This window comes from Plodia interpunctella, chromosome 24 (assembly GCF_027563975.2).
Source record: "Plodia interpunctella isolate USDA-ARS_2022_Savannah chromosome 24, ilPloInte3.2, whole genome shotgun sequence".
Taxonomy (NCBI): Eukaryota; Metazoa; Arthropoda; class Insecta; order Lepidoptera; family Pyralidae; genus Plodia; species Plodia interpunctella.
Genome location: NC_071317.1, coordinates 2,648,648 through 2,792,826, shown reverse-complemented (window position 1 = coordinate 2,792,826; position 144,179 = coordinate 2,648,648). Strand labels below are relative to the sequence as shown.

Here is a 144,179-nt window from a genome sequence, read left to right as displayed (position 1 = left end):
GTTTATTATCACAATTATGTCATAATTTAAGATATTTGGTCTAGGCGCCATCTTATAATTGTAATCGTTGTTTTAATTTGAAACAATTAAATACAAAGACATGTATGTATATATCGAATTTATTCGATTTAAGTATATTATTGCTTATTTCTTGCGATCAACAATATATATGGTTTCGATTTTTTAATTTGTGAATTAAGTACGGTCGGCAATCAGCAATCAGCAATCAGTCCATACATACTTTTGAACCTTCATTAAAAAAACATTACTAGTAAAAATAATATATTGTTCGCTACGGAACTAATAAGTAGTTAAAATAAAATACTTGGAGCTAAGAATTAGATAATTTGATATATATATATATTGAAAATATATATAATGAAAAACAGAAATCGAATCGAATGACAGAAAAGAAAACAATAGAAAAACTAGATTTGTAATGCGCGCGCAGGAATAGAATTTAAATTGTCGTGTTCGATAGCCATTGGCTGCCGCACGAGGGGCGCGGGCGGGATGTGCCTAGTGTTGTGGTGTACTGGCGTAGACATATATAGTATTTCGGAATTAGTAGGTACTACGGAGTACCTACTAATTCCATGATTTTAGTACGAGTATATTCTTTTAAAAACTTGACCCCTAATTGGCTATTTTCTAACTAGTCAAATCAGATACTTTTTCTTATGTCAAACTCAAAAAATAATAAGGAGCTTGTATGACAGATATATTCAGACGTCACAATTGTGGAGTCAAAAAGCATTAATATAATTTAATCAGAACAAAAAAATTGTGAATCGCATAATTAATGAAATGATCAATTAAATTGATATTTAATTCTCGTCTTTGATTCATTAAATAACTTGATTATTTTATTTTTTACCCGGTCAAATAGCTGTTAGATATTTAAGTACTTATTGTTCATATATTTATTTATTTACGGATATACTTAAACACTGGTATCAGAACGTAATAAACTACCAAAATTACATAATTATTTCTTTTACATAATTATTTAGTTATTATATAGTTAATTAATCGTTTTGGCATTCCTAAACAATTTCAATTGATCTATCGATATGCGACATTCCCATGACCATTACTATACAGCTATCATGATCATATTATTGCATTCTACTACTACATTTTCGATTACATAACTCTGTTTGTAAATAAAGCATTTCATTGTTTTTACTATTTATTTAATGGTTTTATAGTCAAGTTGTTTTGTTTTTTACAAATTTATATATTTCTAACTTACATTGGCTTTTGTATGTCACGTTGTGTCTTGGATATAACCAAGTTTGTGTGTCAATTAAGTTATCACTTGACATTTTATATTAAAATTGGGATGAATGATTGTATGGGACTTAATACAATTTTAGAGATAAAAAGCTGAAAATTGGAAAACATACTCATACATCATTTTTCTCAAAGAATGACCGAGATTTTACTAGGAAATCACGCGGGCGAAGCCGCGGGCAAAAGCTAGTTTTAATTAAATGTTATTTTAAAACTCATTTTGATGTAAAGGAATTAAAATTTTGAATTTATTTTATAAATAATTATCAACGTAATCATTCTCAGCCATTCTCAACATAAGCGTTTCCTTTTTCGTGCTATTTTCTATTGACATGTTACAAATGAGTACAGTGAACTCATTTAAAAACATATATTTTCAAAGAAATCCCGTCACCATTCACAAAATGGCAACACAATTGTATCAATTACCAAAATAAAACACACAATTTCATTACAGGTACCGACAAGATTCCTAAAAGGGGATTAAAATCAATTTTATTACCGCCCGCATAGGCCGTGCCGGCCGCCATTGTCGGCAAAGATCGCAAGCCATTGTCACAATCATAGACAATCATAAAACCACCTTAAACTCTGCTAATCTTACTTAATCCGCTAGTAAAACACAAATACTTACCCAGGGGCATTTTCAAAATTATCGCCACTTAATGAGACATTTATTGTCTTTTTTTTTCCTAAAAAATAAAATATTGATTGTATTATATTTTTACTGGGAAGTTTTGTCGTCGGCAACGTTTAAAGAAAACATATGTCATTGTTTATTTTTGCTGGAAACCTTCGATCCCTGTCAGTGACTTTAAAGTGAGTGTAATTTTACTATGAATGCTATATTTACTTGAACATTAACTTGAATTAAATATATTACTATTAATTAACATTACTATCGAAAAAAAATTGCAATGATGACTTGACTTTAAGTTTCTTTTTTTATATTTTTAAATATATTATAAAAAGTAGAATACATAACTCTAACCCATATAAATAAAAATATTGATATATAAAACACTAGAAGACAATGAATAGTAACAAAGATTATTGAAAGAGAAGATTTAGGATTTAATATTACTTATTATTAACAAGTGAGTAACATATAATATTTTTGTTAGCAACAGAACTAAATTGATAAAAATGAAATATACACAGGAAAACCTTAGTTTTAATAAAAAACATATAGGTGGTATTATGTTAACTTTTACCAGTCAATTAAATATTCGTTCCTTATTACCCTACTATAGCAAACATAATAAATGAATTGTCTTATGGTATAACTTTACAATATCTAGTACTAGTAAAACAATTCAATTTGTATGTTACAGTCAACGTAATTTTATCGTAATAGGTGATAACAACTATGTTTGCCATTACAATACAAATCTTTTCTTTTTATTATTAGTATGGTTGGAAGTATGATGTGCGTGTGGTCCGAGGGCCCACTTCTAGTATGTAATCGGATTCATTTGGTCACAGCTATTTTTATGTCAATATTTGCTTGTACAAAAACATAGGTTTATTAATAAACCCAAAAATCACTAGATCAATGTTTTTGTCACAGAGACAGATGAAACCTTCAGGAGTAACATAGGATTACTTACTTTTTATTAGGGTTTACCCGAGCGAAGGCGGGATAGTCCATTGGTTCAATATGATTTCGATCGAATTGCTCAATTTTAAGTAATTAAGAAAAATATTTATCGAACGGCACAGTGAGAAAAACCGCAAAGATCTGACCAAAACCGCTGCCAGCCGGACGGCCGGTCGTGTCGCGGTCGTGTCGCGACATCTGTCGCCCATTTGCTCTATTAAATGACAATTACACTAATTTAGATACCAATTAGTGAAATCATTTTTTTGTTGGGAAATTAAGAAGCTTCTTTTGTTTCTACTTTCTTTCGATATCGTTTGATGTTAAGCCATGCTGACATCACAGATTTACAAATGTAATGTTTTTATATCTGTGGCTGACATTTGCTTTTCATTTTAAATAATGCTTTGCTGTTGTGACAACTAAATCTGGAAATACAAATATACATTTTGACTTAAAAGGTATGTGGTGAAAATCAAAGGTGTGATGAAAATGTTTCCCTAATAAATCAATTTACTAATAGAAAACCCTTTATCATAAAACAAAACAGAAATCTTGTAGCTACTTAAATATAAATAAATAATAGTGTTTAAAATTACTTTCGTTGCCTATTTTATAAATATGTAAATGGTATTCAAGATTATCTAATTTTAAAAGCAGGTTGTATAAATATTTTAAAATATTTTTTTAAATCCAATTTTTAAAATATTTTTTTATTCTTATTTAAAACATGTAAGGATAGATCGTAAGTATATAATATATAAGTAGTGATATTATTAATAAAAAAAAAACAAATCAAAAGGCTAAAAATTATCATCGTGATCGTCCAAAAATAAAAAAAAATAAAGTACACATGGCGAATCGAGATGAAAAAATAAGGGCGGGGGCGCACGTAGCCACCCGGCTGAAAGCTTCCAAATTCAAATCGCAAAAAAAATACGCGACTGTACACGAAACCCGATATAAAAGGCGGGCACGTGTTACGCGGCTCACCAGTCGTCAGACACCTCTTCATTTGATCGCACGTCGCTCCGCTGTGCGCGCGCTACATTCATCGTAAAAAAGATCGATTTCAAGTTCACTACCTTCAACATGGATATCAAGGTTCTGGATCCCACCGGCATCTACTGAAATCAAGGCGATTTCTCCAGCTGTGCAGAGAAATTTGAAGAATTTTTGAAAATCGAAATTATTTGAAAAACACTGCCAAAATGTTCGGGTTGGATCCTACCGGAGTTTACTGATCTGAAGATTTTCCATTATTATTGAACTGGACAAAATGTTTGTCTTAGACCCGACTGGTGTCTACTAAAGCTGTTGCTGCTTCGATATTTTCATCAACATCAAAATGTTCGTTCTCGACCCCACGGGAGTGTATTGAGAAGAACATTGTGAAGAAAAAAGTGCATCAAAATGTTCACCTTAGACCCCACTGGTGTTTACTAAAAACTCTAAAGTGCCAAGTGTCGCTGAAACGTCAAGATGGGACTCGATCCTACTGAAGTTTATTAGGTTTATTTAGTTTTAATCCGAAATGGCTATAGTTTTAGATCCCACGGGAATTTATTGACAATTCCCCTAAGGTAATGTTAAAACCTTATTTTCTTTGCATTTATAATTAGTTATATTTAATAGCGAATATGTTTTCTTGTTGTTCGTCTGTCCGTCACAGATTAATATCTAGCAGTAGAAATAAAGTGTCGTGTAATAGAAAAAAAAGGAAATTTGTAGATAAATAATAAATAGAAGTTTAAAAAGAATTGTAATTATGTATATAGGGAACCAAAGACTGCGCCTGCTACCGATCTATATCGTTCTAGAAGTCTGGTTTGAGACTATGGGAATAATTAATTTATTAAAGTTACCTTAGGTTAAGTAATTATTTATTGACTAACACTAGGAAAATACACTAATAATTGTTGGCATGTTAGCCGGAGTTACTGTTTCAACTAGATATGGGTAATCACAAAAAAATATTCAATTTACAATCAAAAAATTTTTCTTAAAAAATATTACTTTTTAAGGCAAAAAAAAAATTTTTAGTGACTTACCATATTTCTGTGCTTGTTTAATTTTTTTTTTTTGGTACTTGTAGATTTTTCCCATATCTAGTTCCGGCATTTACGTTTCAATGGTCGCCTGTTGACATTCTGTGTTCGTGTACCCAATTGCATTTCTTTACTTTGGCAGTGAATTGATACTCTTGTAAATTATAAGACTGTTAGATAAATACTCTAGCTGAATGATGCTGTATAAGCACTGAAAATAAGATTAAAAATATTAAAAAATATATTTTTTCTTTGATTTTTTACCTACATATCCCTTATATTTAATTTAGTTTTTTTTCCATATATTTTTTTTTTTTTAACATACGTACACGTTACATCACACTACAAATAAAAAAAATATGACCACATTATCTTGTATAATAATTACTTATTGTTTAAAATCAAGACATTATTATTAGACATTATATGGCAAAATTCTTTATTCCAAAAGGTTAAAGTCTTTAACTCTTATTTATTCTTAATTATTTTATGCGAAATAAAAAATAATAATCAAATTAATTTCTATCAATCCATCACACTTATGTTCAGATCTTCTCCATTTTAACTTGAACCGCACTCACAAAAATCGTGACTGTAACAATTTCACCATTTTGATTAGAAAATTCTCTAAACAAAACACATGACTGTTTCCTTGGTGTTCTTGCATCAGCTGCATTGGTAGCGAATCTGAAGGTCTGTGTGGTGTGATCTCACGACCGCATTTCGACATAATATACCTTACTAATAGGATATAATCTTAATAGTATTCAGGTAACACACTAGGAGAAAAATTAAGTTTATTGATTTATTTAATTAAAACATTATAGAACAAAAATTACAAAAAAAAATGTACGCACAATTGGCATTTTATACCAGTCAACCATGAGACCAAATCAACAGCATTGTGGTGCGATCATATGCATCTAAGAAACATTACTTACTAACTTCTTACTAAATAAGCATAAAATAAATAATGGTAAATACATAAACTTACTGATAATAATACAAACCTATATAATAGAATAAGTATAACCATAAGTTCTATAAAAATCAAGCATATTCTAGTAAAAAATATCTTCTGTGCTGATCCGGGAGCAAAAGAAAAAATAATTGTCATCTCTACTAAAAGTAAAACCAGTAACTAAAACTAAAGTAAAACAAGTAACTATTATTCTACCATCCAGTAGAAAATCTACTGGGCGGTAGAGTAATAGTTACTTGTGTGTGTGATCAAGTAACAGACTAACTCATCAACTATTAGTTGCAGACTATCTCACATCTATAATTACAGATTTAAAACGTTAGTGGCCAATTTTTGGCGTATTTTCAGAAACATTACATATAGATAAAAATACAGTTTTCCTGTATTGAAGTACTTTCCATCTAATATTAATCTCTCAGCTAAAAAGATAAGTTTGACATAGTAAAAAAAAACTAATCAGCTATAAAATTAAGATGGCTCTTATCTATTTATATACTGTGGAAAATATACATAAATAACTGCTCATTTGGTTGCAGTATATCATTTTGTTCAAATATAAAATGTCTTGATGATAAATTACTGTAAGTAATGGCTACTGTGCTCCGGCGGAGTTTAATTAAGTCGTTTTTAAAACGCGCTTTCGCAAAAAATATGTTAATTCATATTATTTAACCCACTTTTTAACTTATTTAGAGCAAGGAAGCGCAGGACAGTTGGTGCTCTGCAAAGCTTTAGAAAGAAATGGAAGGCTTAGAATGAAGCTTAGAATATAATTGTATATTTTAATTAATATATGTCTATTTTTGAGTGTTTGTGACATATGAGATTGTATACCAATCTGACTTATGTATAGTAATTTTCATAGACCACCAATTGCTTCCGGTGAAGGAATATACCATGTGGAAATCTGCACACTGGTGGATAGTTCAGTTCACTAGTGCGTGCGAATGCAGCTGCTTGCCTGTTAGGTAGTCGTAAAAGTCATGTCAGATACCTTTAGGCGACTTAAATAAAATCTAGACACCAGTGTTAGCTCAGCAATAACACACTCGAAAAGAAGAATAGAACACTCGAAAAGAAGAAGATATTACAAGCTGATGCCCGCAACTTCGTTCGCATGGACTCTTTGACTCCGACATATTATAAATACGAACCACTTCTATATATGTTATAGTGCAACATACATACACATTATACTTTATTAAAAACTTTAATACTTTATTTTAAAATATATTAGCGACTCACCGAACAGATAAATCCTGCGAGGTTTCCGCAATTCGGTAATTTGTTGTTAATGTGTGTCTGTAATTTTTGTACTGAATAAATGGTTTAAAAATATACATCCTTAACAAATTTAGGACATATCTAAAAAGTGAATATTCTTCAACTGGCAAGAGTCAATCTCCTGTACATACGATATCCGTCGCATCCTAGGGTGGAAGTACACACAAATAGCCGGCTCATTATAACCTATACCAATAGGAAAATTTGTTATAGTGGCGAAATAGTTCATTGGCCTCGCGTGACGTCGCTCTAAGGTCACTATCAGAATCTAGGGAGGACTGACCGAGAATTGCCCATTATTTGGATTTTGCCGCTGCGCCCGCGCCGCTACACTTCTTTTCTTAGTCGCATAATATAAATAATTGAAGTAAATTTTGCCCCCGTGAATTTCACACGGTATCAATTATACTACTAGAAAAAAAATAATTGCAAAAAAACATCAGTTATACAAATTGATGTTAAAAGAAAAAAACGAAGCAAAAAAAATTAATTCACACTAGTCTCATAAAATTATAGCATTTTTTGTTTACCCAATTTAACGTAAAATATGCGCTCTACCCTCTAGCTATGGTAATCATTTACATAACAAAATGTTTCTTTTGAGTGTACATTTTTTACCGTAATTCTGTCCATAACGAATCTGCCCAATAAGAATTCAGCCAAAAACAGATTTTTCCGTACACCATTCCTTTATACCATCATTCCTATATGAACCTAATTTTATTTGTTTTTTTTTTATTTGATTACACCAACCTAATTTAATTTGTCCGATAGACTTAACTTAAGATAGTCCGGAAACCGGCACACAGGTTGTCATAAACGTCATGTCAGATGCCATTAGGCGACTTCAAATTTGACACCAGTGTTAATAATAACACACTCGATAAGAAAGAAAAATATATAAAACAATATATGCGTGTCCATCCAGCAATGCGGATGTCGTGTAGCGGTTACATGCAGTGGAACTAATTGTACATTATTTAACTAGATAATTTTACGATCCAGCTTTCTATTGAACTCTATGGAAAAAAACTATGTAATAACAAATTTTATTAAAACCAATACGACTGCAGTTTCAGATCGGATCAGAATCTATATGCTACATATATATTTGTAAAGGCTTTTAGTTTTCGCGATAAACTCAAAAACTATTTAACCACTAACATGCATTTTCATGAGGAAGTTTTGATGTAAAATTTATTAGGTTTTTACCTGAGCGAAACCGGGGCGGGCCGCTAGTAATGCAATATATAAACAAACACACTAACGTACACTTTTATGTAGGTATATAACCCCCCATTACTATCGGTAGACTGGTAACAAAGCCACCTTTTACATTTTTTGTATACAATGACAATAAGTTACATAAATAGAAAATAAATAAATGACTCTTTTTTTACATTCATAAAAATGTTATTGACTTGAAAATAATATTGTTTAACAGAGAAAACAAACAATTTAGAGGTAGCATAAAAATATAATTAAATATGTATGTCTGTATATTCGCTTGAACAGACAATAAGAAACGCTACATGATAGTAGCAGTTGTATGTCTGTCCGTGGCTGACGCTTTCTTGAGCTAACCCACTTCCCGAACAAAGGTGGCGTGGAGTCGATAACAATTTTTTTTTTGCTTGCTTGGAATGTGTAAATAAAAAGTATCGACCTTATGTTTTGTTTTATATTTTTTTATGTATAGTCGACCCGAGTTACAAGTTACATACATACTTACCTGTGTAAAACTTGGGCATGCCATACTTAATTTTACACACTAGTTGACAAATCAACATTCCTACATTAAGCTCCTTTTATTATATTACTTTTGAAGATTTTTATAAGTTTCTACTTATCTCTTTATTATACTATGATATTAGTTTAGCTAAATTCATGCAAGCTAAAGACCTACATTATTTTGTTCTGAATTTCACACCTGACATCGACTCCCAACAACAGAGCTCCTCAACTATTAATATCACAAACGTTATTATTTTGCCGCGCATTTACTCCACTAATAAATCTTACGACAGTAAAAGCTTGTGACAAAAATTATTTTTATTAATAACATATTTTAAACAACATAGAAAAACAAATGCAGTCGTCTCTATATATTTCGCAGTGCAGAAATGCATCTAACAAAGCTAGGCGACGCATCATAAGTGACACTCTCTCTGCAAGCATTGCAGTGCAATCTCAGCGTTCACAACCACAACTAATTGGAAAGTTTATGTATTTATCTATATAATATTTATGTGTGTCAGCCCTGTTGCGATGCTTCCGAGAAACCCAACGATATTAATGTAAAAAATGTCATCATCAAGCAAAATTATATATTTTTAAACAAAATGTAATCTCGTGGCGTTTCTAATGCTGGCTTCACACTATCGCCGAACTAGGAGAGATGGCGCCGGCGCCAGCAATATGTGCTGAATCCACCAAGTTCGGTGGACTGCAGGCCTACCATCAACTTTTACGGAACGATTCCAATGCAATTCAGTTCAATTTTAAAACCTAAAATGAATCGCAATCATACAAACATTTAACTCGATGGTACGAATTTGCGATGTAGATCAGTTTAGGTCACAAAGTGGATCGCGTAAGAGATGATAGTAAGTCTCTGGTCTGCGATAGTATGGAATCAGTATAATAGATTAATCGAATGCAATATTTCCTATCCTTGGTTAATGTCTTTGAGATTCTTTTATTTAGGAATTCATACATTATTAAGAAGCGATAAGTATAGTATGCTATTTGAAATATATCTTCACATCTAAAAACAAAGATTTAAAACATAAAACTGAACCAGGACAGCATCTCTATCTAACACTACAGCATTGCGCAAGAGTTCGCACAGAATATTAAGATTCTATCATGAATACTGACCACGTACGGTGAAAACTCAGAGCAAGACACTTGCAATCACATAGTATACAATTTAGTCTGGTCTAGACGTTATAGTTATATAAAAACTAATGTTTTGATGCTAACTTTCGATTCTTTTAATTTCGCGATTTATTTTTACGTTTGAATTTATTGTAACGTCAATATTGACATAAACAATGTGTGTATGCATGCGGAAAATATTGCTGTCGATGTAAATATATATAATTTCTTTGTTGTTATTAAATTTATTATTTAAGTAACTTATTTGAAAACAATAAGGAGTTATTAGGTCGACAAAAAATGTAGTGTGTGGAATGTGGTTCCGCCCTAGAAGTATGTAATAGTCCTATCATTACATACTTCAACTTACATATGTGCAATTTCAAGAAGTTTGATGGGGCAGATAAATCAATCGGCAGCTGATAAAAGCCATCGAAGTGCCTAGGTTGTGATAGATATTTAACAGCCTGAGCTCCGACGCTCAACGGCTGAGGAAGGAACCAGAATTACGCTCAGATCAGAGGAAACGTTTGTAGATTTGCAACCGAAACGCAAATAAAAACAATATTAGTTGAAAGTTCAAAATTAAACTAAATTAAAGGTACGATTCATCCGATGTCTCGCATTGATGGACATAGAGATAGAAAAGCAGTTTTCCAGCCTAGAAACGGAAACTGAATCTCCAAGATGGCTGCCGGGATAGGTTGACCATAATAATGAAAATGCCTTATATTGTTTTGTTTGTTTCATTAGAAAACTAGCAATATCCCGGCCTCACTTTGGTAAAACCATAATAAAGTATACACTAAACCTTCCTCTTAAATCACACTATCTATTAGTGAGAAACCGTACGTAATATTATTATACTGGACCTTTTTTAAAAAAGTATATGGTCACCCTACATGAATAATTTCTAGCCGCTAGGTTATATCTGCATAACGTTATATAAGTCGTATCTATATACTTAGATAATACAGGTTAATTCAATCAGTTTAATACCTTTTTTACGCCCTAATATAAAAGTTAAGACTAAAGTCTAGCGATGATTTTAACGAAATAGATATTTAGAATTACACTTGCGTCTGTCACTGCGCTGGTGGCTAACGCCGACGCTCTCTATCGCAGAGCGAGATTTCGAGCTTAATCGACAAATATATTTTAAATAAAATTTATTTACTACTTTATACAAAATTATTTTCATATGCCAATAAATTGGACTCTTACAAATTTTGAAAAAAGTAAACTCTTTAAATCTAGTCATTTATAGTGTTAATTGCAGACTAAAATAATTAACATCGGATAATATTTAAAGGTAGAAAAACGTTTTCTCTTTTTGCATAGGCGAATAACCGGTAGACGTTCCTTTTAATACTCGTATTACGCGCACTTCGCAATGTAAAGTCACTAGTGTAATTAGATAATCTTGGTTAAAATATTTCTATTTGTAATCAATTTAAAATCATATAATAAGGTAGCATTAATTCCAGAGAAATTGGAAAGTAATACGCGTCGTTTTTATGGGCATGTTATGAAGGAAGAAGAATAACGTTGTATGAAATACAAGATATGTGAATAGAGAAGAAGTAAGAGAAGGCGTAAAGATTGATGGCTAAAACGAATGTAAAACATCAGATAAGGACGGGGATATGTGGAGGAGAGTGACATGCTGTACGGACCCACATAGCTTAGGATGTTGTACACTGTTATTGATATAATAACACAAATATTTGCCCGCACTGGGAATCTAACCCAGGACCTGCACATAGTACTATTTTGGTATATTCTAATTAATATCCTCCTAATATTAGAAATGCGATAGTTTGTGAGCATGTGTGTGTGTATGTAAGTTTGTTACTCTTTTTCGCAAAATCTACTAGATTGTTATGAAATTTGGTACACGGGTGGAATATAACCTGAAATAGCCTATGGGGTACGAACGTGATATGTCTTTTGCCATGAATATAAGATAAAAAATAGAAGATACCGAAATACAAAAGTGGATAAATTTTTTTATGGGTATTTTTCTTTGTATGGTAAAGCCCGTCTTTGCACCAAATTCCAAGCCACCAGATCACCTGTGTTTTAATGATAGAGTGAGTCAGAATTAACATTTTCTCAAGGATAACTAAGTATAGTGCCTTGATTTCGATACAAATTTTTTATATCATGATTCAAAAATGTTATTTCAACATTTTAACAAAGTGTAGAAAAAAGTAGGAAAGCGGATCCTGGGCTTCGACGCTTTGTGACTGAAGAAGGACTAGCAACACGCTCAAATGAAAGGAGCGAAAAAAATCTTTAAAATTTGTGAACCTGTATAACATTTTCGTGACTTAGAGCCTGAATTGTGGAAGCACAAACGGAGGTCTTTGCCCAGCAGTGGGACACGAAATAGTCTAGAAAAAAAATACAATATTTAAAACTTATAGTGAGTTTTATAACTTTAAACGACGTATAATTTCGGATATTTACAAATAGCTATCTCATTTCCAGTATTGACCGGGCGTTAAAACCATAATGAAATGTCAAAGTTCACAAAAAACCTTTATAAAACCACGGCTTTTCCGACTCCTTAATAAGAAAACTAAGTTGTGTTTACCACTTAAATAACTTTTCATACAGCAATTTGCACCGTAAGTATTATAAAATAAGGTGCATAAGTTATTTTTATTGTATTTCCAACTGCAAATAAGAAGGTGTTGACGCGTTGAAATCTTTTAAATGAATCACTCAGATTCATACAATTTAATCGACAGAATTGAGGTGTACATACAAATTGTTTACATAAATAACTTGGATTAAGGTTAACAGGTCGATAATGAGTGCATTCAAACGAAGACGATAAGATTTCGTTCCCACGAGTGTTAAAAAGTTGTCGACGTCGGCATTTTTAAAACGCTTTCGACATTACATTCGATTAAAACAGCCGCCCGCTCTTATAATTTGATTATACTAAAAAATGCGCGTTATGAAAGCGCTGATACATAAAATATACTAATATATATTACACTGCGACATTTTTTAGAAGTGCGTCGAAAAAGCGCTCGTGCGGACGAGGTAATATTTTGATTGGGTCATTGACCAAGCCGGTCTCAAGGCATTGATTTCTGATTTTGGTAATTTTTTAAATATTGAAGCGGGTTGTAATAAAAAGTTCTATGAATTTCCTTGTTGTACTTCTTCACCTTTAGTGGGAATTTCGGGAAATATAATAAAAATAATGCAATTTTTTCAATGGCGGGAAAACTTACTAACATACTCACTTCTCTACCCAAAGGAGGAGATTGCGTATATAATAAGTCCACCTTTGATATATAATTATTAATTTGTATTTTTTAAGATCACTTATAATAATATTATATGGATCTATAATGTAAAAAGTCAACTATTGAATTCAAAGGTTTGAATACAAATTGACATAAATATCGGTGAAACTATCCTGACACGAGCGTTATTTAAGATGTTTTACTATACTACAAATAATTTGAATTTGTTGAACTGACATATCAAGCTATTTAAAGATACGAATATGAATATATATCTGACTAGCATTCGCGTTTCCACAATTACCTCGGCATAGGTAATTTGTTCATGAAAATCGCCAGTTTTCTATATTTTTTACCACCACCTGCGCCAGGCGACTCAGCTATACTACCATAATGTAAACACTTGTCACAAAAGCAACAAAAAACTGACGGAACTACCGGTTTTTTTCTTAGGTTTTTCTCGAGGAAAACTAATTCTGTTACCGTCCACTCACCGCCAGATGGCGAGCGCGGAGGCCGATTCTATCATATAAACAGTGGCGCGCGCGGCGCTCAGCATTGCCCGACCAACCGTTGCGCGTACGCACGTAATCTCGCTCTCTCGGTCCACACCGCGGCACGCGCACGAACTATTGTGATCTCTGTGCTTAAACATGGATATTCTCACCCTGGACCCCACTGGACTCTACTAAACATGGATGTCTTCACCCTAGACCCAACCGGCCAGTACTAACCATGTCATCTGCATCAATTCATTATGAACTCAGTACTCGATCCTACCGGGCAATATTGACTCCCAACATGGTCGGACTAGACCCCACAGAAATCTATTAAAACCCCATCTTCGATGAGACAAGATGTGTTGCGGAAGACGAAGGATTTTAACAGGCACCCGACCAGAAGAAACGTCGTCCTGCAGGAAGAGAAGGTTTACGAGAAACCGTCCGTCGACTGATCAATAACAACTCATTGCAACTGTAAATAGTATGAATAATACGGAGGGGGACGCACCTACAAGGTCATTGGATGGAAATCAGCTGACTCGCGCGCCGCGGGCATTCCGGAAACAAACACCTATAGAAAATCTACGGGGAAAATTATGCGGTTCAACGCACATTGAAGATTCTAAATTCAAATTTAATGTAAGTATTTTTATGTCTATATGTTTTTTGTTTTCTATTGGTTGTCAATTTAAAAAACGAATGTTTTTCAGTCATTTGGTTTTTAGTTAGACATATTTTTTTTTAATTATTTGTCAAGTCATAGAGTAAGCATATTTGGTAGTCAGCCATCGAACGGATGAAACAAAGAGCGAAATGGACAGATGTCGCCGTGGCGGACACCGGGGCTGCTCGCTGCATATTAAGAGTTTGTTGCACAGTAATCCTTCCTTTTCTTCAAGCGCCATATTCGGACACCAAAATTATGAACGAAAAATTTTAAAATTCAGTAACTTTGTTATTTAAATACATGTTTTTTGTAATTGTTCAATACATTTAGCTTAGTGATAAGGCACTGATATTCGATTTTCCATTGGAATTTCGGGCAATATCGCGATTTTTATGGCACCGACCGCGAGTTCATTGACCGGACATATTTTATTTCATCGCGCGCTTCCATGTACACACACAATGACTGCACACCCACACTCCCAGGGGCACACACACACAAATAGAGAAGATCTCCGCATGTTTGCGTCCATATTCGCGTAAACACAAGTATGCTCGTCTGCATTGCAATGCAGTCGTTAAATTCGGCATCGTAATTAATTACCTTTATTATGTGTCACAACCAATACCAATACTTCCTTCATAAACTACTTGCATGTTATTACGAGTAACAATATTTATTTAAATTAGGTACCATAAACAGATCATTTAATAAATCATTTAGTATACTTTTTTATGAGTTCAAGAATAGAATCTTAGGCCACTTGTACAGCATGACTGTTGAGATAGGTATTTTATAATCGGCACACGCTCTTCTCTCATATCATAATAACATCTCAAGATTAACAAGCGCGTAATATGCCAGTATTTGCCGAATTATTTCAGTTCAACAACCGGGCGAACGCCCGATCGGGAGTTCAAAATAGACGCGGGCACGATCCACGGCGCTCCTCGACGACATCCACATCAAAAATATTTGTCATTAAATTAACAAACGAGTTAGATGTTTTCGGATTAAACTCGACATAAGATTACGTAATGTTCGGTATTTGAGTCCATTTTCGCATTATGCACGCACTTCAAATTAAGAACACAGCGACAACATTTTGAAATTAAAAAATTTGGAACGTGTTTTATTTTTATTTTATAGCGCGAATGTGTTGCAACAACGGCCAGTCGGCTGCACTTTTTTGGGGCGCACCGCGCAGATTATCAATTAACGTAGGTACAATATACTGGCTTGGCCACGTGATAGTTAATTTCTTGAGTGGCGATGTGCGATTGAGTAATATATTTTGCGATGAACCTCCTTGACCCCGCGAGTTGCGGGTGCTGCAATGTGGCCTGTTTTTGGCATTGCGTCATCATAGGTCACTAGCTCCCTGGCCATATTTTTTGCTCATAAAGTTATGCCTCGCACGTTGGGTTCTTCCTTTGTTAGTCCATTTAAACTCATGCCAGCAGTTTTGGTACCTTTATATGGGAGAGAGGAGTCGTTTTGTAACTTAATGCTGCGTAATTTGTAGTGATAAAACCTAATACTTTTTAGGAAATTGCAACACTAAATTGAAGTAATATGGTAGTAATGACATATTAAAATTAAACAAAACAAAATTATGTAACAAGTGCCTATTGCTGCACTACTATAAGATATTCATGTAGCAATAGTTTGTGACTCTGAATTTTAAGGTTAAACATACGAAACCCTTATAAAATATCCCTACAATTTAGATATTTCTCTTCACTCTAAATAAAAAGGTACCTATTAATTTTCACTGTAAATGACAAGCCATTTACCGTGAAGAAAACGTTTAAAAAGTAAAAAGTTTTAAAGGCGATATGACTAACTAAGCTATTTGCCCGAACACCAATCTATAACCACTCAACACTACATAATCCTCGATAACCGCTGCAAACTACTAATCGTGACTATAAAACCGTCAATAAGGACCAAGATCAAGTGGTCTGTGTATGTAATATTTTTTTTAAACAACCCGCGAATTGAAGTTAAAAATGTGCATTTTTTGCGATGCAAAATACTGCATGTCGTATGACAAAGGTGCGCAAGGTCGGGCAGCTGTGGGTCTAATTAAAGGTTTTATGTTTAAATAATTAACTTGCCGCAGACCATAGACAAGCAGGTGTCTGTGTATTTATGCAAGAATAAAATCATTATATACTGGCATACCAAATTACAAACATTTATAATAAGCGAGCGCAGTGCCTTATTGCACTTTAGCACGACACATGAAATTGTCAGCTAAAATTTTAATTGTTAGTTACACAATTCGGAAGGATATGACCGTGTTTATCGTGATGTGTAATGATTTTTTATTGGCGTTTACTCTCACCAATGGTCCTCCCTCCTTCTAACCAGAGGTTACAAAATGTTGGTAGTACACACTACATTCATTTACAATATTGACGTCAGCGCATGTTTTGTGAATGACAATGACAATCCTATACACTAATTTCAGAAAAAAATCTAAATCTATAAATCATTATAATTATGTGCAGCATTTTGTTAATAATTTAAATACTTTTTATCAGAAAAGATACCTAGTTTTGTTTTAATACAACATCCTCAAATAATAAGTTTTTTTTATAAAAATGTAATTTTTGACACAAGCGTTTAGTGTTGTCAATAAAAAAAATACAAAAAACATGTCCGTGCATTAACCATTGAAAAGTTTCCGTGTCTATAAGAACTACTAATAGAAATAAAAATATAAGTATTGTCTCTGGTAAGTAAGGACTATAAAGGATGAGGCGTCAAAGTAATACATTAATAAAGAAATGAGAACTTCACAGGCACTTTTATTTTAATTTTACTTACATATTTCTCAAAGATACAAACTACTAAAAGTCATCGGTTAAAAACTAAACAATCAAAAGAATCATCCAAAATCCAAAACAATCGAGGAGTCAACAAACCATAGCAAAAACTGGTTTTTCTATTTTGTTTGAACACAAATTTGAACAAATACAAAATGTCTGCCACGCCAGCTAGTTTAGTTTTAATTTATTAGGATCTTATGGAACGAAGTTACATTATTTCTCTTGTATTGCCAATGGGAATTTTATTCATATTTTTCTGTTGGATATTAGTTAAGGCTATAAATATTACAATCTATATGTATTATGTTGCCATAAAATACAACTAAACTTGAATTAAATAGATTTATTCAATGAAGATATGTGTAAACATGTGTTTATAAATTCACAAAAGCATTTACACATAGCAATACAAAAGAAATGTAAATATATTAATATGAACAAGTTACACGGATTGAGTAAGTTCGAGACTTGTGTTATAGGATACTAACTCAACGATAATATAATACGTCAAAACTTTTATTTTTGTCAATTTCTTTGTTTTCATAATTAAATGCGAAACTCGCATGTTACGTAAACTAAGAAATTAAATTCTATTTTTGTATGCATATTGATTCTTTGCAATAAAAATATTTTGTCTATGTTTAGAATCACAACAGCGAGCTTTTCAATTTATACTATACTTCGAGGCTCTACCTCTACGCAATCCATCCGTGACGTAAGCCCTAGCTTTCCCGTATTGACCTTTACGGCTACATTGACTTGCTAATTACATGATGTCCACAAAGATATTAAGGGATATTATTTTTAAATTGTAATTTACTTTGTTTCCCACAGATATAAAAAATAATTCAATATGATTCTAAAAAGTACCTGAATAGATTCGAGAAATGAATTGGCTACAATTAGCCAATGAATCTTTGAAATTTATGTAATCTTAATTTTCTAATTAAAACTAAAAATGAAGTGGGCACATCGTGATTAACATTATTTAAGATAAGTACCAGTAGGTACTTATTACATAAAACTGGCTAAACAATAAAATTTACTACAATTTAATAATACATAGGTATTACTATCCAAATAAAAACGTCAAAATAGACGAAGTGAACTACGATTGCGTATGAACTGAACCCCATGAATGCCATGCATTTAATAACTCGCGTAGATATTTGTCCCCTGATACAGAAATTTCGTAATCAATACGTCCGCAACATAGCCAGGCAAAGTTTTCATAATTTTCAGGCTCGAAATTCAACAGTTACACAACACTTATGTAACGACTGACTATGTTAAACGGTATTGGCATTGAATGGCTGACGTGAATGTAAATTTTAAAATAACCTATGGTTCTGAACTCCACTTTTCAATGCATGCCAGTTTTCCATCGAAATGTGGCGTGTCCGACCTAGAATAGGGCTCCATATCCTCTAGTGGAAGTCGTACAAGGCGACAAAGGGACACACAGCCTACGCCACGACCACTGCTCAGAAGAAACTCATTTATAGTATTGGTAGTGGATTTATCATCGATAAAAAATCGATCGATTGTTTTGTCATATCATAACTCATAAATATTAAGTCTAGACATCCTTTCACATCCCTAAAGGCTAAGGCGATCAACAAAAGGTCTTAGTGGGTCATGCGCCGGCGCAGCCTTGCCTGCACTCAAGTTTAGTTACTTGCATCACTGCTTGCATAACCTGCAAGTTGCCAGTAACATCCGCGTTTGCTTGGTTTTAGACGTTATTCGTTTTTTTTTTCAACGCAACGTTGAAAAATAGCAAGAGTAGTCGTGTTTTGCGAAAGTTTTTAGGTTTTTAGGTTTTCAAACTAAATTTATTGTGGTTTATCAAATTAATTGCTTGTGATAAGAATTTAACTGAGGGGTAATTTTTTGCCATTCAGTTAAATTAGTTCATCTTTGGGTATCTTACTGTCCTTTTATATGGCGAAGTGTAACACTTTCCAAGTTGACTAAATTATTTATAATGTTTTGCACAAATATACAATAATATTCCAAAAGAATTGAAAAGCTGTAAAACTTTGACTTTATTTAAAATAGATTTCAACCCACAAGTATATAACGTATTACAAAAAATTCACTATTCGATTGTGGCATTTAATTTTGTATATTAAAGAGAGTGTAAATTGTCAACTGTCCGTTTAGTTTTTAAATATAGAACTTCAAATATATAATATTCAAATTACGATCAACTAGCATTGTAAAAACAACCAGAATTATTTAAAAAATCGAAGGAATTAATGTCAAAACACTGGCCCTTGTGTCAATTATGAAAAAAAAAACACGTTTATTGCCTGTCATTCCACACGTAACTGCACACTGGTTGCACTTCCCCCTTTCTATTGATACCTTAGAGTGACTTCAAATAGAACGCTCGTATGTTCCCCATTAAAATTACATATGCGAGAAGTCATATTAATTTTAAATTTTATTAAATTCCTTATTTTCATCGTAGTATTTCTAAATTGATGATACCATATCATATACCATATCATATACCATATCATATATACTATATAGAATTTATTTTATAATCAGCTTCAAAATCTAAAGTCAAAACAAGACTTACGATTTGACTTAAATTTTGTTTTACTAAATTAATAAAACCTCATCACGCCCGCTCTTGTAAACATTGTAACTCTATGATTTATACGTGCCCGTAGTGTTCGCATTGTTTCATAAAGAGAGCTAATTATAATATGATTACGACAAAAGTATAATTTACATAGAGAGTTTATTGTATAAGTGAAGGAAATGCATGTATCAACCGAACCTAACTATCGGCCCTACTTATAAATTACAATACTAAACTATACGTAATTGAAGCTTAAGTATTATTACTTGTTGTAAAATATAATATTATGTAATCTAAAAATATCCTTAGGTCTCTACAGTCAAGTGTTTAGTTAATAACCCATTATGTAAAGGATAAAGTGAAACTTTATCGAGTCTACAAAGACAAGTCTCTATGTAGAGACTTTTAAAAACCTGTCTATGGTAGAGTTCGTAAGATATTTTGAAAGGATCATCGACAATTTTCGTCTACCGCCATCGTCATCGAGTCATTGACATTGGTGCACCAAAAGTCAGGCTACCAGGGAACTATGGCCAGTCGGATATGTTTGCAATGGGTGAATGCTGCGAATACTGAACGCTTGGAAATTTATGCCTTTGCTCAAATTAACTGTGCGTGAACAATAGAAATTGAAGAGTATGAACATGCATTAATTACAATAAAAAACATTATTATTGACCTTAGCTAGCTCAGCTATAACCTAAATGAAAACTAAATATCTAGCACTTATTAATATTGACAAACATCAAAACGTTTTTATCCAAATGCGTCCAGTCGTCACGCCTTGATAAACAAATAGATAACAAAGTCGATAACGCGCACAGCACACACAAAAAAACACAACACGTGCGCTATGCCAATGCCAACTCCACGACGATTCTGGTCTCCTAGTAACCGAAACATAGAAACAGCTCACGAACAAATCTGAAACACAACATTGACGCAACTTTCACGTGTGGAAAATATACACAACGAATGCATACACAGCGCATGCTCCTATTTAGAAACGTCTGTATTTGGAAGGCTCTAGTGTGGTGAGAAAATTTCCTCGTACACATACATACACACGTACTAAGTGGCAGTATCTCATAGACGGAACGCGTGTTAATAGCAAACTTGTGTTTCGTTTCCGCAAAGGCACTTCTGAGAGGCGAACACGGCCCCGTGTGAACAAGAGAGCATCAACCTTACGAATTAGAAAAAAGTTGCTTTACGCCAGTTGCGATGCTGCGGGGCAATGTTTGTATCAAATTGTTCTCAAATTATCAATATATTAAACCATATTTAACAACAACAATTATAAACTTAATAAAATAATTCATGAGATTAATTTACTTATAACACAAGGTCGATGGTAATGGTGAAAAAATGCGTCAAAAAATTATCGAGATGTGAGTTTGTGACGCTTCACCACGCGCTTACGCACACATCCATATCACGGACACACAATCTGTGTAAACCACAACATTGAAACGACTACGTCACTTGGAAGTCTCTCGCAATCTCTGCGAGCCTAGTACCACGTCTCCCCGTAATAAGCTGAAGATAACTCGCTTTTCTTGATCTTACAATAAATAAATATCACTTCCGCGTATTTCGTCTTTAGTCTATGATAGATAACTTAGTATTTGAAATTATGGAGATTATAATTACTTACCATTACAGTTTGTTATAGATCTAGGTATGTTTAACCAAGCTTTTTATTTTAACCACCGAACCAAAAAGTATGTAACCATTAAAATGTGAAGAATTCTAAATATCTAAGGATCATTAAAACCATACAATAAAGAAGAGAAAAAATTCTAATAAACGTTAGTCGATTAAACGAACATCAAGCTTCCACCGACACCAAGTGTTCAGAACCGATTAGAAGACTCGCAAACACTCTTAACTCTTCGTAATTTTTGCTCGCCTAGTACTAAGTGTTCTAGTTGACGATCCGAGCAATCACAGATGCCGATGAAACAGGTATCAGGAAACTTTAATCGGTATTTCAATCGAAACGCTTATCGATGTTTTGCATTATCGCGTGTATTCGTATTATTTCAAAAACAAAACTAGACTGTGTAACATTTTAAATTTTAAAAATAGAATTGGTACAAGTGGCGCCATCTGTTATCGACTGGCCGGAATCGAAAAAAATAAAACTCGGATAACGAGTACTGGCAATTTCGCATTCATTTTGAAGGATTATTTAAGGCAATGTGTCGCTAGGTTTAATTGAACAATGACAGGTGTATGGAGGCTGGTATGTCCAAGGATGACCGGTAGGGGCGGGTGCACACTGGGCCAAGCGGCAGCGGGAAACATCGTCTAGTTTTTTGCCTTAGGACATTGGAGATACAGCACATCTATTATAATTAGTGTCTTTATCGGAAGATTATAATTGGATGTGAGCGCGATGGATCGATATCCTTTGTTTTATTATTATCCTTTGTTATGTTTTCAATTTCACATAGCCTATGAAATGAGAAAAATGTGCGCCTATCTTAATATAGGCAGGCTTCAGAATAATACATTTAATAATTTTAGTTCCACGGTTACTGTAATTATTATGGGTATTTATCTCAATAATGTGTACTTGTGTAATTTTTCTTCTTCTCAGCAATATTTAACGCAGAAGTTAGTTATAAAATTCACAATATTGTGAGCCAATCTAATTAGGTACAATACATGATGCCCAGGGCTTTACTCCCGTGGAAATTTTGAGATAAAATAAACAAAAATACAAAGCAAAACAAAAAATAAAAAGAGATAAGATAAACTAACAAATTCTTACCTCTTTATAATAATAGTATAGATTACTGAATTACCTGGATATATATATCTATACTTCTATACTATTATTATAAAGAGCGTTTATGAGTTTGTATGTAATCTCCAAAAATACCTAACCGATTTCTTAAATTCTGTCACCATTATAAAGGTACATTATTCAAGATTGCTATAGGCTATATATTCTCTCTTATTCCTATGGGAGCAAAGCCCCGGGCAACATCTAGTACGTCATAAAGATAAAAACTTAATTCAATAAATGAACCAACCTTATCTGTACTGTATACCTGCTTGTGCAAATTTGAATCAAGTCACCCACAAATACTTCGTGAATACTTATTGCAACAATGTCGGCTTCTTTGACAATTGGACAATGAGGATTTCCCATAAAAAGTGGAAACAAAAAACGACCACCTTAGAACAAACTATACCACTAATAGAATTCTGTTCAGCGATTCCAAGGTCGCAAAACTAAATTTTTTTGCATACATTTTTTAACTATTTTTGTGCAAAAAGCCTGTTTCCTATATTTTTTTGTTTGCGCAAGATAAATTTTTAGTGGTGCGCATCTTTTTGTCATTGTTTCTTAGGCTGTAATGTGCGGGTCGTTGTAATGGTGGACCTACAAAATGGGCTGCTATTATTTTTTAATTTTATAAAAAAAATCCTTGTTTGTGGCCATTAATGCGCGTCAATGTAATTGTCGGGTGGTGTATGTTTTTACACCTATAAATGGATGGTATTAAACGTTTGTACTCGAGCAGTTTTTACTTGTTACACAATTATAAAAATCATTTTATGCGTTCTTCAGATTTCTAAGTAATTGCTCCCCTTGATTGTTCTACAATTATAGATAAATAAATGTGTGTAGAAGTGACTTTTGCTACTCGATTTATTAAAAAAATATATAATAAGTCAATTGCCATTTATATCAACAATTACACTATTTGTTGCATACAAAAATTCGATTATTAAAAAACTAACTGGCCATAAATCGTGTGTGTTCTTGGTTACAAATTTAAAAATATAAACAAAAAGAAATGTGTGTTGACCACTGGCCACCTGACGGCATCTGTCTTGGCTTGGCAGACATTGCCCATTGAAAAACCAGTCAGGTTCACTTGGTATTATCTTACATCAGACATTATTTGAAGCAATATGCATGTAAAAACACTAATTTTAACGCACGCTGATGAATTACGTGCAAACGTAGAAAATTATATGCAATACACTCCTGATATGTTTTAGCTCGACTTTTAAACATGTGTATTTCAATGAGAACGTATATTAAAATAAATGGCACATTTTGCTTATTGTTCATTTTGGTATTTGAACATTTTGAGTGTGGTGTTTATTTTTCTGTACATTATATGCTCTGAAGCTCTGAGCTCTGCTCTGAGCAATTATGATGATGAGCAATAAAATGATTATTAAAAAATAAAATTATTTATTTATGAATTAAATTCCCACGTACCAAGTGTCATTCATTTCAGCAATATACATTATTTTGTCTCCTTTTTTCCTAATTGTATCTTTCTTTTTTACAGATATGGCCAGGATACAGGACTTCTGCTTCACTCGCGTCGCCATTTCTCATCTCATTCAAACCCATCCCAGCCTTAGTCCCATACATTCATACAAAATACTCATTAGATTTAATATTAATGACTGATATCTCTTCGTAGTTACGCATATCCTTCGAGCATTTCGTATTTTTATTTAAATTATTTAAAATATAAAATTAAGATGTTTTGCTGATAGAAATATTGTTTCGAAATATTTGATTAAAAGAAAAAAAAACATTTTTATGTCAGTGAAGTAGCATCAAATAGATTTAAGAAATTCAATGACAAGCAAAAAGAGGCAATGGGTTTTTTGAACGGTTTTCTTTATATACAATGTAAATTATTTTGAGAAACCTTCAAAAATTTTCCGATTATACTATAAAAAAAATATTTACTTAAGTTAATTTAGTTTAGTGTCCAAGATTCCGGCAATGTATACGTAACTTCCAACATATTCGAGTTACCATATTTTTTTCTCAGCTTTTGTAAAATGTAAATAAGTTGCAACGCTTGTCCTTTCTTTTTTATTATTATGAATTATTTTAAAATTTGAATTATTATTATTTTTAAATCTATTTGTTTTATAAATTCAGTGTTGCCTAATTAAGACTGAAATGTTATTGGAAATTCCTTTTTAGCTCAAATTTCAATTTCTTTAGGCCCCAGAAAGGATCCCACCCTAGAATAAGTTTAGCTTTTGTAAGTAAATATGGCTTAATTATTAGGGGACAATAAAGATGTTTTATATTATTTATTGTTTATTTTATTCCTTACCGAAATAATATATACATACTACTTCAGATATACATCAGAACGTTATTCACTTAAAAAGGCATATTTATCCAGCTTCAATCACAGATTTTCAAATTTTTACACGAATGTCCAAAAATCTAGTGTTATGTTTTTAGTATTCATGTCTGTATATACCCAGACTTATTTCTAGAAATAAAGTATTTCGAAAACATTCATATAAGTAATTAAGTGATTATTCGCTCAAAAACGTAAAACAAAAACATAAGATATTGTGTAAAAGTTTACATAATAACAGGTGAAAATTTGTAATAATATTTTCATAGTTTTTATTTAAATTTGTTATGTATAGAAAGCTATACAAAATAAATATAAATTTAAAAAATATCACATTGGCATGTGTTAGTGACATTTTAATTTTCAAACAGCTTACTATATAGTGTGTTAATTGCTAACAGTGGTGTCAGATTTTGCTCAAGTCGCCTAAGGGCATTTGACAAGACTTTTACGACTAGTAGCAAATAATCGGATACACACTAAACTGAGAGAACTAAACTGTCAATAAGTAGGTATGGAGTTTCCCCACGATGTTTTCATTTACCAGAAACAAGAGGTGATATAAGAAAACTACTATATACGTGAGTCAGATTAGTATAAAAACTCATGTGGCTTAAATAGGATTCGAACCTAGGACATTTCGATCACAGGCGGACAGTCTTAACCGCTAGACCACAATCGCTTCAAATATAAATTCTAGGCTTCAAATATCTAATTACCGACCCCGAATGCGTATTATGTGCAAATTATAAAATAAATTCTCTGTCACCACAATTCTTTAAATATTTATAGATCGTAGTTCATTCACATTTTATTATACCTACGACGGGTCTGTTTGGGCAGGTTCAACAAACTTCTATGCAAATGCAGTCGAAAAAAGCGAAATAACTTGTCTATATTATCGCAATGACCCTCAAATTGGACACAATACCATGCATTGCTCTGTATTTTGTTAATCCCCACTAATTTATATTAGAAAATGGTATAGTAGTTATAATAAAATATATTATAATGGTATATATAGTACCAAGGAGGGAGGTTGGTAGTAAAATCACAACCTGATCTTCAAAATTTTAATATTTATTTCTACGCTGACACCGCGGCGTCACAGCCCCGAAAGCACGGGACACGTGGATATGAGAGAGAGATAACTGTGAGCAGCAGATTCTTCTGGTTCGGACATGTGGAGCGAATGGCATGAAGAGAGCCTACGTCGTCGTCGCGACGTCGACCAAACACAATAATGGTAAGCCCGTCTGGCATGACAGGGATCAACACAGTTCAAATTAGTTTTTTCGGCATTTCTTCTCAGCGGTGGTTGTCCTGAAATACCAGTAGTTTGTAGCCTTTTGAGAAATAATATATAACTCAAAATTTGACATGAAGGTTGAATTCCTGAATTAATGTTTTGGCTGACGCTAATATCGCTATATAGATTAGATACTGGCAATGAGTTTCTCATGGATCTACTGAATATCAACGTTAAGAGTTGATAAAAGACCGCTTTAAATGGCATCATCAAGTGCTGAAAGTCTGACTTAAACGACAAGGCAAATTCGAGACCATGCTAATAGTTTGTTCCTTTCAAATAAGTCAAAAGCTAAGATTTTCCTAATATTTCACTGCAGCAAACATAAGTCTCAACTCTTGTTAGACATCAAATATCCTAGCTATCCTCCTCGGCCTTATCTCAAACAGACACACACATAAACAAACAGCATTATCAGAAAATGCATTCATAAATCAGGTACCAGAGCCCACGAAGTCTCCTAGAGGTTACATGCACCGTTAGTTCTAAATTCCTACTCGACTCAGTATAATCGCGATGTCTATTTTCGTAGAACTTTGGCCCTTATTTACATGCTGTTCTGTTGGATGAGATTCATAGATTCAAATTGAGCGAGTGCATTTTGGGTTCATGACATGCTATAATAACCCACACAGTAATTCGAGGAGAATCGTGAAAAATGTCTGAAAAAGTTTTTTACATACAATTGGTATTAAAATACAACTAGACTATAAGTATGTAAAAATCAATAAATAACAAGCAAAATAATAATAAAAAAATAATACGAGGTGATAAAATTAAAACGATTCGATATACTTAGCTTTGATAAAAAACTACAAGTTTTGCTTTTATCTAAATCTGTTTTGATTTTATTCTCAATGCACGACACATACACGAAGGAGAAGATATGTAATCGTCCAATGACGACAAGACATTGATAGCAAATCGAAATGAATAAGAGAAAAATAATTTAAAAAACCATTCAATACTTCACGCTGTATAACATCAGCAGAGTGTACTTGAACAATCTGAACATCCTGGACAGGGTGATGTCACAGGAGATATAGTTGGTTTAATAAACCATTACCCAAGCACTAAGCTATGATGTATCGTTTAGCGGTACCTATGTTAGTTGGCTATGTAGGGCTGGGGCCCGTTAAGCATCTAGTGGTGCCAGTAATTTATCGATGTCGATAAAACAACACTGTCAGTAAAAAAAGTCAAGGTATAATCTCTGTAAAATGTTATCTACCGCAACAGTGACATTGTCAACCCCCATTTGATTAAAATAGACCTCCACTAAAATGTATACGTATCTCATACAAACTTCAATATTTCTTTTTTTCAAAAAATCTTCAAACACTCAACTATTGATAAGACTAAGGAAATTCTTCACCCGTAACCATCTATATTACTGAAGGGGACAATACCCGGTCCTGGTTACTTCTTCAACTGTAGAGCATCGTAACCTATGATCCTCTGTCCTACCTTCTTCATCTCCAAATAGCACGATCGGCATTCCTATTTATTCTTACAAATAGGAATGCCGACGTTCGCTTGATTGTCTACTTTAGCACGGTAAAATATCGATTTAAAAGTATGACTATCAATATCGATGTTGAGCGTGTCGCATCCCTGCGCAGGATCAGGGATACGCGGCCACTGGCGCACTGGGTCGGTGCAGGAATGCGGAAGGGCCCATTCCCGCTACACACGGCAACCAACAGAAAAATATGTCTCGCGATTCTGTGTTCTGCAGGAATTCGAAGACTTTGTCGTGAAAAAACAATTGATTAAAATTGCTCCTCGTTTTTTTGTGTTATTTTTATAAATTAGTTACACATAAGTATAAGAGACGTTAGAGAACTTTGAACAACCTATTTTGCCCCATATTATATATAAATTAGAGCCCCATATTATATATAAATTAAGAAAATTTTCATAACATTGAAATTAATCTATCAATTCAGTTTCGATATTTGCGAGCATCAAGTCAGATTTAGGAACTATATATATTTTATGAGATTAAACAATTTATTTAGTTGTTTTAGCTAAATTTTAGTTTCTAGTTTAAATATGAATTTTTTAGGCGAGCAAAATTTGACAAGAAAGTGACTAATAATGCAGTTTTTATATAATTTTATATAAATATGAAAACATAAATGTATGTACAATAAATTAGATAAACCTAATTTAGTATAAGATAAACACATATTATCTCCAGACATATCCCGCAATCGCATGCCCCGTGTGCTCTCATTTAACGGTACTCATGTAACCAAAATTGAGGCTAGATAAAAAATGAGCCGACCATCCAAAAAAGATGAGGTCCTGTTAAGGGCTACTGACCCCGGGGGTGGAATGACCTATATAGATTGAATGGGGTCATTATAGGACGCCATCTTTGTTTTCTTTTTTGATATTGTGTTCGTTGCATAGTGTCTTGGTAGGCGTTATGAACAAAACATGAACATAATTTATTTTTAGGTAGAAAAGTTAGAAAAAAGTCTGTCTGTAGAGTTTTTGAGCTTTTATTTAGAATTTTCCGTTACATCTTGAATATTAATTCAATATTAATTTTATAACAAAACTGTGATCTGTGCACGAAGTAAAACTCAAGGCGGCGATCAACACAATAATTCCTAATTCTTTAGTTTATGTTAATTTCTTTCTTAAAGTTAAAAAATAATTTTCTTTTTAACCCCTGACGATATAAGAGGGGAGGGGAGTTATAAATTTAACGTGTTGTGTATCTGTACGTCTGTCCGTAGCATCATAGCAGCCAAACGGTTGAACCGAGTTTGGAAGAGAATTTAGTCAAGAATATACTTAGCTATATTTAGAAAATAAATATTATAATAATAACTAAATATATGTAGTTAAAAATACAAAAAGATACATTTCGGTTTGTTCACAAAATCGAAAATCGTTGCATTGCTGAAACTACCAACATACAGGAAATATAATAAAACTAGTAAATTCATTCAATTGTCTCACTCAAAGTACAGACGTCACACCACATTAATTCTGTGACGCCATGACCCCTCAGGATAACGAGTGCCGATTCCGTAGTGTCTCAGGTTTTCAATAACTAGGGCTTCCGCATACCTACTTCGTTAGCTGCACATTATTAACCGACTTGCAAAAATTGGAGGTTCTTAATTCGTTGCGATCTTTTTTATTATTTGTTTATGATGAAAGTTCGTATGTTCGTTACTAGTTCGCTAAAACTGCTGAACGGATTTCGTTTTTAATGAAATCTTATTGGAATACACATTGGATACGTGATCTTAAAAAAATATTTGTTATATCGTCAAAGACGCGTGCAGCTTCCAATGTGCATATATGTTATAATTATTTGTCCAGTAGTAGGCATTTTGTGGCTAAGATAATGATAATCCTAACTAAAATATAAATAACCTGGAATAATACATAGGGTACATAATCACGAAATTCCCACTAGAGCGAAGCCCCGGGGCGCAGCTAGGTAATAAATAGATCTAAATAGTTCGTTAAACGTAAGTCGAGTTATGTTATTCATATCAACTGGGTTTTTCAAGAAAAGCGGTTATAATGTCTATAAAAAATGTAATTAAAAAATTAACCCTTTTTACATGCTAGTAGCTTCTCGTTTCTGATCGAATCAATTTAGTAATTTCATTACGAAGTAGAAAAAATACATTATAAAACATCTAATTTTTATTTTATTTTAATACCTAACAGGCTTTCGTGTGCGGGACGCCTTGTTTGTTACCCTTTATACGACATTTGGTAATGAATTCGCATGTAAAATGTAACACTTCATATACATCGGAACGGAATATCGCATTGACATTGTTTCCACAAAGCCACTGCTCTACGATGCCTTCATTTATTGATTTATTTTCTGTGGTGCGTTCCATTATCTTAACACTCATTTAAACATTGAGAATTTATCAATGAAGTTTTGATTTTCGAACACTGTTCCATTCTGAATTTGAAATATTTTTTTATCGAAATGCTTCTCGCAATTATATAAATACCAGTGCTGCTGCGAGCCCCGGCTCGAACAAATTAGTCACCTAAACCTTGCAGTATTTTTTGAGTTTATGGCGAACAGACAGACAGAAGCGGCAGAGGACTTTGACTTTTATAATACGTAAAGATGTTTATTTATAAACATAGGTGTATAGTATACAAATATCTTTTTGTTTTATAATTTTAATAAGGTTTCCTGTAATTATGCAAATTTTGTATGAATTTTCCATCTTTCACAATGATTTGTTTTAAAAGTTCTTGAGGGCGTCTGTCCGTAGCATTAATACTAAGGGCATGGTACTTGAAGGGTTATTATTATATTCTATTCTTTAATATGTTTTAAATACTATTATTAGCTCCGATAATATACTAGCCATAAAATAGAGCATTCGTATTATCCGTTAATGCGTCCAATAATTATCATTTCAGTGGATCCACTAAATGCAGTCATTATGCATTTGCATTTTATTTCTCTCCTTATTTGAGCAGAGCCGCGATAAAAATGCAAGTAGGTACCCGAAATGCGCACGCGCACCTGTCTTTTCATTTTCGAAATTGTGCGGCCATCTTAGCTCGTGCCTATAATGATAAAGAAAAGAATTCGATCTCTTTTATATAAGCACTTATCTTATTATAGTATGAAACAACAGACTTCCCGCGTCTGTCTGTATAAAATACGCTTAGATCATCTAATTATATGCAATGGACTTTGATGCAGTTTTCAATGTCGTTTAGAAAATTTTGCAAGTGCACTACACTATTGGAGATATCCAATTTTGAAAACAAATGGCAAACAAACCCTTAATTTCAACCACAAATTAAAATTAATTATTTTCTTATTTTACAGCCGCGTCAAATCCTGGCCGCTAAGGATTATCTACGCTAACCGAGTTTGTAATAAAATGGAAGAAAAATTTATGAACGCAAGCAGGGCCAAGGACATAAACACGGCAATATTCCTACATTCCCAAAATAACGTCACTGAACCCGTGCTCAGTTCAATCAAACGCTTTTAGTCCTTTACCGGTCCAATAAAAACTCCTATTAATCGCGTAAGCGTAAGTAATAAACTTTTGGATTGGTTAAAAATAACCACGCAGTTCACCACCGCGCGTTCGGGTATAAATTCTTAAAAAACATAAACTTTGAACGCATCTTAGTTTCCGAACGATTGTAATTTTGAATTGAAACCTTTCAAATTTAGAACCCAAGATATTCCAATAGGATTCAAATTGGAATTGTCTATATTATCTACGTATGACGTTTGCATTCGGATACATGTACTGAAAACTATGATGGCAACTAAGATTCTAATACACAAAAAATAGGGTTTATTATAGATGTTTATGGCTGTGTTTGTTGAGACGTTGTTCTTCGTGTGGTCACCGACTAGGATATAGGTCATTGCTCCCCTAAACCTGCAGAGTAGTCAGGGCAGTTCATAAGTACTACCATGTTTAAATTGCCCAACTTATGTACTCTTAGTACAGGATACTGACTTTAGTAAGTACTTCCACGCCGCCTCAGCCGAATGACCATCCTTCGGAGTGGTTCCACACAGGACGGGGTATAATTGAACAGGAACGATCGTATATTTGTAAAGCTTTATTGGATTTTAACTCTTTACGTGGCGCGGTTCATTCTTCGGAATGTTTTCCTGTAAGCGTATAGACGGTTTTGAATGGGAATAGCAATCACATATATTCCTAGATGAACTTAGATTTTACTTCTACAAATAAATTCTAAAGTAACATACCAGCTATTGAATAAATAACAAAAAATATCCAACTAGACTTTAAGGAACTTCAACTATTATTTCAGCATTCATGTAGATTATGCCTACTATATTGAAATAGATCCCTGATGTATTTGTTTTTGTTTAGGTTATGAACTTAATGAAATTGGCTACAGAGATTTCTTATTTATATTCAGACTTTTATATTGTCTTTATGTACATATAATCTGGTATTCCTGTCTAGACGAAATACATATCGCGATAAATATACCTCGAAAAATAAATATGTAAGACAAGCACAAGCTAAAATTATGCCGATACACATTGTACCGTGAGTCAATCGCATCTCATAGAATCGCTAGTCTGCATAGAACTCTATGCAACGGATAATAGTGGCGAATTTGCAATGATTTTGTATAGCTTGATGAGCGTTTGACTGTACTCGTACGTAAATATTTAAGAAATATGTACCTATCATTTATTTCATTGCCTTTGTTAGTATTTATTTATTTATAATAACTACGACTTATAAATACCAACTTATTTTTTTGCAATTACAATACCTATTAGTCAAGATTGGTTTTAGATATCAGTGTTGCTAGTCAAGAAACAGAATATAGAACAAAACCACCATAGACACAAATACAAATTTCAATCAAGGAAGTATTTCATGTAAACCTATCAATATCACAAATCATAGATAGCGTACGTATATTTTTTTAAAATGAAACACAAAAAGTCCTAACATTTCCGGGTGTGAAATGTGGTCGACCCATTTGGTTTCTGGACGCATTTGGCGCGAAAAAAATGTGTCGCATAAGCGTTTCCGCGCCAGCAGCGGTATTCTCGTTTTTGCCGCTTATCACGTGTGTCTTCCTCCGTGAGAAATTGTATCTTGTATTCTAATTAGGCTGACTTCCCCATCGTAAATATAGTCGGAGTTGTTCTTTGTCGTAGAAAGCCTGTACGCTGAGAAAATTCTAGTACTTTACTTGTTACTTACAATGAATCGCAGTAACAGTATCGATATTGTATCGACATGTATTTTTGCATTGCATACAGTGATTAATAACATTGTTTTACCTATATGCTAGTAATTTGTACGATAATTATAATCTGGCATTGTAAATGTAAAAGGTTTTTCTAGCACATACCTATGTATACCTACATCAGACATGTGGTAACCAACAAGCTGTTTTATAATATTTATTAATTTTGCAGGTGAACTATCTAAAACCCACAATAAATCATTTATAACGGTCCCTATGCACTTTTTGTTAATTTTTCGCGTTAACTATTAAAGTGATGTTATCAAGCAGGATGCGTTTAGAAACTGGATGATTAACGATGTGTAAGCAGATGATTTTTTGTTGAAGAAATGTTAAAAATCGCTTCCAGAATGAAACGTGACAACGGATGAAGGACCATAAACAACTTCGAGTTAATCTTTTAAAGATTCGTAACTATTTTTTATTCAATATCTTGTATCTTGATTGAGCAAACCTAGGAGAATATGTATCGTAATGGAGTAAACACGAAAATCTTTCAGAAATTCCAAATTTAAATGTAACATTTTTTTTTTATATAACGCCTGTGTTGAAAAAAAAGAGATAGGTATTTTTAAATACAGATAATGATACATACAATTAATTTTTATCCTCTGAAAAAAAAACATTGTTTTTCATAACACTTCAAGTTTCGTGTAAATTCAAATTAAACATTTGCATCCTTAATTAATTTGTGATAAGGATTATTTTACCACAAATGTATGATCTCCTTGATATCATTTGATTCTGTTCAAGTTATCAGTATCGAATAGGTTAACTACTGGCTATCGGTGACAAGCTGCAAAATACTTAATAATATTATTAAACGCAACATGCGAATATTTACATGGTTGTTAATGATACGCGATATCGAAGTACACGTTACAAACTTAACGTTAAGCCAACTTTCATGTGTAGAATTACACAGCCTTCAGAGCAAAGACGTAGAAAACTGTAAAGAGGACGGACGAGTGTAACCGATAGAGACAGAAGATTGCCAGACAACTTCCCAATCCAATCCAGCTGATGTCTGAGGAACAAATTATTTGTACACATTATCACTATCTATGATCTACGATCTGATGACAGATAGTGCTGTATCGGTGGGTCTTATTGGGTCTTCACTAATATGATTCGCCGAGTCGACACGCTAGAAGAGTAACAAACTTGTTTGGCGAGGGCGTCGCTTCTGTTGAAATTTTACAGGAAATTGACCTTTGATAGGTTTCAATTTCGATCACTGGGTCAAGTGTTTGTACACCTCAATCGCGCATGTGCCGTACAATGATGAACGGTAGATGCACATAAGCATATTGTTTATCATTGACAATCCTAGGGCTTTATTTAATATCGTAAACATACAAGCGAGCCGTCAGTAATAAGTACTTATGAAAAGATTTTGATTTAAAAAAAACAGTATTTTTCCACAAACCCCTCGCGAACGAATCCTCAGGTCACAGTTACTATTGCACATTTTTATCCTTTTATTTTATCTGACAACTCAGTCGTAAACATTTATTTTTTAACTTTATATAATTGTTAAGGCTAGATCTCAAAAAAGATAGGACCGACACATAAAACTATTGAAATATTTAATAATAAAAACAGTTTTACCTCTTTTAAACATAAAGCGATTAACAGATACCGAAATTATTTGAGTATTTTATTAGGTTTACAGAATTGTATTATAGTTTTTTTTTGTTGCCAGGAATAAAAACGTCATTATTATCGCTCCATTACTAGACGCGATGGGAACCCTTATCGCAAGCTAAATTAAGCCAATCTTATTATTTCATATAGTCTGCTTAATCTACATTTTATCCAATAGTTCCATTCAATGGTATAAAGAAATAAAAGTTTTCGTTAAAGGAGATTTAAAAAAAATAAACCAGGACGCGTGGCAAAAATTACAAGAGCTCACGGCGAACACCAAGTGTTTTTTTTGAAGTACTTTTCCGTATAATTTTATAATTTATTTTACTTAGAATATTTGTTCTTTGAACCAACAAAACTCAATTATTTAATCTAGTACATAAAATAGTTATATTCAAGTACATAAAATACGTCAGTCGATAGAATAATTTATGTTGGCAACAATGTACTTCTTACAAAATTCTGTTTTCCTAGTAGGCTGGCTGGAGCGCCGCGTTTCATTTTACTCTTTTGTGTATTTACTACATTATCCACATTTATTGTGATATTCTGACCTTAGTGTATAAGACATGACAAGTTCATTGCTTTTTCATTTGTTTATTACATTACTTTAGACAATGTTTTATCATATGATAGCTTCAATGATCAACCACCAGACGAATATACCACTAATTCAGCGGGACAAAGCTTGCATCCCAAAGGAAACAACCTCGGTGGCGCAGTGGTAAGATTCTTGCCACTGAACCGAGAGGTCCCGGGTTCGATCCCCGGTCGGGTCATGATGGAAAATGGTCTTTTTCTGATTGGCCCGGGTCTTGGATGTTGATTTATATATGTATTTATTATAAAATATAGTATCGTTGAGTTAGTATCCCATAACACAAGTCTCGAACTTACTTTGGGACTAGCTCAATCTGTGTGATTTGTCCCAATATATAAAAAAAAAAAAAAAACACGGAATAGAACACGGCTAGTATCGCAATATATATCCGTGAGAACGTTAAACATTTATTCCCTAGGGACCTAATCATGTCTAAAGATATATTTTACATTGTAATTTCTTAGTACGAGTACAAACTGAATTAAAAAGAAAGGAAAAAAGACAGATGCAATATGCAGTGCATTTTTACACAATTCTAAACTAAACCTTACATAAAAAATAATCACAATTATTTACACAGAAAACTAATTTCAAATTTTGTACCTTACGCCACTATTACTCAAATTAATGTGAAACGAAGTATAAAAATTACAAAGTTATATTATACAACAGACATAAATATAAGTTGACGAGACACAAGCGCTCATTATTATATAAAGCAGCCATCTAATTATTCTAATACCTGCCGATCGTCCCGATTATGTTCGAAGACTCGCAGGGCGAGTGCGAACTGGAAATAACAAAAAAAAAATGCAAAAAAAAAAAAATTAACAGGTGTACCAAATCAACAGGCCTAATAGTCGGATTTGACGGGGACAAGTGTCTTAAAGAACAGCGAATACAATGAGTATCTATTACCTATAAAAAAATTAAAGTCAAAGCTAGAGGTGTCTACCTCTAGCGTCCATAGGCTATGATGACCATTTCCGATCAGGTGGATAGAATTGGTAATACTTCTTCCTATTAACTTCTACACACGCTGCTTCTGCTCAAAATTACATGAAATTAGCTTCAACTAATTAGCATTTCGAAATAAACACTGCTGAGAAGAAAGCGCCGATAGAAACTCATTTGGATAACTATACATGATCCCTTTTTGTGTGTTTATTACATTATTGTGATATTATTTTTCATCAGCATAATATCTTGAAGTATTCACGGATGAAGCAACGATAGTAATTCCTATACTCCAAAGTATGATCACTCCATACATTTTCCTATTCTCCATGGCACGTGTTTCGAAACATATGCTAAAGCATAATTACAAGTACTACTGTGCACTAGCCACTAGCACATGCTTTGTCTAAAGTATATAATTTTTTGTCGCTTCCATCCAGCCTAATTACACTCTTAAACTAATATATTTAAAGATCATATTCCCATGAATAAAACTCAGAGACGCTTGCCAAGCATCACCTGTGTTCGCGCCAATTATTGGACTTATTCGCGTCTTCTCATGTTGTATAACCACGAAAATAATTTGAATTGTAGGACATTTGTAGGATACTAAGAAACTTTGTATCCATGTTGACATTGACGTTTCTCGTTGGAACAAGTAAGCATTGAGAAGAATGCCTAATACGAGTATATTTGTCCTTGTCAAAGCTGCGCCTTCTCATATACCTATGCCTACTGTTGATCGAAATCAGGATGATAATGCAAAAATTGCTCTAGAACAGTGCATAATATAGATTATAGTAACAATGTATTTTCATGCATTATTTTAAGATATATACTTATACATACATATTAGGTACTTGTATTTATCTTTTGATGTGATTTTTATAAGTTAAAGTTTCATCCTAAGGTTTGACTAACAGGCAGCTTACGGCATTAAATAAAGTTCTAATAAATCCTATAACTGATATTATAAATGGCAAAGTAATTTTGTTTGTTACTCTTCACGCTCTATCTACTCAACCAATCTTCTTGTAATTTCGCATACATGTAGTTTGAAGTATGGAGAAGGATATAGGGTACCTTTCATCTCGAAAAATAACTGTTCCCTTGAAAAATGTACGCGGGCGAAGCCGCGGACAAAAACTAGTAACTGTATAGATAAAAAATCTCTGTTTCGGGCTAAATCGTGGTCGATAAAATGTCCTCAAATTGGAATGTGCAATGATTAAAAAAATCTGGATATATAAGTAAGGATATACGCCGTCTACGAGCGCATGAGCGCCAGAATAACAGCTAGGAGTAGAAGTGGTCGCCATGACCGAAATTGGTGATAGATAATATGTTTATCGTGTCGGTGTGACAGATCAGATCATAAAAACACATGTCAACAATACTTAAATTACTTGATACATAAACAAATTCGTTTATAGCATATTATACAATAAAATTTATATAGTACTTACATGAAAAGAAAGCCAGCTCGAAGAGTAGCTATACGGTGTATACAATTGGTCATGTGTGTCTTTGCTACACACCTTCGTCAGGTTTATCGTAATGTTCGTAATCGATCTTGTTGGTACATTACTAGTATAGAGTAATTTTTAGATTAGACCACTCTTGACTTCGACTTTATTTCAAAATTATGTAAATTGCCAGTTCTTAATAAATTAAAAATACAAACAAAAATCACCAGTACAAATAAAAATCTAAAACATTTTTAATGTTCTACATTCAAATACTATATTTCAAATACGAAATATTCGAATTCAGACATAGACGGTGTAAATGAATAAAATTAAATACATTTATTTTTGTGAATTTGCATTGTTGTTTGATCTTGAATGATCAATATAATTTACTAAAAATATTTAAAATACAATTAAAAATAAAGAAAGAACCCATGGTAAATTATGCAATCATAAGACCCTGACATTTGCAACTGATTATGATAAATACATACTTAGTCCCAATAAATCAGAATTAAACATAACAAATTAAGTTTTAAAATATTATGTTTCCGGAAGTTCACGAGTCAATTCTATTTTCAAAAATCTGAGGTATTTAATCGTCTTTAGGAAATGTTTATTAGCATTATGAAATATCGAACAAAAACCATAAGTTATATTGAAAATGAAAAATTATATCGGTCCGTCTAAACCCTTAGTTTGATGTATACAAGGCCCAAGATCAACATGGAATGATACATTCGTCTTCTGTAATTTTCTTTTCCTTTCTTATCGAGTGTTTATTTCTAACACTAGTGTGAGATTTTATAAGTCGCCTGACTTTTAAATATATTTTTCTTTGATTTCCATAATCATCGATTAGTGTAACAAACTGTACCAGGAAATCATTATAATCGAGCGTAGAGACTGATGACGTATTTTGTCTAATGCAAGTGCAATATCAATGCAACGACTTTTTGAGGCACCCCGCTGTTCGGCCTTCAATATTTGAAACTAAGCAATTATAATTATGAGATTAAGCGTTAGATGCAATAATAATATCTCATATTGATTTTTTAAATTGTTCCTCATACGTAAAACATAGTAAGTGTTAAAAAATAATCTTCCAAAATGTAGAAAATTTGTGATGTAATAAAAAAAAAACAACACAATTAAATTTTTTATTTTTATGAAAATACTGGCACGAAAATAAAAAAAAAGGAACTAGGGTTACTTATTTCCGGAAATAGGTAATCATGAAGTTACTTATCCTGAAACGTATACTACCTAAGTTAAATCTCCCATAATCATCTGAACATTAAAATTCATTATGCGAAATTATCCGATACAATTTTTATCCTATTTTTTAAATGTTATTTAATAACTGTTACCTTATCATCAATCAAGCTATCATTACAACGGTAGCATATGTTACGTTACAAATTTAAAATCTGCCAGCAAAAAATATATAACACGCATACGAATTAACTTCCGTTTGAATAATCTATCTAAAATATGTAATTCCGCAGCATAACTGCACAAAAAAGATCATTTAACGCATAAAACAAACTATTTAGTAACAACAACATTTTTAAAAATCAATCGATAACGGTTTAAACCTATTGTTTACCGCGGCTGCTCGCCGTTTTTTATCATAAAAAGGTCCATCAAACCCTTTCTATACTTGGACATCTGCGCCAATCGAATTCGCATTTTTTTCATGAAAAAAAAAACTGCAAAAAAATTCCTACGGTTTTGTTGGAAATGTTTAAATAGCAACCCTTTGATCAAATATGGCGGCGCGTAATCAGATTTCGGCATGTGCTATCTTTTTTTTTTTTTTTCAAGAAACATGATAGTTCTTGGAGTGTGCGCTTCTTTTGTGGCTGTATAAATGTATTTGCTTTCGCCTGCGTCTTCCGTGTTTGAAAAAAATGGCACGAGCCCTTATGGAGCACTTACGAATGTTTTGTGTTTGGAGTGAAGCATCTGATAAACGTATAGAATGTTAGCACATGTCGGAAAGGGTTCATTTTTACACTTTTCTTTCGACGCATGCCCATTTATTTGACTCTGGCTCGTGCCCCTTTTTACTTTTAACAACTATAGAAGAAAATGAAATTAAATAATAATACGTATTTTCGGTTTTCAAAAATGCACGATATCTTTTAATATTATTTTTGTTAAAAAACTGTAACATTATGTTATAATCTTAAACGATTTCAAAAAGCTAAAATGGAATGCATAAGTTAAAATAGTATATTAACAAATGGCGCTGGCTTGGAGTCAACTTTTAAAATCAGCAAGATTATTTTAAAGAATGCCATTGTAACATTTTTCTATGAGTTTGTCCTTAACCAGCTCAAGTAGCAAATGTAAAAAAATATATATCGAAAAAGTCGCAGATAAACTTCGCCCCAAATCCTACTTAATTTTGGCATGACCACTTATAATGTAAGTGGGCAGATAACATGATAAATTAAGCAATAAAAACTTTTGTAATATTTTAAATTAAAATGAGATCAATTAGACTTTCGTAATGCGGGTTCCGTAAGTAGGTTATTTATATTTTAGTTACTTTTATTCCAACGTAAAATTGGATTGAAGCAAACTTACATGGATCAGTGATAGTGTCGCTGCTGTTGAATACATTTATCTACAAAACGACCTAGTTTTATTTTTACAGTTTTTCCCGGCGGATAAAGTACGCTGAATATTCTTAGGAAAATTTAGATCGAACTTTATCAAAAGTAATTGTTTTTTCATTAGGGTAACAACCTATGATCCATCTAAAATTTGACAATTTATGATGATAAATTGTCAAATAAAAGTAATAAATCCCTTTTTTTTTCTCAAATATTAAAGCTAATGTCATTAACTAAAATAATAACAGAATAAAAAGGACCACTATCAACGGTTTATTTTATTCCAATATTGAGCCCTAAAAAAGCTTGTAGCTGTGGTTAACAAACGTTAAGTGACATTTTGGACCAGCGATTAAAAATGCAAACGTTCGATTTTTGAACTAGTAACCTACAATCCTGATTGTTTCAATGCAAAATTGGCGAAGTATTTTTTATTATTGCTCACTTAAAAATTTCAAAATGTGTAGGTAATGTTTTATCTTGCGTTTTATTAGCGGTCCCGGCATCGCGGGGGTAAAACCATAACAAATTCTACATCGAAACCTTCCTCAGGTACACTATCTATTGGTGAAAACCATACAAACATCCGGCCGGTAGTTTTCGAGTGTATCGCGTTCGTACAGACAGTCGCGACATGAGGGATTAGTACCAATGACTTAATTATTTTTAATGCTTACACCACCGACAGCCATAAAACGAAGCTCAGGGTATCTTTCTTACTTTTCTTCTCCATTTCGCACGGTCTTCAGCATCCTTCCTTAGTTGTGACACCATTGGCACGCATATCATCCTTGACGACAGCAAGCCAGCACTTGGTTTTGGATCTCCACCCAGGACATAGAGTAAAACTAATGTCAATCACATTGTACCTATAAAAAAAGGTTTGTAAATTAAAAAAAATATATGTCGGTAGGAAGTCTATAAAATTGAAGTGGGATTGGGCGGGCAGTGTAAGCCGCATGGCGCCGGAAAGATGGGCCAGAAGAGTGACTACTTGGGTCCCGACTGATGAGAAAAGATCGCAATACGCAAGCCGAAGGCGCGATGATCCGACGAACTGTCGGCCTTCGATATGGAATGGCAACAACTGGCAAGGAACAAAAATGGTTGGAAACAAAGAGGGGACGCTTTTGCCCAGCAGTGGGAACTGAGAGCTACATAAAAAAAAATTAAAACTAACTATGTTCAGAGACAAATATAGCAATTTGATAAAAGGAAAAAATTCACAAAATGCGCCCGCGCATCGAACCGGTATACCTCGACAATGGTGCCACCTGACCACCTGTCAACCAGATAGCACAGGTGAGCCACCACCTGACCGTTCGACCACTGAAACGTCACACAGCTAGGTCAAGATATATTCGAACCATTAAAATAATATAAATTTACTCAAAAACTCCAGACATTTAAATCATGGCTAAGAACACACTCGATTGAATCATTTGGGAGCTACGAAGAATCATACAGTTAGACAGTCATGTCAAACCTAATGGGGTTGCACCTCGTGTACTCCATTAACGAAAAAATGAAGGCACTATATGCGCTTCACGAAAGGCTAATCCCTAGAATAGAACCACTCTAAATCCTCCCATGGAAGTCGTATGTGGTGGCTAAGGGATAGGGCTTTAACAGCTTATAAGCAACAATATGATTTCCACGGAGTGTTGACGTCAAGACAAATTCGTACAAGCAACCACTTCACAATTTATAGGTAAATTTTTGAAGCAAACCCTAAGCATTGGGGCGTCACAGTCGCGAATGTTGGGAATACGCTCAGATGAAAGGATGGGGATGAGATGCCTCTGTTTGAGTTTTATTTTACTCCTTGCGTTCCGTATCTCCAACCTAAAATAGGTGCGAATAAGTATGTATGAGATTTCTCATTCCGCTCAGTATACAGAAAATGAAAGTGAACAACTCAGAATTCAGGAATGACAAAACGAAGAAGACGTCGCAGCATTATCAAAACGTACCCTATACAATGGTGACTCTCCAAGTCAGGAATCTCTCAAACCTTGGTTCTCATCAATATCACAGTAAAAACTGTAGCAAAAACACTCTAGATTTTTATTTGATGGAATCCGCTCCCAAAAGTATGAGCGAGCCGGCCGTCAAAAAGGCCGCGTTGCCAAAAATGTGCATAATTGGTGGCGATGTTGAGAAAAAACCTTTCAAAAAGCGACCTCCAAATGTTAGGAAAAAGTGCACGGCTACAGGGTGTGCGGTTTTTTCTAATAATAATTCTTTTTTAAAAAAAAAAAAAAAAACTGAAATTTTTTAAAACATTTTTTACTATATTTGACAGTCATTAATATAGATTAATATAGATTAGGTATATCTAAGTCTTAGTTAAACTAAAATAGTATTGTACGGGGTAAAAATAAATTACTATAACTACCATTGTGGATACGCGATATCTACCATTTGTCGATTCTAAAATAATATACGACACACGTTTTATACAAATAGAACAAATACTTAAACAATTTCTACTAACAGTTTTTCTAGTTAAAATAGTATTCTATGTCATGGTTAATTACCATTTAATACTTGAAAAAAGTATAAAATTTATTTTTTTCATAATAATGATTTTAGAGGTTATTATTTATGTATATATTCTCTATGGGTTTAATTATAGTAAGTAGACTTCAAGTACATTTTTTTTCATAGTATAACAATTCAAATCAACCAAAAACACGTGATATGTATGAAACAATGAAGCAACCTTTGTTCACGTCTATCAATAAACATAAGTACTATGCAAATAACACTATTGTCGGCGAAATGTGTAAATTAGAAATATTTCTATACATTCAACCTCGAAGCGGTGTCAAAATACATTAAAATGCATTTGGATTGAACTGGACAACATTGGTATTAAGAAGTACCGTCTACAGCACATCAAACTGCCCAATATCATTGCAAAATCATCGTGATTACCTACTATAGAGGTCCATGTAGTGTAGGTGTACTGACGCGTAGTTGAATGTATCTCTAACAAAATACGGCTGGGATGCGGTTCACCTATGGCTTTTTATGTTATTTTTTACTATTTGCCTTGTCAAAAACTTCCCTAAGCAGTCAAGCCCTCATAAAACAAAAATATGGATCAGTCGAGCTCCCCTATTAAATAATAAATATATATAATATTTCGACCAATAATACATCCGTGTTAAGTAATACTAAATACGTCAATAATAATAAAGCTGACGTTTTCACGTTTGTTTCAATTTGCTTTTGAAAATCCTCCCAGTGCAGACTTTTGGGATTCTTGTCATTTTGCTATTTTACATTTCAAGTAGCGCTCGAGAATTATGAAAATTTGATATTAAACGATTTTCCTAATTCCTATAAAAATACTTTATCACGCCTAAAAATATTTGTATTATCAACCATTTTTCCATTCTATTATTAATATTGATAATTTTCAAATTTAGAACGGCTGTATAAAGGTGCATCTCTATACGGCATCGATTTATTCAAAGATTTATTCAAATGGAAATACTTTGATTGTGCCCTTTGCCGCAGGCTTCAGAATTATTTGTTTTTCAATGGCAATTATATTTTATTTTATCGAACGCATCGCTCGCATGTTCCCTACCAACTTTTCCGCGAAATTCGTCTGGGTTATAAACGAATTTCTAATAAAATAACTTCGATCCACATGTTATTATGTGATTTCATAGCGTTTTGATCCCTCATAAGTTGTCTAATGAGCTGATTTCGTAAACTGCGTTTAATTTTTGCTCCCTTTTTTGGCATCAAAAAGCATTCCTTTGAAAGTGTATCCGAATGTAATGTTATCTGTTTCAATTAAGTATGTGGAAATATTTTGTAAATAGGTACTACACGCGTATATTCATATTGTACCTTACTTAAACAAGTTATTTTATTATAACTTGAGAAGATAAATATCAGCTTGCGTTCACTTCTTGTCAATTACGAATACAACTTTAAAAATAGCATAAATATGTAATTGTACGTTCTTCACATACCCAGGCTGCTTAAATATGCAAACCAATATATTCAAAACATCTGCTTTCAAAAAAGTGCAACCACTAAAAATCGCACTATGAAAAAAAAAATGTCATCTGCATACCTATAACATCTGGTCATTGTAAAAACGCAGATGAAAAAATAGTTGCTAAAAAGCCTGGGTGCAAAAACTGTTTAAATAAAACTATCGGCCTTTTTTAAATGTGGTTGATGGTTCCTTCTTTTTTTAAACGTAGCATGTGCCAAACTTCCGCCGAACGTGCCAGTATTTAAGAAGGTTATCTATTGATGTATTTGATTAACTAATATTATTCATACATAACATGTTATTATAATTATAAAGCAGTTTTGATAACATTTACAATGGATTGATAAAATTTATTTTTAAAAATCTCTTATTTAAAAATAAGTGTGTAAATAACTCTTTACATTTTCATTTGGAAAATTCTTACACAGACGGACATGAAAAAAAAATGTTATTTTCTCCACTTTGTAAGTAAGGTCTTCGGCATCCTTATGTCAAACAGACCAAAGCTCATTGGCATACAAATACACCATATACATCATGACGACTTCAAGCTAGCTTTCTGCGAGGACCAAGCCCATTTAATTTAAACAATTCTAAATGGCTATTAAAAATAATTGGACAAAATACATTCAATTAAAAACACATTGAGTTAGGTCAGGACCATGACTGTATGTACCTTTTTCACTTTCTCGCATTCATCATTTATCAAAACTACCATATTCATTGCCAGGTGGAACTAGAATGCTAGAACACAATCGTAATGAATAAAAAAATCACAAATACTTTCATCCTGAATACATCTGTCTCTGCAACGTCATGTAATTAACCACATGTTATCAAAAGCGCAATGTTTTCACAAAAAAAAACTTGCGTTTCCGTAAAAAAAAGGTAAAAAATTGAGAGTGGGCACGAGCCTTTATTTTTTTTTTCGCATCTCGTCTTTGTCAGCCTGCAATTTCTGATCAAATTAAGAAAAAAGTCGTAGTTCTTTCTATGAGTGGATTGAATGTGGATAAGACGACAGCGTTGATAAAATAATAGATTTATTACAAACCTTATTTGCGTTATTTATTAGTCACTATACTATCATTAGGCATCACAGATATTAGAACATTTGTAATGTTCTTATATCTGTGGTCACTATACAACATAAATCAAGAAAAAGATCCATAATCAAATTTTCTTGTTTCTTTTTATTATCAAAACAAAAAACTGTCAAACAATAATATTTTGGTGACTGATCTAACGTCAGATTGGCTAGAATTTTCTTAATTTTTTTCTTTTGTTATTAAAAATGAAATTTCTTTATTTATTACTAGTGCAAAATTTCCAGATATTTCAGTGATGCATGATGCATATAAAAAGATATATGCTGATCAAAATATGGAATTTTATTCCTTCGGTACCTAAATGTTAAGATATTTCTCCATGGAACAAATGTTTGGAATTTTTTAAAATTCTAAATCATTTTATATTACTTATTTAAAATTTCTAATATAGAATGTCCATATTACGCTAATCGTACGCGACCGCGGAAGCGGCCGCAATGCCGCCTCTTCCCGTCTTCCGGCAAATTTACTTTTTTTTTAATTCTGCAATTTTTTTAACAAGATCACACGAAATATGGCTATGGCTCGTGCGGCGAGTCAGCTGCACTTTTCCTTTCTTCTCAATTTCGCGCGTTTTTTGGCAATTATTTTATGACTACACATAGTTGTCAGCCCTACAAGAGATGGGTACCATAAATAATATATACTTACATTATATTATACACAAAAAGTCTGACTACAAAAAGTAAACTTGTTTAAGTTGTTTAACGGCAATAAACTTTGGTTAAAAAATTAGGTACCTACTTACTGACTTTTCACATATGCTATACGCACTATACTCGTATATATAATGACTATATAGATAGACTATATATATTCGTAAATAATTATAGAAACAGTAAAAGTGTAAAAAAAAGGTAGTAGTAGGTAGTTATTTTCAATTAACTTCAAGATTAAATTAACTTTAACGACTATTGGGTTACTGCTTGCCCATTAATTAATATTTTAACACTTATGTGCAGCGTATGCGCTGCAGCGGAGAGACGGAGACGGGGTTTTGTCCTTAAGCTTTTACTTTTGTCGGTATTCTATTAATTTATTTTCAAATTCTAAAGAATTTTACTCAAAGGCTGAAGAAAGCAATGAATAATATTCACTATCATCCTACTTCTTACTGATATTGATGATTGACTTCCAGATGATACTGACTATTATAAATGCGAATGTTTGTGATACATCTTCACAAACATTTGCATTTATAATAGTCAGTAGGTTTGTTATTCTTTCACGCAAAATTTACTGGACGGATTGTCATGAAATTTGGTTGGAGCAAAGCCCCAGGGCGCAGCAAGTCTGATACAAAAATATCACATGATATTGAATAATCACAGCATTTAGTTTTATACTTTAAAATAACACAAACATATCATATACATATCATATCATATCATATCATATCATATACTATCTACAAACTTTAACGTGTAATCAGTATTTATAACTGAATCTCTTCAATGTACCTAAAAAAGACATAAATTATTTTTCTATATCTATGAAGGAATTATTTAGGAACTTCGCGTCATCAAATTGATTTAGTGCAATTTTGAGTTTAGAAGCAGTCACAATTACAACGCATTAATGCAGTCATTTTGGTTCATAATAAATTATATTATAGTCTTTGGTGTCAATAAACTACGACCATACACATGCGCGGTGCAAACGCCTGCTTCCATTATTGAAACCCATTAAAAAATGGGAGATTGAACCAACCAATCGTCCCAAACAAATTTATTATCCGCGCATTCGAAATACGAAATTTTGTACCAAATGGCGCGGAATGAGTAAAAAACGCGCGATCTCGTGCCCGATAATTAAGGAATCATTTTATAACAAAAAAGTTTCGCCTTACCTGGGCTATCAAAATTCTTTATGGTACAGGAGGCGCGCGCACGTACGAGTACCATGCTCTTCCTCGTGGACTACAAAGGAGTAAATAAATAAAGTATTTCGTTTAGACGAGTAGATGACCTATTGAAGGTAGAGGTCTCAAGGGTTTATGGATGTCCATTTTTTTTAGATAATCTTATTTATGTACTTATTGCTGAAAGATTAGAAAGGAAAACATCACTTTTATTCTATAAGCTGACAACGACGACTAAAAATTTAATTTCGTCTTCGTCATACACACGTATTTTATTATATAACTGTATATTATATAGATAATAATAAATTTATTTGTTTACATTTTTTATTTCCATAATTTGTGAGAATCGGCAATATAATTTGCTTCATAAGAGATGGATAAAATAAGATCTTACAAAAAATTTATGTTTTACAAATTGGCCGTTTTCTTTTTCTTTTGTTTATGACATAACACCTAGCATCAGCTTTCAAAAGCATACTCGTCAAGCATATTCCCTACGTCAAGGCAAAGGTTGCCTTGAATATATTGAAACCTGCGATTACTAACAAAAAAATTGTCACAACCACAACTATTTTTGAATGCATATTGCAAAATATATAAAAATCGTGCAATGCATGTAATAAAAATATTTGCATTACAACGTATTAGCCTGATTGTATTAAATTAAAGTATGAATCACCGTACCAGGAAAAACTTTTTTTTAACGTTGTCTTATTGAAAAACTGCCTTTCAATAAAGTTATGATTGGAAGAAAAACCTTCAGTTAAAAAAATAACCTAAAAAATGTCAAGATTCCTATATCATAAGAAAAGATTTTATAACCAGCCGCCACAATTAAATATATATTTATTCGTTCGTACAGTATATAAATAGAAAATTTTCAGTCAGGTATATGCCTTACGATAAAATCAATTTCATTTTACTTTTTACGAAATTAGAATAGGATTTTGATAATTTAATTTATAGAATAAGAAATTAAAAGAAGTTACTAAACAATCTTACATTACATCAAAAATTTTGATGAGAAATATGTATCGATGGAATATTTTAATTTTTTATAAATTTAAATAATTAACTACCCCATACAAGACACCCTGTATAGGACTTTATCATAGTACTCATACGTGAGCTCACATTCGATATGTGGTCTATAAAAAACAAGGGCCAAGCATTTTTTACCAGAGCGCGGGGCAAAGAAATTGTGGTAAAAAATCCGATTTCGCAGATGTTGGTTTTATAAATTTCTTGCACGTGCTTTTCATTTTTTTTTAGCTCACTCTGACCCGTATTGGTTACCGCCGTGAAGAGTCTAAGGGCGTGTTCCCATTGCTCAGTCGTGCTCCGTTGCAACGACGCAGTACGTTGTAATTGTAACTCAGTAGTGCTCTGTTGTTTTCTATAGATTTTAACATTTATATGCGTTGCTATGCCTCGAAACTTCATACAATTTCTACGTTCTTTTGCTATGACACGACGGATTTCAACATGACGTGGGACGTCGCAGCGCAACTGAATGTTTAGTGCGGGTTAGCATTTCACTTCGCACCATCGAATCGATTCGAAGTGAAACGCAGCGAACCAATGACATTGCCGTGTGATTGTCGTTGCGTCATAATGGCGTAATGTGATTGGTTCACTAACCCGCACTTCGCCCACTGATTAATGGAAACACGCTCTAACTGGAATCATATTTTTGGATTCCTGATTCAAATTGCTGCAAATTTCACCCAGATAATTGCCTCCTATTTTTATTATTAAATCATGACTAAAGGTTCATTTAAAATATTGCTATTTAACAGCTCCGATTATCTCTTTTGCCATAGTTTTAAAATATTCTTAGCTTATGGACTGGGAAAAACACTACAGGAAATATAAATTATCCCTGACTCTGTGTGAGCATCACTTTTGTGCAGTTGATGTCGGTAGGTATTATAGTATTATCAGCATCATTATCATTTTTTTTCGAATTTATAACATATATAATAGTAGTCAATCTATACTATTATTATAAAGAGGTAAGCGTTTGTGAGTTTGTATGTTTGAGGCGGGTATCTCCGAATTTTCTTTCACCATTAGAAAGGTACATGATCAAAGATTCTGAGCGAATGCATGTACATACATTGCATAGTTTGGATGCTTTTATTTACCGCATTCAAAAACTAGCAATTTAGGTATACCAAATCCGCCAAAGTTTGCCGTCTGCGATAGTGTGGGGCCAGCACAAGTTCTTTTTCATTAGTAACGACATCTTACGTAAGAGTGGAACACTACTGAATACAATACCGTTTAAATGATCTACACGTGCAGCGCTCCATCATCGTTATGAAGAAGTTTACATGAAAACTGCTAGATGGCATCATAATTTTTCTGCAATACAATAATTTGATGATATTTAAAAATATTTATATTTCTTATATCAATAAATAGGTACCTACTTATTAACTAAATGTGTTTTGAGATTACATACTTACATTAGAATGTCAATTGTCAGCTTCAGTCAGTTCAGCTTTTTTTGTTGAATTATAGCCTATTTTTCCCATCACTAAATACAATATATTATTTTACCAGTTCTTTATACAAATTGACATACATACTATTATATTCCACGTGCCGATGACAATATTGATCCTGAAACACACACACTTTATGTTTGCCGTCAAACTTATCTGGATTATATTCGATCCCCATCCTGTTTAGTTCAGCCAATACATCCAGTAGACACGGACACTGCCAAGGATTATTTGTGAACATGAATTTCCTCAAACTTGTCCCAGAATTTTTCAACTCCAAACAGAAATTGTCCACCAAATAAGTTATCTTATTTCCTCCTACATTCAATGTTTTCACGCCTGAACTCTTAAAAGCATTTACTGGAAGAGATTCTAATAAATTATTCTGCAAATATACTACTACCAATTTTGGCATATTTTTGAATAACGTGTCTGGTATAGTTCTTAAATTATTATTTCTCAAAGCTATAAACTTGAGTTTCTTTAAAGGCTTAAAAATGTTATCTGATATACTCTCTATCGCATTTTCGGCTAGATTCAAAATCTCGAGGTTATCTAAATTAAAAAACGTCTTAGGGTCATCCAATTTTGTGATTTGGTTCGTCGACAAAATCAAATGTTTCATTGTCCTCAAATTGATCTTAATGGCGAAAGACGGCACTTCGTTCAGGAAGCATCTGTCAAGGTTCAAAAAATCAATCTGCGTAAATGTTCTCAACAAATTTTCAGGTGCATCTGACATATCATTCCTTGATAAATCCAAAAACTTAATTACTTTATTGTTCTCAAAAATATCTACACTCGTTTCTCCTCCTATCAGAATGCTACTACTCAAATCCAAGTGTCTTATTTTAGTCAATGGAGCAAATATAGTCTTTTGTAGTCTTTTCAAATCATTTGCTTTTAAATCCAGAACTTCAAGATTAGGTACTTGATCAAAAAGTCCTAGTGGCAATGATTTTATAGAATTATGAGACAAATTCAAGGCCCTCATATCATGCATTTCATCCAAAACGCCTAAATCAAGATTCGAAATGAAATTATGTGATAGGTCAAGATATTCCAGCGATGGTAGACCTTTGAAAGACTCTATTTTTATTTGCGTTATTCTGCAGGAATGTAAATGAATTCCAGTTATTCCATTTTGGTCTGACACCAAGCCTCTTTCTAGTATGTAATTTGTGCCTCCTGCTGTGCATACAATATCTCTTTCCCCTGTTCTTGAACATGATAATTTTGCTGTGACTCTCGTTGAGAATAGTACAGATATCAATAGGATTACCCATCTCGACATGGTTCACCTGAAATTGTAAGATAACAATTTATTAGTGATAAAAAGTGCTAAGCGGTTTATAGAAAAAAACATTATATGAAATGACATGCATACAAAATCAAACTCGTGCATTATTTGGTTCTATACTTAGACATAGATTTTGAGGAAAACGGTAGCATGGTATGGCAAGACATTACAAATAGTCAGTCTTTATTCATACCAACAAAATAGTACCTATTAACTATAACTCTAACTTATGAATAAAATAATTCTAGCGTTTGCATTGATTTTATGTTTATCTTGACCCTTGCCTTATAAGCTTATCTCAACAAGTTGTTCGATTTTATTTACTTAGAAACAGATCATTTTACAAACCTTTTCCTCACGTACTTGATGACTTTTTAAACGATTGCTTTATGATTTTGTTCATAATATTGATCACACAATTGAGTCTTTATATACAAGTATTTGTCCTGTAAATGTTCACTTGAAATCAGTAAATATTTACTTAAATAAAGACACGACGGCTTTGGTCGAAGAGCCGGTTTTATTCGTGCGGGCCTAGTCCAATGAGATGATAATGAAGTATTTGACGTGCCGTACAAAGCGGGAACATCTATTTCATTGCTGGCAACACTGTGTTGTGTTGTCGTTCTAAATAATTATTAAATTAAAATTTGCTAAATTGTTGCCTGTCGTATCTGTGGCTCTCGCTTTAATAATAACAATGTTTTTAAGGTTGAAAAAGTATAAAATTGCTTTCATAAATTCATGAGACTTTTTTACTTTAGCTATAATTCCTCTGGTTATTGAAATTAATTTTCTTGATTAGGAAAAAGCTGATTCCAAAAACAACACTTTAAGAGCTCGTACTCATTGCTCAGATGTGCTTCGTCGCTTTGAAATCTGTCGAAAACACAGAAATTTTATGGAGATTAGACGTACGTCACCGAACATTAATATCAATAAGTACATATGGAAAACAACGGAGATGCAACACTTACTACAACGGGCATAGCTCTTAATCGAATAGCTGTCAGGATCGACAATTAGATTCCTAACTATTGCGATTCATATTATGCATCAATTCTCTTAGCACTAGGCACACTCTTTACAGTTTGGTACATTATGGACCCTGTCTAATATTTGCGAAACAAAAAATGCAATCCTTTTGCAATTAGCCAAGCTATTCGTCAACTCCAGTACGTTTATTCGACGTTAACTTGAATCTATTGCCGGCTACACACTATCGCCAAACTAGTACAGATGCCAACGCGAATGCATGAACATTGCGTAGTTTGTATGAAAGATTTTCATTACCACAATGAAAAACCAGCAATGTATTACGAATCCGCTGGCATAATGAGCATACAAAACGGTAATCGAATTCTTGTGGACGTCACCGTCGCCCACCGACTCCTACATATTGTTTATCCATTATGTCATAAAAGGCCTTGACCAATAAATGTACGGTCAGCAAAATCAGGTCTTAAATATGAGTATGATAATCGGTAAAGTAGGTACTTCGAGCAATTTGTTTTTCATTTAATAATTTCAATACAAAACAGAAATCTATGGTAAATGATTCTTGATTAATCAATAGAAAATGGAATTGTGTCTATCAGAGATTTGTTAAAATAATTACCTAACACCAAATCGAAACCTAGCCCATATGAGATTTACCATTTTTAATCTACATTGAAATCTTGTTTGAAATCAAACAAATACTTATACTTAATACAAGGAAAAACTATACAGACATTCTATACATTTTCTTTTGATATATGCGTTCATTTCACAATATTATTTTTTTTATATATATAAATGTTTTTGCCGACCCTGACACGAGCAGTATAGAGAGATTATTCATAAGCAAATATTTATCAAAAAATTCCTCACTGACCAGTCACATCCTGCCGTCATCATCTGAGAATAAATTATATTCTAATATTTTGGTTACCTTTTTAAGGACGAGCTCGTAAACAAACAAATTCCAAACAACATATAGAATTTCTTTATTAATTGAATAAGTAATTAAAATAAAAATAAATAATTTTAATTCCGCAAAAAATTATCACGCAACGTTTAAATTTGTTACGTTATCGGTATTTTCATAGTCTGTTTTATATTCGTTTTCTTCCACATTATTGTTGATTTTCATTTGGGAGTGTTGATTATCTTCAGCGGCACTAAATTCAATGGAACTATCCTTTCGACCTGAACTTGTACTATTCTCCTCGATGTCTTTCGTAACATTCCTCGATATATCCAGTTCACTTCTCAATCGCTGCATTGATTGAATCACTTCATTTTGAAAGTTCATATTTATTTTGTACAATTGTTCCGAGTGCTCCTTCTCTCTTCTTATTTCATTTTTTAAATGCGTATCTTTGAATTTTTCATATTCTGTCATCACACGAACTTTTGACTCGTACATGTGTTGCACCATAGACGCCAATGCAAACAGTTTTTCAATAACCATTTCTTTTACTTCTTTAGAAATGTTTGGGTCCGATTCCAAATCCGTTTTGGCGTCTAGAGCTAGATCATTGGCTGATGATGGGAATCCAAGCAGTTTTGACCCATTATTACCATTGACTGCTTTAGCTGGTGTTGAAGACGTTTCCAATTTAGGTTGTTCTTTGTTGTTTTTAGACGTGAAAGCGCCATGAGTGACCACTTCAGTAAACACACCAGAACTGGGTTTGTGTGCTTGATATTCAGCTGTTTTCTTATTCACTTTCTGCAACAATTCATTCTGCATCTCCTTCTGAGTTTCTTTATGTGTTTTCTGTATTTCTTCATGTACTACGACTATGTCTTCTTGACTGTCTTTCGGTTTATGAAAAGGGCTACCCGCTTTCTTGCTAAACTTAGTCACTGACAATTTGGACATCCTATGAACTTCCGTATTAGAAATAGGTCACAATTTTGCTGTCTGAATGACACTTGTCCACACAGCTTGCGGTTTCTGAACTAAATGACTGATATGAAATGATTATGTGCGTCCTCGCATACTAAATCGCGCGTGTGGGTTTCGCTCCTTACTTTTGGTGCGTTTGAGCTTCCTAGGCGTGGCATGGAATTAATTACGGTAAGAAGAATGTGTGTTTGTCTGTAATAGAGCACGCGCAAATAGTTAAGCCTAGATTTGAAAATGTAATCCCTATCAGATTTTTGAATTATTTAATTAAACAACTTTATTATAATTAACATTCTCATATAGCTTCAATTACAATTATGTACTAAGAGTATTTTCACATTTATGTTAAGAAATTCAATAACTGACCTTATTTAAATTAAATATTATGTTGAGATCTGTCTGTGAAAATTTTAAATTTTAATATCATGCAAAAATGAGTAAATAGTCTTTGGACAATCATGTCAATAAACTTATTATTATTAGTATTAAAATACAATTTAGACGGACTTAATGAAAAGCATTGTCTATCAGTCAACCTTTGACATACGGAAAAAGCTATACCTATATGTACATATATTTACCTTAATTTTTATAACCCGTATAACACGGCTTCTAATTTAAATAGGCTTCTTCTTTATCTTTTATCTTTATCTTTAAAAATAACCTTCTAAAGCTCTTGGCGCGAGTTCTATCTACAACTGATACTTAGGTACTCTTAGCAACGTGCAGTTTGCATTGACTTTTGTTGATGTCATGACGAGAATATATACGGCATAAATTAATATACAATAACTCAATTATATACGCACATTCATTTCAACAACCGCTGCAATCAAAATTAACAATGTGTTCACACAAATAAAGATTGACTTAAATTTTTATTTTATATTTCAGGTGGTTTGGTCTCGTTCTATCATCTCATTTTCCCGGTTCCTTTCTTAGTCGCGTTCTTCAGCGTCGGAGCCCAGGGACCGTCGGTTTTATTCACAACTTAAAACTACAAAAACACTTTCTCCGAAAAATAAAAGCAGAATAGTTATATTTTTTGTGTACTCTGGCCATAAAGAAATTGTCTTAAAAAATAATTTAAAAAAGTTTTTTTACACAAATGACACTTTTGACACAAGCTTTTATTGTTGTCAATGTGTGACAAAAATATACTATAATAAACTAAACCGTTGAGGAGTTCCCACGTCTAGAGCCGTTTATGGGTGCACCATCTGGTCATGCTTATCATAATAATGCATTGTCATCAAAATTAAACGTGTGTGAAATTTCAAAATTTCAGCTCTATCGTTTGAAGATGTCTGCTTCAAACTTGAGTTTCAAGATTCCACCCGAAACATAGGAACATATATTTGAACATAGTTACGTTGTAAGTTAAATGTGCACCCTTTTTTAGTAGTAAAAAATCGTTAGATTTTTTCTCTTTGACAATACTACTAATGTCAAAGACTTAAGCTATAACTATTAATTACTGGGGAAGTATTAACTTCCCCAGTAATTAATTGTAATCTGTGCTATAAATAATTCATTCGTTTCATTTATTCATTCATAAGCTTAAGCTTAAATCTATCCTTATATAAATTTATATAAAATATGAATATATGAAATATGAATCGACCGATCGTTAGATTTTTCCTCTTTGACAATACTACTATTGTATTGATTTGAGCTTAAGCTTATGAATCAATAAATGAAACGAATGAATTATTTATAGCACAGATTACAATTAATTACTGGGAAGTTAATACTTCCCCAGTAATTAATAGTTATAGCTTAAGTCCGTCATTATTATATGTTTCATATGTAAACCTACCTTCTTTTATAATTAAAACTCATTCATTATGACGATAAAGTACAATATAAATGTTCTTGGCACTATTAATGGAGTGGATCTTAATTTCACACGCAAGTTAATAATCAACTAGTATGCAGGTTTCCTCACGATGTTATCCTTCACCGGAAACCACTGGTGGTCGATAAAAAGAAATACATAATATAAATAAATAAATGATATAAAAATATATACCTACATCAGATTGGTGTACAAACATATCTGACACGAGTAGAATTCGAACCTGGGAGCTTTCACAGGCGGGCGTCATAACCAATACACCACCACCGCTTCAAACATATTTATACGATCAGATATTACCCGGAAAACTGCAATTGTAATTTATGGTAATTTTTCCGGATGACACCGGATCAAACAGCTCTCCCTGGGGAATCCAGAGCAGATGAGCTATGAATAAATTGTTATAGTCGATCACTTTCACCAGCGGTGGCGGAACTGCCCGCAAAGGCAATGTTGGCATACGCCGGCGTCGACGCAGGATCAATAATAATAGACATACCGTTATCTATTTATGCGTGCTACTTATAACGAGCCGCTGGACTATTAAGTTCGATTTTTTAAGGCCCAAGCGCGGCCTCACTGCTCCGTTGCGTCGTCGATGCGGAACGTCGCGGATCTGTAGGTTTACATAGGCTTGACATTGATGTACGTCGACACACTGCAGTTTTATTATAAATATATTATAAACAAATATATTAGGACAAATCACACAGACTGAGCTAGCCCCAAAGCAAGTTCCGAGACTTGTGTTATGGGATACTAACTCAACGATACTATATATAGATAAACATCCAAAACCCGGGCTAATCAGAAAAAGATCACTTTCTATCATGACCCGACCGGGAATCTCTCGGTTCAGAGGCAAGCACTTTACCACTGCGCCACCAAGGTCGTCTGCAGTTGTGTCATACAATACTGTGTTCATCAGTTGACGCAGCGCAACGCAACAGAAAAATGAGGCCGCCCCCTTGATAATATCATAATGAAAAATAGCACTACCTAAATATAGACTAAAAATATCGTAACCAGACTAGTAACTGAACTAGTTACGCATTTTTTTATGCAATTAAACGTTTCAAAAGATCGTAAGTATAATAGAGATCGTAAGTTCATTTTCCGTATAACTTTTCTATTTGTTGTCGATAATTACGTTATGCCAGCTCCACACTGTCGAACCCAGACACATGCCGACGCGAATGCGTGATCATTGCGTAGTTAGTACGAGGGTTTTTATTTACCGCAATGAAAAACCAGCAATGTATATCGAATCCGGCAACTGGCAAACTGTTCGATGACATTAGAAATACTCATGCGAAAAAACACAAGACACGCTTCCTTACTCAGTAACTTAGATTGCACCATTCAATTTTGACGTTAACTTTAAACTGCGCAAAACAACGCAAGATACCATTATATCTAAACTAATGTCAAAGTTGAAGGTGCAACCCACTCTTAAACACAGAAAATCGTAACAAACAAGCTTATTATGGCATTGTTGTAGAAGTAAAGTTTCTTATTAAGTAGGAATGTTTTTATGATTGAAAAATCAAACAGGTTATGCATAATCATATCTATCACTGTAAGAAGATTACGTAAAAATTAAAGTTAAAATTAACTGCGGCTCATGAAAGACAGAAGGTTAAGATTAAAATGAAATATTTTTTTATGCAATTAAGGATAATCATTTATGGACGTTAAAAATTTGCTGCTAATTGCTGCTAAACTAAACCAAGTGTACTGTCGACTCAGGTACAAAGCGAAGGTGAAGACGAAGCGACGAACAATCTACGCAGCAGGCTATTATGTTTGTCAAAGAGGTTAACAAAGTGGTACTTCAAGCTTGTGTTTATTATACTGCACTGGTTTTAAGTATTATCTACTTCAGCACTCGATAATTATTTTATTCAACAAACATTTAGTTACTCAACAAACATTTTTTTTAGTTATCTAAAGAAATGCCAGAATTATGGTCACTTTTGTAAAGACAAAATCCAGAAACTTTGTCTTCAATAAATAATAGTATCAATTGCTCGACTCTGTATTATAATCACCTAATTTGCGAGTAAACAATACATTATGAGAGATATTATCTCCCAGGTGACAAGTTCACTGATAGCACCTGACCAGAATTACGTATGCGAGACTCGCGTGCGCAGTGCCTGCTCCTCCATATCAAACACCTCTACATCCGTCCCACTCACTCCTTCCATCATAAGCCATCCGTCAGAAAGGGACGCAACAATTAGATCAAGCTTCCTCCGAATCAGGGTACGGTGTCACAAACAACACAAAAGGCGCTCAAGACAGCTCATTCCAAAACGTCACCAGAACAAATAACGATCACACAACATAAGCTATTCTCGACACGTGGTCCCAAAGAGGATTCGTATCAAATAGCTTTCCCTTACACTTAGATCCTGCTGGAGACGAAACGTCTTAACTCCACACTTGGCTCGTACATTGAAAGACTATGTGGGCCGGAACTGGAGGCATCGCACTGAATTTGAAATGGCTGTATAAAAACAGCGGGGTCCCTGTCCAAACCATCACAAACTATCCGACCTTCAATCAGTGAAGAGCAGGAGTGTTGCAAAATGGTGACCAGTAAAGTGATGTGTTTAGTTGCCCTGGCACTTTTCGGGAGTGCGGTGGCTCAGCCGGCTAAGCAGGCGTTCTGGAAGGGAACCGCCATGGACGGGATGGTCGAAGAGATGAGGTCGGGCTGCGTGGAAGGATCAGACCCCACTGCCTGCATCAAGTACAAAGTCATGTCATTACTGGACACCATTTTCAAGAAGGACACCTTTCAGGTAATGGTTTCATTGTTTTCTAAAAATACTTTCGTCATCAATAAGATTTGAATTTAATTTTAACTTTTTTTCGATTTCTTATTATAATCAAATCATCATAGAAGTCTAGGATTTGAATAAGAGTAATTTCAATGTTCTATTTATTTATTACCAGATCTCCGAAGCCGTAGAGGTCACCAAGAACGGCGCCAGCAACGACGTCACTGGGCGCTCCTCTGGCGACTTCATCGACACCATCGAGAGCTACATTCAGTCTCACGACGTCTCCTTCCAACTGCCCCTCGCCGACACCAAAGTCACCGTCAGCCCCAGAAACTTGGACCAGGACGAACTCAGCCTGAACATCAAATTTGGCAGCCAAGATGGCGCTCGCTCCGTTGGTGAAGCCCGTAAAGCTAAGCTGAAGAAGATTATTGTCCCCATCCTCGTCTTTGTACTCCTTAAGGCTATGACCCTGATCCCTCTGGCTATTGGTGTCCTTGGACTGAAGGCCTGGAACGCCCTGCAGCTGTCTTTCTTCTCCTTCGTGGTCTCCGTCGCTCTGGCCATCTTCCAGCTATGCAAGAAGGTGAGTTGAAACTTATAGACCGCTCTCATTCCAGAAATATAAAGGCGTAATCTTATGACACAATGCATGTCTTCAAAATGTCTATGTTCGCTGAACAATGTATAAGACACTCAAAATTACATCAAAAGCACTTCAAAGCACCATTCTAAATGTATGCACCAGCACTTAATGTTCTTTAGCACACAGGAGCAGAGTAGCACTTAATTTTTTTCATTTTTATTGTGAACTAACAAACTTTGTCGACCTTTCTACCCATAAGCCTAACATTGTAGTTTACCCAGATCGCGGCCGACAACTCCCACCCCCAGATAGCAGCCCACGGCCCCTGGGACGCCGCCTATGCAGCCACCCGTCGCAGGAGAGACGCCGAACCCCAAGAAATGGCACAAGAACTCGCTTACAACGCTTACCACTAAAAACCGACGTTACCTCTGACCCCAAAACCATTCGAAATAGCCGCCATTCGAAATTCTAATACTAGAATCCAAAATGGCGCCAACGACTGGCAACAGACCAAAAATATGTTTCGTTCTGAAACTGTGACAGTGTAAATACTATGTAATGTACCTAAATGCAACTTATTTATTGAAATAAAACGCGCGTGAGAGACTGTGTGATTGTGATGTGTGGATGTTATTTATTTTTTATTATAATAAAGTTATTGAATTGAAGTGTAATGTATATAATTTTCTCCCCCACACTCGACTATTACTATGATTCAATTCTTTGAAGGCAACTATATGCTAATTAATTTGAGAATTTAGCTTGCTTCCCATTAAAAACTTGTTGTTTTAAACTAATTTACTTCCTTTACTTATTGTTAATTCCTATCCATTTGCCTTCGTCAAAAACACTAACTCCGAACATCAAAATTCAGCACACATAGTATCCTTAAATGTGACTTAGTGAAAATTCACTAAATATCGTAAGGAAAGTAAACTTTCACTTGTCACAGCGCCTGAATTTAAAATTAATCACCAGTTTGACACAAAATCGCACAGAACACATAGTTACACACAACATTGCCACATGAATATCGATTAGGTACTTACCTATTCGGTACTTATTTTATAAATCCCGGATTATAAAAAACCCTAATCAAGTTTTCCATGCTAGTCTGGGAGCGAAGGAAAATATTGTGTGGGCTTCTTCTCTTGCCGCGCAGACTGTAGAAGTCAATCAAGGAAAATACTCTACACCGGTGATTTTTCTCATAGGGCTGGGACTTATCACTATTAAATCTTAATTCCACCAACAAGCCTGCCGTACAGCTAAACCTTTTTCGCAACTTTTGGCTGTCTACCCCACAAGGGATAAATTAGAAAACTTAATTGCTTATACCTACCACAATGTTATTTCAATTTGATTTCTTATGTTATGTAAACTTTTTCTATTTTTTATTATTTAATTGTATTTATATAGGTACCTACCGGCTGAAAATCAACGACGCGGCTTCCAGTCACGGCACAAAGCTGAGTTGGGCATGGAAAGTACTTATTAAATCCATGGAGCTGGGATCCTTTTCGGCATTTTTGCCGGATAAAGTATTTCTATCTATGTAATAAATAATCCATCAACATAACAATTTACGAAATCGAATATATGTGATCATCATCTAATGTGACGCTCGGTTAAAAATTTTCTTGGCAAATAATACCAGTAAGCCGAGATAATTTAAAATACTCTAACTGCTAATAAAAATATAAAAAAGCTAATAGATGAAATAAGTAGATAACACAGATACTCGTATGTTCTTATTTCTGTGGTAGATAATGAGACATCGTATGTACAGAGGTAGTGAGACGGGAAGTTCCTTTTGCAACCGCCTCGGCAGGTTGTTGGTAGTTAGCATGACCTGATGGTGCATCCAGTATTGCCTCCCGGCGGGAGAACTCAACAAATTACCTGCTGCATTGGTTTTTTATTGTACCTATGCATAGTTTTATATTTAATGCAGCAGCAATAAGATCTTTCTGACAACATAAAAGCTTGTGTCAAAAATTATTTTTTTATAATTTTATACTTTGAGGTGACTCATTGTGTGATTTGTTCCATGGATTTATCCATTCTACTATCCCAGTTATTATTATAACCTTTCCTCCTATCCTATCTAGTGTGTTATTGCTAACACTGGTGTTAGAATCAAGTCTACGTCTAGTGGCAACTGGTCGCACATACATTTTGAACCATAACTCCACCAGTATGAAGGTTCTCTCATGATATTTTACTTCACTGGAAATATTTGATGGTCTGTAGAAACCATACATGATTGATAAACACCCAAATTTAGCGGTATCGACATACATTGCTGATTTTTCATTGTGGTAAATACTTAGATTAATAAATACTATGTGACTAACTACGCATTGTCCATTCATTCGCGTCGGCATCTGTCCGAGTTCGGCGATAGTGTGTAGCCGACACAAAGTATTGTCGATACGAACGGCACCGAACCTGCTGCATCTAAATCAAGTGTTAACTGCTTTAAAACTACACTTTTCGCTATTTGTTTTCAATTCTGGTCACTAGATGACAGTAAAAGTTGTTGGGCGACTCACTGATTCGGACACTGATCCTGTCAAGTAGGTATCTTCATAAAATGGCTCTAATGAGCCTGATGATGAAGACCTGATGCTCTCGGGCTTTGATTTACAAAATAACATCGTCCAAAATGTACATGTGTGTTGGAAACAAATGCCTGGCCATGCCGGTCCTGCCCGGGCCCCGGCAGAAGGGACAAGAAAGTTTACTTTTAAAATATTTACAAAATTTAAATTATACAATTTTTTTTTCGTACAATACTCATATATAAATCTCTTTTCCAAAGCCTGAAAGACTTTCAAAATTGATCAACTCCTCAGATCGTTCATGGAAGAAAGTTCAGTAAGGGGTCATAAATAATTTCGTTTGGGGCCTAGTATCAAGCCCTGTGGCACTTATCATTAAAATTCTGCGAGTTAACTCAGGATGCCAGCAATGGCTGGAATTCATTCCATAGCCTGCTGACCCCCTATCCACACATTAGCACAGATTTGAGCCTATACTGAACCAATACCACGCACCTTTAGCAAGGAAAGTGTTGCCATACTCTGTCTAATGCCTTAGACAAATTTATTTTATAAATAGCTAAACAATTGTTATGTCTACTTCCTAGGAAATAAGGATCAAATCCGTTTGATAAGTGTTGCTGTGATGTAAATTATAAGTTTGTTTCAATACGTATTTTGGATAGGAATGTATTGTCATGTCAGTCACGAATTAGATGGGTCTAAGTAGCTAAAGCTTGACTGTTATGTGTTCTATTACTTAATATGGATGGTGTGGTGTTACACTTTGTTTGACAACAAAGTAGGAAATCCACTAATGTTGGCAGCAACTCGCACGTTGAGGCACTACGTGATATCGACAGGATAACAGAAGAAGTAAATATTGTAAATTAAAATACATAATAGCATAATTTAGAACAACATCCTCATGTAGATCTGAATGTAGAATTTAGAAAAGTAGAAAGATAACAAATATTTGTTACGACACTTTACCAATTACGAGTATATCTATTTAAGTACTTTTGTTTACAAATTAGTACGGGTAACTTTGTCATTAGGTATAGTTAGTAAAATATTCAACTCAGTTACAATAAAATAACATACAATTAAATAACATCCCATCCTTGTAGATATAAAAAAACATGTAAATATGCAATAAGAAATAATAATAATGTTAAGTTTAAAATTAACAACATAAGTTGTAAACGTTTGTTTACACAGTACTACAACTAAATAAAGTGCAAATGGATCACGACAAACTACATTATCACATATAATATCGCTGGCTTGCACTAAGGCAGTCGAACGGAAGTGAAACAGCCATTTCACAATCCGGACATGGACACAAATGCAAATGACGTCGCGCAGCGCATACAAGATGGCGGTCATCCCTTATTGCATAATGGAGGTTGGGTAAATACACGCGAGCTTTTTGTCAAATCAGATCAATTTCACTTTCGCGCAAACTTTGAGGTTTATGTAATCGTTTTGAGGTCAGCAGTCAGAGTTATCAAAACCATCTACTTAGGCTTGTTAATAAAAGCAAAGAAACTATTTTTCTTAAATCCTGCCTCTAACTGAAATCTTAAAATCTGGATACTTACCTACACGTGGTTTGACTTAATTTTAAAAACAAAACGGAAAAGACAGTCCAATAATAAGCTGCATGATATTTGTTCGTTATGTTTCACTACTTCGTTTATTCTCTCCTAGGGAATAAATACACGTACATAACAGAGTGAGTATCGATAATTATATAGGTAGGTACTTACTACAAGTGTCGATACATAATATCCAACCAGAATGAAAACAGCGCATTGGACATATTTTTAATTACAAATGATTTTTTTTTCAATTATACTTCTATATATGTAAGGAATTATACTTCTATTAAGAAACAATTAGGGATTCATAAAGAGCAAATGGTCTGTGATAAAGAGTAATAGTGGAATGGATCCTTTTAGGATCCGTATTTGGATTCATTGAACTAACCCAAGAACCATCTTAACCTGACCTTTGGTAGCCGCTTATCTACCTAGCACGGGTATTACGTACCTTAGAATGCACGTAGATGTTACAAAATAGCAGCAATGATTTGTATGTGCACTCCGAAGACTGAGACGGAGAGAGCGGAGCGGCGGCATTGTAATGAGGCGCAGGAGTTGATTTATTGTTTGTCAAGCAGCTGTAGGTGCAATAAACGCATAATTACGAGGATAGGATACCGGACATTGAGTGTTGGGACGGCAATATTTTAAAAATAAATATCTCGGCTATGTATTTTGGAGTGTGGTGATCTAATCTCATCCAGAATAAAGTAATTGTACATAGTATCAATAATATTATCCCCTATTTTTTGTGGCATAATAGCATGCTCTCCATTTAAATTTGCATACCCATAGCCGGTGAGACATGTATGATTAAGTATTCTTTTAACATAACATTGTAAATAATGAAAAATTGTCTTTATTGAATTCATGCATAAAATGGAATAACTCATTCATGAATAATAATAGTAATTAACACTTCTGTACATTTCATATGTATGTCCAATTTCCAAAGGCATTTTTATACAATATACAGGTACGAATTTCTGATCTCAAACATAGAAAACTATAATACACCCCTTACCTTAATTATACTTCTTCATAGTCGTCTTCCTCATGGCTGAGGGTCGTGGTCATTACGTGGATTGAAACACACATAACAACTTTCTTGGCATTAGTAATGGAATGGTTTGTCATTGCCGTCTCCATTTCACACACAAGTTAATAATCAACCAGTGTGCAGGTTTCCTCACGATGTTTCCTTCACCGGAAGCAAGTGGTGGTAAATGAAAACTACTATACATGAGTCAGATTGGTCTACAAAATCATGTGGCACGAGTAGGATTCGAACCTGGGACCTTTCGATCCACAGGCGGGCGTCTTACTCATTACACCACCACTGCTTCTATACTTAATTATACTATTATAATAAAATTTATTACAGTTTCAGCCAAAATTGCAGACACTCTCACCGCAGGACTTTCTTAAATGAAAATAAATACTTCGCCAAGTATGAAAGCGCTTGGGATTCAACTCACGCGCAGCGACCGCGTGCCTAGCCGGCCAAAGGATCCTGTATAAAAACCAAGCCCATTGAAAAATTAAATCATTGTTACTCCATTAACCGGCCGCGCCGAACGTCTAATTAATCAAATCTAATGACACAGTGAAAACAGCTAAAATGAAGTGCCTTCTCCTCCTGGCTTCCTTAGCCCTAGTGCGCGGATACACCATTAAAGACAATGAGATCCAGACTGCTCGATTGAGCACAAGTGACGAACTATTAGACAGTGTTATCAGTGATTGTTTCGAAGCGGATTCACCCACGTCGTGTCTCAAAGTGAAAGTTCTCTCTTTCCTGGATACGAAGCTCGGAGTGTCTTCGGAATCCGCCAGGGCTTTCGAGGAGAAGAACATCGATAAAGTCATCTTCGATCGCGTCGGGAGGATTTTAAACACCAACGAATTCAGGGTTCAGTTACCAGAGTTCCTGTTCCAAGGAGCTGAAGTCAGCTACAGAGCTGATAGGGGTCTTGATGTAGAATTCCCTGAAGAGAGCAATGAAAATGGTGAAGGTATGTCTTTGCTTGTAGATATCATAGAGTTTGACAATAGTCTTCAACAATTAGTAAATGTTACGGAATTAGACATAGCTCATTAACGATCTCTAAGTATGATTGGTTTTGCAGCTCGCGGCATCTTGAAGAAGAAGCTCTTGCTACCAGTCCTGCTGCTGCTGAAACTGAAGATGAAAGCGCTGATGCCGATCCTTGTCGCGATCATTGGTATCAAGGCTGTGAAGGCCCTGATCCTTAGCAAGCTCGCAATAACCCTTGTGGTTGGATTCCTTGTCTACAACCTGCTGATGAAGAAAGGAGGTAAAATCATCAAAATTCGCAATCTCTTAGTCATGAAGTTTCAATATTTACAAAGATAACATTACTGTACATATCTGAGGCATCGAAATTAATTCAATCATATCTGAAGTTTTAAAATTAATTCATTACTATACATATCTGAAGTTTTAAAATTAATGTTGATTTATTTCTGTTACAGCTATGCCAATGATGATGGCACCAACAGAAGCTGCCCCGCCCGCGCCTCAATATGGACCCCCTGCCTCCCAATACGGCACTCCAGCCTCCACTCCTGCTGCCCCATCAGACTCCTACAGTCCCCAATGGGAACCCTCCGCCTCCGGCCCCTATTCTCGAGTTTGGGACCCATCTCAACTCGCCTACAGCTCATATTACTCCGGAGACGCAAGCTCATCAGCTTCCTCCAATCAATCTCCAAGCTATTCTAGTGTCGCATCCATCTCATCATCAGTCTCATCATCATCATCATCACCCACCTACTGAACTCGATTTCTTGTAAATAAGCACCGATTATTGTAAATAGAATGAAGGCACCCACTGAAGGGTAGAAGTAGTTATTTATTGTCGATATTTATTTTTATTTATTGATCACAATAAAAAAATGTTGTCTTTGATTGTGAAGATATTATTTATTCCTTGATAATCGATGTGTAATACTGATCGTCCTTAATGATATGGCACGCATAGATTGACAGAATTATACTACGGGTTCGATTCCTGCAGGTAATTCAATATAGCACTACACAGCTAGTTTCAAAATTTACTTGTCTTCTAGAAATCAACAAGTGGCGATTCCGTACTACTTGTAATCGTTATAGTACACATTTAAAAAACAAGCTCATCCCAGAAAACTGGATGAGGGAACTTCAGAAAAACAATTTTACTTGTGTATGCGTATAGTCTGTAGATAACGACAATTTGACATGAGATAGCCCTCTCTCCAGGCAATCCACATTCCACGTTTTGTACCGGTCCGATGCCCATAATGCTTGCTGAGGTTCCCCGTTGAGTAACTATAGTAAATCTTACGACCCAAGTACCATTCGGAGTGGTAGTCAAATTAATAGTATTTCTGTTAAATATTGGTTGGTAATTGTTAGAACACTTCTGTCGGTCAATAGAAACAAAAGCATATTCTGTTTACTGTTAATATTATGTTCGTCATACTATTTAATTGTAAATAGGATAAACTAAATAAGTATATACTTAATGCGAAATAAAATATTCGAGGTCGACTGCTAGAACAATACAAACATATAAACTCGATCCTACATACCAAACCATAGATCATGCGCTATTAAAGGAAGTCAAAAGAAAGTGCCAGCCTATTTTTACATTGAGTACGTATGAAGGTGCGAAGGTCGCTTTTACTTTGACATGGATTGCTTCATTGATATGGTGGCCACGATTGAAGGGAAATAAGCAGAAGCACACTTGTATGTGTGGCCCTCAGGTGAACAGTGTAACCAACTGAGACCGGCTGCGCTTAGGTCTAGTCGGCTAAACCCTTCGGAGTTTAGCCGTAACATATATAAACGCCAGCTAGCTATATAATGTAACAATTAACAATTAAACAGAAAGAGAGATAAATAAGTTGCCTTCATGGAGCAAACAGCATGCACATTTGATCCGCTCTCAGTTATTTTGGATTTCCCGAAGAACGTTCCAGAAGGTGGCTACATTCTGACAATCAGTGGACAGATGTAGGTGAAGAGAAGGCCACAGAAAATTCCAGTTACCAAGACTGCTGAACCCAGCATACCGGCGATGGAAGCGTATTCAGAAGGCACTGTGCTGGAAATAATAAAAATAGATCAAGCATTAACTACTTCAGTTTATAAATTTAATAACTATAAACATTTCGGGGAAACATATAATCGTTTCTAGCACAAAATCTCAGGGACAAGGGTGTTTGAAAATCATCATTATCTCCGACAAATCATTGTTAGGCAATACAGCATTAGTTCTCATATATAACGAAATTAGAAGGATAATTATCACACCTCAAAGACTATCACTTTGTTAAAGTTTTAAGAGTAATAATCGACCAACTGTATTTCACTATAAAACTTTGTACAACTCCATGAAAATACGGAACCCTACACTGTGCGTGGCCCAATACGCACTTGGCCGGTTATTAATAGATAGTGCGATTCCTGAGGAAGGTTTAGGTGTAGCTAGTTTCATAGTTACAAAAAGAAATATATAGAGTAAACACTCACCCTCCGCTGACATACATCATGCCCAGAGAGCTGTAGTGTCCAGTTGACCAGCCCAATATCGCCGTGCCCATCCAGAATAAATAATCGTTTCCGATGACCACTGGCAGGCTCCTGTCCTGAGGCTTGTAGTTGCAGAGTAGGAAGAACGGGATGAAGAGGAACCGTGAGGTCACGAAAACTGAAAGCCATCGGCGATTTGGCTGAAAAAATTAATAATACATTTTTAACACACATTTTAAACCCAACTATAATTAGAAATGCGAAAGCAAGTTTATTTGTTTGTTCAATCTTCAAGAATTAATCAATCTTCTTGAAATTTCACACACATAGAAGTAAGGAGAATGTTCTTTCATGCCGTATAAAATAAAATTTGTTCCCGTGGGAAATGCGCGCGAGCAAAGCCGCGGGAAAGATCTAGTTCCTATAAAACATTACTCACAAATTGCACCAAGCTAGCCGTGATATTCCCGATCATGGATGCGAAATTGTTGGTGAAGAAACACGTCAGCCTCACGAAATTTGAGCCTAGAAAGCCGTCCGTGACCGGCCTCACTTCTGTAATGAAGATAAGAATATGTTGGATGTAAATCTATCCGCATATTAAGACTAGGTAGATAAAAATGTTTCTATTAAAATTTCCGAGTAAACATTGTGTAAATCTAACATATAACATTAATTGTTAGATTTTTGCACGTTCTTATGTGATTAAAATTTGAGCATTCTCAACGTAGAACTTGGCACCCCAATTATGCCGGCTCCACACTATCAGACCTGGCACCCTGCACTGTGCACTGGCACATTTTGACATCAGATTCTAAATAAAATAATATTCACCAACAAAGTCATGCCGAAAGAAACTAAACAGTGTTGGTCCCTATCATGTCTGAAGGGCTTACCATCTTTTATATACCAATAAATTATTCCCAGTAATATAACAATGTAAGCACACAAAGTACACGGTCAAAAGGAGATACAAGCATTGCATTAGTGCATTAGTGTTTAGTATGTGCCATTTAATGCTGTCCATTTACCTGATATTACAGAAGGAAACACGGCCAGAGCAACGAAGAATGTAACAAACACGTTATAGAGCTGGACCCAGGCCTGCTTCACGATGTGCAAGTACGGGGGTCTCCTGGTGACAGCTCCATTGGACGCGCCTCGTGATAACGTGTCATAGTAACGGTAAAACCTCTGAAAATATAATTTTTTGAAGTGAAAACTTCTTTAACAGCTTGTGCACTTTTTGTGATGGGAAAAAAATGTTTACTTTGTGACACGTGATCTTATCGAAATTTCGTGAGACGTCAAAAATGCACAATGTTATTATTCAAGTTTTCACTTCTGCCGTCACTCTCGGAGTGCACCCGTTTTTTTATGATTTTGTGCTGATATGAAGACGCTGGTTCAGTGGTGCGTAGGGTGAGGGCCAGCTCCAATGTTGTTCTGAAAATGATAGGCGAAAGACTGGACCAGCGATTGTCAAAGGCCCTAGGGCTCTGCACCTTTGACAATCTCTGCAAAGCATTTGCTGTGGCTCCACTTAAATATTGGTCATAATGAAAAAAATATCACCTACTTATATTTGATTTGAGTTTGAGTTTGAGTGAAAAGACTTAATATCATTATTTTTATACTACCAAGCATGAAAACATGCACGCGGCCACAGCTTATATCAACGTATGCAAACCAGGGTTGTCACACAAAACTATAAAATATGAAATTTGAAAGTTTATTAACAGTGTCAGACCTTACGTCAACACGAATCAAATTTTAATTAACTATACAAGTCTCAATTTAGGACTCCATCAAAGTGTTAGTCTTCCATCTTTGAAAAGTTGCAGAGCCGCTGATCTAGCCTACTCACATTTATAGGAAAAGCGTAATAGGTGTCGAAGCACACAAGCAACACCCCAATTCCACCTATAAAGTAGTATATGGCAGCAGTACGCGTGCTGCTGAACACGGTAGAGCCCCAGTCCAGGAACACAACCAGGGTCCCACAGACGTTGGAGCCCAAGACTACAACGCCAGTGTATTTGGGGGGGAAACGAGCGGCCACCCCGAATATTGAGTTGTGGTAGATCGCGTTGAACGCTGAAACAAGATAATAAATAAATAAAATAAAATAAAAATGTTTATTGGGTAAACATATTTTTTTTACATTTCAATAAGTTGTGGGAAACTTCCTTCTAAGCAAAGTGTGCTTGTGCCTGGAAACTCCGCTCTTTCATAGCTGTCAACTGTAAACAAGATTTATCTTAAATTTTTACACTCAACAAAATTTATGTGATATACATAGCCGTGTAATTAGTGAGCTTATAAAACATAGTATACTAATATATACATACATAAATAATATACATTTATTATGATACATAAATAAATAGTATTCGTAAGTATAATAAATAATAAATAAATAAATAAATAAATAAATAAAACATCCTTAAGCCTTATCCTTACCTCTTACATATTATAACAAAGTCCTCTGCCGCGTCTGTCTGTCTGTTCGCAATAAACTCATTAACATGCGGTTTTCATAAATAGAAATGATTATAGGATAGGTGGTAATTTATTATGCTTCAACCTCGGGCTTTGAGCGACGCAAATCAGAATACAACCCGAACACGCTAAGAGAGAGCCTATACAAACATAATTCTGTAAGTAAATTTATTTTTAAAAAATCACATCACATTCTAAGTTAATTGTTTTTCTAAAAGATTCAAATCAACTAACTATTTAGAAACAGCACTGATATCATGGTGAGAGAGAAGAAGACGGTGGGACAGTGGCTGGTGTCCACCATCGCCATCACGATGGTGATCACGAAGATACACATTTCTAGGAGCATCGAACAAATTATACGCATCGTGAGGCTCCCCCTGTCGACAATATGTTTATAATTAGGCTAAACATTGGCTAAACGTGGCATGTGGTTCCCGCCTTAGAATAGGATTAGATAAGATTTGTAGTTGTTGAAAAGAGGTGAATGTTCTAAATTTAGAAAAGTCTATGCCAATAGACTTTTCTCAATGTTATAAATTTCTCAATTTATAACATTCACCTTTTTCGTTTTCTACGTCATTTAAAGTATAATTCAATATAATAGTATTATTCAATATATATATAATCTATGTCATAAGGGACTGCTGATGATTTTGATGAGGATGTAGAAAAAAACGGAGTAAAACCTACCCCATCTGAACAAATATATTGAGCCAGTTGAACGCAACATTGGGCAGCTGGCTGGCCCAGCCGACGTACGCCAAGTAGTTGTCGGCCAAGTCTGGTCGGTCCACCAACTTGTACTTCACGAAGTAATCCTTGGCCGTGATGAACATGTTCCATGGGAGGAGGATGCCAAGACCGTGGAGCATCAGAGCCATGAGGATCAAGTGCCATTTGTCTTTCGGCGGCAGCGACGGTGGTACCATGGACCCCAATGGCGATGACGACGGCGGAGAGATAAACTTGACATGACCTGAAGGATGCAATTTGAAAATGACAGAATTTTGTACACATTTTTTTCTCTTCATATCACATCATCTAGTTTCAAGCGATGGTATTCCAATGCTTAAATATAGGTACTCATCATTCTCGGGCCAAATGAGTTTGTAAATCAATGACCTATGTGTGAATAGTAGTAACCTTTTTAATATAAATGAAATTATTTTAGCAATGTACTGACGCGACAGAGCACAACAAGTTTTAATGCTGAAGGAAAACGCGCTTCCGGTGAAGGAAAATATCGTGAAGAAACCTGCGCTGATTGCGTTGATGATTTATCAAACCACTACAGCAATTTTGGTCAGGAAGTCATTATGTGTGATTCATTCTACTCAATGACAACGACCCTCAGCCACGAGGAATACGATTATAAGAAGGAAAGTTTGTCACCTGATGGTCCTGGTCGATCACTGGGCTGGTTTGTGGTTATTGTGGTCAGCTTGACGGATCGTTGTTGTTCTTCTGCCCTTCTTCCCCTCTAACCTGCCTCGCCTCCTACCCTGCTGCTTCTTTTATTTAAGCAGTATAAAAGAATACTGTTTCCATTCTACCCTGCGTCCCCTCTTAGCCTGTTTTTCCTTCTCCTGGTACCCCTACTTCTTTTCCTTCTACCCTGGAAACTAATGTGGTTACGTAATATAAGAGTCTAAATAGGAATCAATTGGACATTGGAATCAATAGTCGCTATCCCATTGCCTATGAGAAGAATACCCGGTAAGTACATATATTTCTCAAGATTTGAGTTTTACAATCTACATGGGATTAAAAGCAGCTGGCGCATTCTGAGTGTCCCATCTTGAGACAGTTCAATGTGACTAATGGGATAGACGGAATTTCTTTCTCTCCCTGGTCATGGAAGGAACATTGCACCTACCTACAAATCCAAAGCACGAAGTACCTATTTTATTTTTCTTTATCACTATGAAATATTTTAACTTACGAGTATATACACTTATTGGATATAATAAAATAAACTTATTGGAAAGTACAAACAAAACGATAAAGGTGACATTCACGACTATCGCGACATTTGTAAGTGAAGTCACATAACGATAGAGAAATTAAATAGAACAGAAAAAGGAGATTTAAGTTTTTTTACAATTCTATGGTCCATTTTTACGGTCCTGACCACAGCTCGTATATTAACCTCGTCCCGACAAGGTAAAAAAATACGAAATATTATTGGATTATGTAGGTAGTTGGCGCTGTGGATGCATTATTTTTTAAAACATAACTGAAATCGGGGAAATTCCAGTCTCCTGCGCTTAGCAGTTAAGGTCAACGATAAAATAGAATAAAAGATATATCGCTATCGCTAGTACAATTGACCTAAAGATTCCATTTTAGGAACTTACTGGTTTTGTGTCCCCCATATTACTTAGCTTAATCATTTTCAGCTTGACTTAAAAATATTTCATATGTAACTCATGTCGATGGCACTAAACATTTATAAACTTTTAATAATTTTATCAAATACTTATTTCGGAAATAACATTTGGGATTGTGAGCCGTGAAGCCTAAGAACCTACTTCAGATTCTTAGCCAAACATTTTACTAAACCAAACAAATAATTTAATTATTTTGATATACCTATATTTTCAATAACAAATAATTAGACTAATTTTATCACATGATTATAGAAATATTCGAAGTGAAAAGGATCTTTTGACACTCGAAAAACACTATTGTTAATTTAGAATTGGCTACTTGATTGAGTAAAAAAAAAACATATATAAACTAATATAAAGGTACCAAACACAATAATTAAATGAATTGATCACTTTTATTAGTTAAGTAATTTACTACTTTTTAATTATATTATGTATATTAGGAATGTATTTTGACTCCAAAGATAGTGTATATTACTGAAATATGTGTATAATCTAGGTAGAATATAAATAATGTCTTGCTAATAAATTTAATAGAACAGAAAAAGGAGTTTTAAGTTTTTTTACAATTCTATGGTCCATTTTTACGGTCCTGACCACAGACATATATTAACCTCGTCCCGACAAGGAAAAAAAATACGAAATATTATTGGATGAAACAAAAATGTGTTAACAAGCATTAAAGTTAATTATTACAGTCACGCGTAGTTTTAAAGTTGCCATGTATTTCTAGTTAAAAAGTGGTATAATTTTCTACTGCAATTTAATAATAATGTAAAAATTGTAGCTGTGAAAAAAATAGGTATGTTTTTTTAAAGTCTGTTCAAATCTTCACAACAATATTCCTTAATCGTGCCAAACCTTTATTTATTTACAGAATTTCTGAATGTGATGAAAAGGAAATAAGCTAAGTAACTATATCTTACCAAATAGTGTAAGGCTTAGGATAACAAAATTTGCACCTACTTGAAAGCAATGGCCGGCTTACCAGCAAATACTCCAGCCTACGACAAAATTTAGGGGGCGGCAAATTTAGTCCAAAAAATTTTTGTTCTACAGAAATGTTATTATGTCACATAACTTATTTGGTGACATTTGACGTTTGTCTATTAGCTAATAATACTGGCGGCAATTGTGTTAATCCGCCACTGTTTCAAAGGTAGATTGAATTCTACTTAGGTGGATATCCATATGGATATCCATATCCATAGGATCTCCCTACATATATATGTAGGGAGAAATGACGTACGCGACAACTTAATTTATCATTGCCAGCAGAGATATTACGCACAGTTCAGCGCACAAAGGGCCCGGCCCCATTGCTCTCAACATCACACAGTCAACGTCAAAATAAAATGTTTACCTATGCCTTATTCATAGATGTATTAAATAGTACATCTATGGTCTTATTCTAATGCTGCGCTCTGGCTAGATGTGATAACATTAACATCGCATTAGGATTCCATATTATTGCAATATATAATCTTGCCATAAATATATAAGTATTAACTAAGTATAGAAATGTGGCTACCATCACCATTACCATACCGAACCGTTACCTTCACCATATAACCAAAACCAAGGATTTACCAAGAAAAAGCACACACAAGGAGAGCATGCGTTGGACAGAGACAGCGAAGAATAATTCCGATTTTTTGATTGGTTAATAAGCTTTCTCTTTGTAAATATTTTTGTATATACACAGCTACAACTGTGCAATATATTCATCCGATTCGATTCGATCGATTCCTACCTTCTGATCGAGTATTTATTTCACTCCAGAAACACGTCCCCAAAGTAACTAGAATGAAAATGTAAATAGGTTTGAAGGCGAGGATGGAGATTTGCAATATCTTCCCATTTGTTAAAGACATATCACAAGCTTAGAAATTATCTGAGTCCTTGACCAAGAATAACTAAGTGATGTGCGGCGCAAGCGCTGCTCCCAACACTATAGGACTCGTTGGGAGTTAAATCAAAGGCTGCAACTTTTGAAAAAAAAGTAAATACAGGTTTTGACAACCCTGACTGGATTGCCAACGCTGGCGATTGCTTCGCCTTTAGCAAGGCCGTATCAACTTTAACGGAACGATTCAAATGCGACTCAGTTCAATTTACTTAGGAACCTAAAATGATTCGCTTTCATACAACAAATTAACTCGATGGTACGAATTTGCGATGCAGATCAATTTAGTTCGCAAAGTGGATCGCGTTACGAGATGATGGTAAGCCCCCAGTTTAGGTCGCAAAGTGATGATAGTAAGCCCTCAGTGCAAAATATCTTTAAGAGTTCGCTATACGCCGACCAACAGTGGACAGACGTATGTGACGAGCAAACCAGCCAGGATACCGGAGACCAGGGTTGCTGATCCTAACATGCCCGCTGTGGAGGCGTGCTCGGGGGGTACATCACTGTAATAAAGATAAAAATCCCTTACATTACTCCCATCATTGTTCCATTCAAAACTTTGAAGCCTGAAGCCAATCCTATATGGGAATACTAGTGTTGCCTTCCAGCTGTCAAGGCTGTGTGGGCTACACCATCTGACCGCACCTAGATCTTAGGTCTACTGGTGATGATAATGTTAAACTTAGATGTAATTATTCCCGATCGGTTAAACCTAGTGTACCGTGCTAAGAAGGGCTGCACCTAGGTCTAATCGAACTTCGGGTCCTAATATATAAAATATTTTTTTAGTTAATAATAGTGATAAACTGTTTTCATTGTTGTGTTTCACAGTCTGTCCAATAGATTATGAGCATAAAATAACGTCTAATCAATTTATATCAGCACATCGCCTTCTTATTTTGAGCATTATTCAAGTTGCGCGGGCGTTTTTGATAACGTCCAATTAATCATTTGGTTCATAATCATATACCTAGGTATACTAAATCATATACCTAGGTATATGATTTAGTATAACACAAGTCACGAACTTTGAGGCAAATTTAATCTGTGTGACTTATCCATATACGAATGGCTTGTCCTTGTCGCTCGGATAGTCACACTATTTATTAGTAAAAACCAAATGAAAATCCGTGCACTAGTTTTTGAGTTTATCGCGGACCGACAAATATGTAAGGATATTTAATTACTCACCCGCCAATAACATACATCATCCCCAAAGAGCTGCCAAGTCCAGAGGTCCAGCCTAACAAAGCAGAGCCAATCCAGTAAACATAGTCGTTGGTAACTAACACAGGGAGCTGGCGTTCATCAGGCTTGTAGTTGCAGAACAAGAAGAACGGGATGAATAGGAAACGGGCTGTTGTGAACACTGACAGCCAGTGGCGAGTCGGCTGAGATCAAAAAACAGTTTTTTACAGTGTCATCTTTGCCACAAGCTTTCAATGAGAGAGCGATCTTGTTGCATTCAACGCGATGCATCAATGACAAAAACCCATGTCCGTGCAGTTCAGGAGTTCCCGCGTTGGAAGCAGTTGGGAGGTCGTGCATGTCATAATAATGCATTATCATAGAAACTGAAGCTACGTAGACAATTTCAACTCTATAGGCGCGGGAACAAAATGTTATTATAGACAAACATCGGGAGTTATGAGACTAATTAAACCTTGTAAAACCGTCCCGTGGAAAAGAAAAACAAATCTGTATTGTAGGTATAATATTTGTATGCATCTGTTAATCGAATTAGATTCGAAATTCCCGTGTTCCTATTCCCGTGATGTAATGTGCTTCTTTGACCCAAATCTTATAACGTTTCCCAAATGCTAACGACCCGGTACCGAGTAACTACAATCCTAACTAATGTCAAAGTTTATTACCCTTTCACGCTCTATATGCCATGGGAGTCATGGACCCATGGGAGCAGATATTTTTCATCCCGAAAAAATATCTGTTCCATGGGAAATCACGCGGTGAAGTGGGCAAAAGCTAGTATAATATAAAACACTAATTTTAATTTATACCCTTCTTCGATCTTTTTTGTGGGACGTGGGCAGTGGCAGCGGGGACAATATTCATGTTCGAGATTTTCCTTTTTACCATTAACAACAACAAAAAATTTAACAACCAAAAATAACATTATTGTTTAATATAGCGATAAATAATATCAGGGATTTAGATGTGGACACAAACCTTGGATATTGAATACGATACGAAGGAGTAAAAAGGAAAATTAAAAATTTCGGCCCTGAAATAAAAAAGGGATGAGGCCTACGCATGTATAGGTGGAGATAACTTACATATTGCCACATGCTAGCTGTAATATTCCCAATCATGGCCATAAAATTAAACGTGAGGAAACACGTAATCCTCACGAAATTGTTGCCAAGAAATCCATCTGTGTTTGGTTTAATTTCTAAAACGAGAATAATTCATATATTTATTATTATGAAAAATCTACCGAATCGCTCTGATTGAATGGCATGCATTGATAATGACCTGGAATAGCATATTTTTTATTAGCCTATACTATACTTTTTTCCATGTCACTACTATACCTAGCCTTACCTACCTTAGCATACTCTATAACATGGAAAAAAATACGGCCCTCGCGTGTATATTTGCACCGAGCTACAAATTTCTGCGGCTAATTACTTTTTCATAACTATCACCTAAAATGGTGCAATGTGTGATAAATACTTATTAAACAGATGTTTCCGTATTTTTCGCTGCGCATAATGACTATTTACCAGAGTGTACAGATGGGAAGATAGCGAGAGTAACGAAGAATATCGTGAATATGTTATACAGCTGCACCCTGGCTTGCTTCGCTATGGTCCAGTATGGGATTCGCTGGGCTGCCTGCGGTGCGCCGGGAGCGGACGCTACCACGGAGGCTCTCACAGTTCGCTTGTGCAATGTGTCGTAGTAGCGGTAGAACCTCTGGGAATATTAAAATTTGTTTTAAATACATTAGTACGTAACAAAAAAGTATACTAACGCCTAAAGCTTTGTGTTACTTTCGCTGACATAATATTTTTATAATCCGTACTATATCTAATGACTGCTCTGATATAATGATAGCTGATCGAGAAGTTGATCATCGGTAATTTGTCTAATCTTTTACTTTGTCCTTTTCACATAGGCCCTTTTTCTATCTTGCTTTCCCTCTCTCTCGACAAAAATGTTAACCAAAATATTTTTCTGGCAATTAACAAAATTAATTTTAAAGGTAAAAACACGAAGTTGCTTGATAATGACAAGCTAAACAAATGCCCCTAGAACCGTAGTTATAGATTTTTTAGTTCAGACGTTGGAACTAAGTTCGAACTAAATTAAGTACTCACATTAAGAGGTAAAGCAAGGAAGGTATCTAAACACACTAGTAGCACCAGAATTCCAGTGATAAAGTAGTAAATAGCTGCTGTTCTCTTGCTGCCGAACATATGGGAGCCCCAGTCCACAAAGACCACCAAGGTTCCACAAACATTAGACCCAGAGAGGATTGCCCCTGTGAACCGCGAGGGGAGGCGGGCGGCCACACCGTATACTGAGTTTTGGAAGATCGCGTTGAATGCTGAAACATTTTGCTTGTTAAAACTTATAGATTACATACATTGTGCCTTTAACGTTTTCATTAATTTTCAATTATTTGCTCTCCTTTGGCAATAAAGAATATGCTAAAACGGTGGTGGTCCAATTGTTAAGACGCCTGCCTGTGACGAAATCACAAGTTGGAATCATATCCGTGCCACATAATATACTACACCAACCGGAATAATCATTAGTTTTAAAGACCACCACTTGCTTAACTTATCAAAAAAAAGTCAAAGTGTGCACGTTGCATAATCAAAATCTGGAATTGGTACGTGTTTCTGTATATATACATAACAAGCTGACCGTTGAGAAACAGCACTGATATCATGGTGACCCAGAAGAACACGGCGGGTATATCTTGTGTGTCCAACATGGCCAGCATTACAGTGAATATGAAGATGCCAGTTTCTATGCATAGCGACCACACTATACGCGTAGTTAGATTACCACTGTAAATTAAAAAAAGTAGGAGAATTTCATAAATGGGTAATTACTTGTCATATTTTGCTCGCAAATAGTTACCTATAAGTACTAACTTTTCCATTATGGACGAAGCTACAAATATACACGTACATGCTAGTGAGACATAATTCATAATAAATTATTTATTTGCAAACATATACAACATAAGGATTACAAAAGATTGTCCATTTAAACATGTGACCATTGAGAGTGAAGCAATATCCAATTAAAATTATATTATATATTACTTTTTACTACAAAACTAATAAAAAGAAAGAATAATTCTCACCCAATGTGCAGGAATACGTTAAGCCAATTGAACACAACATTCGGCAGCTGGCTGGCCCAGCCGATATACGCCAAGAAATTATCTGCCAAATCTGGTTGGTCCACCAACTTGTACTTCACGAAGTAATCCTTGGCCGTGATGAACATGTTCCATGGGACAAGGGTGGCAAGGCCGAGGAAGATGAGGGTCATGTAGATTAAGTTCCATTTATCTTTCGGCGGCTCCAATTCAATGGCCATACTAAAGATTGCGATTTGAAAACGGCAGAAATCTGTAACATAATATTTACAACATTAACGTATCGCCGGTTGACTTTAAGAAATCACCATGGGATAGGTTTATTGTATTAATTTTAATCTATGCGTTTATTTTCGTACAACATACTTATGTATTACAAACAAACACATCGTACGTTCCTACGTAATATAGACACGCTGTTCTAATTCTAAAAACATTGACACGGTACCGAGTCGCCTATAGGAACTAGAATTAAATTACTATTAAAGTATAAGCAATAAAATACTAAGCTGCATCATTCTCGCTTAATTTAAAAATACGTACTATCGTTCGACGCTTCGTGAGGTTTATAGTTTTATACTTAAGAGACGTCAGAATAAAGAGATAAATCAAATAAACCCAATAGTTACCGATGTACCTAATAAATCACAAGATTTTTGTCATGTGCGGGGCGGCACCTGTGATTTAGGCACGTCTCTTAATGGTATTACGAAAGGACGTTGTGAACATTACCGGGCCGTGGCATAACAGTTTGGGAAAACACACTGTAGTGCTTCCTGAACTCTGTTCGATAGATCCGCGATAAACTAGAATTTCTAATTTGGTATATCTAAAAAAATAGTTAGTTTTTTGTTTTTTTTTTCTGAAAAACCTAAAGGATTACTCAGACCACCAGCCAATAACCATCATGGAAAAAGAGATCTACAAAGACAGATTCAATCCCCAGACAGCCCGGAGCAGACGCCTCTAGCGTAAATGTTCGAGTTGAGGAGACCCGACGGCAAATAAAATGGGATAAGGGATGGAAGAAGAATATTGGCTTTTTATTTCCATACAATTGTGTACTTTATTATTGTGTACTTTATTATAAAAATATCTTCATAATGTCCAAGCCTAATTCAACCAACTCGTATTCTAGTAATTAATGACTTACCCTACAGATTTACTCCACAATAGTCCTTATTTTACCGCAAATTCAATGAAGCTTTTAATACTTATCTAATATGCACTTTTTGAAATTAATTAAAAACACGTAAAATTATAACTTGAAACGTAACATGTGTCTAATTGTTGACAATGGAATAGAACAGAAGGAGGATTATTTAGAAAGTTTCAAACTCATTGAAATAGTAACTTATGGCTAGTATCATGGTATTCCATGATACAACCCATAAGTTACACCTGATACACCTGACCATGGAATTGAATTGAAGGGCTTGGACCTGACTCATTCACAGATTATATCTGTGGTCTCGTCGCCAATTAGGGAAATTTTGGTGTATAATTTATTATAATGACACATTTTTATGTGTAGGTATTGTCATTTTTATTCCATACTAGCAACCCCTCCAGATTACTAGTATGGAATAAAAATGTTATGGCCTAGAGTCCGCGCCACGAAAGTATAGTGCCGCGGCAATATGTGGAACTACGAACAAGAATCAATTAAGTACGCCACATTGTTGTTGTAAGCGACTGTGGTGCCTCGCCTGCGTGAACTGTCCTAGCACGGCCTCTCACTCATCCGAACCAATCCCCGGTTACTTCCACAGCCCTTGAGTGTCGAAGCTCAGGGTCCACTTACCTACCTTTTCGTGTAGGTATATTTCGCACGGTCGTTGGCATCTCTAGTTGTTAGACCATTGTGTCCTAGCCCACTTACATTGGTCCTAGCGCAGCTTCTATATCTACAAAACCACCTGAATGTTCTCAGGAGTAGTTCAAAATAAAACAAACAATATTAACTATTTTTGTATATATTTTCTGTAATTTATAATTGTACTTACTTATTTTATCAGACGATTATAGAAGTGTCAAAAGTGTATATGTATTGATATATTTGAATAATTTTACACAATACAATCGTGAAAAAGTGGAAAAATATTGTTAGATTAGGTGTTTTAGGATCCCTATTTATTGTCACACGTGATTTTGTTTCTTGAGGTGTACAAGTAGTTATGTGGGTAGCTATACAGGTTGGCTTCTAAACATCAGAAAAAATTTTCACAATACTAGTTGTTCGCCGCGAACTTAGACCTCGCGAACACAAAATTTTTTTATAAAATTGTGAATATTTCAAAAACAAAAACTTAAAAATTCTATTGGCAAATCCTTCATACCTTTTAAATTTCATCTAAACCGGACCAACGGTTCGAAAGTTATCGCGTTACAAACATACCTACAAAAAATTAATTTTTGCCAAGTCGAATTGTAGACGTCGCTCGCTTAGTTCGCTTGGTCAATTAATCAGTAGGGTAGAATACATAGATTAAAAAAATAATAAATTTTAAAATACTAGTCAGATTAGCTGTTGTTTGCGTATGAGAAAGAAAAAATATCGACATTTTTTGTTACATATATCTATGTAATACCTATGTTTAGTCATTCAAATTGGCTGTGAAAACTAATTGATGTTTATAAGCCACCCTGTTTATTCGGAATTTTGAACTAAGTATGTTCACAAATTTCTTAGAACTAACGTGTTTTAATCGCAGATATAAGAGCAATATACATTGTAATATTCTTATATATCAGTGGTTGTAATGCATTATGGTATGAAACAGGAAGACTGAAAATGTATTAGAATATTATATTATAATATTTTTATTTATTTTTCTCCACAATAACAATGAGTACTTTAACAAATTAACAAGAGGAAGTAGGTGCAATCAAATGTGGAGAACTAGCGCCTAACACTCGGTTTCCGAAGAACCTGTGTTTATATTACAATGTTTATGATGGATAAACATTACGTAAGGTTTATTTAAATTATTACATTCAGAATTAAGTGTATTAAAATTCAGCTGACTTTATATTATTAGATTAATATGTGAAAATGGTAGTGCAGATACCTATGTATTTTTATTAATATATGTATAAAATACGTATATAGTAGTGGAGTAAGATATTTATTTACAAAGTATTTAAATCTAAAACAGGACTAAATAATTACTAAATCTTAGGGAATAGTGTGAGGCTTAGGATAACACAATTTGTACTTTAAAGGATCTTTTAATTCTAAGTGTGAGAGGTTACACCAAAATATAGATCATACCAATATGAATAAAGAGGCAATACATAATATTAATCTTTAAAGTTAAAATTATTTATAATCGCTAAAGGTTAAAATGGGAGGATGAAAACTTATTTTTGTTATACGAGGGATGGGTATCTACAATGGATAGGTTAAAGCTATCTCACAGCCTTCGACTAAGGAGTGCTCATACATAAGTATATTATAGTGATTAATAGTATGATTTTTGGATAGGTACATTGTGAAATAGGCCTAAAGAAGAATGATATGAGATACTATCAATACAAAATCATAAGTTTTGTCATATATGTTTTCTTTTCATCATTTATTTCACTGAATTTCACTTAGAGAGAGAGAGAGAGATAGCTAAACTTGGTCTTGGAATTTCGCAACTCTTGGCTCTGTGTTTTATCTGTACTTTATCAATATCTTATAATGAAGGACATCTCATCCCAAATAGAAAGAACCAAATATTCCATGTAAAATACCAACATACAGAAAATTCAAATTGTAAAAGAGACTACGTGTGTTAATATTCGTCTCACTCCCACAATATCAATGTGTTTTCGCACATTTGCTACATTTGACATTGAGAGTTATGAAGTACCGCCATCGCTTTTGCTCAGGTGTCTTTCACCAATGTAAGGAACCCTTAGTAGGTACTACGGAGTAGCTATCAATTCCATACTTTCACCTTACGTAACATTAAGAAAGATAGGTAGCGAATTGGACAAAGAATTGGATAAGTTAAATATAGCGCATTAAGTCTTATTAGTAGTAAGATAAGATTTATTTATAGTGTATAAATATTAAATAGTGGGTAATACAATTCGACTTACGAGAAATAGAAAAAGAATCAAATCAGTGAAGCTAAACTCAAAAAGTGGATTTACTAAAAATAAATGATATTATTTGTGTAATTAAGATTTGAAAATTTAATTATAGTGCGAAAGTAGTAAGTCTAGATTTATTTTTTATTATCATATACATAACTTTCTAGCTATGGCTTAACAGTATGGCAATTTTCATTTTATTGTCAAACATTTAATGCTTTCATACTATTCACGCTTGTATAACCATGGGAAGTTTCCATCATCGAAAACAAATAAAATAAAAGTTTTATATACTCAAATACTTGCATGTGGAATGGGACTTTTTACAATGTAAAAAGCTATAAAAGGGCAGGAAAACTAAGGCTAAAAAAATAAAATAAAATGTCAAAACTAAAATATGTTTACTTGGTAATAAATAAAATGTAACAATCAGGATAAAGGCGAATGTACACAAGACCAATTTTTTTCAAAAGATCTTATGTAAATATTTTCCTAATATAAAAAGCACTGTTAAATACATTGTTCGTATATACGCTAACACTTTTATTTTTTGGTTTTTAAACAATATTATAGGGTCATTATTCACGAAAGTTAATGTCCCATGTCCATGTCATGTTAGGTTGTCCCATGTCTCTTAACGATACCAAACTTATTTTAAGAAACTTCAATAGGCTACAATATTTAGTTAACTCTTCATAAACAAGACGGTTAGTATCTGGACTAGCGATAAAATTAATAAAAGCAGAGCGGCAAACATTAACTTTTAATACAGGAGTAGGGACCAAAAATTTCTAGAATGCTAGTCCAAAAAGACAAAAACTGAGCACCTTATATTCTGTAGGTACAACTGTGGTACACACCCGTCAATGAAAACTATGCTTAAACTAAAATAACGCCAATTCTAATGAGATAAAAAGAGACAGCTTGTTTTCTTAGAATTAACGTCATGTAAACTTAAAAACAATGTTAGTTTTTTCAGTCTATCAAACATTTTTATAGTATTAAATAGAATGAATAAAAATGATGTAGTACCATAACCTTAAAAATAATGTTTGTGGATACATACAATAACCTTTCAGGAGGTATAAGGCAAAGTAATCACTTAACAAATAAATGCCCGCATACTTAATACAAACAATATTAATAATTTTCAATTTTTCCGCCGCACTAATCATACTGACCCTTCTGTCATATAGATATAGGGACTTAAAATAATACTTGACGTCTCCGTGTGCGGCGTTTTTAGTCCTAAAATTTTGATGTTTAATTGTACTCGAATCGGCATTATAATTAATATCATGATTTTATAATATACGAGGTATTCTTACAATAACATTAGTACAAAACTATGGCCAGATGTATAAATAGCTATATTCTAAAAATGCAACGGTTGAACTGACAAAAATCAAAACTATTTTTATGCTTCTAAATACGACAAAAATATTAATCACACTTTTGTGAATTGAGAAAAAAAATGTCTTTACATTTGTATCATATAAAAAGCATGAAAATGCACATCAACATATAACAAGTATTTGACTATTATATTTAAATTATGTAATAGCACTTTGGATTAATAATAATTATAAGGATTTTGAATAATCCTTGAACATACGATAATATAGGTACATAAAAGTGATTATGTATTATTAAATTTTTGTTACAATTATTTTTTAATTAATGAATTAACAACTGTTTATTGTTATGATTTAATTACTTTTCAAATATAGAGCTAAGAGTGACTACACACTGATCAAAAATAAAATTTAAACAGCTAAATAAAAGGGCCTAAAATTGTAATTTTTTACTGAAAACTATAAATGAAAAAAAAATGTCGAAATGCGTTATACGATCTTGTAATCATCACACATTTTAAAATAAGATCTTCCTTACCTATTATCGAAACGAAAATTAAACGAATAGCACAATATTTAGCCTCATTTTTTATAATACCAATAAAAATATTTATTAGCAACATATAAATTGATAATGTTTTATAAATATATTAACTTGCTTAGTAGTTTTGCAAAATATACTAAACTTAATGATATAATTACGATACTCATGTTTTTTTGTTTGTATGAATTCAAAACGCTTTGTACTAGCTACTATAAAAAATCTCTATAGTACATACAAACTTGAACAACTTATAGCCTTATTATAGTGTCTAAATTTAGTTTTGTTTAAGTTTATTGTAAATTATTTGTAGAATCCCGTTAAATAATTCCAATATAATTATGATGTTATTTACACATGATCAATCAAAAATGAGTGGTCAAAAGTCAAAATTAAGACATTAAACAACATTTATAAAACAGTTTGCCAGGCGATATTGTATCCTATCGCCTTAAACATAAGAGTCAACGGTTTTGGACAAAGTGTAATCCCTTAAATTTACGATACCACATAAGCGTAAGCAAATCCATTATATACCTATAGGACTAAACAATATTATATGTATAATCACAATTTTTCTTGGTGAAATAAAAAAGCATACCTATTCTATTATTTATTGTAAAAATCTTGTATGATTGTGCCGAAGAAAAGAAAACAAAATCACAGGAGATTATACATAGATATTATTTAATCCTATGTCTTTTAATTACTGGAAAGACAATCGTTTATTATTCCACCATGGCAACTAAAACGCTCATATAAATATTAACATTGCCAAGAAGAGGCAAATTTACGAATTATAATCTCTATAAAAAATAAACTTAATAATCAATTTTGCCAAACAGATTTACGTTATGAGTATTCTAGTTGACATGGTATCTAATTTCTATAAGCGTTCCTTATCACTATTCTAACATTAATATTTTCCAGGTTATACTTCAAATCTTCAATAGTTTTTATCAAATTTTGATGTGGTGGAAAAATTTGAGATATGCAAACGGCAGCTGATTCCTATGTTGTTATTCACATTTATCATTGGTATTTCACATTAATTATATTAGCCTCCCGGGCAGTCATATTTCAGGTCAATAATTTAGCATAACCACAGACAGGTATTGAGATAACGCATCTTTGTGCAACTGTATGGGAACTGAGTGTGCCAGTTTTTGATACCTACCATGATGTATCTGAGCATTTTCCCAGTTTCTTCCACAGACGTTGAACGTCAGAGCCCAGGATCCGCTAAGCAATACCTACTACTACGTCATCAGAGCGTTTTAATAATGATAAAGGTATAGTTTTTACAGCTATATTATTATAAGACAATTTGGCATACGTCAGGAACGATATGCGTACGTTAAGAATGATAAGGTCTGACAACTAGGGATGCCATAAACCGTACAAAGTGGAGAAAAAAACGTAGGAAAGCGGACCCTATTCCTACCTCCGACGTTCAATGGCTGGGGAAGAAACCGAGAAAACGATCAGATGAGAGAGATAGCACGATTTAGCATCTATCTCGATACACGTCTGTGAGCATAACCCTGTCTAAGAAATAGTCAAAGAGACATTGCTTCATACACTATTGATATATTGTGCGATTTAAAAACTTACGTCACAATTCACTGTCACATTTTACACTTGTCAGTATTGCCGAGGAATCGTCAGTTTAGTTATCGATAGTTGATCTCGGAAATTATATAGCATAGTATAAGATAGATGTCGATCGCTGAGACACTAAAATTATCGATGGAACTGCCTAAATCACAGCACATGATGTTATAGTTAAACCATATAGTCGACTATCAAAATTGTCTAGAATATCGATAGTGTGATCGATACTATCGACAATTATGTTATTACTATGAAGTTAAAGATATACTGAAGCCTGTATAGCTAAGAACTTTCTGATGCAAGGTATTTACACGCAGATATTGCTATTTTTTCATACGTGATCCGATCTCCCTTTCTTACGAATTGTTAGACTTGTATAGGTATAGCTATATCTTTCAATACGCGAGAAAGAGAGGTAGAGTGTTAAATGAAAGAGATAGAACCATGTGTAATTTACATAAAAAAGTTCGTAGCAGTGCCGGCTCCAGCATTACCTATAGCTTCATTGTCATTATCAATACTATCGATTATATCGTTTAAATCTTAGCAATCGATATTATTTGCTTACAACAACACAACACAATATGACGTCAAATTAATATACACATAATATTATCTATTTAAAAAATATTGGGAATTAAATAACATTGTTTAGGACACATGTAGATAACAATAAATAAATCACCAACAATATCGACGGTATCGTCTAAATCAGAACTATCGACATTATAAATCGATACTATTTTCTCTACTATCAACTATCGATAATCTACCGAACGACAAATGTTAGCGAGTTTCGGTGAACACAAGCACTGGTGAATGCCGCAGCAGCGCCCAGTAGGCGTGCGCACGCGCAAGCGCCCGCTAGAAGGAGAGCTGCGTGAGCAGCGGACACGCGAACGTGAACAGCAGCCCGGCCAGGATGCCCGACACCAACGTGGCCGAGCCCAGCATGCCCGCCACGGGCGCGTGCGCCGGCGACACCGCTCTGCCAAAGGCCTTTTATAAACACACGCCCGACACCACTCGCTAGCTTCATAACGTCACAAAACTGGACGATGTTTGCCAGGTAATCAATATAAATAAATACATAATGACATGTCATACAGATTGAGCTAGCCCCAAAGTAAGTTCGAGACTTGTGTTATGGGATACTAACTCAACGATACTATATTTTATAACAAATACATATATAGATAAACATCAAAGACCTGGGCCAATCAAAAAAAGATCATTTTCCATCATGACCCGACCGGGGATCGAACCCGGGACCCCTCGGTTCAGAGGCAAGCACTTTACCACTGCGCCACCGAGGTAGACAAGTAAGTCCTGAGACTTCGCCGAGTGGTCGTTGGACATAACTTTTTGACGTCAATATAGGTACTTTGTTATACTATTAGAAAAAAATATATGTAAAAAACAATAATGGTAAGCCGATCTGGCATGATAGAGACCAACACTGTTCAAATGAGTTTCTTTCGGAATTTCTTCTCCGCAGTGGTCGTTCCGAAATGCTAGTAGTTTGTAGCTTGTGAGAAATTACCATTTAATATAAAATTTGATGTGTTAAAGTGCCTAGTAGTAATAATAAGTGCGTTGATTACAATCAAAATTGCAACTGGGACTAAATTTGCAATAATGGCGGATTCACATTAGTGCCGTGAAACTCCATTAACCCCTCTCCTCCCCCTTCTTCAATCATCTATCATCTTCTTTTTCCCAACGCTTTCTAATATATGTCTTATTTTCGTTTGTTTTATATAACTTTATTGCACGAAAATAAGTACAATAATTAAAATTAATACAAGAAAGCTACATGTACAACGGCGGACTTATCCCATGTAGGGATCTCTTACAGTCAACCGGCGATAGGTTGAGAGGACGTGTGCACAATAGCAGGCTAGTCAGAAGTAATAACTTACAACATGAACAGAAAAGACTATACATTGTAAGAAAATAAACAAATATATATGCACTCAAGAAAAGTAAAATACATATTGTATACGTGTAAATAACTAGTGATATATCGCCACAGCAAAGTACACAAGCTGACTGACTCACCCGCCGCTGACGTACATCATGGCCAAGGAGCTGCCGTGGCCGGAGCTCCAGCCGAACAGCGCGGAGCCGGCCCAGTACACGTAGTCGCTGGTCACGAGCACCGGCAGCCGCCGCGCGGACACGTTGTACTTGCACACCAGGAAGAACGGGATGAACAGGAAGCGCAGCGTCACGAACACTGACAGCCAGCGCCGAGACGGCTGCCATTGGAAACAAACATGTATACACATATATAAATAATAAATAAATATATTAGGACAAATCATACAGATTGAGCTAGCCCCGAAGTGAGTTCGAGACTTGTGTTATGGGATACTAACTCAACGATACTATATTTTATAACATATACATATATAGGTAAACATCCAAGACCCGGGCCAATCAGAAAAAGATCATTTTCCATTATGGCCCGACCGGGGCTCGAACCCGGGACCTCTCGATTCAGAGGCAAGCACTTTACCACTGCGCCACCGATGTCGTCAAATATAGACGTTGGCTTCGGCTTCGCGCCCGTAAGAATGTCGAGATAAAATATAGTCTATAACGATCTTGGATAATGTGCCTTTCTAATGGTGAAAGAGTTTTTGAAATCGGTTAGGTGGTTAAGGAGATTACCCCCTCAAACATACAAACTCACAAACGCTTACGATAATAGTATAGATATAATAAAACTGACTAAACTAACGTAGGAGTTATTAAAGAAAAATAATTATGGGGTATCTTTATGGGACTAATAGATGACAAAACAAATTTATTCAGAGTTTTTGTTTGTATGTCTGTTTTTCTTTCTGTCTGGCTGTATGTCTGTTGTCGAGCATAATCACCTCGCTCCCGTTACAATAACACTTACAAATTGCCACAAGCTAGCCGTGATATTCCCAATCATGGCAGTGAGATTGAACGTGAGGAAACATGTGATCCTCACGAAATTGGCCCCCAGGAAGCCTTCTGTGATTGGCTGGATCTCTGGAAAGAGACAAAAAATAATCATAAGTTATAATTTTAAGTTGATTTCTGTTACAGTACTATTCGCGAAAGACGAGCACAAATGGCGGACTGTCTGCGCATGTACACAGTCAACAGCACATTATGTTACCCCGCATGAACCTCCATGCCGTGGTAACAGCCCCGAGTTTGCAATACATTTGATTTGATTTGATGTGCTGTTGACTGTACATATACACATTTTTTAATTATTTAAGACGAAATAATAATTGATAGTATTTTGCACCAAAGCGTGGCTGTCGCCTCCACGCATTCCACCCGCGCCTTCATAGAGACCTAAAACCCAGTCATCTGTACATTTTTTTTATTATTAATTAAATTACCTGAATGTACCGAAGGGAAGATGGTAAGTGTGACGAAGAACACGGCGAATATGTTGTAGAGCTGCACCCAGGCCTGCCTCAGTATCGCGCCGTAGCGCACGCGCGGCGCCGGCGCCGGCGCGGCCGCCAGCGCGGGGTTCGCGCGCAGCGAGCGCTGCTGCAGCGTGTCGTGGTAGCGGTAGAACCTCTGCGGCACATATAAACACATTCCAATTCTATATTCTTCATTAGACTTCTCTTCTATCGTTTGTTCACGTCAAAAGTGTACTTTAAAACTATGTATCGAATCTTTTTTTTAAATCAAAAGAAAAAAAAATAAGTTCGTATACTTTAGTAAAAATTACAAGCTTTGTTATAACTTTTTTATCGCAGTTAGTCGAATTACAATAAATTTCTCACAGACGTTGACTATTCTTTAATTCATTAAAATTAAGTACATTGAAATATATGAATCGAAAACCTCGACCGGCAGTGAATAAAAAAAATCCCAATGCACGTCCTTCCGATTCACCATTAACACTAGCTTTTAAGCCAATTTTTTTATATTTTTATCTCTTTCCCTTTTTAAAGATTAATTTCTACCAAACATTACATTGACATGAAAAAAAATATTGTCAAAAAGCATAAACAATACTTTCAATACAAACAATACTAAAGATTCTTTATTCTTATCGAGTGCTTTATTGCTAACACAAACAAAGGCATCTGACATGATTTTTAATACTCACATTGAGAGGTAACGCGAAGTAGGTGTCGAAACACACCAAAAGCACCAATATGCCGGCTATAAAGTAATATATAGCCGCTGTTCTCTTGTTGCCGAACATGTGGGAGCCCCAGTCCAGGAACACCACCAGGGTGCCGCAGATGTTGGACCCGAACACCACAGCCCCCGTGTATTTGGGGGGGAGGCGGGCGGCAACCCCGTACACTGAGTTTTGGAAGATCGCGTTGAATGCTGCAACGATCATTTTATTTTAGAAAGAAAATTATTTGTTTGCATAAATATGAGTTTGCGTTATTTACAATGTGGTGATAAAAGAAAACTTAAAGCACGTTACACGTTTCACCGGCTGAGGGTATGCAAATTTAAATGGAGAGCATGCTATCGTCCCACAAAACAAAAACTAAATTTTTTAAGATTCCGCTGTAATTCTACAAGTTGTCTGTGATACTAAAGGTAAATGCGCGTTTAATACCTGCTTTTGTAATTAACAATCGAACGCGACCGTATAAATTTTTTGTACGCCTGACAATCAGAAAACACTAAGCTACGTAATGATATTATACTCTCTATATGTACCTGTTCTCGCTAATAAACGTTTTTGTTGATTGGTTGATTAATTAAAATCAGTCATAACAAACTAACCGTTGAGAAGCAGCACAGATATCATGGTGAGCCAGAAGAACACAACGGGTATACTTTGCGTGTCCAACATGGCCAATATTATCGTGAACACAAAGATACCCACTTCTATGCACAGCGACCACACAATACGCGTTGTCAGGTTACCGCTGTGGACAAACACATATCATATTTTGATGGTTTTATTTAAACAGTCAGCAGAGTCGTAATTTGGTGATCAAAAAATATCTTTTGTTAGATAAAATTGCTACTTGGTATGGTAGCAAAGTATGGTCAGCAAATATTTACAAATTTGTTCGGAATTTATATCATTATGAAAAGCAGAATATTTTTTCGATCAGCCGAATAATTAATTAATCAGCAACTTATTGTCAGAAAATAAATTTAAACTTTAAAAAACATACAGCGATTTTTTTTCCTACATTGCCATCCTTTGTCTAGATAATACAGAATAACTTTTCGTATGAGAGCAACCTAAAATTGAAAAAAGTTGTTCAGTATCATGGTTTGAGCTTGTAGACAAAAGAATGTTAATGTATAAAAAATCACTCTATATTTTAATAAAATTAAATTCTCACCCAATTTGAACAAATATATTGAGCCAGTTGAATACAACATTGGGCAGCTGGCTGGCCCAGCCGACGTACGCCAAGTAGTTGTCGGCCAAGTCTGGTCGGTCCACCAACTTGTACTTCACGAAGTAATCCTTGGCCGTGATGAACATGTTCCATGCTGTGAGGGTCCCAAGACCGTGCAGAATTAGCGTAAGGTAGATCAGGTTCCATCTGTCTTTCGGCGGAGCCAAGTCCATGGCAATACCTGGAAGATTTAAAGAAGTGAAATCTGAATATAATAAAGCGTATTTGTTGTTGATGTTGACTACAACTTTAGACAAATCGTCGAAAATGACATTGCCATTGTAAGACAAAAAATTGTAGCGATACTTAGGTGCACACGAGTTTATTGAAGAAACCCGCGTGTGTTTTAGTAAAGCATTTCGTCTCCCACTTTTAGAAATGTGCCTACTGCTATAACAGCTGTGACACTGCGTTGGGAAGTGGGTTGGATATTTTAAATAGATTCAACATGGGAATAAATGAGAACTAAATTATAAAACATGTTGAATAGTTGCCCGGCCAACAGCCGGGGATCGAACCTGGGACCTTTCGACAGGTAGTGGACCGCTATACGCATCGCGCCAGACGGCTTGTCTGAGCTAGCGTGTAAAATAAATAGCCATTTAAAGATGAGTCATTCCGACAATAACCGAATATGATGGGTACATTAACTTTCGGAATGGGCAGTTGATTGGTGAGCCAATTGAATTGCATTGTGATATCATTTAGCGAAGGTTTATAAAACTTACGATGCAACGAGACAATTTAAAAGTTAATATAACTATGATGTTTACAATTTATGACTATTCATATACAAACTTATTTAATGTAAGTAGTCTTTTAATATAGATTCCAACCTGATATTCCAAAATATGAACGGGGAACCTTGTCCATATTTTTTTGTTCTGAAAATGTTTCAGATTTTATTTGTGGTCACCCTATTCCCGTATAGTCAGCGTCAAAAGCGATAGTGCCACGTGCCGAGCCGGCAGATACAAGTACAGTCGTTGTCAAAAGCGTGTCAAGTGGTTACCTTTCAAGTTGAGCGTGTCATTGGGCAGGTTGGTGGCCTCCCACGCTGGAGTCAGCTTGACTGGCTCGTTCCGGAGGAACGGCGCCTTCTCGCCCTCCGCCTCCCACCCTGGAATAAGAATTGAGATTGAGATTATACTTAATTTTATTAAGTTTAATTGTTTTTTTATTACCGCTAGATGGCGGTCCATAGACAGAGAAAACATAATTATTATAGACATCGTCATGATGTCATTCATTTAGCTCATGGTATGTAGAGGTGCAGAGGTCGTATTAAAAATTAATCATCCTTACGTATCTTAACATATTACAACATTTACATGTGTTTGTTCAGGTAAAAAAATAATGTTAATTTGATGTTTAGAAAACTCTATCTTCTGGGAAATTAATTTATTCCATCTGTGACGATAATGATAAAATTGATAATAGAACTAATCCTACCTACAGATGTTGCATCCGACATAATTAATCCCTTTTCTCTATGTATAAGTGATTAGTATAAGTATTTCACCACAATTCAATGTGATAAAAAGCACAATTTTCCAAATAAAAATATCTACCACAGTCGGCAGATAACTTTTTCACCTCAATGTGATAAAAAACACAAATTTCAAGATATTTTTATCTACCCCAGTCGCAGCACTGAAGAGAAAGTATGTTCTATTGTTGAACTGATCGTTCGAAACGAGACTGCTTGGGAAATGTTTACAAAAAAACATGATCAATACTATTGTAATCGAGAGGTGTTGGCACACAAAGTTACAGAATGCGTTACTTTTGGTTATGTCAGGAGTAAAGTAAGACAAAAATGTAAATATTTGTATTAGGCAACCCACTAAACACGATCAAAAATGGAATGGAAAAACCATCTTCGATATTAATTTTTTTTTTAACTTTTAATAATCATGCTAATATTATAAATGCGAAAAGTTTGTGAGGATGTATGTGTGTATGTTTGTTACTCTTTCACGCAAAATCTACATGCGGGTAGAATATATCCTGCAATAACACTTTTTATTGCGAAATTCTCACGGAAGCGAAGCCCCGGGGCGCAGCTAGTAATAATAAAATCTTTAACTTTATTAACTAGTCCTTAAACGACGGAGCACAGGGCCCGCTCCTTGTGGCATAAATCAAAATTCAATTATATTCAACAGTACTCATTTTACGACATGGAAACAGAAGGCTTTCTATAATAATACATACATAACAAATATATATATATTCTACCAAAAATACAATGAAATATTACCAAAAGAAAAGAATGAAAGACTTCACAAAGCGATCGGGGAAACAGGAAAAGCGTTTTCAAGAAAAGAAATACTTTCATAGCTACCTTTTGTAATTAAAAAAGTCGAAACACCAATTTCAGGATACCATTTAAGATTTAACATTCAGAGCAACTAATTTCCTTCAAAAATACCTTATTCTCCAAACGTAACACACAGACAGATGGTCAAACAATAGGAGCCGTTATCGATGTAATAAATATACTACTTATTTAATTTTTATCGTGCGTAAAAATTGGTACTGTTGCGTGCAACTTCGCTTTTTGGACTGATTTTTAGAAAATATTTTGTATTTTGATCGATCGTTGACAGGATCGCTAACATGGTTGGTTCATGAGTTATCTGTTTTGTTTACAGAAAACGATAGATGATCTTTCGCAAGGGTTGCTTGTGTGTCATTAGTAAACCAGTTACTAGCCAAGGATAAAGTTGGCTGGAAAAAAGTATGTTCATAATATACTAGCGGCCCGTGCCGACTTCGCTCGGGTTAACTTAAACCTTCCTCAGGAATCACACTATTTAATAAAAAAAACTATTCTGTAGCTTTAAAGATCTCAGCATACATAGGGACAGACAGAGGGAATGACTTTGTTTTATACTATGTAGTGATAAAACAAAAAAGCGAAAACAGGTAAAGGAAAAGAAAGAGCAAGAGTGGTGTCGTACAGGGGGGTCAAAAGGATGGCTCAAGATAGAAAGAGATGGGAAGAACTCAACAAGAACCTTTTAAATGTTGAATGAATATAAAACAAGGTTTTATAACAATTTCTTATGATAAAGAAATAAATTTCTATTTCTAAATCAATTTGTTCGCATGAAGCCTGTGAAATCTTATAAGAATACCCTTGATTACCGTGACTGTGAAAATATCAATTGGTACACTTAGCAACAAAAGAAAACATTTTTTGAAATACATAAGAAAGTTGGTACACTTAGCAACAAAATCACATTTTGTGCAAACAGTTTACCGTGCCGTGCGTCAGGGGGACCTAAATGTGTTGTCCCCAAGTATTCCATGGTGTTCCTAGACTAGCCCGGATATTCTCGCTTTGTGGCAGTTGGGCATAACGAACTACTTGTCGCAGACTAAGTTTCACTAAACATCCGAAAGTCTCAGATCTCTGTCTTTCTGTCATCGAAGCGTTTTCTCGGTTTCTTCCCACCCATTGAGTGTCGGAGCCCAGGATCTGCTTTCCTAGTTTTTGTTTTTTCGCCACCAAACAACCGAGTAATTAAACTACTTGTAATATTCAACGAAATATCTTACAAATATATAAGACAATGTGCGTATTGTACAATGTACTTTGTCCTGTATATAATTATGTGTGTATTGTATAGGTATATGGCTTTTAGACCCCGTTAGGGGTAACTGATTGCGATCTTCGTACATAAAAATTATCGAGGAAAGTTCATATTATTACAAATGGGTCATTAGTTAAAGCGATTACTCGCACACTAGCGCCACTTCACATTTTTATTAATTTCTTTTATTTTTTAGCGAAAAAAAATATATATATACATATGTACACATTATGTCACAACACATAAATAATGTTTATAGAAAATATTATAGTTTTTACAATACAATGTGGTCACAGTAGATTAAAAGGAATTTAGCGGCCACCGTTTTCGGTTTACTGTGACTATAATATTTTCTACTAAAATGCTTTATGTAGTGTGGCATAATTTGTACAAATATTTTTTTTTCGCTAAGAAATAAAAGAAATTAACAAAAGTGCGAAGTAATCGCCCTAAGTTATAAATAAACCAAATTACAAAACCGCCATTTTGGATGTCGTGTTTCACATTCGACTGCGCTGCCTCATCAATATCGATCGTAAATCAATATTTTATTTATAGAAACCGCTTATTTATGCTGCAAACTCGAACCACATTCAAATATCCAAATATATCGCGAGAAACGTGGCCCGAATTGAAAGTTTAGTACTACTTGTGCCCCGAGGCTTACCTTACCTTAGGAATTTCGGGATAAAAAGTACCCTATGTGTTCTATTCCAGGTTATATTCTACCCGTGTACCAAATTTCATCCATCCATTTCAATCCGTTCAGTAGGTTTTGCGTGAAAAGTAACAAAACATACATACACACATATATCCTCACAAATTTTCGCGTTTATAATATTAGTAGGATTATGCTTATTTCATCGAAACAAGCTAAGAAAAAGACAAATTTTGTCTAAAGAAAGAAATAAATTATGCCTATCTACATGAATATAATTAACGAATAAGTCATTTACAAGCTTTAATGTCCGATAAATCTTATTGCATTCAATGCGTGACAAAAAAATCATTTATGTACAGTAAACCGTTGAGGAATTCCTTCGTCGGGCGCCGCTCCTAAGTACAACGTTAGGTCTCGCTGTCATAATAATAAATTAGCAACCAAACTAAACGCGTGTACAAGATTTCAGCTCTATCGGTCGAAGATAACTGCTTCAAAATTGAGTTTAAAAAAATCCACCCGAACTACTGTAAGTAGTGCATATATACAGTCAACAGCACATCAAGCGGCGAGTTTGCAATGAGTTTGGGCAGGTTGATGTGCTGTTGGCTGTACGTACATTGCAAGTTATAAGCTTGTAATAAAAGCTTATAAAATTCCGAAGTAGTTGATCGTAGTAGTTATTCTTTTCTTCATTTCATGCTCAATCAACTTAAACTGCACTATAATGCAATTTCGTGCCCAAAATATAAATTCACTATATAATAATTTCTAAGGTGGTAAAATTGGTCTAGATTTTCGTCCCAAGCGTTTAGTGGATATTAAATGCATAAATTAGAGCAGAACACGACAGTATTAAGCATGTAGCACGCAAACATGAATTCATGCACCGTCGGGTAGAACAAACGCCCATACAGGCATAGCCGCGTCGTAGGAATACAATGGCTTTGATGCATCACTTCAATGTTTGCCGGGTTGCTGTAGTCTTGTGTGTGTCTTGGAGACAGAACATTGTGCTTAACATAATAGCGAAGAAATACAGGCCATGTACAGGACAATTTTTTTTTACATGTAGCATTTAACTTAATAACTTTTTATTATGATACAGGCGCCAATGATGGCCCACTGAATATTAAAAAGCCATATAAAATCATTCGGTTGAGGTACCTAAATAAAACAATACCATTGATTGATATTGATGACACCATGAAAACATACTTACATTATTACACAAGTTGTAAATATACCTACAGCTATTTTAACATTGTGGTAGTCAAAACATCTACGTATGTATATTTTTATAAAGCATTAAAAAATTACAATTTTTTTTTAGGTAAGGTAAGGTAAGCCCCGGGGCACAAGTAGTACTAAACTTTCAATTCGGGCCACGTTTCTCGCGATATATTTGGATATTTGAATGCGGTTCGAGTCTGCAGCATAAATAAGCGATTTCTATAAATAAAATATTGATTTACGATCGATATTGATGAGGCAGCGCAGTCGAATGTGAAACACGACATCCAAAATGGCGGTTTTGTAATTTGGTTTATTTATAACTTAGGGCGATTACTTCGCACTTTTGTTAATTTCTTTTATTTCTTAGCGAAAAAAAAAATATTTGTACAAATTATGCCACACAACATAAAGCATTTTAGTAGAAAGTATTATAGTTTTCCATTGCATAATATAGTCACAGTAAACCGAAAACGGTGGCCGCTAGATTCCTTAAAATTAATAATTACAAATAATAAAGAGATTCCATAATAGTGATATTCGTAGCTCGTCGCCGCTTGGAAGGGTTCCAAGAAGGCTGGCAGCATTACCCCTCTGAACCGCTATGGCAATCCTCTGTGAACAACTGCCCGCCCTTAGATCGCCCGTTACCTCACGGAGACGCGACATTGTGCTTATTTCAAATATTAAGTGGGCCATCATCGATCGGCGCATGTATCGTATATAAAAAGCAATTTTGTGAAACCAAATCACTACAGGGTACGCTTTTATGTTTTGATAAAAGGAGATTTTGTTATTTGGTGTATTCTTGTCAATCGTTATATATTCGAAGATAAAGAAAAACTATCCGAAACACGTCTGCGATGGCACATATTATAATGTGCCATCGCAGACGTGTTTCGGATAGTTTTAAGAGCCTGTCTGGCCCTGGAAGAAACTGTCTGGCCCTGGAAGAAAGCTAGGGCAAACTCAAGAAATGTTGATGTGGCTTGATGTCGTCAAGGATGATATGCGTGCCAATCACAGCAAGTCTGACAACTTGGTATGCCGACGACCGCGCGAAGTGGAGACGAAAAAGTGGGAAAGTGGACCTTGGGCTCGAACCCACTACAACAAGTTTAACTAGATAACACTGCATGTACTTAGTAATTCAGTTAGTCTGGTTGTAATCAAAATAAATAACGCACAAAATCGCTCCACCGTGTGATTTCTACGTGTTCTTTCTTTTATATTTCGGAAGTTAAGTGTGTTTTGTAGCAATTTCTCCCAAAAAACTGTCACTTACTTTGAAAGATTCCTTTCTGCAGTACATCGCTAAAGGTTCCATAACTGGGCATCACAATCACAGAATGCACATTAAACTGATATACACGATAACTGTGGTTAGCGCAGATCACACGCGTTCACGGTAATGACATTACGACCACCGTAATACGATACACATACATACAATACAAGGTCTCATAAAACCACGCAGATTAGACCGCGGGCTAACTAAACAGTTAAAATAATAGTGATATCGATGACTTTTCGAAATCTTTTAAAATCTTGAAATTAACTTAAAGAAAATAATAATATGATAAAAATGGAATTTGAACATAGAAAAATAACATTTTAAAATATTTTTATACTGTATCAGATTTGTTTATAGTGTATATTAATGTATATCTTTAGGTGTAGGTATATACTACATAGCACTATTAGAACTAAGCCACACTCCGATGGAATGATATACTTTCCATAACATAATTAGCTTATCAATAGTGTATGCAATTAAGAAAAATTATAATGATCTATGTATACTCACAGTTCAAATGTTATAAAATGATATAATTTCTAGCAGTTCTCTTTACTTGACCGGCGTTAACTGTGCAAGTTGATAGTGGCCCTAATGACCGCTAATTGGATAAGCAAATGGTTAATAAATGGGTTGAGATGTTTCTTTTAGAGTCACGAAGAATTTTTAGATATACAAGAACACTGTGAAATTATTTTGCTCCAAATATTGATGTAGGTTTTAAAAAATCTTACTTGTTACTTGTACGTCATTAGATATGTTGATTAACAGTACTTACTACTACTCTCAATGAAAATACTGTACGTCGGCGTAAGACGTAAAGAGACTAATTAATTCGGCCGAAATGGCGTGGTCTCGATAGCTCAATTAAGAACACTGTTAGACAAAGGGCAAACGAGAGGGTTCGATTCCCGCTCGATTCCAGAATATTTTCATCTCATTATTACTTTCAAAATGTATGACATGTCACATCGAAATATGTATAACAAAACATAACCTACCCGCTAAGATATATCGCAATATGTTTTAGCAAACCATCAATATAGTTGCCATTTACTTTGAGGAAAAGACATACCATTCCACTTTTGAGATCATATCATACACGATAATGCGTCATTGAAATTTGCTTCCATGTTACTTGTAAAATATCAGTCTAGGAATCATAAACAACGTTTGTTCTTTTTGTCGATAAAAATGTTGTCGATGGTGACACTGATACCATTCTCTGAAAACTCGAGCGAGCCTATCATTTTTTTATCGTTTCCGGAGCATAAAATGCTTAAAGTCATCAGCATAATAAAAGTGCAAGAGCAAGAGGAACAAAAATACGATATTATTGATGTGTAGATTTTTTATTCATCTACGGCCACGTGTCGAGAGATTCAATTAGCATTATGCCACGCCATTCCGTCACCTTGTATGATAATACATTGTCTGTATGCAGATTAATGATGTCCGTTTGTAAGTAATTTTGCGTTCCATCTTGTATTTTAAAGTAGTATCATACGTTTGTCTTGTAGAGTTTTGACGTAGGTCATTTTCGTGTATAATGCGATAGTTCTCATTAGTGCACAAGGAAAACATAGAATGCGCCAGCTGCTCCTACTCCCGCGCAGATTGTATAAGTCAAACAAGGGAATCCTGCTAATATTATAAATGCGAAAGTTTGTGAGGATGTTTGTGTGTATGTATGTTTGTTACGCTTTCACGCGAAATCTACTGGACGGATTGTTATGAAATTTGGTACACGGAATACACGGAAAGAATATAACCTAGAATAACACATATCCCGAAATTCTCTCGAGAGCGAAGCCCCGGGGTGCAGCTAGTAGGCTATAAACTTGAAATTCTTCTCATAGGCGATGTGCTAGCAACCTATTCCACCTATAAGCCCACCATAAGCAAAACGTGGCTTCGAGTTCCGGAACTCTTGGCTCTGTCTACCCTGCAAGGAATAAAGACGTAATACTTTGTCTGCATCCGGAATAAATGAATTAATATTTATTATCAAGCATAACATGTCAAACTTTGTTTAATGGATGAGCATACATTCCGACAAAGACATGATGCATGTATTACTAATTTCGTAACAAAACAGTAGCTTTAACCCTTGTTTTATGATGGGTGACGAATACACGTATTTATATTCGTAATAATAAAGCAGAGGATGCACGTTGAACGCGTGTGTCACACAAAGTTATTCAACTTGCTTTCCACAGCTGTGGACTTGGCAGCTGTGACGTAAAACGTCGGAAAAATCTGTAGTGTCGTATAATTTCGAACATTATTTATTGCCGTAAGTATGTCATGCTTGGTTGTCAGACCATTGTCACACATATCCACATAGATGACATCAACCCAGCCCTCTTGGTCAAGACCTCCCGGAAACATAGCCGTAATTTCAAGTGAGCCCCTATTCTATGTTATCTTAATAGCAGTTAATTTTGCAATGAAATAGTTAATATGCTGACCGTACAAGGGGTTCGAAACCTGTGGTACCCCTAGATTGTGACCACTTCATATCTTCCCGTGAATGAAGCCAACATTCCCAAAAAATGTTGACGTCAAGCTGGCGGCTGGAAAGAAAATCTTAGCCAAACCTTAAAAAAATGTTTTTTGCTAAGGTTAAAAACAGGTTCTACCTGGTCCTTTTTACGCTTCAGGCTTCAGGGCGTCACAGGCGCGAATGCCAGGAAACAGCGTACAAAGAATGCCAAACAGAGTACAAAGAATGTCTCTAATTGTGGGAATGGTCAATGGCCGTCAACTTTAGGGTAGCTATTACAATTTCCGGCACACCCACAGGATTCTATCCCCAGGAATGCAAACTATGCCACGCAATTAACATGGCACATACACGACATTGTCAATCGTCTATCTCTGCTTGTTTAAAGAACAATAGGACAATAGCCCATATCATCCATGTGAACTGCAACCCAACAACTGACACAAATGTAAATACATCGCTAAATAGTCTTGTCTTGGTGTTGAGCGATTTGAATAGCATCGAGTGTAGTATCGATTCTGCCATAGCATTATCGATATACAAGAGATTTTCAGACATAGATATAAAAACTTAAAATCGTTGTTTTCAGATAAACACAATATAATGACAGATTTTAAACGTCACGGTTTCTATTATTTCTGACCCAAGATAAGATACCCATGGAATTAGTAGGTACGTAGTACCTATATACATTAGTTGTCAAATCAAAACATTTATTAAGAAACTAAGAAATTAGACCTACACAGGTACTTATTCACGTCAAATATGATACTGAAATGTATGAATGAAACTATGAAAAGGCTCAATCCGGAGAAGAAATAAACAAAAAAAGTCTGAACAATGTGAAGTCCGGATATACAAAATACAAAAATAATTCTAACAATACTTTCGCACTATTTGTATTACCAAGCCTTTAAAAGATGGCTGTAGCACCTTTATGATAAAAATACTCAATTCCAAGACAGGTATACTTAAGGTATACATATATAGCTACTTATATGTAGTTATAGTAAAACAAATATAGATACATTTATTTATTTATTTTAGTTTGTCTTTACTGACGAAAAATGAAGTGTTCTATTGATACAAGTCAAATATTTGTGTTAATGGAGTTAAATGATGGAAATCTCATATTTCTTCACTGACTGAGTCATCATATGAAAGCGTTGTCTATTCTGACTCACCATTATCATTACACGGATTTAAAGGTAATTTTAAAAAGTCAAGTATATTTGTTGCTAGGCCATGAACATCTTCTGTTCAAATAATTAAAACGACTTAACTAACATTAACATTGTTTTTCAAGTCAGGTAATGGTGAGTGTTATGTCGAACTGATTCACGCGTTTGATAACTAAAAAGCTGAAGCATAATTTAAACTAAAGTACCTATATTTTTATCCCGTTCTATCAATGCCAAATTTTCAATTATTGTATATTTCATTTTAAAAAATAAGTATTTCCAATAGAAAACCCAAGTGATAAGGATATTATTCTTTAAAATGGCTGATAAGAAGAATGGTAGCTGACCTTTGTGTTCGTTTGGTACCTAGTGGCATTTAATGGCTGCATTGTTACGCTGTCCAGTGGTAGACCTTAATGCGCTAATTTAGTTTTGTGTTTATAAAGAATCAAAGATTCGAATTGCAGACAAGCTTATACTTTTCATTTTCAAGCATCTTTGTATTAAACACTTAACTAACATTCTTTATAAATTAACCCGTCCAACAGCTAACACCCTGTGTTCAGTACAGTCGCTAACAGACTGATATAATATACCCAGCACTTTTGGTATGGGTTAAATAATGCCAAATTCTACAAATGTTAAGTAAGTTAAGTTATAGTATAAGTAATCAAAATTGACTTAGTATATCCATGGCTAATTAAACCACCACTAACCAGAACTTTATAAGTAGAGAACGTTTAAATTAAACAGACTAAATAAAATCCGATCACTGACAGATAACAATTTTGACCTACGTTCCCATCATGTCGTTATTTACTAATAAAAATAAAATGCTAATTCTTGATTTTTAAAAATGGCACACCAGTTCTAATAGTTAATTGGGTAATAAAAGTTAGCCATCTTGAACTCGACTTGTTTGCAAACGGAGATAACATAGCACGTGTGTGCCTCCAGCAAATACATATTCGTCCAATCTAAGTAATATATAAATCTGCGCGTCCAATAATAGTAACATTTTATTCTTATCATTATTGCGTCACAGATACATTTTTATAACAATATTTTTATGATAAACCTATTTAAATTCTTTGCAAATTAGCCAGCATTAAATTAAAACTGCTCATTAAGATTTTTACTGGTTAGAAATAGGGTTATTTGACATGCAATGCATGTTAATATTTTGTAGCGTACCTAATCCTTACTAATGATGTCATTAACATCTACTACAATAAGGATTATTGATGCGTAGACAAAATCCGTAGAGATGACATCACGTGCTCGAGGTGTTAAGGTTGAACGTGTTAGAAACAATAAATAAATATTGTATTAATACATAAATAAATAAATAAATAATATATTAATTGTATGATTAATACGGACTGATCGCATTGTGTAAATATATTTTAAAAAGTAGTTGTTATGACCGGTGAGATTTTTGCCGCTAATTTTGTGAGCGATCAGTCCTCGATGGTCAGAGAGAATAAACGCTGTTGAAATGTAAGTACGTTTTATTATTTAATTTATCTCTATTATAATGAATAATTGTTTATCATCACGCTTATTCATTGCATAACACTCGTTATTAGAAAATTCAAGTAAATCTACGTGTATATTTCACTTCTGAAACGCGGGAATAGTTGACAATTTCAAATATGCCCAATGAACCTCTAAATTTATTTGCCATGTTCCCGGCTATCCTACAAACGTAATTTCGCATCTAAAATTACGGATAAATCACTACTACATAGTGTAAAACAATGTCGCTTCTTTAGATCTTTAAAATTACGCAACGAATTTTGATGAGGGGTTTTTTAATCGATAGCAAGGAAGGTTTCGGTGTTTAATTTATTATAGTTTTACCCAAGCGAAGCCGGGGCGGGCCGCCAGTAAATAATAAAGAAATACATATGGACAAAGCACTCGGACTGAGTTAGCTCCTAAGTAAATAAAATTCGAGACTTGTGTTATGGAATACTAACGAAATATTACTAAGTATATTTTATAACATAAGTCTCAAAAAGATATTTTTCTATCTTGCTTGACCTGACCGGGGATCAAATCCGGGACCAAGAGGAGGGCGCCAAGGTAGCTTTCCGGCGTCAAATAAAATGAATCATATTGCTCCTAAACGGAAGCATTTTTCATTGCGGAGAATAGAATTAATAATAATATACATACATTATGCAGGGCATATTCAACTGTTAAAAAAAAATTAATGAACAATATGCACGCATACGGTTCATAAATCAAGTTTATCAAAAACATTATTTAATTAACAATCTATGTTAGTGATAATACAAACGATTTCAAAAGCGATAAATAAACTATCTGATTATGACCAGAAATTGAAATTCAATTCGATTTGTAAGACAAAACTTCAACGAAAATGATCAACCTACAAAAAATGACCTATAAAAATGTACATATACATTAATCTTAAGTTTTTCTCTATAAGTGAAATGTAAATTTCTTTGAGAAAACAAAATTCTTCTTTAACCACAATTTAAAATTCGAACATCAGACAGTCGGAGTCGGGTAGCTGTCAAAATTTGGGACACCTGTATTTTCCACTCGACTTGGTCTGGAGTTCGATCCCTGTTTATCTCAGAAGCCTCGACCCAATTCTGGGAGATCGTGTCTAAGTTGGACGCCTCAAAAGATATAGACTTCAGCCCAGTTCGGGTTGTCCGTTATCACAACTTGTTCATATAACTACATAGAGGAATGATATATTTTTTCTTTTTAATGGTAATTTTTCAGATATGAAATGAAATCAAGAGATTTGTGTCTATCGGACCCATGATACAAGCTTAGGGCTTAACGTGGGCCGTTGGGTATTGTCTATTTGTCCATTTTATATAACCGTAGAATCAAAAGGTAATTGTACTCACCAGCTCCCCTGGACTGCGACATTACGACAGGGTTCTGCTCCGGTCGGAGAAGGCTCTCACCTTCGCTTCTCATCACCATGGTGTCAGCTGTATGCGCGCTCTATCATAACCCTGATAGCATGTGGTCTGTGGGCAATGGGTTTACATGTGAGGTGCGGGCTAATGAGCAACTGTGAATACAGGGATGCCAATAGTTGATAGCTTTTGAGAAATATAATTTAAAATTTGATGTGAAAAAGTGCCTGTAAAAGTCTAATTTCTGAATTTTGGGATACTATAGAAAATTTATATGTATAAACATGTAGGTACTAAAATCTAAAAGTGTAATATATTCAATGAATGGATTTACGAAGACGGTTTTTTTATATCAATGCCAGTAACTTAGATTATAATAAACCCGTAACTAAGTCTATTCGCATTCTATAGTACAGTTACTCTCAATTAGTAGATTATGAAATTAGATGTGCTTGGCAAAATAATTAAATCACATTATATTTAATTTATTACCTCCAGATAGAATCCACAGATTTTATTTAGGAATCACAAACACTTCTATAACCACCTTTTAAATTAACTAAATGGAAAACGAATTGTCTATTTTATCTACGTGATTATGTGGGATATATGAATTTAATATTTTTTATTTTATCATTAACTTCGATCAATTTATGATAATTATATAACAATATCAATTTATGATAATATATACGTGTGCAGTCTCTTACTAATAAGAAACGTAAACTGACCATGGACTGACTCAAATATCTTGTCGTGATCGAATCGCGCGGTTCTAATCTGAATATTTGGAGCCGGTTTCGCCACCCTATTACAACAATTTTACATTCATTGTGGTTGGCAAAAACGAAAACAAGTTTATATTTTTTAAATGGACAGCATGAAAAGAATAAAAACTTGTACTAACTACTACTAAAGGTAGTCAGGTTATTATTACTAAAAAAGAACGGCACATACACATCCACTGGATCCAGCAACTGGATCGATGTAAATCAGCCATAAATATTTAACTGGATCCAAGGCGCTGCATACGACATGATGATAACTTATTTATTCAGCATTTTTACGAAACTACTTTAGAAATTAACATAAATACTTTTCATAAAACCCTATGCTAATAAAATGGCAATTAGACCAAAGATCATTTAACTAAAAGTATATACTTTTAGTTAAATGCCATTGATATGTGTTGTAACACGACAGAAAACTTTAGAATACCTTGCTTAACTTTAAATTCTAACATATGCCCTATTTTTTATCACACTACCTCGTCGTAGATTAGATAATATAGGTCACACGAGTAAAATGTGGATAATTACAGGTAATATTACTTGTTTGTATAATTTATTATTATTTATTGTTAATATAATGTCATGGTTGTCGGTTGCTATGCTAATTCCGTCATTAAGACGACTGTAGCAGCCTATTTCTGTCAATTTCTAATATAGTGCGATAGTGACAAAACATGCTAGCTACTAGCATACTTTAGCTTAACTTTTTTATGGCTATCGTGGTAAATCTCGTTTTAAGAAGTTAATATTAAAATAATCCACATGATTCGATATATTTATCAATAAATAATTAGAGACAGTATAATTAACGTACAAGTCAGTTTAAATAATGAGAAGTGTTTTTATTTGATGTAATAACAATACAATCACTTTTATGTACATTTATTAATATTATGTCTCGTGCGTAATATTTTTATTTGAAGTACTAAAAATATAATTACATGATGCCGATGCGAATACATGAACATTGGGTAATTTATATGGTTGATTTTATTGACCACAATGAAAAGCCGGTAATGTATGCCGAATCCGCCAAGTTCGGCGAACTGATCCGCTATAGTGTGGAACCGGCATGTTTAATAGCACAATTTCGTGCTAAATTCGCTTTCAGAAACAGAACAGAAACAGTTAATTACAAGATCTAAATCGCCACACTCGTGTCTTCTACATACCGGATAGTTAAACTAACAGTTATCCGCTTCGTGTACAGTCGACAACACAGCCACATCACTGCGGCATAAAGATCTATGTTGGTTATCTTGCTTGACATGAGGTCAACTGTACGTGCGAGATTAACGTTATTTACATTTAGCTCGCCAATTTTTGCACGGTTGCAAATGATAAGAAATACAAAAATAAACACATATAATTTCTAAAATTGTGTGGAAACAACTGGTGCCCGCAAATTCCGACTGCTTCGTTGTAGTTTTTATTTCTTTCCTTTAGGATCTTCAAAATTCCTTTCTAAGTTTTTATTCCATATTTCCTCCGTTTTTAATAATACTTACAGCAGTCTCGTCTGTGCTTTAATATCCATAATATACTGTTTTATTTATTGACAGCTAGTAACCTTGACCAATATTACTCTGTCGCGTAATACAGTGGGATTAGTGTTACCTATAAAAACTATATTAAGACTACGACGCCAGACTGAATATGTAAAAATGTGAGCAAGATAAATTCCCTTAGCATGCTATAAGTATATATTCTAGTGAATGGAACGGATTACAGAAAATGTACTTACATGTAAGCCTGGTCGAACTAAGCAGACTCAGTTTTAATGCACTTTGAAGTTGACAATCTTGGGCGAATCATCTTCAATTGGCTGTTTATTGTTACGGAAGGACTAACAGACGGACAGATATGCTTGAGTAATGAACCTCGTTAGGATTATTTAGGTAGGGAGAGAAATTATCGGAGCACGCACATCATTAGGCATTCTGTATGTTTGAAATGATGTCCAAGACATATCTCCTTAGTACACACACATTATCTCCTCAGTACAGTCATACGCAGTACTCTTTAAGGCCCGTGCACACTGAAATCCTGTGCAGTACTTTTGCTGCACGGTAGTAGGTATGAGATTATAATACGAGTACGTGTGTTAAATTTCCATACAATTTTGTTGTGCACGTGTTGGATACGCATAGTGTGCACGGGCCTTTATTACTCTGTGGTACTGTGATGTCGTACATTCAACGAAGTGAACGAGAATAGATGAATGTCATAGTAAATGCAAAGCCGGAGGGCTTCTTCTTCGGTCCGATTTTTTTCTCGGATGGCGGATACAGATACGGATAGACGGACGCCGTGAACGGCCTAAACCGTGAAAGGCCTATAAATTAATGCTGGGTACACACTATCGCCGAACTCAGACAGATGCCGACACGAATGCATTCGAACATGGCGTAGTTTGTAAAAACGCTTTTATTTACCGCAATGAAAATCCTGAAATGTATAAAGCCAAAGTTTGGCGAACTGTTTGCCGATAGTGTATCTATAGCCGACATAAAATACACCCATTGAAACTTTTTAAATATTTATATGTCGTCGTATAATCGCCGTATGGTTGATGAGGCCTTGGCGCAATTGTGCTGGATAACTTTATCTAAAGTCATCGGCTTTGACCCTTCTGTTTCTATTATCATCATAAATATACGAAGCGAACTTATTATACTATATCTAAGCCTCACATTTTCGCTTTCCTAGCTTCGTATATTTCTCCTTTTTTCGGGTATTTCATAAATTTTTCGTTACTGTTAGACCAAACATCTCATCTCATCCTCACCTTATTTCATATGCAACGCTTTCTTTTCAATTTACCGTTTGTTAAATTCACTTGCCCTTTACCAACCTTTATTCTATTTCACTCACACGTCCGCCGAATTAACGTCATCTTCGAATCGCCATGAGCGAGCGCCCTTAAAAGATATTTCCGGAACGTCGAAATAGGTTGAAATTAAATTCGCGTTGTGCGAGCCTTTACAAGAGCCCCACACAATGTCGGGCCCACTCAGCCTTCTATAAAATGGGACTGGAGTGCTGTAGCGTTTAGCTTTTAGAGGCATTTCCTATTCCATTTCAAATTTTATAACACGGACTTTAGGAGATGGCTGAACACTTAAAATAAAGGAGAGAATATTTTTTAGCTTTTAATTGTTGAATATAATAATTTAAGTTCAAATCTAAGTGACCGCTATCATTTTCTCACTGTGGTCCAAGGTGCTGGAACTGCAGTTACGCATTGGTTATTAGGATATTGACTCGAATGTTGATGTAACACACTTTAAGATGCCGTTGCCATTTTTTTATGAATAAATGTGTAAACAAGTAACAAAGGGCTAAATATAAAACAAATCTGTGTCTAATATCGTCCTTATTAGAAACACTGTCCACCAAACAGATTTCCTTATCTCAGAGTCAGGCAAGTATCAATTACATTAAATAGAGCAGACATGACACTTTATTATGGTTTGTTTATTGAATTAAAGTCCACAATGCGGCCGCAATTCAAATAGATTGGTCCAAGCAGTGCACTGTGTTATTAGATTACTGTAAATTATATGACAAGTTGTGTTAAGTCATATTTAACTTTTTCAATATGTGCTGTTGCACAACTTAAAATTTAAATTAGCCTTTTTTAAATTGAAGTTTTAAATGTAAAATGTTAAAATTTCATTGTTACTTTAAATGAATAACAATTACATAGTATAAAACAAATTCGCTTCCCTCTGTCTGTCCCTATGTATGTATGCTTAGATCTTTAAAACTACACAATGGAATTTGAAGAATGTGTTAAGTGTACAATTTATCATGGTGTTAGCTGAGCTGCTAGTGTTTAATATTCGTGTAAACCATAAACAACAGAAATAATCTAAGTAGTTGGTTGTTGTCTACAAATCGCCTACTAGTGAAGAAGATTGCTGGATAAAAGTGTAGACTTTTATCCAGTTAGATTGTAGAATAACCCATACTTTGTTACATAAAACAGATAAATTAAATTCACAAGGAAATAGTGTAACTTGCTGTGCCCATACCTAACAGCACTTTAAGAGACAATTCATTACTTTTGGGGCAAGCAATTTTGTAAGTTCCTAATCAGCAACTGTACTCATCTCGTTCATGAATAAATCATATTTTAATATCAAATTTTTTTCTTGGTAATTGAGCGTTCATACATTCAGGTCCAGAGCACGTTATTTATTTTTAAAAAGGGCAAAATAAATGCGAAAATCTGTTTTTCTGTTTCTTGTCCCACTTTTACAGCTAAACCGCTGGGCCGTTTGATGAAATTTAGAAAAGCAAATTCTAATAAGGTTGAATATAGTCAGTAACTTTTTCTCCTGTTTGGACCAACTTGAAAGAACTCCTCCAGTATATCAGAAAACATTCCTCAAGTAATTTTGTTTTTAATAGTCTATAAAACTGATTTGTTATTTATATTTAGGAAATAGATAACCTACTTACAACAAATAAATGCCAGGAAAATATCTACCTATACTTTCTTACTTTTTACTTATTATTTTACTAATTATAAATATGCAATACCTATAAGTACTTATAGTAAAGAATGTCTGATTAAGTTTTAAAAATTGAATAACTGACACACATACCTATGCTTACCTACCTACTTTATGACAATGTGAATGCTAACAGCCAAAATAGATTTTAGAGAACTGAAAAAATTGTACCTATATTAGTGACTAGATGTAGCCCGGGGCTTTGCTCCCGTATGAATTTTGAGATAAAATATATCCTATAGCAATCTTGGATAATGTACCTTTCTAATGGTGAAATAACTTTTGAAATCGGTTCGTTAGTTTCGGAGATTACCCACCTCAAACATACAAACTCACAAATGCTTACCTTTTTAAAATAATAGTATAGATTGAATAAATTAAAAAAAAAACTGTTGTAATATAGATATAAAAAAATGTAGGTAATGTAGATATATCGGTCTGATTGGAGTATAGAGGAAATTATGTGTTTTAAAGATACGGGTCAGTTTTAACTAAAACCTAGTTACTTATGTACTGGCAATGAATAAAAAAAAGTTAACCGGGTGCTAGCTACTCTTACTCAAATACCTACTATGTGTACTCTCCATTATTATCTATTTTACTACCAATTTATTTGTGGACGCATCCGATATTTATTTAACAAAGCCTATAGGAAGTTCAACTGCATCAATTGACAAAAAATAACGCCTACGTTAAAATACCAAACTGAACACAAAACGTGATACAAGCGCGTGGTTACTGCATTATAACAATATAACACTTACCAGAACATAGAGTGAGGACACTATATTATTTGTCAATTTGAAAACTATGTAGCCACTAATTAAATAAATTAAACTTTTGTATTCATAACTGCATTACAGTTAAAATAAAAACACGTGCAATACGACCGCCCCGTTTGCCTGCGTTCATTGCACTCGTTTTAGTGTTGTCATGTCCTTAATTTAATCAATTTACAAATCTCAAAAATTATTCTAATTTTTCGAGTACTTTGTGATTTGGCATATTCCATTTCAAGTTTATTACATTTCCATTTCAAGAACCGTGTCAAGAACCAAGTGATTTTGTAAGTACATAAAATAATAATAATAGATGGCAATATTCTATATCAAGCACGGCAACATGTATTACCATCTAGAAGAAACCTCTACTATTTTAGGTTTACCCATCGAGCGCGGAGATAAGAAAGACAACAATAATTGGATCGCAGTCTGATCGAGCTAAGTTAATTGCTGGAGTTCTAGTTAATAAACATTGAATTGCAATTTTCTCACGTTGTGTACATGACACAGAGACATTAATTATTGATTATTGACTATTAAATATAATTAATTATTGTATGAAACTTAGCCTTTTGCATTTTGAATTAAAATCGCAAAAAGCCAATTTTCCACCTTTTTTAACAAAATCTTAGAGAGAGATATTTGATATCTCGGAAACTGCCCTTTTGCTTGGAATGCCACATATTAACTTTACGGATCAGGAACAAGTCATAATAATTTGCCCTGTTCTCGCAGGGGATGTAATATGTAAATAATGGCAACACTTAATCGTAGATGTCACTATACATAATATGGTCAAATGTCAATGTCACTTTTGATGATTTGATTAGAAAAATGTTGTGAGGAGGGTTGGGGAGGGTTGGAGTTTTTCTGCTGTTGTTCTATTTTTAAACGTAAAAATATTCAATTATCACCCTCGTTCAATTTTTAATTATCCAGTTTACAGTTTTCTTCTATAATTTGTTTGAATTAATTTGCCGTCATGGTTAACGCGAGCTTAGCATACGAAATATTAATGTATATAAATTCTTTTTATTTTGGTCTGTTTGCTACTTGTGAGCTCGGGACCCTAGTTCTTAAATCGGCGGTGATAACAAGTCTTTATGAAGTGCAGAAAGATCCCACGAAAATTGGCCAAGATTACGGTGTTTTATTTGGACTATTCGTTGTAGAAGCAACTCGTCTTATATTGGGACGAAAAGGCAGTTTAAGTGAAAGAGGTATGTAAAACTACGGTAATGTAGTCATTAGTATAACATATAATTAGTAAAATACCCCCCTATACACTAGGTGATTTCATTCAATTATCTAGACAAGGAATAAAATTAAATATTTTTATAGAGTAACAATCAGAAATAATACATATTTGCCTAGGTAAATTGCTGGGGCATTTCAACATGTGTGTAATTATTAAGTGCATTATATCTTGTTGGAATGAGATTGTGATTTGTATTATAAGCAATTACTTTTGTGTTGTTGTCTAGAATCAAGATCCAATGTTTAGAGTAGGCTCAGTTTTTTGCCTTGTAAACATTAAAAGGTCACAAGGTTAAGGTTTCTTCACATTGGACTAGCATGCCTAAAAATAAAATTTGGATATAATATGACCAATATTTTTTAAAATATTATATTTTCCATTCCAGATGTGCCAGTACTAATATCTGTGGTGCTGACAGTACCATCGATCCTGGGAGTCCTGTACCTTCTCATCTGGCAGGTAGTGGTTCTCCGGATAGAGTACATCTGGTGCACCCTCATGCTGACCATACAGACTCTTGAGCTTGTGTTTGCTTCAATGTTTGTTGTCACAATGTGTAAAGGGCCTTCTTATGCTTGATCTTTTATATAAAATTGAGCCATGAAGTTTTAACACTATTTGCTGTAACACACTGTCACTTCATTAGAGATTCATAAGGTGTGTTTATACCAAGCATCTGGCAGTTCACTAATAGCCTAGGCCATATTTTATGGCTAGAGAGAGTGGAGATAATATGAGCAATTACTCATCACAATGTAGCGTAAAATAAAGTCACCCTCTGTGTTTGTCTATTTCTAAGCTTTCTTTTAAACCACACAATAGATTTTGATGCAATTTTCACAAATAACTTGATAATTTATTCATGAAGGTTTATAGACCAGATGAAGCCCGGCCAGATCTCTAGTTTGGTATAATATAACACATCATGATGCTGCACTCAGTGTGTTAAAGCTCTAGGGTTTTATTCTAAAATTACAATGTCTGTCTTTTGTAGCTATGTATGATTTTAGAATGTCAGTAAATAGAGTTTGCTGATACATAGCTATGTGGAGATGTTGTAAGAGAAACGACAAAGACCCAAAATATGTACTTATTGCAAACTAGGAATAGGTAAAATGCAAATAATGTTCCTTTTTTGGATTTTTTATTGTCATTATTGTAATGTCTATGCTAGAAATACTCTACCCTCTATTATTTTGTATAAAAATTTAAACTCATGACAAAAGATACAATTTCACTTTTACAAACAATATTATAGTCTGTCATAAACAAATTTTCTAAGTATTTATTAATGTAAAAAAAAATATTTATTTGTATTGTCTACACAAAGTGTTGTGTATTAATAATGGCACAAGTGCATTTTATTGTAAGCATATATTTTTTAATGCAGTTTTCTGCAATTTATTATAAAAAACCTATTTTAAAGTAAGTAACTATTTATTGCACAAAATCAATGATCCAAATTTTTGAATTAGTCAACATGAAAAATATGTATATTGTCATTAAAAATAGTATTTGGGAAATATTCATAAATAATTACGTTTTCTTTTACATTAACTTCTTTATTTATAAAGTCTTGAGTCCCATTTTCCAAATATCACTGGCTGGGACACAAAGCAACTGGTCGAATTAACAAAGAAAAAAAGCGTTTATTTGGTTATGTATAAATAACAAAATCGGTATTATAAATCACAGTGATTGAAAGTTTATTGTTTGTCGAAAACGATAAAAAAATGCATTTAGACAAACGTGCATTCGATTATGACTCCATATAGGGTAGGTAGGATCTTTCAGTTAATTTAAATGATATTAAACGTTCTGTCGGCCAAACGTTGACGGTCTAGTCTACAGTTCATTCAGCTCTGTGAAAAAAGTGTTCATTCAGCCAGTTGCGTTCTGGCAAGTATTATTAGAAAAAAATTACGGGACTCAACTCTATTAAGATTAACTAACATTTAAAAAGTTAGAAAGGGTACTACTATTTTCAACCATACTGTTTTATCATTTGTTAATAGTGGAATCCAACCCGAATATGTAACACAAGTGATAATGTGGCCTTTATATATATTATACAATCATGATCAAATTGTATCTTCCATTGTACTGTAGAAGATTTATGTGTATTGTCCGTCTCCTTATATCAGGACCTCTTTATAGTCTCATATACAAAAATAGCCACAATGGGCCAATTGTTGAAAATTATATAAACAAAATAGGAGGTTCTGGTATAATGCATTATTTAAGTTATTTTTGATGTTCGGAGGAGAGTTGAAGGTGGGAGACCAGAGAGGGACACGATGAATCAACAGGTCTCTGTTCAAGTCACGAAGTCACCAGTTTGCCTAGAGAACTGAAAGTTCCTTTATGTGATTATAAGTCACGTATTTTTGCCTGAATATATTGATGTGTGTAGCTTAGGATTGTTGTGTGTGAAATAATATAATGTATAAATCGTATTATAATCCATAGATTTACCAATTCTATAACAAAAAATCAATACTAGTCATTTTGAAGAATCTTAATTTATCTTTTATAACAATGTTCTAGTCAATATCATAAATCCTTTTACAAATTATCGAAATCGCACTCATAATCAGAATATTATATATATATATATATATATATATATTAATATTATACATATTACAGTATTCCTCGCCATTATTGTGTCTTCAATTTAGATTTTTTTATTATAAGTAATAACAACTTAATGGAGAATTAAAAATATACGTATTTGTTTTTGTGGATCAATATAAATATTAACAGTTGAAATTACATTAATTTTTTATTTCATTGCAAATTCTACTTACCATACACTGTATATAACTGACGTTATAGGTAGTCAACAACACATCTAGAAAAAACAATGCAAATTAGTCGCTATTTGCTATAGCATAGAGCTCTCTATAGGGTAGCTTGAGGTGCGGTTGATTACATACCACATTTGATGGTAGCTCTTCTAGAGATATTAGCTACATGTTTTTTGTCCGATTGTCCATGAGTATTGCGCAGCTTGATTTGGAGCGGCATAAGTTAGCAGAGCCTTAGAGGAAAACCTTGAAATTACACAACATACACGTTATAACACGTTATTTTGGTGTATCGTCTATCTTTCTATACTCCTCCTGCAAATACAGCGGCATTCGGCCTTTCGCCATTTTATCTCTTTTGTGGACCCTCAACTCGTGTCTCATAAGCGCTTTCCTCGTCCCATACTTGTTCCCACATATCTTACAACCAAATTCCTTTATCCCTGTATGATCAGACTTATAGTGTATATCCATATCACGTTTTGTGTAAAACCCCCTTCCACATTGTAGGCACTTATGTGGTCGCTCCCTCTTATGAGTCAATAAATGCCTGTTCAAATTACTTCTAGTTAGAAATCGAAGTTCACATTTGTCACAACAAAAAGGTTTATCACCTGTGTGAGTTCTCATGTGTATTTTAAGGGACTCCAAGAATCTTCCTCTATATGGGCATATTTGGCACTGAAACGGAAGATCGAAGTTATGTAGTTGCAAATGGCGAACCAAGTTATCCTTGCGGTAAAGCTTGCCGCACACGTCGCAAATCAGATGGGTCGCAGACTGATGCCTGTGCAAGTGTCTCTTAAACAATCGTGCAGTGAATAATCTGTAACAAATCGGACATTGGATTCGTACACGATTATGCTGCTTGGACCTTTTATGTCTCACATATTCATCCAACGTTTTAAAGTTTAATTTACATAATTTGCAATGGTACGACTTCAATTTGTCATTATTATCATAAAATGTATTATCATGTGTCACATAACTCACTTCAGCCTCAGCTTGCGGATCTGTCGGTTCGGCTATTTGGCGAAGCAATGCGTCGGCATTTTGTGCTGATTTCCGGAATATTATAGCATTTTGTAGTAGCGAATGGCAGTCTTCACAGAGATGTTTAGGAAAATCATCGTCCTCACTGATATCAACGTCTGCGAAAGTTCGAAATGCTTCAGACACGTCCGAAGGACCATTATTGGTGTATATAGGTATTTCACCTTCTTTTAAACATACTCTGCAGATGTTAACAGCAGCAGCAGCTTTTGTTTTGGTAGTTTCCTTTTTCTTGGCACGTATTTTTCGAAGCATTTTTAACTTAAAATATGCTGAGGCCATTCTGTTCGAAATAATTAATTAAGGCCAAAGAAGTAAATACATTTTCTATAAATCTGTATTCAGCAGACTGCGCGTGTGAAGTGCATTTTGCAGATCGACGCATGTACAGTTACAAACAAAATTAATTTTATCAGCCCATTATTAGGTACTCCTCCACTCCAAAAATGCTTTTCCCTATTTTTTAAAATATGATGTTCGACAAAATGATAGCACCACAAAACTGATTCTACAAATGCATTGATCAAACGTTATCAATTTAGGACATCTCAAGGTACTACTCTGGAACCTTTGCAAATAATTGACTAAAATATGTGTAAAGTAGCGTCACAATAACTCGATAGATATGATACGCCGTTCACTTGAATGCCAGATTGTACTCCGTGGGTGGTAGTTGGCCAGGTGGTGTGAGGCGGTCCTCCCTGTGGAGGTAACGTGCGCGGGGCATGCGCGCTAACACAGCGTTATATAAAAACACAGCATTAAGCTCTCGTTGCTTAGCAACCAGTATGAGACAAACCGACAAAATGTTTAATTATCTTTAGGATAGGATAGCTGCTGTATGGGAACATATATCTATCTGGCTATACCGCTCCCGCCTGGTCCTGACAGAAGGGGCAAACCAAAGTCGTCAAGGATATGCGTGCCAATGGTCTTACAACTAGGTATGCCGACGAACTACCGTGGGAGTAGGAGAGCGGACACTGGGCTCAGATGCTCAACGGCTGAGGAAGAATGTGGGAAACGTTTAGGTCAGAGAGAGCTGCTATATACTAAGTGCTTCTGAACCTGCATAATAAGGATGGTGCTTTTACCCTGACTTACTTGCGCTTTTGGATTATCCTTATCTTTACTGCACGATTTTCATGGTGGTTGCATGGAGGAAGATTTAGGTGTATAATTTATTATGTTTTACCCGAGGGAAGCCGGGACGGCGGCTAGTATATATACTTACAATACAACATAATGAGAGACATCTGTTGCACCCATGGCAGAGTGGTATTTTATTTTTCAATTTGGTGCAAAATTTTAGTTACATATTTAATAAAATGTATACAAAATCATGAGATCATAATTTAATTTTGACTTAGATTTTTGATAATAATTTTACATACATTTAGTATATGTAATACTAGACACAAATACATACATGCATTTATATTTATTTACAATTTTAATATCGGTGTAGTTACTGAGACTAATCACATTTTAAACTTTAAATCTTAACCTATTTATAACATGGAAAATCCCAGAATAGTTATTAATTCGCTATTGCAATAAATTAACAACTTCAGCATATTTAACAAAAGCAAGCATAATAAACTTTTAACACTGCATTTAATCTATGAGTCCACTTTTTTATTCTCAGCTTCTAAATAAGCCGGCATCCGGCCGAATAAGAATTTCTCTCTTTTATGAACATGTCTCTGATGTTTCATCATAGCGTTTCTATAACCGAAAGCCTTCCCACAAGCATTGCACACATGATTCTTAATACCCAAATGATCAGCTTCGAAATGCCGTTGTAACAGTAACTTTGTATGGAATGCCCTTTTACAAGAATCACATTTAAACTGTGGTTCTTTGTGCTTTAACATGTGGCTATTTAAATTGCTTTTAAATAAAAACCTTGCTGGACATTCTGTACACATATATCTATAGTCACCAGTGTGAGTTTTCATGTGTGTTTTCAATAACTCTTTATATCTCCCTTTATATGGGCAGAAGTTGCATTTGAATGGGAAGTCCTCGCTGTGCCTAAGGCTGTGGTTGTGATATGCACATCTCAAGCGAAATGACTTGCCGCACACATCACAAACATATTGCTTATGATTTGGATCATGCATAGTGATATGTTCTTTGTAGTACGACCTATTTATAACTTTACTACAAATATGGCATGTCACTTTTACAGGTTTCTCTTTTTTCTGTTCAATTTTTAAATTGCTCTCATTTTTTTGACAATACTCTGGTACTTTAGGTTCAAAACTGTTGCTGGAATCTTCACAGTCATGGTCAGAATTGTGGGAATAAGAAACATTCTCATTCTTTACTAACTTCTGAAATATTTCATCAGATCGCTTTGCGGTTCTTCTGAACAATAATGCGGCCTTAGTGAAATCGTAACATGTCTCACAAAGTAGTTTCGGCATATTGTCGTCTCGCCTAATTTTTATGTCTGTAAAACATTGCAATACTTCAGAAATCTTGTAAGTTTCATCGTCGAATATAGATAAAGTCCCAGTTTTCAAACATATACGGCATCTTGTCTGCAAGTTATCGATTTTTTTTAAATTCGGTAAATCATTATAGTAGTTGCAAATTGAAGGGTTTGTATTGTTCTTGGCCATTTTCATCATGTAATAAGCAGTCACCATTTTAACCGATAGAATTCACTTCAACCTTATGGTGATTTATCACAATTGCTATAAATCTTTTACATAAGTAACTATTATAATACAAAAACCAACGACCTACAGTAGGTTGATAGGATCGAAGTAGGTCACATAATTCGAATAGGTGCCTTACCTATTTCGATGAAAAAAAAACATGTAAACAAATGCATGGTTTATTTATTTTGCCTTGACTGACAGCAAAACTTCAGCTGTTTCAGTACCTAGTTTATGGCCCAGTTATTTGCGTATACAGCCAAAGTTTTATAAATAGGAAGCACTGGTATTTTTAACCAACCTTAAAAGTGATATTAATATTACATAGGTACACAGAATCCGTGATTACCATGGAATTAGTAGGTACTTTGTACGAAGTACTTATTAAATCCATGGTGATTACATATTAAATCTCACATATTTAAATTATTTTCTTTTTGCTTTCTATATTTTCTTTGACGATACCTCAGACATTTGTAGAGTTCCATTACATATGTACATTATGAATGACATAATGCTTCCTTCTCACTCATTTGCACACATATACACAATTTTAACCACCTTGTGAAATTTAGTTTATAAATAAAACAGAACTGACTTATCAACAACATTTATTTACATAATTTTTATCAGATACCAAGTAATTAGGTAGACGACCTTTCCCTTTTGTCAGTCTCTCCCGTTTATGAACCTTCAATTGATGACACATCATGTAGTTTCTATAACCAAATGCCTTCCCACATATGTTGCACACATGTCTCTTAATTCCTAAATGATCAACAGTATTGTGCCTCTCTAAACTAAGTTTAGTATAAAAACCTCTGTTGCATGTCTTACACTTAAAATGTATTGGACCTATATGTGTTCTTCTATGTTTGTCAAGATTACTTTTAGTGATAAAGCGTGCTTGACATTGGTCACATTCGTAGTTGTAGTCCCCAGTGTGAGTTCTAATGTGAATCTTTAATAACCCCTGTTGTAGCCCTCGATACGGACAAAACATACATTTATATTTGAGTTCTCCCCCATGAGTTTGGTAATGCAATTTAAAATTGGATGGATTATGAAAAACTTTACCACACTTATCACATATAAATGTCATTCTAGATTTATCTTTACTTTCCCTGTTTATCTGGCTTAATACATTTTTGCTCTCTTTATTATGAATTATTTTTAAATGATTGTTGTAATAAGCAGAATCGAAATTCTTGTCACAAATTAGACATTTCTCTTTATTACCTTGGCCATGTTCAAGCCAAGTTTGAATATGGGTTTTAATGTGCAATTTTAAATCAATTTTACTTACACTACAATGACAAACTGGACACTCAATTGTTTGAGCATCTTTAATAGACATATTATGTACTTCACACTCTTTGTGTATTTTCAAAGCTTGTTCAGAGAGTAAAACCTTGTTGCATAACCTGCATATATATTTATCAGGAGCAATTTGTACTGGATCAAAACTGTGTTTTGTCATGTGAGAAACATAATAATCTTTACCAATAAACTTGTCACATATATAACATTCTAAATTTTGTATTTGCTTCATGTTCTCTTTATGTTCTATTGTTGTCATGTGTTGACAATAGTCATCAGATGTTTGAAAATTCACTTTGCAAGATTCACAACTATATTTTGTTTGATTTCTACTGTTTATTTCCATTTCTTCATCAGAAACGACAATCATTATAATGTCAGTTTCATTACCTTTGCGTTTTTGTTCAAAACTTGTATTAATATCACTTGTATCATAATCATCAACAATTTTCAAGTCGCCACTTTCTGAACTATAATCGGACATGCAATTTTCACTATTCTTTGCTTCATATTTTGGATCCTCTCCATCAACATCTAAGTTTTTATCCTCTACTAAATAATCATTAGATTTAATTATCATTTCTGATTCTTTTGCTGTGTTTCGAAAAAGTATTGCTCCTTGCAATAATTTATGGCAGAAGACACATAAATGCTGAGGAAGTTGGTCTTCGCAACTGATATCTACCTCGCCAAAAGTTATAACTTCTGCCGAAATATCCGGTGTATCGTCATCCCCAAATATAGGAATTTCGCCTGGCCTCAAACATATTCTACACATTTCTTTATACACTATTTCAAGTGCACCTTCAGTTTCTAATTCAGTAAGTTGAATATCATCCATTATAAAAAGATATACGTTTATGGATGGTCAAATATTATAGCAAAATATTTGTTTTCGTTTTGGAACAGTTTTTTTGATCTTGTGCTTGATTTATTAATAACTCTTAACTTAAGCAGGTAGATAGTACTTTTTTATATACTTAATAAAGAGGAAAATAATCTACAATTATAAAATAATGGATAACAATACCTAGGTTTTTAAATAAAATCCTTGGATAAAAATAATCAAAAATATAAAATTTTGTGACAATAACTGACACGAATAATATAGTGACGTTGACAGATAGATTTTTTATGCTGTCTGTGGTCGAGCGAGGCTAATGTGTTCAAATAGGGCATATTACGCAAAGCTCGCGAAACTGGTACAACTAAGGTACACAAACATTGCCAATGGAGGCGAAAAGCGCCAATTTTCAATATTGTTGCAGATTTACGACCAAAATACCTTCTACGCAATCGTGGTGCGAGTTTAAAGGAAAAAGGAAAGATTTAGTGGATTATCCTGAAAAGATTATTAAAGTACTCTAAAATAAACGTTTTAATCGATATAGCAAAAGGCGGCAAAGTTTTTGTGTACCTAACATACAGTGCTATACTCTGGCGGGATAAATGTGCAGTAATACTCCCTATTATCCTTCTTTTGGGAATAGGTATTTTAAGAAAGAAGAGTAAGAAATAACAGTATCGGCTCTCCTGGTATACTATTAATTCAGATTCTACAAAATTCCTACTCATCTATTTCCATTTGTACAAGGATCATTCGAGATTTCAACAAAATGCAAATGACAAAAATGTTTGTGTTGATAATGTAGTTTCTTCCTTAGCCATACCGTACCATAGATTAGACAATACTATTATACTATCGTTGAGTTAGTATCCTATAACACAACTCTAAACTTACTTTGGGACTTACTCTAGCTCAATCTGTGTAATTTGTCTTAATATATTTATTTATTCCTGTAGCCATATCTAGAGCGTCAGTCGTCATTGTATTTAGTGTAAAATAAAACATGAACTCGTTTCTTCAAAAGCAATTTTAATTTATTTATAAATAAATAAAAACACAATTTACATGAACATATACAATCACAGACAAAACTCATTCAGGTAATCATTTTATTGCAATGATTCCATTATAGTTATTTTAATTAACTTTGGATTTATAAATGAAAAATTCACAGTAACATCACTGGTATTTTTTGTATTGATTTTTAAATTGGTAATAAAAAAAACATTTTTTTGTACTATATTTAAAGATATCAATCAAGATGTGAAATTGTCATGGTTACTTCATTATATATAATCTAAAAGAAATATCAATAACAAGAATTACAAACTATAATTAATCAAACTGATTTAAAATATTTTATTTTAATTAAGTAAATTTAGTTCGCCGTTTGCAACTACACCAAGACATGCTACAAACTATACGTTTTAATACCCTCCATTTGAGCTACAAGAAAACTTTGGTAAAATTATATTTATTATTAGACTAATGTAAATAAGACGGCGCAAGCTACGTGTTCTGCCCGTCTGTCACAAACTTTGGGTGCTTTTATATCCAAACTTTGAGATAGAACGATTGTTTCTGTTACACTTACTCATGCACCCGATATAAATGTTATATATTATTTAATAAAAAAAACACACAGCAACTGTCTTGGTTACAAATTAAAATGGAATGCAAAAAGTTTTCATATTTTCTGAAGTTTTACACAAGTATGAGGTAAACACTATTTCCTAAAAATATTTAATTTTCATTGCGGAAAACACTGCACATTGTCCTTTATCTGCAATCAGGAGATATATGGATAAAATATGGGGTTTATTTCTAACATATACAAGACATTGTTAGTTTAAATGTGCAGCAATAAATTATATTGCAAAACAATTAGTTGTTAACTAATTAGCTTTTATATATTTAACTTGCTATTTTCTCATAATTTAATAACAAAGCATTATTATGGAGAAGATTTACAACAGTATATAATATACATCAACACAATCCAACAAATTGGTGCATCGTCTAAATTTTATTACATGGCAACCTTTCTAGCGTTGCCCGATCTAATTTATTTTTTAGTTTTTTTTTTATGAACGTAGCTGACATATCGAAAATAATACATAGTTCTTTGTATAATGGCACAAAATTGTGACGTTTGTAATGTGTGCAGTGCATGTCGCGCGCAGAACACAAATGTCAAAATTTTATTTGAAAACAGATATCAGCGCTCCAGGCGGTGAATTCTAATTGATATTTGTAACTTTTTAAGTTGTAACATTTATGCAATGTTTTTAAAATACAATCAACTTTTTAACATGACAGATAAATAGGCAATTTTTATCAATTATGGATGTTTTTTTTTCTATTCGAAGATATATTAAGTAGATACTCTTTAAACGTATTATTTGGTGTTTTTTATTATTCTAGTTACACTTGAAAAGAAATTTATTGTATACATTTTTTTAAATAAAAAAAATAATTTATCTAAACCATTTACTATTCAAAATATATATATATATATATCGAAGTATATTAGAAACATTTACTAAAAAAGTATCAACGATTTATTAATAATACTGTTATTTCTATAGGTAATAGTTTGTTTTAAATAAAGGTACCTTTATTTTAATTATTTTTAGTAGCGATATGCCATACTTGAAATTTTCGATAAAACATGGAATCGGTTAGAAAATATTCTCGAAAATTCCCGAGAATTTCCCGGAAAAATTCCGATAACTTCTCAGCGGGGCACATCGCTATTTGTGACATTTTAGGACAAGAGTAAGTAGTATTTTTACCTTTTCTGTTTGAATGAAATTATTATATAATTATATCAAAGATTTCATCTCGATCGTAGTTTTCTACTCGTATATAATGTCAGACGAAGCAGCCAAACTACTATTTTTGTTTAAATTGTAATAAATTTATTTTACATTTTCTTTTTAAATTTTGTGCTACTTGGAAAAAGCAAGAAGAAAGTATTGTATAGGTATTAATGAGTGGAATAATAGTTTTTTAACATCAAATTTCCATATAAAATCTGCAGAAAGATACAATATGCTAATCCAATACAAGGAATATGGTACTTTTAATCTAAGGAATGTTCAAAATACATAGCCAAAGAACATTAATCTTGTGCAGTCGGGTAATACGGGTAAAGATAACTAAATTAATCTTAATATTTAACATAGAAGGAGATGGTCAATTCCATTTCAAACATCCTAAACTATTCAGGAACCTATACATGTAAATACTTTGCATTGCTATCTCTTTCTATAAGAGAAAATCTATGAACTCCAACTTGCATACTCTAATCAAATTCCCTAATATTTCTACTGCATATATGCTTTTTTATACATTACCAATTTACACATAAATAAAAACATATTATATATTTATTACGTATCGGCATTTAAGGAAAAATATGGTGCGTCTATTTTAATTTTTTACTAATATTTAAAATAGATGAATGCATGCATTGTTTTGATACTCGAATTAATAATACTATACATGTTCAAAGTTGAAGCTGACGGAAGCACAGTATAATGAAGAGTACTAGCGTACACTACGGCCAGTCTCTGTCCCCGGCTTACATTCAATTACCATACAGTAGCCGGTTGACTAGGATCGAGAATGCGCCACGCAATCTGTCAATCTCATACGTTTTTGAACACACTGTGATTATGCCTCTATGAATTTGTATATATCTAGCGTAAGCGGAAAAATGAATTTCTCAGTCATATTACATCAGTATTGCAAAAGTTGATGTCATTGAATGTATAATATTGAATGCATAATACTAAAGTCCGCAATTTTAAGAATTTCTCCATCTCTTTCATTCGTGGCCCGACCTCTCCTTCTCGTTTGGTGAAAAAATATACCTTGTAATACAAGAGAGGTCGGGTTATACGAATCATCATGCAATAAGAACAGGTCGGGCTACGAATGAAAGAAATAGCGAGATATGTACCTTGCATCGAAAGCAGTGCGGGCTAAGTATTACCTATAATGTACAAAAATGTGTAGTTCTTCAAAAATCCACTTTCAATTTTTTATAGACAATCTATAAAATTAGAAAGAGACACATTATTATATTTCGTGCATTAGAAAAACAAGTAGGAAGCCTTTGTAAAACTTTTTTGGCGAATTTTAGTTTCGTTTAATATTTAATTAACCTATAATTTATCAACACTGTTTCAATGTAATAATAATTGAATTAACAAATTTATATACTTTGTAAATTATTATCACGGATTCGATTCAACTGGTATTGAGAAAAAAATGGAAGTCAAATTGGTGAACGACCAATTATAAAAAAAATATATTTATAAAATTACAACAACATATTGTCATAAAATTGTTGCTATTAATACTTTCCAAAAAGCTGCTGCTGGATACAATTTACCTTCAAAAATATATAACTAGTAGAGAGTTGTGTAGCATTTTAGTTTAAATCTATTCATAAATCTTAGTTTTGATACCATAACTCATGTATCACGTAGCCAGTAATGCCAACAAAATGAAAAAAAAAGATGGCCTTATTTCGATAGGCATTGACTTCGCAAAATTTTTTTAACGTCATCACAGCAGCGCTTTTGGATATAATTTCAACTAAGTAAAAGTTAAAAATAAATTACCAACATTTTTGTGCGGAAGCAATCGTTTGCTTCCACCTGTGAAGTGTAATACAAATAAAATAATAAATAAGCACACCCGTTTGGATGTTGACATCATTATTATTCTACTAAAAGTAGATATTATTTTCACCTGGCAACACCGTTGAGCTAGCAACACTACAGCGCCACGAGGCGAGTGTTGCAATCGCGCCATTTCTCCTGAAGTTTTCTGTGTTCTTCGTATTGTTGTTCGCTTATGTGTTTCACAGTCGTTGAGCCCTAAAATAAACATACATATTTTAATACCGATACAGCCTACTGGCTCTACATGACTTTGTATGCGCTAGTCTGTATACGACTACTTGCCACTAGGCAAAAAAAGCACCAATACAAAACCCCACCTTCTTCCTCGGATCCAAATTGGCTCCCAACGACTGCACGCCTTTAGCCAACTTGGACAGCGGCGACAGAACCATATCCCGAGTGGCAGTCGACACAGGACTGGCGATGTTTTTCAGCTGCTTCAGCGCTGACTCACTGTGCGACTGCGCTATATTCAGCGTGATTTCGTGCTGAGAGTTCGAACGTACGTGATAACTGCTTTCCGCCTGATTCTCTTCATAGTTGATATCGCTCGAACTATGGCATAGTTTTTGAGACAACATCAAAGAATTAGGCGGCACGGGCTTTTCGCTTTGCCCGTCCACTTGGATCTCGGGCGTCCTCATGCTTTCAATATCGAACGGATTTATCTTGTTCACATTACTCGGTGTTTTTACAGTCTGTTGGTTGGCAGTTACAACGTTTGCAGGCACAAACTCTTCTTTCTCCGTTTCGATTTTAGAAGAGTACAGAGGATTCTCAATAAGTTCACAATCGTCGGTCACAGATTTTTGCGGTTTCCCTATGTAATGTTGTGTATTTTCGAAGTTGTCCAAAGTTGGTTCGAAGATGTTGGTTCTGTTTTCGTCGTCGGAGCTGTAGTCCGAGCTCATGCCGTCAGAAAGGCTGCCTTTTTTCTTTTCGGTTTTATTTCCTAGTGTGAAGATCTTTTTGGTGCGGGAAGCGCCTTGGTCGAATTTAAGCTGCAGGCTAGGTCTCGCGCGCGCGTTGAGAGTGTGGCTCAGTTTGTTTAACTTGCTAAACTGCTCCGTCATGTTATTCAGTGCTTTAGATCCTGTCAAGGGATACGTTTCTTTTGATTATTAGGTAAGAAAAAAGAATGGCTTATGTGGTATATTTTAAAACAAAAATTAAAAGTAAACCTAACATTTTAACTATTCCGAAATGGCCTTCGCTCAGCATGTATTAATTTTAATGAATAAAAAATTATTAAATTAGACAAAGCAACAAGGAAAATAACAAGGTTCAATTTTCTACTCTTGTCGGTATTTTATCTACCTACAAACTAGAAACCTACCAGTCAACATTGGTTGACTGGAAAACTGAAAAACCCTCAGATTTTAAGGACTTAAAGACTTACGTTTTTATAATAAAATTAAATAAAAATACTAAATATAAAAACAAAGTATAAATAATATAATAAATAAAAATCTACCGAACTAATATTTATTTGTCCTTTACCAAATTTGAGTACAAAGTTTGCAACAACACACTACATTATTATATTAATTAAAAGTTAGACCAAGCAAACTATTTAAAAAGTGGGCGCGCGCGGCACTCGTTTATAAATAAATCGGCTTGACATAATGGCTAAAATAAATAACTAAAAACAAAAAGTTTGTTCAATGGCAAGCAATAAGCGACCATGAAAAACGGACGTTTCTCATAAATTAATAAACTAAAAAAACTAAAAACAAAAATCTTTCACTAACTAACAGTGGGCGCGCGCGGCATTCGTATAGAAATGAATCGGCATTGAGTATTGGCTGACGCCTTGCTCATGCGCAGGATTTGTTGCAGCACGGAGCTTGTGGAGGGGAGGCAATTGTCTGCGGGGTGAGACGAGATGGGGTGAGCGGGGGATGAGATGAGATTGGAGAGTGCTTACGTATAGTGTACGTAATTAGTACGTGTGATGATCCAGAAAGCGAACTATGGGGTTGCATTTCACTTCTCACTATGGAGTCCATTTGATTTGAAACACATTGCTGTGTGGTTGTCGTTGCGTAATAATGGCGCATTGTAATTGGTTAGTTGTGTGTCACTGCGAATTGACTCGATGGTGATGGATACATGTAAATAGGAAAATCGCACTATGCACACAGATGATACAAGGAGTAAGTTAGAACAAAATTAAAACTATCTATCTCTGTCACTCACCAACGCTGCGTATGTCCGCCACAAGTTGCGTCTCGCTCACATTCCGCGTGAGTGACGGAAGACGAGATAAGTCCACGTATAATGACGATCGAGTATTGGACGCCGCTTGCGATGGATGGATCTATAAATTAATAATACAAAATATATCTGCTCCCTGATTGTTTTATATTGCTTCCCGGAAACATTGAGATTTTTGAGATTCTTTGAGTTTATAACCAGTAACCTGTAATTTTACAACCGGCTACCTGCCTGACGTCAATCCTCTTTGTGAATGCTATTGTTGCCTATCAGGTGTATACATTTTTGTGGGTAGGTATCACATGCTTAGTCAACACTGACATGCAACATAGACAACATTTGGGTGTCAAGAAAACTAATATTACGAAATTAAAAATTTTAAAAAATAATTGTAAAATAAAATATTTGAGACATTCTGGAGAATGTCAATTTATATACTCTCTCTCTCTGTGCAGCAAAAATTCTTGTACACACACTTTAAAAACATTTATTACCAAGCCATCCGTAAATTTATTTTTTATATAATTTTAAATGTGGAACTAATTTTAAATTATTCGGCAATTTGTTGTATATTTTGCAGCCAGTGCTGTTTTTCGTATCGGGTTCATTAACCTTTCTGGATATCGTCTACTAAATTTACTTGGTATATCAGTATATCTTACAAATATGTGGATATGATTTTACAATTTGACATAATTCATATTTATACATACACGGTAGGGTCAAGGGTTATTTTTTTTAAATAATGGCTTACAGCTTCTCCTACTTGTTACATTTACAATTCCACGGACACATTGTTTTTATGCCACAAAAGCTGTGTACTTCGATTGATAAACTTAGCAATATCTCTAGACGCGATAAATAAGACCATACCTTAGACTTTTTGCGCTCCAGTTTGACGCCATCACTGAACGGTATTGGCGGGAGTTTGGCCACGTCGCGCGCCACTAGTATAGACTCGCAGATAGAATGCATTGATTCTGTAATTAAATACCGGATTGTTCATGCTGCCTTCCTCGTTTTATACGTGACGGACTATCGATTCGTGCATCATGGTGCCATGTCGGCTGCACACTATCGCTGACGCGAATACATGATTATTGCGTAGTTTATGAGTGTTTTTATTTATAGCAATGGAAAAGCAGCAATGTATCGAGCATACATTGCTGCTTTCTGCCAAGTTTGTGATTATCCAACCTGCTGTTTGCATGAAGTTATCCTCCTTGAGAATGCTATTGGTATGCTGCTTAGGCTATGTCCCTTAGTTCTTCTTCACACAGATTAACACATAGGATACTTTTATGCGGAAAGTACGCGATTCCCGTAAGATTTGGTCAAAAAATCGATAGTCAGTGGCGCTGTGCGTACATTAACGTATTTTTGGTTTTTATAATTACGCGGGTAACACCGCAGGGCGCAGCTAGTCACTACACAGTAGGTACTTGTATTTTATTACAGGTGACGTTGAATGCTAATAAAATAACCTTTGCATTAAAAACACTAGATGGCGCTGTGTGTGTTTTCAATGCGCCATGGATATTATATTTCAACTATCCCAATCCCATTTTAATACGAAGAAAAAACAGTTCCCGAGGGCATTTAAGCGGGCGATGCCGCGGGTAAACAATTAGTACTATAAAAATAAAGATTTTTGGATGAGACTCACCGATCATTTCGTCTTTAGTGTTGATGACGACCGCCATGTTGTTGAAGAAGCGCAACGAAGTGGACCGGAACATGTGGAAGTAGCCGGTCTCGCCGCCGCACATATAATTTATACGAATGCAGTGCACTGGCTCCGAGGCGCTTTTGCGACCGACGCCGAATATCTGGAGATAATAAAGTATCTTTTAGCAGCTGTTGTCCGCAATTCTGTGTGCTTGAGCGATTAATTAGGTCAATTCCAAATTTCATCGAAATCGGCTCAGCGGTGTGACCTTGAGCGATTAAGTAGATCTACAAATTTCATCATTAGCCAAAAATTACATTTTTAACACACACTTTTAGTAACTTATTCATCGAATTTTCATTTCATTCATTTCATTCATTGAAGTTTTTGTTATCAATGCATGACAAAAAAAGTCATGTTCATACAATAAACCAGCGATTAGTTCCTTCGTTAGGAGCCGATCCTGAGTGCACAATCAGATTATGTTTTAATAGTAATCTGCTACTACATATGTGCGACGTCGATCAGCGAACTAATTGCACACTATATACATAATTAATAAAAAAAAATCTAAAAATAGAAGAACTCATAGCTTTATCTCACTCACTCATTTGAGCGTGCACCCGGTTGCACTCACGTCCTGAAGCCTGAGATCCATTTAGAACCTTAAAATTTTAAAGATCCAGCGGTTTCACGACCGGCCGCCCGCCTGACGCCAACCCTCTTTGGGAACCTTGAACAGTAATTTACTTACACTGGTGTTGGCCTGGTAGGAACCGAGTTCCACCTGCGTGACGTCACTCAGCGGAACCCGCTGCACGCTCAGGAGTCTGTCAGAAGTCTCATCATAATCGGTCACGTAGTACGCAGTGTTGGTAAGTACCAATACGCTGTCCATTTCTGTCTCGTGAGGGTCGCCGGTACTGTGGAGAAGTAGTTATACAGATGCTGACTGTATTACAAATACACGCAAATGTTGATTTTTGTGATTTAGTTAATCTTCTTTTTTCTAATAAAAATGTTCATTATTTCTCACTAATTCCATCATTTATGATAGTTTTTTGAGCATTTTTTTATAAATATTAATATATCTAATATAAATGTTAATCCTTGTAAACCTTAACGGTAGGACATAGTGAACTTAATAATGTATATATATACCATCTATTGTAACCAAATTATGATATTTGCCAGATATTTTATTTACTTTTTCATATATACTATTATTATGAACATGTAAGAGTTTGTGAGTTTGTATGTTTGAGGCGGATAATCTCCGAAACAACTGAACCGATTTCAAAAATCCTTTCACCATTAGAAAGGTACATTATCCAAGATTGCTATAGGCTATATTTTATTTCAAAATTCCCACGGGAGCGAAGCCCCAGGCAACATCTAGTGTGTCTTAAACAAAAAATATATAAGGCCTTGTATGACAGCGGGCACTGATGACGTCTCAAATGTTAGAGTCAAAAAACGTTTATACATTAACTAGCGGTCCGTCCAGTCTTCGCTCGGACAAAAACATAATAAATTATACACATAAGCACAGGAATCACAATATATCTATTGGTGAAAACAGCATCCCAGAATTTTAAATCTGTAATATCTTCGAAAATGTTCATTTAAATCGCATGCTGTAAACAGCTATTTTGTTTTGTATTAAATGAACAATGTATTTAAGGTATTTAATAGTAAATGAATAGGAATTCTCACTGAGGATCGGCATCAATGAGCCCCCAGGAGCCCAGCACCGGTTCGCTGTCGACCAGCAGCTTCTTGCAGTCGTCTATGAGGGACTTCACGTGCTGCGCCATCGCTGCCGTGTCTGGCCCGGGATTGTCCTACGATAAAATATAAATAAAATTATACTTCCGAGTGATTTTCATGTTGTATGTCATTATGGCAAGAGAACACAAAGGATAGGAATGCGTGGAGGAAGTTAGGGGAGGCTTTTGCCCAGCAGTGGGACCCAAACAGCTAATAAAAAAAATGTTGTAAGGATGAAATACGTGCTAACACGAGACTACTAAGGATGCAGAGAGATATACCCCTATTTCACCCGTTTAGGAATGGAACTTTCAAAAATCAATTTTTAAAAATAAAAAAAATATTTTTTTTTCTATTCTTTTATAAGAAAAAAAAGGACAGAAAAAAGCAGCACATGCACGCACATCAAACACGAGAACCTTGACGGTACACGCCGCGGTACAGTCGGGCACTATCAGCTGTTCTGGAATGTTCTTCGATTCCCCGGTCATCACGTCTATGGCTACCTGGCGTAGTGCGTCTTTGAACGTCGATAGATAATATCTGAAACAATTGAATTTCAATATTTTATTTTTATTTAACGACGTTTAGGGCCTGTTTCACCACTTTCTGATAAAATATCAAAAAAGGATGAAAAATCTAATAGAAACGTAACACTTTAGAAAAAAACATTCGTAAATACATCTAATACGTAAAAATCATTAGAATATGCTATATTTCTTGGAGGTGCAAATACACAACAATTTAGAATTAAAAAAGAAAGTATCTCAATAAAAATAACTCAATAAAAAAAAGGATTACTTATAGCCTTATAATTCAGAAAAAATTATAACTGCGAAAATTTCAGAATAAACGGACACCAGTATGACACAAAATACACTCAAAAAGTGGATCCAAGAGAATAGAATTATTAGAAGTTTTGTTAATGTTACTACATTAGTATATAGATAGTACACAAGGTAGTAGGTCAAAATGTTTATACAATAGATAAATTATAGTTATAGTTAACAATAAAACAGGACATCGTAGACAGAAAAAACTAAGACACCGTAATATCTTCCATTTCACATATACAAGAAAGAGAAACGCGTACTTGAAATACACGAGAAGAAAAGGGACAGAGCGCTAATATCTATTGTCCCTTTCGCAATAAAGGACCGCCATGTACCTTTGTATGAATTCTAGGCGTAACGTTTATATGAAATCTATCTGATATGCGTATGCTCATCCTTTGTCTATAGTTTTCTCTGTCTGGGCAAGACAAATTTTGACAGCGTTAATGCAATTAGATTAAAAAAAAAACGAAAGCCAATCCAACCATAGACTGACCTCCCCATTCCAAAAGCGATTTCGGCCGACACGAGTTCATTCCTCAAAGGATGTCCGAAGTAGCTCGGAACCAGTTCTAATTTCGGTCTATCCGTGTTCAAATTCTCATAAACCATCAACGTCGCCGTTTTGACGTCCCGCCAAAAGTCATCGCATTCGTCTATAGTCGCCATATTGACAGGTTGTCCGAGCGCAATGTCTATGGCGCATTGTGTCATGGCGTCACAAAAATGGCGGATGAGGAATCTGGCGGTAAAAAATTACCTGTATTTTGGGGCCTATAGTTTGATCATGTTGTGGTGGTATAGTATACCTGTTTGCGGAAGCGACGCCATCTTTCATCATGCCTGAGAATTTCCGCTCGCCGGTTCTTGTGTAGTCGCCCTGATGAAAAAGAAAAGTATAATAAACATTCAATGTTATATTTATAGTATTTATAGTCACGCAAGTGGCGTGCGGTCTACCTAAAGTTAAGTAGTCACAGTTACCTTTGAATGCCCGCATGAAGAGGAACTTAACTATCACCGCGAAAAAATACTGAGAAACTAGATAAACTTCTAGTAAAATTGACCTCTAAAATTGGTATCATATAACAGGTAAAAAGCTTCATAATAGTCACGGCACCCACCACCTCGAGCGCCTTGGTGTCGCTGTCGGCCAACACGGAGAGAATTTCACCACGAGAAAATACTGAGAAACTAGAGAAACCTGGAAAACTATCGTAAGAAAAATCGTCATAGCAGTGATGGGCCCACCTTGAGCGCCTTGGTGCCGGCGTACTGTCGTGAGATGACGTCGCCGTTGTCGGCCCACAGCGCGAGGAAGGCGAGGCGCAGCGGCGGCGGCAGCTCGCAGCCTGGCGCGCCCAGCCCCAGCCGGCACAGCTGCAGCTCCAGCACGGACTTGGCTATCGCCGTCTGCAACTCGCGGCTCATCACTCAAATTTCACAAACCCGTTTAATTAATCGTTTTGCATAACTTGGCTAAGAAATAAAGAATTTCCTTCACTGTTTAAACTCGTTGGCTGTTTAATTTTATTTTATTTACAATAAAGTTGCATATGTTTACCCAATCGGTACAAATATTTTGTTGAAATTCATGATAATTGAATGTCACTTTAATTGATCAATTTACAAATCTAATGACTTTTTAATTGTATAAACAATTTAATTTGTGTAATTTTTAATCGTGACATAAGAAACAAAGTTTTAGGCTTAGGGACGAAACACAATTGATACAACCAAGAACACGCACAGAAAAGAGAGACTGACAAAGTCATCATTAACCTTGTATTCAAAAAAAGTTTATATTCAAGTGTTTCTCACCTGCACAACGTTGGTTCTGTCAAGACAGTCAATACAGTTGACTCTGAACACCCCGCTCTGGCTGCAGATGAGGCCGCGGTCGTCGCGCCAACAGAACCGCATCTCGCAGATTATATCCGCTATTGCATTGACCAGAATACCCACGTTTTCATAGTGCATGCCGCGGCTGGAGTGAGAAACATATCTAAAAACTTTTGTTTTCCATTTGTCTAATTCCCAATTGCATTTTGTTCAAATTCATTAAATTTAATTTATATGTTTTTACTTAGCGTGATATACGTCACTTATTGACGTCAATTTTTTTATCACATCTTTGAAAGCATTGCCATTAATCACAGTAATTTTTTCACATATTATTTGGAAAAAAACCTATTATTTGGTAACTGGTTACGCACGAAGATGAATAATTCCTCTATCGAAATTGGTTACGAACCGTTAGTTACCTACGCGGGCGAAGGGATGTAAGCAAATTTTGCCTAATAAATTTTTGTTATATCTCAAGTTACTTAAAGTTTACAAACTGTTCTTACTTAACCTAACCTAATTGTGTCAAGAAGAACTGAATTTACAGATAATTTCAATTCAAAGTAATCTAGATTTTGGGAAACCAAAAAAAATTGCCGAAACGTGCTTTCAGTGAAGAGTGTTTCTGTGAATTGTAGAAATCCCATTTTGACATTATATAGTCATCTTAAAGGTTAAATAAATAAACTTACCAATACTCATGGAAATCGAAGGTGGCGTAAATTATGTCCGGACTGTTGTATTTTAACACGTGGTTCCCGTACGCCTCCCATATGATGCGCTCCCTGCCTTGTTGCTCGACCAGGTTCACTATACAAACGTGTTTGTATAGCTTCAGCTCCTCTCCGAAATGCTTTTTGAAGGCTTCGTGTGACTCTTCTTCAGCTGTAAAGTAAAAATACATTTTACTAAATCTTCATTGCGTGTCGATATTTTCAAAGGTGTCAATTTCTTACTAATTCGATATTCAGCTTTGCCCAGCTGTGGGACGACCACAGGCTAGAAAAAAGGACTATTTTACAAAAATCTCATTTTTTTAATTCTTTTGCCTATTTTAAATTATTTTGCTGTTATATCATAATTATCACGGTAAGATTATTTAATTTAATATAAGACTTGTAAGAAAAAATGTATGTTTTTATAATTACTTCTATCGAGGCGGGGCGGCGGTCGAAACTTGTAGTCGGGTTGGCTCCAAAATATAGGCACCGAACCTCGCACCTGAAAAATTATCATCATAAATTTTTACTGCCCCCACTGCTGGGGAACTAGTTATCGTGGGTCAGAAGTACCCAAGCTCATGTCATATACTCGATCCGGTGATCGAGTATATGACATCTAGACAAATATCTGTAAAATCAGGTACAATTGTTTGCCTACATCAGATGCTAAGACCTAATGACTACTACGCTATTGAGGGCGTCAAGAAGAATAAAAAATAAACAAAACATATTATAAAAAGTAAATTTTATGTAATGATGTAAAATTTACTTTAAAGGCCACATATGTATGTGGCCGTCCAAATTTAAAAGGGACCTTATGGCGGCTGGCACTTAGGTCTTTATTGCCGTGGTTCGAATACAAAACAACGGCAATAGTGGCGTAAGTGCCGAACGCCATAAGGTCGCTTTTGATTTGAACGGCCACATATAAGAATTTTGACTTATAATAATAATAATATTCATGCCTGTGAACATGCTTATCGATTCTATTGATGGATCGATTTAGTATATGATAACAAAAATACGTAAATATATGTCGCGTCAAAAAAATGTACATTGCAATACGTTATTTAAATGTCATGTCCATCCATATTTCCATAACAGATTCCGGTTTCCGGGACCCCTCCACATACGTATACGTACACTATACGTACACTTTCACGACTGGATCGCTGGGCCAATTTTAATTAAATTTCGAATATATATTATATAATTAATGACCCGAGGTCAAACATAGACTAGCGGGCAAAGCTGCGATTACTAGTAATAATAATTAAAAAATTATTATTCAAAAGCTTAAGTAAAAAATAATAGTTGGTTAAAGAAGATGATAAGAAAAATAAATAGTAAGTAAATATTATTACGTATGCCATCAGTAATAACCATTGCTTCACACACACACGCACGTACACACACACACACTCACACACACACACACACACACACACGCACACACACACCAACGAACACACATATCAAAAGAACTGAAACTTCAGCTTTTCTAAGTTTTAGAGTAATGTTTTGCTTTTCTTTCTTTCTTTCTTAATAAGTATATCAAGATTGTTTAACCAGGCCTAAGTAAATATTATGTTTTTGGAAGAGTGGGTCCTCCTGCCACAGGCTTTTCTAAGCTTACTAGGAGGGTCCCAGATATGTCTATTATTAGAAACTAGGGCTAAGTAAATAAAGAATTTTATTATTATTTTTTTATTATTTTTATAAGACCTTCAGAAGTAGAATAGAAACTCATCTATACAAATATATGTACAAGCTAGAATTTATCAAATTTACTAAGAGCCAGATTGTAGCCAGTTCAATACACTTCTCTCACTTTTCCTCATGGCTGAGGGTCGTGGTCATTACGTGGAATGAAACACACACAAAAACTTATTGTAGGCACTATTAATGAAGTGTTTTGCCATTGCCTTCTTCATTTCACTCACAAGTTAATAATGGTTTCCTCACGATGTCTAATGAAAAAAGAATGAATATGAGTCAGTTTGATATACAAACTCGTATGGCACGAGGTTTTCACCGGTTTTCACCAATAGATAGTGTGATTTCTGAGGAAGGTTTAGGTATTCTACGTGCGAAGCCGGGACGGGCCGCTAGTGTTACTGATCAATTTAAAATACATTTTATTATCGTGTTTTATTTAAGTGAATCCATCTATATATTATATTAGATGTTGCCCGGGGCTTCTTTCACACACAAGTTAATAATCAACCTGTGTGCAGGTTTCCTCACGATGTGTTCCTTTACCGGAAGCAAGTGGTGGTCAATGAAAACTACTACTATACATGAGTCAGATTGGTATACAAACTCATGTAGCACATAGTAGTAGGATTCGAACCTGGGACCTTTCGATCCACAGACTGGCTTCTTAACCATTACACCACCACCACTTCAATTCAATACAACACTAGTATAATAAAATTTAGAATGCATTTTTAAATTTTAGTATGTTATTAAGTAATATATGTAAGTGGCGTAATAATAATCTAGGTCAAATTTGATTGTAATTGTAACGCAACATGCAATGCCAAAATCGGCAAGGCGTGACTTGGCCCTCACACTACATGAGTAATTTACACTAGTAATAGTTCACTTTCCATTTCTTGAGTTTTTGGGTTTGGCTTCAACGCAAATGTCTATTGTATAATTGATGTATTTATAAATAAACTAGAGCTCGAATAAAATCATAAGAAACATACACCTAAAAATTCACATCACATCAAAATCTGTTTCATAAAGATCTAAGCATGCATAGATAGACAGTAGGAAGAGACTTTGTTTTATACTATATAATGATAGTTAATGTAATTTAATTTCTCATACTGAAAAAATAGTGTATGTATGATCCGAATAGAGATTATGAGGAAAATATACCCATTTGTTTGTATAAATACATAAAACAATACAATATCTATTTATATTTTTCATGGATCATACGGTTTTATAATGTAACAATGCATTGGAAGGTTTTGATTATTTCCTTTTCAATTTGAAGAGAGTAGCTCAGTGGTTAAAGAGCAGCTGTCTCAGTTAGGCAGGGAGTTTGATTCCCAATCAATTTGAGATTTTTTTATCTTATTATTTTCAAAGTTAAAAAATTACCTGCACAAAGGCAGCCCTGTGGATGCTGTCGGAGCATATGATGGAGACTATCTGCTCAGTTTCCACGTAGTTTGCCACCTTGCCGTCCGGTTCTATGCCTCGGCGGTTATATCTGACAAGTCGTGCATTGTTAACTTCAAACACAATAAAATACACATGGAAAAATCCACACTCATCAGCTGCAAAAAGCTGTCTTTCTATTATAAAAGTAACATAAATAAAAGGACTGCATAGGAATATAACTTTTGGGTATCCATATGTTCCATCATCAGGTTATGATTATCTTATTCTATTATTATATTCTTTGACGACCTCGGTGGCGCAGTGGTAAAGTTCTGGCCACTGGACCGAGAGGTCCCGGGTTCGATCCCCGGTCGGGTCATAATGGAAAATGATCTTTTTCTGATTGGCCCGGGTCTTGGATGTTTATCTATATATGTATTTGTTATAAAATATAGTATCGTTGAGTTAGTATCCCATAACACAAGTCTCGAACTTACTTTGGGGCTGGCTCAATCTGTGTGATTTCTAATATATTTATTTATTTATTTATAGAAACTGCAGTGACGTGGAAAATTTGAACTCTGTAAGACAAGCTGAATTTTAACTTGAAAGATTTGATTACAGACAAACAATGAAACTAAATAAAAGCTTATAAAAAGACATGAAACCTTTTCCTAGAAGTTACATGTGAAAGAAAGGCCGATCACAAAATTGAACAAAGAAAAAAAATATTATTTTTTAAAAACATACATACCTGGTGCCAGCCTGGTACCGTGACCTCCTAGACATGACAGCTAGAGTGAATGTCTCATCACAAGAACTAGCACTGGTCAACGACTCCGTATTCAATGGATTCACGTCAGCAGGCTCCACGGCTATTTGGGATATCTGCACATAGCCCTGGATTATGGGCAACACCCACTCGTCACAATTTGGACTCTATAAAAAAATTAAAACATCTCCAGTCATGTAATATGTAACTGCAAACATAGTTTTACCAGTTACCACACCCTAAAAAGGGAGGAAGGAGTCTAGGGAAAATGCTTGAAACGGCACAGAACAGGAGGTTCAGTTACCAGTGTGGTGTATGTTTTGGTGTCTCCAATCAAGAAATAACAACAGTACATATCCATGGCACGCTATTGGCCTTGGATTGTGTCCCATAACACTTTAGAACAAACATCTCATATCAGGCCCCTGTACATGTTGGACTATATCTCAAGGCAAGCATCTAAGAACCTGCCACAAGCCTTGATTGGATCATGAAAATAATAATAATAGGCAACAATAACATTTCCATTACTTACACCTAACGCTATGATATCTCTCAACATATGTTTGTTCCAAAAGAAGCGATCGTCCACATGCTTCCACCACTTAGTGATATCCATCACTGGTTTTATTGAACCCTCTTCAGTCTCCAGAATCTTCTCAATCTCATACTGTCTCTGAAGAGTATTGGTGATATCCAGGGTCCATGAGTAGTAAAAACTGTCAGAGTCATCAAATATTTTGTGTAGTTCATCTGTTAGCCTCTTTTCAAAACGTTCGGCGATTTTTGGATCTTTGTGTTTTTTCACTGTTTGTTTTACCTGTATAAATTTACAAAAAATGTATGGACATTATGTTTATTTAAAATAAATTGATAAATAAATGATGCAAAAAATATATTGCAATATAATATAACTCTTCCCTAGAAGTGTATAAGTATGTGTATAAGTGTGTATATGTATTATGGGTATATAAACGAACAGTAGGTGATATTTTAGACTACATCTGTACATTACAATATATAAACAAACTCTAATACCTACTAACTTGGTCAAATTTCCATTGTTACAAAAAAATAAAGCCTTAATGAAGTCATTTTTATTTAAAGATGAAAAAAAATAATTTGGAAAAGTTTTTACCTGTGTGGCAGCCTGTTGTGTGGTAGATTTGATTGTATTACTCACGTTCTTAACAGCTCCAACAGTTTTATTCAAAAATGCAGAGTTCTCAAATATGTGAGCCCCCATTTTTTTGTTCAACGATCTAGCAGGGTTTACGATAATGGTTGAAGAGCAATGCTTTGTGCATGGACTCAGCTCAATTTCTTGATTTATGGGTCCCATGTTCAGAAAACATATTGACTTGATTTTGTAGATAGTGTGATGAAAATATAGTTGACCAACAGGAACACTCTCTTTGATAATCATCAGCCGAGGTTCGAATATATTCGAGTGTTCCACTTTACCTATTATACCCTCTGTGATGCCTAAGCATTCTATATCTTCGGTATCTGATAAATCCCATGCTAAAAAATGAAAAAAATCATGTACACATTAAACTTCGATTTTCTAACATAATATTACTCAGGGCTTATTAGAATTTTATTTACCAAAAATAAAATACATATTAAAAACATTACCATATCAATCTTGGCAATTTATAACATTAATTATAAAAATATAGTGATTATAATAGTTTACCTGATCTGACAGAAAACGTCCCTGTAAGCCGATTCCACCACAAACTTGACTCGTTCCTAACAAATATATAAAACTGTTCTGATCGAAATAATTCCATTTTGTTAGATTTACTAAGCGTCTATACACTTTGTGTCCATTTTCATTGTTTATTATTGTTGTAATTTTCAGGGATTTGATTGACGTTTCCTATAGGAAGGAAGGGGCTGGTAGTTTTTTCTTTCATGTTGGCTTATCTGTCTGTTATCATTGAACGTTCCTTTTCCTGCATTTGTTTACATGAATTTCTTATTATTTTCTTCGAATAAACGTGTTTTGTTATTTTTTGTGTTCCGTGCCGAGGACCAAAAAGCAGACAGCAGCAAGCAGTCAGCTTAGCTAAAATTAAGTGATTATTGTACTGTAATATTTTTATTATCTGTGTTATATACTCTTTGAGCTTTGCTCGCAGCTCCTGGTAGTCTGTGTCATGGCCCTTCCTAAGCCAAACAAGATTTGGTCAGATGGGTCAGAATGTTTCTTTTTTTTTATGTGTAAGTGTAATCGTTCTTCTAGTTGCCTGCTTGTAGGTGTAACCATAAAGTGCAGTAAAATAAGTGAAGTTGACAAGCAACCCGCAATTAGTAGGTACTTCGAGTACTTACTAAATGCCACATTACATCCCAATTATCCAAAATCTTTGCCGCAAATAGACATTTAATTTATCTAGATAGGTACCTACCTAAATTAGATGTCTGTGGTAATTCTATGAGATGGTTTGGTTTCCTTTTGGTTTTTACCAGGAAGATCCAATCCTCCCAGTTTTATTTAGTTTCCACTCGACTTGGGAATGACCCGAAATGCAACACTGTTGTATATTTTCACAAATAAATGAAGCACACACGAAGCGGTGGTGGTGTAATGTTTAAGACGCCCGCCTGTGAATCGAAAGGTCCCAGGTTCGAATCCTACTCGTGCCACATGAGTTTGTATACCAATCTGACTCATGTATTGTAGTTTTCATCGTCCACCACTTGCTTCCGGTGAAGGAAAACATCGTGAGGAAACCTGCACACTGATTAATGGCAAACCACTCCATTAATAATGCCAAGAAAGTTGTTGTGTGTATTTCATTCCACGTAACAACCACGACCCTCAACCATGAGGAATACGACTATGAGGAAGAATGCTTACATAAGGAAAATATGAATAAAGTACCCACTCGAAAATAAACGTTTTCAGCAAAAGCCAAAACCATACCAACCAGACAGTGCTGCACTCTGGCGGGATAAATGCGCAGTAATACTATTAAACTAAGCGTGTTGATTGTCAACATTCTGGTATTCATAAAAATTTTTTGGGGAATATTTTAGAATATTTAGGTATTAGTGTATTTTCATCGTTTATTATTTCAACAATTATTTTATATATAAAATAAATATTCATAGTTTTATATTTTTATACTCGTACAACTATTTAAAGATGTACATACTCTGTGAGTAATCACGTTCTCGTTCGTCTTGTTCTGTATAAAACGGAACGACTAGAAGCGTACTTTTTGTGACGCGTTGGGTTGGCTAATCAGTTTCCGGTAGATGAAATCCATTGAATTTTCTGTGTATTTTGATGTAATGTCACATTTTTAACACAAAATGGATTGGCAGTTAACGTGTAGAGTTTGTCTGGAGACTGGGGATATGGTATCCCTTTTCGATTGGGACGAAAATAACGAACAACTTAGCGACAAATACTCTTACTGCTGCGGTGTCGAGGTATGTAAAAATTACCACACCAAAATGGTTGCGATGGCCACCCCGTCTAATTTTTTCGTACAATAATGTTGCTATATTGTTTAATTTTATTTGTGGTATTTTTGTGATGTTTTTGACTTGTTGGAAATTATAAAACATGTTTGTTTATTTTAGGTTTATAAAGACGACACGTTGCCGAAACTAATTTGTTTGAATTGCGTGGATCGCCTCACTTATGCCTACAAATTCAAGCAGCAATGTTTATCTTCAAACGAAACTCTCAAGCAATGTTTGGAGGAATTCCTCAAGAGTTCGGAGGCAGTTACCACTACCAACTCCTCGAAAGGTGAAATAATAATCAATTTTTAATATTAAACGTAAACTACTAGGTATGTAATCACTAAAAAAGTGGAGTATTATCATCAGTAAGTAAATACAAATACATTTTAATTTTTTAACCTATCACCACATCAAACTAATTCTCTTACTGTATTCACTGCTGTTCTGAATAGTAAGGTTTGTTTTCTGTATTGCTTCCAGCTAGAAAATCGTTACTTGACTCAAATTTTGTGTACCTATTAATTTCAGTAACAGAAACAGAAACCATAACAATAAAGCAAGAGAATGGACTACTCCTTCAGTACGAGTTGCCAGTGGAACATGAGCCTACAGTACAGTGGACGAGGACTCTAAGTAAAACTCCAACAAGTGCTGTGGTGACAAAAGCACCTGGGCCTCGGAAGAGAGGCCGGCCTCGGAAGTACCCTAATGAGCAGGGTCAGATTGGTGAGTTTGATTTGTTATTCATTGATTTCTCACTACTTTGAGAGAACCATATTATATTTGATTAAAATAAATAATCACCAGTGTCTAGACACTGCCTGTCTCTATCTTCTTGCTGAAAGCGGCCCACTCCACCTGTACCTGTCAGACCCGCAAGAAATTCCCTGCATAGTTCAACAACATAATTTATTTATCACCCAACGGTGATAAATAAATTATGTACTAATCTGTTTGTCAAACTTTCACAGTTAGGCCTTTACAGCTAACAACTTTGCTGATTTTTATTAAATTTAGATTAGTTAATGACAGAAGGTCAAATATGCCTACCATAACCAGGCTGTGAGCAACAGATATAAGTTTCTCCCATTCACTGAATTAATCTAGTTGATAATCATATTCTTCCCAGATATCAGTCCGTATCAGCGTAAGAAACCAAAGTCTCAAGAGAAAGAGCCTCAAGCATTGACCACATTGCTGGCCTCAGGCTCCTTGGATTTGAAGAGTGAGCCACCAGATGAAGAACCCTTTAATAATGATGGTATGTTGTATTAATAATCATCAATCATCATTCAATACTATTGCAGTCTCTTTCATAGTGATAAATG

The 144,179-nt window shown here is 34.5% G+C and overlaps 13 protein-coding genes and 1 long non-coding RNA gene across 28 annotated transcripts in view; 5 read left to right on the top strand and 9 right to left on the bottom strand.

Annotated features, from left to right (window-relative positions):
- The first annotated feature begins 13,862 nt into the window (after positions 1 to 13,862).
- LOC128680419 (uncharacterized) lies at positions 13,863 to 25,049 on the top strand. Its single transcript, XR_008405856.1, has 2 exons — positions 13,863 to 14,498; positions 24,282 to 25,049. It is a non-coding gene; the product is annotated as an uncharacterized LOC128680419 (long non-coding RNA).
- Positions 25,050 to 49,994: 24,945 nt separating this feature from the next.
- On the bottom strand, positions 49,995 to 51,835 carry LOC128680409 (carboxypeptidase N subunit 2-like). Its single transcript, XM_053763549.1, has 2 exons — positions 51,652 to 51,835; positions 49,995 to 51,304 (listed from the first exon to the last, which is right to left on the bottom strand). Exon 2 carries the CDS (start codon positions 51,295 to 51,297, stop codon positions 50,050 to 50,052), a length of 1,248 nt encoding a protein of 415 aa, XP_053619524.1. The 5' UTR covers positions 51,298 to 51,304; positions 51,652 to 51,835; the 3' UTR covers positions 49,995 to 50,049.
- A 1,438-nt stretch (positions 51,836 to 53,273) lies between these two features.
- On the bottom strand, positions 53,274 to 54,335 carry LOC128680416 (uncharacterized). Its single transcript, XM_053763558.1, has one exon. The coding sequence runs from the start codon at positions 54,170 to 54,172 to the stop codon at positions 53,351 to 53,353; it is 822 nt and encodes a 273-aa protein (XP_053619533.1). The 5' UTR covers positions 54,173 to 54,335; the 3' UTR covers positions 53,274 to 53,350.
- Positions 54,336 to 58,589: 4,254 nt separating this feature from the next.
- Positions 58,590 to 60,106, top strand: Osi19 (Osiris 19). 2 transcript variants are annotated; one of them, XM_053763559.2, is made up of 3 exons: positions 58,590 to 58,867; positions 59,022 to 59,435; positions 59,708 to 60,106. In XM_053763559.2, exons 1-3 carry the CDS (start codon positions 58,652 to 58,654, stop codon positions 59,849 to 59,851), a joined length of 774 nt encoding a protein of 257 aa, XP_053619534.1. In that variant the 5' UTR covers positions 58,590 to 58,651; the 3' UTR covers positions 59,852 to 60,106. The 2 variants fall into 2 exon arrangements, with proteins under 2 accessions (XP_053619534.1, XP_053619535.1); XM_053763560.2 differs by having other exon boundaries at positions 58,591 to 58,867; positions 59,717 to 60,106.
- Positions 60,107 to 65,129: 5,023 nt separating this feature from the next.
- On the top strand, positions 65,130 to 66,520 carry Osi20 (Osiris 20). Its single transcript, XM_053763557.2, has 3 exons — positions 65,130 to 65,603; positions 65,718 to 65,906; positions 66,085 to 66,520. The coding sequence occupies exons 1-3, from the start codon at positions 65,210 to 65,212 to the stop codon at positions 66,387 to 66,389; spliced, it is 888 nt and encodes a 295-aa protein (XP_053619532.1). The 5' UTR covers positions 65,130 to 65,209; the 3' UTR covers positions 66,390 to 66,520.
- Positions 66,521 to 66,537: 17 nt separating this feature from the next.
- LOC128680411 (equilibrative nucleoside transporter 1-like) lies at positions 66,538 to 74,210 on the bottom strand. 3 transcript variants are annotated; one of them, XM_053763551.1, is made up of 9 exons: positions 73,990 to 74,210; positions 72,026 to 72,255; positions 71,324 to 71,609; positions 70,865 to 71,010; positions 69,996 to 70,225; positions 69,160 to 69,322; positions 68,568 to 68,683; positions 68,129 to 68,328; positions 66,538 to 67,700 (listed from the first exon to the last, which is right to left on the bottom strand). In XM_053763551.1, exons 3-9 carry the CDS (start codon positions 71,560 to 71,562, stop codon positions 67,583 to 67,585), a joined length of 1,212 nt encoding a protein of 403 aa, XP_053619526.1. In that variant the 5' UTR covers positions 71,563 to 71,609; positions 72,026 to 72,255; positions 73,990 to 74,210; the 3' UTR covers positions 66,538 to 67,582. The 3 variants fall into 3 exon arrangements, with proteins under 3 accessions (XP_053619526.1, XP_053619528.1, XP_053619527.1); XM_053763553.2 differs by lacking the exon at positions 73,990 to 74,210 and adding an exon at positions 72,510 to 72,742; XM_053763552.2 differs by lacking the exon at positions 73,990 to 74,210 and adding an exon at positions 72,576 to 72,742.
- An 892-nt stretch (positions 74,211 to 75,102) lies between these two features.
- On the bottom strand, positions 75,103 to 80,575 carry LOC128680410 (equilibrative nucleoside transporter 1-like). The gene is made up of 8 exons (XM_053763550.1): positions 80,446 to 80,575; positions 79,275 to 79,545; positions 78,827 to 78,972; positions 78,274 to 78,503; positions 77,677 to 77,869; positions 77,227 to 77,342; positions 76,124 to 76,323; positions 75,103 to 75,435 (listed from the first exon to the last, which is right to left on the bottom strand). Exons 2-8 carry the CDS (start codon positions 79,511 to 79,513, stop codon positions 75,318 to 75,320), a joined length of 1,242 nt encoding a protein of 413 aa, XP_053619525.1. The 5' UTR covers positions 79,514 to 79,545; positions 80,446 to 80,575; the 3' UTR covers positions 75,103 to 75,317.
- Positions 80,576 to 83,762: 3,187 nt separating this feature from the next.
- Positions 83,763 to 111,915, bottom strand: LOC128680408 (equilibrative nucleoside transporter 1-like). 5 transcript variants are annotated; one of them, XM_053763543.2, is made up of 10 exons: positions 111,746 to 111,915; positions 105,656 to 105,781; positions 93,294 to 93,401; positions 92,222 to 92,462; positions 91,647 to 91,792; positions 91,006 to 91,235; positions 90,278 to 90,464; positions 89,800 to 89,915; positions 88,950 to 89,149; positions 83,763 to 87,876 (listed from the first exon to the last, which is right to left on the bottom strand). In XM_053763543.2, the coding sequence occupies exons 2-10, from the start codon at positions 105,732 to 105,734 to the stop codon at positions 87,753 to 87,755; spliced, it is 1,431 nt and encodes a 476-aa protein (XP_053619518.1). In that variant the 5' UTR covers positions 105,735 to 105,781; positions 111,746 to 111,915; the 3' UTR covers positions 83,763 to 87,752. The 5 variants fall into 5 exon arrangements, with proteins under 5 accessions (XP_053619518.1, XP_053619519.1, XP_053619520.1 ...); XM_053763544.1 differs by lacking the exon at positions 111,746 to 111,915 and adding an exon at positions 108,206 to 108,409; XM_053763545.2 differs by lacking the exon at positions 111,746 to 111,915 and adding an exon at positions 106,163 to 106,263.
- Positions 111,916 to 112,601: 686 nt separating this feature from the next.
- On the top strand, positions 112,602 to 115,796 carry LOC128680418 (transmembrane protein 80-like). The gene is made up of 2 exons (XM_053763561.2): positions 112,602 to 112,983; positions 113,407 to 115,796. Exons 1-2 carry the CDS (start codon positions 112,746 to 112,748, stop codon positions 113,598 to 113,600), a joined length of 432 nt encoding a protein of 143 aa, XP_053619536.1. The 5' UTR covers positions 112,602 to 112,745; the 3' UTR covers positions 113,601 to 115,796.
- LOC128680412 (gastrula zinc finger protein XlCGF17.1-like) lies at positions 115,079 to 118,092 on the bottom strand. Its single transcript, XM_053763554.1, has 2 exons — positions 115,961 to 118,092; positions 115,079 to 115,875 (listed from the first exon to the last, which is right to left on the bottom strand). The coding sequence occupies exon 1, from the start codon at positions 117,164 to 117,166 to the stop codon at positions 116,111 to 116,113; it is 1,056 nt and encodes a 351-aa protein (XP_053619529.1). The 5' UTR covers positions 117,167 to 118,092; the 3' UTR covers positions 115,079 to 115,875; positions 115,961 to 116,110.
- Positions 118,093 to 118,227: 135 nt separating this feature from the next.
- On the bottom strand, positions 118,228 to 121,974 carry LOC128680407 (zinc finger protein 600-like). The gene has a single exon (XM_053763542.2). It carries the CDS (start codon positions 121,712 to 121,714, stop codon positions 120,155 to 120,157), a length of 1,560 nt encoding a protein of 519 aa, XP_053619517.1. The 5' UTR covers positions 121,715 to 121,974; the 3' UTR covers positions 118,228 to 120,154.
- LOC128680413 (zinc finger protein 626-like) lies at positions 118,355 to 119,686 on the bottom strand. Its single transcript, XM_053763555.2, has one exon. The coding sequence runs from the start codon at positions 119,539 to 119,541 to the stop codon at positions 118,507 to 118,509; it is 1,035 nt and encodes a 344-aa protein (XP_053619530.1). The 5' UTR covers positions 119,542 to 119,686; the 3' UTR covers positions 118,355 to 118,506.
- A 758-nt stretch (positions 121,975 to 122,732) lies between the features above and the next one.
- On the bottom strand, positions 122,733 to 141,466 carry sp3 (spermathreecae). Of its 7 annotated transcripts, XM_053763535.2 has the most exons (20): positions 141,065 to 141,464; positions 140,504 to 140,889; positions 139,901 to 140,185; positions 139,348 to 139,532; positions 138,591 to 138,702; positions 135,900 to 135,972; positions 135,444 to 135,636; positions 134,728 to 134,893; positions 134,158 to 134,319; positions 133,716 to 133,786; positions 133,403 to 133,648; positions 132,478 to 132,616; positions 132,020 to 132,147; positions 131,058 to 131,226; positions 130,301 to 130,463; positions 129,508 to 129,614; positions 128,617 to 128,737; positions 126,735 to 127,510; positions 126,485 to 126,612; positions 122,733 to 123,503 (listed from the first exon to the last, which is right to left on the bottom strand). In XM_053763535.2, the coding sequence occupies exons 1-19, from the start codon at positions 141,159 to 141,161 to the stop codon at positions 126,511 to 126,513; spliced, it is 3,681 nt and encodes a 1,226-aa protein (XP_053619510.1). In that variant the 5' UTR covers positions 141,162 to 141,464; the 3' UTR covers positions 122,733 to 123,503; positions 126,485 to 126,510. The 7 variants fall into 7 exon arrangements, with proteins under 7 accessions (XP_053619510.1, XP_053619516.1, XP_053619512.1 ...); XM_053763541.2 differs by lacking the exon at positions 133,403 to 133,648 and having other exon boundaries at positions 132,493 to 132,616; positions 141,065 to 141,433; XM_053763537.2 differs by lacking the exon at positions 122,733 to 123,503 and having other exon boundaries at positions 125,699 to 126,612; positions 140,549 to 140,889; positions 141,065 to 141,466.
- Positions 141,467 to 142,562: 1,096 nt separating this feature from the next.
- The window catches only part of LOC128680483 (zinc finger protein 260-like), a 10,095-nt gene continuing 8,478 nt past the window's right edge, over positions 142,563 to 144,179 (top strand). Inside the window, exons 1-4 of one of the 2 annotated variants that reach the window (XM_053763681.2) lie at positions 142,563 to 142,812; positions 142,966 to 143,137; positions 143,380 to 143,577; positions 143,981 to 144,112. In XM_053763681.2, coding sequence (XP_053619656.1) covers positions 142,693 to 142,812; positions 142,966 to 143,137; positions 143,380 to 143,577; positions 143,981 to 144,112 — 622 coding nt within the window. In that variant the 5' untranslated portion in view covers positions 142,563 to 142,692. The remainder of the gene's footprint in view (positions 142,813 to 142,965; positions 143,138 to 143,379; positions 143,578 to 143,980; positions 144,113 to 144,179) is intronic. The other variant, XM_053763680.2, reaches the window with a different exon arrangement.

Bases quoted from the DNA above. Each gene is read 5' to 3' on its own strand.
- LOC128680413 (XM_053763555.2), bottom strand. From the start codon at position 119,541: ATGGTGACTGCTTATTACATGATGAAAATGGCCAAGAACAATACAAAC.
- LOC128680408 (XM_053763543.2), bottom strand. From the start codon at position 105,734: ATGGTGATGAGAAGCGAAGGTGAGAGCCTTCTCCGACCGGAGCAGAAC. The intron at 91,236-91,646 runs GTTAGTTTGTTA...TGATCGTTGCAG, and splicing joins ATCTGTGCTGCTTCTCAACG to CATTCAACGCGATCTTCCAA. The intron at 90,465-91,005 runs GTGAGTATTAAA...TATGTGCCGCAG, and splicing joins ACTTCGCGTTACCTCTCAAT to AGGTTCTACCGCTACCACGA.
- Osi19 (XM_053763559.2), top strand. From the start codon at position 58,652: ATGGTGACCAGTAAAGTGATGTGTTTAGTTGCCCTGGCACTTTTCGGG. The intron at 58,868-59,021 runs GTAATGGTTTCA...ATTTATTACCAG, and splicing joins TCAAGAAGGACACCTTTCAG to ATCTCCGAAGCCGTAGAGGT. The intron at 59,436-59,707 runs GTGAGTTGAAAC...CTAACATTGTAG, and splicing joins TCTTCCAGCTATGCAAGAAG to TTTACCCAGATCGCGGCCGA.
- LOC128680418 (XM_053763561.2), top strand. From the start codon at position 112,746: ATGGTTAACGCGAGCTTAGCATACGAAATATTAATGTATATAAATTCT. The intron at 112,984-113,406 runs GTATGTAAAACT...TTTCCATTCCAG, and splicing joins AGGCAGTTTAAGTGAAAGAG to ATGTGCCAGTACTAATATCT.
- LOC128680409 (XM_053763549.1), bottom strand. From the start codon at position 51,297: ATGTCGAGATGGGTAATCCTATTGATATCTGTACTATTCTCAACGAGA.
- LOC128680412 (XM_053763554.1), bottom strand. From the start codon at position 117,166: ATGGCCTCAGCATATTTTAAGTTAAAAATGCTTCGAAAAATACGTGCC.
- LOC128680416 (XM_053763558.1), bottom strand. From the start codon at position 54,172: ATGTCCAAATTGTCAGTGACTAAGTTTAGCAAGAAAGCGGGTAGCCCT.
- sp3 (XM_053763535.2), bottom strand. From the start codon at position 141,161: ATGGAATTATTTCGATCAGAACAGTTTTATATATTTGTTAGGAACGAG. The intron at 132,148-132,477 runs GTGCGTGCATGT...ATTTTATCGTAG, and splicing joins TCAAGGTTCTCGTGTTTGAT to GACAATCCCGGGCCAGACAC. The intron at 128,738-129,507 runs GTATGGTCTTAT...ATTAATTTATAG, and splicing joins TGGAGCGCAAAAAGTCTAAG to ATCCATCCATCGCAAGCGGC.
- LOC128680411 (XM_053763551.1), bottom strand. From the start codon at position 71,562: ATGGTACCACCGTCGCTGCCGCCGAAAGACAAATGGCACTTGATCCTC. The intron at 68,684-69,159 runs GTAAATGGACAG...TCTTCATTACAG, and splicing joins GTTTCCTTCTGTAATATCAG to AAGTGAGGCCGGTCACGGAC. The intron at 68,329-68,567 runs GTGAGTAATGTT...TAATTTTTTCAG, and splicing joins CGGCTAGCTTGGTGCAATTT to CCAAATCGCCGATGGCTTTC.
- LOC128680410 (XM_053763550.1), bottom strand. From the start codon at position 79,513: ATGGCCATTGAATTGGAGCCGCCGAAAGATAAATGGAACTTAATCTAC. The intron at 78,973-79,274 runs GTGAGAATTATT...TTTAATTTACAG, and splicing joins AACGTATTCCTGCACATTGG to TGGTAATCTAACTACGCGTA. The intron at 75,436-76,123 runs GTGAGTAATTAA...TCTTTATTACAG, and splicing joins ATGATGTATGTTATTGGCGG to TGATGTACCCCCCGAGCACG.
- Osi20 (XM_053763557.2), top strand. From the start codon at position 65,210: ATGAAGTGCCTTCTCCTCCTGGCTTCCTTAGCCCTAGTGCGCGGATAC. The intron at 65,604-65,717 runs GTATGTCTTTGC...TTGGTTTTGCAG, and splicing joins GAGCAATGAAAATGGTGAAG to CTCGCGGCATCTTGAAGAAG. The intron at 65,907-66,084 runs GTAAAATCATCA...TTTCTGTTACAG, and splicing joins CCTGCTGATGAAGAAAGGAG to CTATGCCAATGATGATGGCA.
- LOC128680407 (XM_053763542.2), bottom strand. From the start codon at position 121,714: ATGGATGATATTCAACTTACTGAATTAGAAACTGAAGGTGCACTTGAA.